Source organism: Xyrauchen texanus, chromosome 7 (assembly GCF_025860055.1).
Source record: "Xyrauchen texanus isolate HMW12.3.18 chromosome 7, RBS_HiC_50CHRs, whole genome shotgun sequence".
Taxonomy (NCBI): Eukaryota; Metazoa; Chordata; class Actinopteri; order Cypriniformes; family Catostomidae; genus Xyrauchen; species Xyrauchen texanus.
The window spans coordinates 16,067,783-16,190,577 of record NC_068282.1 but is presented as its reverse complement, the minus strand read 5'-3'; the positions used below and the strand labels follow the sequence as shown (position 1 = coordinate 16,190,577).

Here is a 122,795-nt window from a genome sequence, read left to right as displayed (position 1 = left end):
ATATATATATATATACACACACACACACACACTCACCTAAAGGATTATTAGGAACACCATACTAATACTGTGTTTGACCCCCTTTCGCCTTCAGAACTGCCTTAATTCTACGTGGCATTGATTCAACAAGGTGCTGAAAGCATTCTTTAGAAATGTTGGCCCATATTGATAGGATAGCATCTTGCAGTTGATGGAGATTTGTGGGATGCACATCCAGGGCACGAAGCTCCCGTTCCACCACATCCCAAAGATGCTCTATTGGGTTGAGATCTGGTGACTAGGGCTGGGACAACGATGACGTCGACGCAAAAAATACGTCGACGCAAAATATGCGCGTCGATTCGTCAGACCCAAAACAAAGATGGCGGCGCCGGAGAGTAGTAGCAACACGAGTGGCTCCTCAGACTATCAGAAGTGCAAGGCACTCGTTCCTCTAAAGTATGGGAATTATTTTAAAGGAAACAATTCCGTGATATGTCGGCTTTGCAAAATGGAGATGGCCTTCCATTCTAGCACCACGGCAATGCACCAGCACCTGAAGAGGGGCCGCACGCGCGCACGCACGCACGCACAGTATTCTTAAGGTGAAAGGAAAGTGTCAGAGTGTAAGTTGTTATTTGCATGTGAATGAAGATGCTTTTTTTTCCAGTATGTTCAACATAAATGTTGAGTTCTGAATGTTTATTTTAATTATTTATTTTTGGTTGGAAAAGCACTTTCTGTATTAGCTTAAAGCCCCCAAGTTTACAATAGTTACTGTATTCTTTCAATAGCTCTAAGAAAGGGTGGCTGGGGGACCTTTTTATTTTTTTACTGAATGCTAGACATCAGAATGCATTATTTTGCTCTTGTACACTTGAATTTTATTTTTGAATTTTGAGTTTAAGAAAAAGGTGAGTGGCAGAGTGTATTACTACTATATGTTGTTGTTATTTTTATGTGAAAGAAGAATTAAAAGATGCACTTTTTTCAGTAAGCTAGGACTATGTGTTTTCAACATAAATGTTCAATTCTGTTGGTTCAGGAAGGACGCCATGACAGGCTGCTGGCTCCCACTGTCGCTGTTAATTTTTATTTATTTTTTGTTGGAAAAGCACTTCTGTATTAGCTTCAAGCCCTCAAGTTTACATTGGATACTGTATTCTTTCAATTGCTCTAAACAAGTATTTTGGGTGGCCTTTTTATTTTTTTATTGAATGCTAGACATCAAGTTGTTATTTTATTCTGAAAGAAGAATTACAAGATGCACTTTTTTTCAGTAAGCTAGGCCTATGTGTTTTCAAGGCTTCAAGGTTTTATTGAATGCTACTGACTAAGAATGCATTACTTTGCACTTGTGTAGTCTTTTATTTTGGAATTTTAAGAGCAATAAACATATATTGCAATGTTAAGGAATTCATTTTTTTTTTCATTCAGATATGTAAATCAACATGTAGGAATTGCTATTAGTCAATTAATGGGGAGATAATCGAAATCGAATCGGACTGGGGAAAAATGAATCGTTAGATTAATCGATGCATCGAAAAAATAATCGCTAGATTAATCGTTTAAAAAAATAATCGTTTATCCCAGCCCTACTGGTGACTGTGGGGGCCATTTTAGTACAGTGAACTCATTGTCATGTTCAAGAAACCAATTTGAAATGATTCAAGCTTTGTGACATGGTGCATTATCCTGCTGGAAGTAGCCATCAGAGGATGGGTACATGGTGGCCATAAAGGGATGGACATGGTCAGAAACAATGCTCAGGTAGGCCGTGGCATTTAAACGATGCCCAATTGGCACTAAGGGGCCTAAAGTGTGCCAAGAAAACCCCCACACCATTACACCACCACCACCAGCCTGCACAGTGGTAACAAGGCATGATGGATCCATGTTCTCATTCTGTTTACGCCAAATTCTGACTCTACCATCTGAATGTCTCAACAGAAATCGAGACTCATCAGACCAGGCAACATTTTACCAGTCTTCAACTGTCCAATTTTGGTGAGCTCTTGCAAATTGTAGCCTCTTTTTCCTATTTGTAGTGGAGATGAGTGGTACCCGGTGGGGTCTTCTGCTGTTGTAGCCCATCCGCCTCAAGGTTGTGCGTGTTGTGGCTTCACAAATGCTTTGCTGCATACCTTGGTTGTAACGAGTGGTTATTTCAGGCAAAGTTGCTCTTCTATCAGCTTGAATCAGTCGGCCCATTCTCCTCTGACCTCTAGCATCAACAAGGCATTTTCGCCCACAGGACTGCCGCATACTGGATGTTTTTCCCTTTTCACACCATTCTTTGTAACCCCTAGAAATGGTTGTGCGTGAAAATCCCAGTAACTGAGCAGATTGTGAAATACTCAGACCGGCCCGTCTGGCACCAACAACCATGCCACGCTCAAAATTGCTTAAATCACCTTTCTTTCCCATTCTGACCACACCTCTAAATGCATTGAAGCAACTGCCATGTGATTGTTTGATTAGATAATTGCATTAATGAGAAATTGAACAGGTGTTCCTAATAATCCTTTAGGTGAGTGTATATATATAGATAGATATAGTATATATGTATAAACTGTTGCTGTGTTTTAAGAGATACAGATATTCATCATACTAGATCATAAAGACATATTGCAGATATTAAAGTTATGCAATCAGCAGCCATATTCTTACCTGCTATTTATCTTTTCTCTTAGTCATCCACATATTGTTGTGTCATTTAATAGAGCAAAATTGAAACACAAAATCTGAGCTTTCATTTTAGTCCTCTCTTTTACCTTCTATCTGTCTCTTACATTCACTCACTGACAGGAAACTGGTTAATAGGTTGAAATGTACAGCAATTTAGAAGAACTTGGTGGTTCTGTGGCTTTATGATCTCATCATGATCAGCTGCAACCACTGCATTAACAAGAAAGGGATATTCACTAAATGCTAAACAGGTTATTTTATTTACATGGCAGTTGCACATCAACATTCTAAATAGGCACTATACATTGCAAATACATATTTGTACGTTAGAACTCTTGGATTGAACATGCATATATATATGTACTACATGTTCCATGCATACTGAGTCCCTCAAAACAAAGGACTGTGTTAATGTGTGTGCGTGCATGTATATGGTTTTGCACCTGCTTTAGGCAACAGGAAACACTCTCTCAAACACTGACCATGCACCCCCACCCCCTCTCTCACTGTATTTCTCACACTCTCTCCAGGTTTCTCTCTGCAGGTACCTGGGCTCTTTGCTGAGGCAGCTGTGAGGACAATGTGGTTTTACACAGAAACATTCGAGCAACCACCTGCTAATGTGTACCCATATTCACTTTAAAAACTAGTCTAGCCCATCAGTGCCCATCATATTCTGATACAAAAACAAACATAAATATTTTGTCTGCCGTTCCAGTAAATATGTGCTGACCTCACCGCATACCTTTCCATTTGCCCAAATCTAGTCTATGTCTGTCACAGTGTTAGTGTTTAAATGACATTTCAATGACACAGTGACATTCAGAAGCAGAGCCAGACTGAGGACACACCATGAAACGGGTTTCCGCCTATCTTCGGCGTGGGAAGATATGATGACTTTATTATACAGTGCTGTACTGACTTCTTACAGGCTGTATTTAATCAATTCAAGCTTACTCTGTACTCTCAGCCATGCTGAGGGTTAAATGTGGTAAAGCACCCAGGTATAACAAGAGTAGAATGTTTAAATTGTATATGTGTCCTGTCATAAAACATGATTTTTCAAAGAGCTCATGAATTGGAATTATTTTTCATAACAGTTGTTATATATCTTTGAAAAATGTAACTATGCTTAAGAACTCATTTATGTTGCCCTGGCTGTAGTTATCTGCATTGATATGAAGTGCTTTGTAGCGTAAGCATGAGGTGGCAGGTACAGTATGTCATGTAATGGCTTACTTTATGGGTGAATCTCAAGAAACCAGTAAAGAAAATGCCCTGGTCATATTTCACCCCAAAATTAAAATACAAAATAAATTATATTAGGCACAAAGAAAATAACACCTGTTTATTTATTCTGCATAATTTTTATGGAAATTAAGCACACCAAGTATATCTCATTACAGTAATGTGTATCATCATTGTTGTACATCATTGTAAAATTCAAGAATTTTACGGAGCCCCTAAAGGGACAAGGAGGTGGGGGGGAAAATGAGTGGCATAGGAAGAAAATAAGCAAATACTTTTGCTTTCTCTCGCAAATGTTCTGCATTCTATTGCATTTATGAGAGATAAGTCGAGATGACAGGTGCCGGTGCCTACTTTTTGTGGAAAATTGTATCTTGTAAACATAGAAAGAGTAAGAAGATACAGTGACTCCTTTCTGTATTGCACTACATCATACCCATCCCTCCTGGAATCTACGCCCCTGCCCATTCCAAATGTATTAAAGGAATTTTGAAAGCATTCGTGGCATAATGTTGATTACCATATATATATTTTTACTTGTTCTTCCTTTTCTTAAAAAACAACAACAACAACAAAATCGAGGTGACAGTGAGGCACTTACAATGGATGGGGCCAATTTTTAAGGGTTTAAAGGCAGAGATGTGAAGCTTACAATTTTATAAAAACTTTCTTCTGTTTTGTTTGGAGGAAAGCAGAATTCTTCTGTTAAAACTCGAATACACAGAAATGTTAAGTGATTTTATCACACTAAAATCATGTTAACACATATGTTTTATGTCTTGTGGCTATATTTTTTTAAAACGACATATTTTAACTTTTACAGATTGGCCCCATTCACTTCTATTGAAATGCCTCATCGTAACCCAGTTTTCTTGCTTTTTTTTTTTTGCTTTTTTTTTTTTTAGAAAAGGAGGGACAAATTAAAAAAAAATGTTACTGATTGAGATTAACTTACATTAAATGCAGAATATTGCTTAAATGAGAATTGTATAGGCTATGATTTTTCAGACGAAATACCTGATTTGACACTGTGATGTACCAAAATTCTCGGTAGGCCATACGTTAATCTTCACCAGAAAACTATATCAGCTAGGGCAACTCCTACAACATTAATACATAATATCTAGACAGAAATAAAGAGTTAATAAGTTAATTTTTTTTCATGTTTTTTCACAACTTTATAAAAAAAGACGTACATTACTCCACCCTGATTTAGACCCATGTTCATCTACAACAGATTTTATGGCAGCTTGCCAAAAAATGCATATTATTCTGAGAATTTTGGCACACACTTTATTTAGCTATCCTCCACTCCAGACCACTGACAGTCCCACTATCTCTCTTTATCCATGCGGCCTTACTCAAAAACATCTCTTAACAATCTGATTGCACACACCCGTCTTCTGTTCCAAAACTTGTCATGCCACGGTGTGACCCGAGTGAGTTGACTAGTAAGGATACAGTAAAGTACAATATATATATATATATATATATATATATATATATATATATATATATATATATATATATATATATATGTATATATTGTGTGTGTGTGTTACATTACTGAAGTAAAAACAGCACCATCACTATTTGATCAAATCTAGACAGGTCCCATTTCCAGCAGCCATCACTCCAACCCCTTAACCTTGAGTAATCATGCTAAATTGCTAATGTGGTACAAGAAAATTGCTTGCCATTATATCAAACACAGTTTAAAGCTATTTGGTTCATTAAATAAGCTTAACATTGTCTTTGTGTTTGTTTTTGAGTTGCCACATTATGCAACAGACTGGCATGTCTTCATGTCAATATTAGGTCAAAAAATAAACCGCTTTCTCTAGAAACTCGTCAGTCAATCATTATTTTGAGGAATAAAGTCTATACAATGCTTGAAATTGATTTCATACAAAGGTGTACACTACAGTCTTCAAAGACAAAGGACAACTGGCTCAACTAAACAAGAGGATAAGTACATCACAGTCTCTTGTTTGAGAAATAGATTCCTCACATGTCTTCAGCTGACAGCTTCATTGAATTCTACCTGCTCAACACCAGTTTCATCTACAACAGTAAAGAGAAGACTCAGAGGTGCAGACCTTATGGAAATAATTGCAAAGAAAAAGCCACTTTTGAAAGAGAAAATAAAAATTAAATATTAGAGTGGGCAAAGAAACACAGATATTGGACAACAGATAATTGGAAAAGAGTGTTATGGATTTTTACCCCATTGAGCATTTGTGGGATCAGCTAGACTGTAAGGTGCGTGAGAAGTGCCCGACAAGACAGTCACATCTATGGCAAGTGCTACAGGAAGCATGTGGTGAAATGTCACCTGAGTATCTGAACAAACTGACAGCTAGAATGCCAATGATCTGCAAAGTTGTCATTGATGCACATGGAGGATTTTTTGATGAGAAATCTTTGAAGTAGTTTAAACTGTAATAGTAATTTGTCACGTTATGAATGCCTGACTATACATTGTGATCAGTTGAATGCCACTTTGATGAATAAAAGTACCAATTTCTTTACATAAGAGCAAAATCTGTACATTATTCCAAACTTTTGGACATCAGTGTGTGTATATATATATATATATATATATATATATATATATATATATTACCGGTCAAATGTTTTGAAACACTTACTCATTATTATAATTTTTTTGTTCTTAACATTTTAAAATAATAGTAAAGTCATCAAAACTATGGAGTAGCATAAATGAATCTATTGGAATTGTGTTGAGACTAAACAAAATCAAAATTAAATAAAAACTGTGTTATATTTTAGCATCTTCATAGTAGTCACCCTTTGCCTAGAATTTGCAGACATGCACTCTTGACATTTTCTCAACCAACTCCTTGAGGTATCCCCTTGAGGTGCTTTTTAAACAGTAATTAAGGAGTTTACATCTATGTTGGGCACTTATTGGCTGCTTTTGTTTATTATTTGGTCCAAGTCATCAATTTCAAAAATGTTTTTTTAACAAAATTTTCGTTCTATAATGAAATAAATTAATATGTTGGCCCAATTATATTTTTGTCGACAAAACAATTTTCAAACATTTAAGCATTCAAACTTCAGATAAAAAAAAAATGTGAAGATCATGAGAAACATTTCATTCAAGTGTTTCAAAACTTTTGACCAGTAGTGTGTATATATATATATATATATATATATATACACACACACAAACACACACATTTGTCAGCTGCACATTCATGCTGCGAATCTCCCGTTCTACCACTTCTCAAAGGTGTTCTATTTGAGACGACTTTTGCTTTGTGACATGATGTCATGCTATGACATTATCATGCTAGATGTAGCCATTAGAAGTAAATTAGGAGTAAATTTTGGCAATGAAGGGATGCACATAGTCAGCAGCTATACTCAAATAGGTTGTGGCATTCAAGCGATGATTGTGTGCCAAGTGTGCCAAGGAAACATTCCCCACACCATTACACCACCACCACCACCACCAGCCTGGACTGTTGACACAAGGCATGTTGGGTCCAAAGATTTATGCTGTTGGCACCAAATTCTGACCCTAACATCTGTGTGCCTCAGCAGAAATCAAGCTTTATCAGACCGGCTATGTTTTTCCAGTCTTCAACTGTGAAGTTTAGGTGAGCCTGTGCCCACTGCAGCCTCAGCTTTCTGTTGTTGGCTGACAGAAGTGAAACCCGACATTGTCTTCTGCTGTTGTAGCCCATCCGCCTCAAGGTTCTACGTGTTGTATTCTGATATGCCATTCTGCTCACTACAATTATACAGAGTGGTTATTTGAGTTACCGTAGCCTTTCGGTCAACTCGAACCAGTCTGACCATTCTGTGACCTCTCTCATCAACAAGGCAAATCTGTCCAGGACTGCCACTCACTGGATGTTTTTTTAGACTGTTGTGAGTGAAAATCCCAGGAGATCAACAGTTACAGAAATACTCAAACCAGCCCGTCTGGCACCAACATTAATGTCATGGTCGAAATTATTGACATCACATTTTGTCCCCATTCTGATGGTTGATGTGAACATTAACTGAAACTCCTGACCCGTATCTGTCTGATTTTATGCATTGCACTGCTGCCACACGATTGGCTGATGAATCATATCTGAAATAATCATATAAAGTGTACAGCTATTCCTAAACAAGTGCAGGGTGAATGTATATACAGTGCTAGGTAGATTATTTCTAATCTGTTACTGATTATAAAGAACATGACGTAGACAGTAACAATGTCTTAGATTACATTTTTAAAGTAATCTAATTGCTTTTGGCTAATCACTTCTGACCTAGTACAAAATATATGAATTGATTGAATTGTGTCTTACTCGCTATTTGTCTGTATTTGAATGAAATAAAAAAAGGCACTTAAAATGTTCTTATTTTGGCAATTTTGGCTTTAAAAATGCCATCCATGTGTGATAACAGATCAGACCATTCTAAAAATGATATGCAGACTAATGTACATTTTTGAAGCCAATTATAAATGTCATTAGTGAAACTAAAACAAAATTAACCTCACTAATGCTATCGATTATTCATTTATGTATGGATTACTGCTCCATCTTCAGTGTAATTGTGGCTGGTGGCTAGTAGCAGGTCTATATGTGCAATTCTTTATTAAGTACTTGATTTTTGTAATCTGATTATGTAATCCAGATTACATGCAATCAGTTGCTACCCATTACAATATATAAAGTCATATTATGAGAATATTGCATGCACAGGATGTGAGTGAGATCTAATGTGGCTTCACAGGTTAAATGCAAAGATTGCTCTCATGCGATCTGTACATACGGTTGATGGAAATGAAGACCCCCAGTATTGGGTAGTATTTGGCTACATGTATTCTGGATACACAATTGTGTTGAAAAATCAAGTACTTGTTATAAGGTTACATTTTTAAATGTGCATAATCAGATTACAGTTACTTTTGCATGGATAACGTGATTATATATTGAGAAATTAGATTTCCATCAAAACATGCAATAAGTAGAACAAAAGTAATCGAAAAGTAATCAGATTGGAATGTGTATTTTATTCGATTTAGGATGTCTGTATCAGATTACATTTCAAAAGAAATCTACCCAACCTGGACATCAAACCAAATCATCAAGCTCTTTTGTGTGAAGGCCTCACGTGTGACAGCATGGCCGCTGCAGGGATAGAAAGGAACTCTTTCTGATGTATTAACTTCACATGCCCCCCTTCACCTCCTGGATTTGGGGTAATGGCCAACCATCTCATCTGTGGCACAGGGCACCTCTTATCTCCTCTCCCCTGCGTGACAACGAAAATCACCTTGTGCTCAGTTAATGATCGTCCTGTGACTGTGCACCCTGATAAACTCTATTCTCTTCTTAGTCTTTCACACATGCACTCTCACCACAATGATGCAAAGGTACACAAGCAACTGGAAAACACATCTGTTCAGTATTAGATATCTGAGAGGTGCTCAATATAGGAGGAGATCTACTACTCAGACAAATGAAAATGCATCAGGTTGTTCAGACCAAACATGTCAAATTAAAGGGATAGTTCACACAATAATGAAAATCCTGTCATGATTTACTCATCCTCATGCTAAATGACTTAATTTCTTCTGCTGAACATGTAAAATTAAAGGGATAGTTCACAAAATAATGAAAATCCTGTCATGATTTACTCATTCTCAAGCTAAATGACTTAATTTCTTCTGCTGAACACAAATAAAGTTACATTTTAGAAGAATATTTCAGCTATGTAGGTTCTCACAATGCAAGTGAATGGGTACCAACATTGTGAAGCTCCAAGAAGCACATAGGGGTAGCATAAAAGTAATCCATAATACTCCAGTGCTTACATTTATATCTGCAGACGTGATATGATAGTTGTGTGTGAGAAACAGGTCAATATTTGAGTCCTTGTTTACTATAAATTCTCCTCACTGCCCAGCAGGTGGTGTTATGCACGAAGAATGCAATTTGCCAAAAACAAAAGAATGTGAAAGTGGAGATTGATAGTAAAAAAGGTCTTAAATATTGATCTCTTTCTCACCCAAACCTATCATATTGCTTCAGAAGATATGGATTTAAGCACTGGAGTCTTATGTCTTACTATCATGCTGCATTTATATCCTTTTGAAGCTTCAAAATGTTGGTCACCATTCACTTGCATTGTAAGGACCTACCAAGTTGAAATTTTCTTCCCAAAATCTTCGTTTGTGTTCAGCAGAAGAAAGTCATACACATCTGGTGAGGTTGAATAAACGATGAGAGAATTTTACATTTTGGAAGAACCATTTTCCCTTAAACGTCTCAGAAATGGAAATAGCCACAAAGCATTTAACAGAAGCTCTCTCAAAATTGTAAAAACAAAATGATCTATGAAAACATAGCAGGATTTCACTGCCAGGCATTAGCATCATCACGATATATAGCTTCAGTTTAATGCAGGAATATTAGATTGGGTTTATATTAGTTTTGCACATTTATTCAGACACTTTTATGTAGCTAGGTGTAAATGGAATGTGTATAGCCAATATGCATAATCTGATTGACAAGTCTGAGTTACCATAAGACACGTGAAGTGACTCTTACATTTCACTGACTTGTACTAACCCCGCTCTCATCCAGCACATACTGGTTGAGTAGCTACACATCCTCTAATAGATCTCCTCTTTTCAACACAAGAAGGATGCTTTTTGCTGTTGTGAGAAGCAACAACTTTAGCTTTTTAGACCACAATGCCTCATTGTGCAGACTTATTGTCTCAGTGTGTAGAATATCGCCATCTAGTGACCATAGAAATAAAAAAGTGATCATAACCTTTATTTCCTATGAACATGAACTAAGTGGTCATCTCACATACTTTTGCAAATGAATGGATTTACACATAGGACATATATTTGATTAGTCAACCTTATGTACTATAGCCTATAATTTAATAATCTAATCTCTGATGATTTGTTGTCAATGTCTATCTCAAAAATACATGTGCCATATAGTAAGTCCAGACATACAACTTTGCCATTCATTTCAATTCAGATAATTAGGATACATTAATGCATGGTTTGATATATAACTGAAATAGATCACATGTTAACAGTAAGGTCAAACCTGTGTTCTATTAAATATGACCTGATTTTCTTAAAAACACAGTGAACCTTGACATATAGTCAGGGTTGAGAGGGTTACTTTTAAAATGTATTCCACTATGGATTACAGAATATGTGGTGTAAAATGTAAATTGTGACATATTCCGTTAGATTAATCAAGGTCAGTAACAGTAATCAAATACTTTGGATTACTTCTTCAGCACTTGCAGATTTTCAGGGTTTTTGACTATATACACGTGAATATTGTTCTAAAAATCTGTCAGTAGGTTTACAGTAAGACAATACAGACGAAATACACTTAATTATAAATACATTCTCAGCTTCTCAAGTAAATTATTAGATGATTTTACAGGAAAACAAAGGAAAAAAAGAAAAAGAAAATGCATTTTAGCTTAGCATAAAAACGCAATGTTTACATGACTATTAACACAGTTAACTATTTCTGCTGCTCCAATGTTGTACACACCTTTTTCTGATCGTATGTGGATTCTGTTTATGTAGTGAGGCAGAAAATGTGTTATTTGTAGCTTTCTACATGATGCTACAGGCAAAATTGGCTAGCATTTCTCATATAAGCATCCTTTAGTCTTGCAAATATACCAAGCTGCATAACATTGGCAAACTATATATACTTGTAATTGTGTATGCATGTTTGATTTTCCACTATAGGAAATGTTTTTATTATCTATCAAAGATGATCCTAATAGAAAAATACAATCATGTCTGGTATAATTGTGCATGTAAAAGGGTTAGAAATAGCATTTTAGCTTAGCATAAAGCTAAATTCTACATGACAGTTTACACAAGTTTAATTATTTCTGCTGCTCCAAACTTACTTCAAAAACCCACAGTGGGCCTAAATGTTTTTTCAACTGAACAGGCTCAAAATTAAATTAAACAAATGACAATAAAAATAAAAAGTAACCAACCCAGTCTCTTGAAAACTCATACATATTGTATGAGTTGGCAATTTTGTATGGTTTCATACGAGTTTGTTCATATACATTTGTACAATTTCTTCATGTGCAAATGCCCGGATATCTAATGTGGAAGTTAAGGACATGCTAATTAACATTATACCCTTACCCAAACCCCTTATCTAAACCTAACCAATCAGTAGAGTGCGTAAACATGATAGGACTCTGTTGTGTGTGACAGAAGCAAGTAATTGCATATCAGAAGGAAACGATGTCCAGCAACGTCATTGGCTGTAGTGAAAGTCGTACGAATTCATACAGATGAGCCAAATTTAGAAGTCGTATGAATCCTAATGATTTCACTGTGAGAGTGTGTAGATAGTTACCTAAATACTTTTTGAATGTAACAGTAATCCTGTTTCATTTGTGTTCCGTTACTCCCCCAACCCTGCATTAAGTCATGCAGTACGCATCATCCAACCTAATATATTGCCGCTTACAAAAAAGAAAAAAAGGGGGGCATTAAATAGCCTTTTTCTTGGTGTTATTTTTAAGTTATCATGTGAAAAGAGACCATCGAGTGATTCAAGAGATGACACTAGTACAGCTATAGTAAATAGATTACTGCCATTGACCAACGAGAATCAAGTATTCCTGAGAGTCGTGCAATAAACAGTAGACCTAAATTTCATAAAAACAAGGCCAAAAACTTGCATTATTATAGTCTTTTATTGATTTGTAAAACATTTGACAAATATTACATGAAATCAGGAACATGAATTTACAATACTTTATGATGAAAAGAGAGAGAGAGAGAGAGAGAGAGAGAAAAAAAAAGGCAATTTTTAACCACTGAGTTTCATGAATGGTATTATTCAACTGGTTTTGTCCTGGTGAGCAGGCTTACTAGTGTAAGCCTGTAAACAGCTAGCATTTGTTTTACAGTTTTCTTATGGTAGCCATTCGCTCAGAGACAGAAGTGCTTCCATTTAGTGCCACAAACTTTCTAATGAACTCCTGTCCAATGGTGCTCAGACAGAAAAGGAGAGGTAAAGAGCATGTCTCTAAAGGTGAATCGGTCATCAATTTTCTCGTTAATCATCGACTCTACGTTTTAGGATTGACCCAGCATGAGGTATTGACTGTAGAGCATATGTGTTTTTGTATGAGGTAACGTTCAAGCAAGTGTGATTTGTAGAGTAGATGACACTAAAGAATAGCGATTTGACACAATATCACCGTTAACAAACTGGAAAAGAGAGAGAAGGTCATGCTCGGTCATGTTTTATTTGTGTAATTATTTTTTGCGGAGCAGCAAAACCCAACTGAGCAGTCAGAATGAAGGGGGGGAGGGGCCTTAAGAATGCCAACCAATCCCAGCAGCAACTGAACACCATCCATCATGGAAGTGACCACGCCTTAAATAGCTCTCAGCTTTCTTTGTGAATGCATATGTGTGTTCATCTGTCTGTCTGTTTGTGTGTATGTTTGAACATGTTGAAGAGAGCCAAGGATACAAATACTGTACACAGAGAAAATAATAGTTTAAAAAACAAAAACAAAAAAATAATCAGATAGAACTGCTGTTAAGGCGTCTTTGTTGTTAAGTGTAATTCATATATGAGGTACTGGGTTGTCCATGTGAGCCACTGCACAGCAATAAATACAAACATGAATCCTAAAAAAATACAAATCAAATGTGTCTGTTCCCCAGAGAGGTAGTTTGTTATGGTTACATTTTGGACTCAAAAAAGAGACCAACATAATTTTCATCGTCATCTTATCTCTCACCATCATCATCATCATCATCATCATCATCATGCATAATGTATTTCTTGCAACGGTTTACAAATGACATGTTATCATGGTTTGTTTGATCTATATGTATGCTAAGTGCTGCAGGGATATCATTCTTTAATATATCGTCACTAAATAAGACCAAAACAAACAAATATGTTGCGTATGATTACAAAAATGCAACTGGAAGATTTCTTTGTTTTCCAGTTTAAAATTGCGTTAACACCCTCAAAGTACTGAGCAGCTTAGTATAGAGAGAAGGCATGAAGACAACAAAATAGGCAGTCAAAAAGAGCAACAAGAGAAAAGTGAAAGAAAAAATAAAGTATATATTCACCTGCACTGGGCAGGAGGTTAGCATTCAACCGTCCGTTGCTATCTTTTGCATACCTGCCCACATACACACAACTCTCTTCCCTGTGTCTCCACATGTACACTAATATCAGAACATTAAAACTAGTCTACAAGAAAATATTTAACCTTTTACTATTTTAAAGTAATACTCAAAGATATAATATATATATCTCAGCCACAACATTAAAACCGCCTGCCAAATTTTGTAAAGGTCCCTCTTGTGCCACCAAATAGCGCCAAACCTGCATCTCAGAATAGCACTTTGAGATGATATTCTTCTCACCACAATTTTACAGAACAGTTATCTGAGTTACTGTAAAATTTGACCGTAAAAAACATTTCCGTCCACAGAACTGCCACTCACTGGATGTTTTTGCTTTTGGCACCATTCTGAGTAAATTCTTGATACTGTTGTGTGTGAAAATCCCAGGATATCAGCAGTTACAGAAATACTCAAACCAACCCGTATGGCACCAACACTCATCCATGCAATTATCTAATCAGCCAATCATGTGGCAGCAGTGCAGGTCATGAAATAAAGCAGATATGGGTCAGGAGCTTCAGTAAATGTTCATCAACCATCAGAATGGGGGAGAACATGTGATCTCAGTGATTTGGAGCGTGGCATGATTGTTGATGCCAGGTGGGCTGGTTTGAGTATTTCTGTAACTGCTGATCTCTTGGGATTTTCACGCACAACAGTCTCTAGAATTTACTCAGAATGGTGCCAAAAAAAAAAAAAACATCTAGAGAGGGGCAGTTCTGCAGATGGAAACGCCTCGTTGATGAGAGAGGTCAACAGAGAATGGCCAGACGGGTATGAACTGACAAAGTCTACGGTAACTCAGATAACTGCAGGTGGTTTAAATTTTGTGGATGATCTGTATATAGACACACACAATTGAAGTCAGAAGTTTACATACTGTACACCTTCGCCAAATACAATTAAACTCAGTTTTTCACAATTCCTGACATTTAATCGTAGAAAACTTTCCCTGTCTTAGGTCAGTTAGGATCACTACTTTATTTTAAGAATGTGAAATGTAAGAATAATAGTAGAGAGAATTATTTATTTCAGCTTTTATTTCTTTAATCAAATTCCCAATGGGTAAGAAGTTTACATACTCTTTGTTAGTATTTGGTGGCATTGCCTTTTAAAGTCTGCATGTAATCAAAATTGACCCTATTTACTTTGTTAGCGCACATTACTAATCTTGTGGTGAACAATTCATCCGTGCAAGTTAATCCACAGAAAGAAAAATTGTCTTCGTAATCTTCAATCATAATCTTATTTTAGCTTCGCCTCTGGAATAACATTCCTTCTCTGATAACGTCTTGAGCAGAACATCCTTTAACCACTCCCCTCCAACCGCCAGTCTGCTTTGAGCTTTGACAGCGAGTAAAAAAGATGCATAACAAACAGATGCAAGGAGGTGAGCTTTAGGTTGTGGCTCTCCCAAAACCCTTTTCCCAGTCCCCCAAATACCCTGGTTGTGTGCCCGATGGCTTGATTTTTTTGCATTTCAAAGAAGGAGGGATATCAGAGAGGTTGCGGTTGTGTTCGAGGCAATTCACCCTTGAACGCTTCAAAAATGGACAGAAATTGAATTGGGGTTTGTGAAATATCTGTCGTTATCCAATCAATTCCCAATGGATAAAATCAAGATCTGGCCTATATTTTTTCTAGTTCAATAATCAGTTTCAATCAGAAATAAGTCACGATACTGAAGTCGGTCGAAACTTCCGTTACATGCAGACTTTAAATTGTTTAACTTGGGTCAAATGTTTTGGGTAGCCTTCCACAAGCTTCTCACAATAAGTTGCTGTAATTTTGGCCCATTCCTCCAGACAGAACAGGTGTAACTTAGTCAGGTTTGTAGGCCTCCTTGCTCGCACATGCTTTTTCAGTTCTGCCCACACATTTTCTATCGGATTGAGATCAGGGCTTTGTGATGGCCACTCCAATAACTTGACTTTGTTGTTGTTAAGTTATTTTACCACAACTTTGGAGGAATGCTTGGGGTCATTGTCCATTTGGAAGACCCATTTGCGACTGAGCTTGAATTTCCTGGCTGATGTCTTGAGATGACTCAATATAGCCACATAAATTTCCTTCCTTATAATGCCATCTATTTTGTGAAGTGCACAGTTCCTCCTGCAGCAAAGCACCCCCAAAACATGATGCTGCCACCCCCATGCTTCACGGTTGAGATGGTGTTCTTCCCTTGCAAGTATCACCCTTTTTCCTCTAAACATAACGATGGTCATTATGGACAAACAGTTACTTTTTTATTTAAATAGACAAGAGGACATTTCTCCAAAAAGATCTTTGTCCCCATGTGCACTTGCAAACTGTAGTCTGGCTTTTTTATGGCAGTTTTGGAGCATTGGATTCTTCCTTGCTCAACAGCCTTTTAGGTTAGTTTGATATAGGACTCATTTTACTGTGGATATAGATACTTGTCTACCTGTTTCCTTCAGCATCTTCACAAGGTCCTTTGCTGTTGTTCTGGGATTGATTCGCACTTTTCGCACCAAACTACATTAATCTCTAGGAGACAGAATGTGTCTCCATCCTGAGCAGTATGATGGTTGCGTGGTCCCATGGTGTTTATACTTGCTTACTATTGTTTGTACAGATGAACGTGGTACTTTCAGGCATTTGGAAATTGTTCCCAAGGATGAACCAGACTTGTGGAGGTCCACAATTCTTTTTTCTGAGGTCATGGCTGATGTCAATTGATTTTCCCACTGAGATTGAAGGTAGGCCTTAAAATACATCCACAGGTACACCTCCAATTCAGTACAACTCCTATCAGAAGCTAATTGGCTAATTGTCTAAAGGCTTGAGATAATTTTCTGGAATTTTCCAAGCTGCTTAAAGGCACAGATAACTTAGGGTATGTAAACTTCTGACCCACTGGAATTGTGATATAGTCAATTAAAAGAGAAACAATCTGTCTGTAAACAATTGTTGGAAAAATTACTAGTTTCATGCACAAAGTAGATGTCCTAAACAACTTGCCAAAACTATAGTTTGCTAATATTAAAGCAGTGGAGTGGTAAAAAAAAACCAAAGAGTTTTAATGACTTCAACCTAAGTGTATGTAAACGTCATACGTCAACTGTACATATATTTATAGCAAACCTTCCATATCATTAAATCTTAAGTGCCATGACTAAATTATTTATTAGTAATAACAACTATGTTCTGAGGAAACGATAACTTTCTTTCTAACACATACGCACACTACTCATCTAGACTGGGCCAAATATGCAATGCCCAGTAATATTATAATATACTTGGTGTATAGATAAATGCTATACATCGCCTCCCTCGCTTCATAAACACACAACAAAACACACACACACACACACACACACACACACTGCGCTTGCCCTACCGAGCGTACACAGTTTCCAGGTAGTTAAATTCAGCTTACATGATCATTAAATCACCGACCCAGTTCTGACACCACACTCTCACCTAAAGACAATCTTCATTAGCTAGGATTAACTTTCAAAGTCATACCACAGAAAAGTGTGTCTAATGACCCTGAGCCCCGACAGAGGAGAATCTTCATACTGTACAAATCAGACATGATTAAAGTTGAGTTTCATGGAGAAACAGAGTGAATGAGATATACAAAGTAGCAGATATGGCTCTGTCACTTTAGCTCTGTGATAGCCCTTGACAAAAGTCTCACAAATATCACAAACACAGTGGATAAAAGGACTTTGGCTGTAACGCCCCCTAGAATGTCCCAAACCCAAGAATTTAGCACATTTTAAAAGCATAAGTTAAACTAAAAGCTGAGGTCAAGCGAAGGCAGTCGTGTTTGGTTTAATGGACACAACACAGGCAGTGGCTAATGTTATTTTAGTACAGTGTCCATAGGCATGCATAAAATTCTATAATATGCCTGACATGGTAATCGGTGTCTCTAATTACTGTTTAGATAATAACAACCAGCATATGAAAATATTGTGCTGAGCTGTGTTACAGTATGTTGAACGTAGAGTATGCTTTGAAGAAACTTCCAATGCCAACAAATGACTGAAAATACCTAGGTACCATGTACAGGTAACACTGTAGTTGTTAAAGGTAACAACATTAATATTGAAAATTATCAAGCACTCTGTTATTAGAGACACCATAAAAAATTGAGAGAACAATATAGGGTCCTATTACCCCGAGTGTCAATCCTTGAGAATGTGGCAGACAAAACTATTAAATGTGTGTAACTTGACAAGAACATGATCGGGTCATATTTTGCCCTAAATTCAAAAGAAAAATGTATATATTTTGCATAAATAATAAGAAAATTAAAGAAAATTAAGCCTAAATTTTGGGCCATGTTTTGCACTTTGAAAATTAAGCACATTTCCTTGACAAATTCTCATTACTGTAATAAGAAAAACAAAACAAAAAAACAATACATTTTCATTACTATATTGCCAAAATAATCAATTTTTTTTTTACATTTGTGATTATAATTACAGAATTATATTTATTACAGTAATGGAAATAAAAAAAATGTTAATTACATATGGGGAAATATATTGTTTTAGAGCTGTCGAATTTGAAGGGATAGTTCACCCAAAAATGAAAATTCTCTTATTATTTACTCACCCTCATGCCATATCAGATGTGTATGATTTTCTTTGTTCTGCAAAACACAAACACAGATTTTTAAAAAAATACCTCAGCTCTGTAGATTCTTGAAATTCTCCAGAAATTTTAAGCTCCAAAAAGCATACAAAGTTAACATAAAAATAATAAATAATTCATACGTCTCCAGTGGTTAAATCCATATCTTCAGAAGTGATATGATAGGTGTGGGATAGAAAAATATCATTATATAAGTCCTTTTTACTATAAATTCTCCTCCCTGCTAATAAGTAGTGATATGCACAAAGGATGTGAATCCCCAAAAACAAATTAAGAATGTGGAAGTGAAAGTGAAGATTTATAGTAAAGGCTTAAATATTGATCTGTTTCTCACCCACACCTATCATATCGCTTCTGAATACATGGATTTAACCACTGTTGTCATATGGATTAAATTTTATGCTGCTTTTGTGATTTTTGGACCTTTAAGTTTCTGGCCACCATTCACTTGCATTGTAAGGACCAACAGAGCTGAGATATTTTTCTAAAAATCTTTGTTTGTGTTCAGCAGAAGAAAGTCATACACATCTGGGATGACATGAGGATGAGAAAATGCTGATTTTTGGGTGAACTATCCCTTTAACCCATTAACACACGCGATTAAACAAATATGATGATTGAAATATCATCCACGAGTGAAATGCCGCCATTCTTAGAAAACCCAGTTGAGACACATCCATTAAGTGCAGGAAATTGTTGCCGTTTTATTATTGAATTATTGCAGGCGTAAGTTCCATATTTGCATTTCCTGTCATTTGATCCAGTTTGAGAAACATAAAATCTGTTTAGCCTACTTTGGCAAGACGAGTAGTCACACAAATAAACGTTTAAAGTGTCATCCATATAAATTGACAAACCTAATATTTACACATAGGCCTACTTTTTTGGTAATGCGTTAAAACATTTTTTGTGATTAATTGTTTTAATAATATGACAGCCCTAACTTTTTTCTTTTGATTTTGGGGTGCAATATGACCCAAATGATTTATGTTCACCCTATTACAGCTGTAAAACTCCTACCTGTCTGAAACTTGCTTTAAATAAAACAAATTTATGATAAACAGCATTAAGCATTTTCTCAGCTGTGTGAGAACAAATGTGTTGACTAACAAAGAATAAAATGGTTATAAAAGGATAAAAGTCTGATTAATCAGAAAGTACAATGTCAAAAAAACAAGAAAAAAGAGGAAATTAATGGAATGCAAGAGATGAGTAACACAATAAAGAGAGACTAAAGAGAAATAACAAGGAAAGAGACATATGGAACCTATAGGGAAATACTCCTAAAGGATTTACCAAGATGAATTCACAACAATGTAAAGAACGGAGGTAAAGCTCTCAGTTTTTAAAAACAAATAATGGTTTAAATTCCTATATTTCAATAATCGCAGTTTATATGTTTACATATTTATTGTAACCAGCCAGGGCTGCAGGGTCTCCCTCTGCTATATTCTACCATATGCAACAAGTGAGTTTATATCAAACTCTATTTACACTGATTTAGGAAGTTAAGAATATAGATACTGAGTCTTATTTACAGAATAGCTTTGCAGTGAGTGCTAATGCAGCACTGGCTACTTTAAACAGGCGTCAGTTAATTGCCCAATCACAGCACAGGCGAATAACAGTAGAAAAGACAGCTATTTTGCAACCTTTCAAAGCTTTAGAGGCAGAGGAGAGGGGGGCGCAGCTGCCATTTGATTGGTTAAGTGGCAAGGCGAGGTGTGAGTTAGAGCTATGTGCTTGCATTAGTACGGTCAACCCTGTGCATTTAAAGGCAGGAGGTGAAGAGACAGGATATCAGCAGTAGTGGACAGCGCTTTGGGGACCATGCAGAGGTTTAGAACAGGACCACACACACAAACACATTCATTCTGTAAATGAACAACACATGCAGTGTAATACTGGTGACTATTGAGGATACAGTAAAATATACTGTATTTAGTCACCACAGTGAAAAACACCATGACCATACTACATTCTTGTAAAAATGTCCTTACATAAAACAAGAAAATGGAAACATCTATGGCACTCGCTAGCCGATCTGTAAGCAATAAGGGGATAGACTTACATACACACACACACACCCTCAAGCACTCATAAACTTCGTCCTGGAAACTCTGTATGGGTTATCAATCCACCTGCACACCATCTGACCCACGCTTCTTGTCTCGACTTGTGGGCAATTGCTAGGTGACCTGCCCACCGAACACTTCCAGCACGAGAGGTGTCAGCTGCATGCTGTGTTCAGGTTGGAAAGAGAGTGAGCGGTACTGCTTGGAGTGTTCTTCGTTTAGGCTGCGGAGGTCGGCCAGCTTCTGAATCATCTTTGCGTATAGCAGACGACCCCCTGGGTGATTTGTGCGGATGTATGCCTGCAGAACCTCGGATAACCTGTCCTGCAACACCTCCACTCGCTCATGGTCCTGCACACCAGGCCGGTCTATGATCACACAAAGACAGGCAAAATTAGATTTCTGTTTGCAAGCAAGGGCATGTCTGTAAAGTCAATGTGTCTGTAATGTTTGGTGAATAGAGGGGAGATGCTGACCTGGAGACAACAGGCAGATGGCCATAAGCAGCACATGCTCTTCCTCATGTAGGCTGAGCTTCTTTAACCCCACTTGAAACTTTACTAGAGGCTCCAACAGCTCCAGAGTGTGTCCAGCTGCACCGCCACACATACAAAATCAAGACGATTTCATTAGGTGTATAATTAACAGAGAAGTTGTCCCCAAATTCACAGCACTGGTTGATTAAATAGCCACTTTTACACAATGAAGCCAGAGCGAGCCAGGGCAATCAACTGGTCAGCCGGGGTGAATAGCCTCAAGCCTCGGGCCGCAAGACCAAAATCGATCTGCATTTCCACTATTGGGCCAATAGCCCTGCAGTGTTGCCCTACAACACCCCTTAATATGCCACCCATTACAAATGTCATACACCATGCCAGTTTCACAAACAAGATGGAATCTCAATTTGAGTTATCAGACTCTGGAGACTAGCTAGACCTCAAAATGAACATAGTGGAGACTGAAGCTGCCATTTGTTTGCTGATTTTGGTCTTTACTTGGTGGAAAGTGAGACCTGACTCCAAAATCTGCCTTTGACATTGACAAATCTCAATCACCAGTTGGCCTTCTTTGGCCCATAGTTAATCGACAGTGGGAATGCAACAAGCTCTGGCATGCACTAGCATGCTCTCATTTGGCCAGATAGTGGAAACACGGGTATTGTTGGTATGTTGAGATGGACATGATGCTCCAACAAAAGCCTTGTTTACAACAGGTATTAAGATGCATTTTGGGTGATGTGATCACAAGTGGACAAGCTAAACACCATTTACACCTGGATAAAATTCGACCACTTGAGTTTGAGAGGAGGGTCTCTGATTTCATTAAGAAATACATAATTCGTTACGTCAGTGTATAACTGCATGTAAATAAATTGCAAAAGATGAAAAACAGAGTGCTAAAATCTGACGTAGTTTCTCTTAATTTTACTTGCATTTAATCTACGTGGAAACATGACTTTTTAGTTATTTTATTGGAGTACCTGTATTAATTGAATTCAATATGCACAATTTTCATCTGTGTCAATGCATGTTGATATCAGGCATACTCAAGAAGTTCCGTGAAGATCTTGTGCATGTACATGTATTTGCCTTTTTAAATTTCGGACTGTTGGACACTTAATTGCTTTTAAAGTTGTACATAACTTGCAAAGTGTAAACTCTTAATTTAGTGCATCGGTTAATTGACAGGCGAGTAGGCAGTACTTTCCTGCTGTTCAAATGCATTCTAATGTATAAGCGTTTAAATTACAAGCCCAATGTGTTCACTTCCCTTTTTGTTCACTATCGACTACCCTCGAATGTGGTTGAAGTGGACAAATCTCAAAACATTTTGGAGATCTTTAGCGTTGCCCCGTTTCAATTGGATCACCCACAATGCATCTCAGGGCCAAAAAGAACAATGTTTTGATAGCGCAAATGGGTTTCCCAAACACTTACCGCTCTACAAAGAAAACTACACACTTTACCTTTACCCTGCTGTTCAATCTCACAAAGTGTGTATCATCAGACCCACTGCTGACGTGATATAAATGCAGTAAAATCTCCCCTGCCAAATATGTCTCACGTAGACTTTGACATAGCTGTTATAACTATCTGTTTTGGAAACAATGCATGCCCTTGTCTGCTTGAGTTTATGTGTACCTTTTGTGACGTCGTTGACACAGTATTTAAAATCTGGTCCTCCGCAGCTCCAGCTCATGTCTTCTAGACTGAAAGACTGGTTGGACCTCAGCATGATCACTTCTATAGCACTAGACTTCAACAAAGCAATCTGATCTTCAGCTGTTAGCTCCCTGAAATGAACACACACACACACATACACACACACACACACACACACACACACACACACAAACATACATCAACGTTGGCTCATGATGGATTCTGTGAATGGCAGATGTAGAGGGAGTGGGCGCATTAGGTTCTGATAACATGAAACTCCTATGGTTGCCACAGCAACACGCAGGCTGTGATGCATATGCATGTACACACATTCTGAGAGAGCTGGTAAATACATGGAAGTACACACACAGAGGCGGCTAGAAACATGTATTGAGTGTGACAGTGTAAAATGTCAAAGCTATTTTTATGTGCCTAAGGAAATTAAATATATGCTTTTAATAATGTTGGAAAAAAGGAGGAACTTTCCACAAACCGGAACCTATTTGCCACTAAATGGATAAAAGGAATGGATAGCACACTTGCTCAGGCACTCATTAAAACTTTGTCTCGGCCCTATGAATTTAACAGGTTTCCCACACTTTCACAATTTCCATGAACTTTCCAGCTCTTTTTTTTATTTTTTATAATTCTTATTTTGTGGGCCAGTTAACTGGAAAGAATACTAGAGAGAGAGAGAGAGAGTCCACAAATCGAGCATTACCGTGAATTGCAAACAAATATCTAGCGCATGATCTAAAAAAATATGATCTAAAACAGAGCATAACTAGAAAAAAAAGTATATTAAAATATAAATGTCCATGATTTTTCTAAGTCTGGAAAACACAATTTAAAATTTCCTTGATATTTTCAAGTTATCCATGACCTTGGGAAATGTTATTTAAGTGACATCCCCCCCCACATTAAATACTACCTGAATCCAGGTATCATCTTGGCAAAACCGATGACTTTCTGAATGCTGTAGGAAACCAGGTCAGCCAGGTGAGGAAGCATCGAGAGACCAGAGCCCTCATCCTCCTTTGAGTCAGGACTGGAGCCCATACCCTGCTCCTGATACATCATCAAGAGATTACTCAGATTCATCTTACGATCTCCTGACTCTAAACATGTGGAGAAAGAGGGAGAGAGGAAAAGAAAGACAAAATTGTTAATGCTTCGTTCTCATCAACATAACAAATAACAATCCATGTAACAGGTACATTGGAGCTCGAGTATTTTCTGAATGGTGACTGGAGGGGTTTACACTCTGAACAGATGCTAACAAATCATAGGGAATGTATTCATTCTTTGAATGTAGTCGTTTTGCATGGAAAATTCTAGGACTGGGTGGTATGATTGTTTGTATATACCATGCAATAAAATAAATGAGTGATAGACCATTATACTGTAAGCCAGGCCATAACGCTTCAGTAAATACTGTACAAGAAAATCATCAATTTACTGTAAATGTAGTTTTTTTTTTATAAATTGAATTTTTCAGTATGAACTATCCATAAACGTTATATACACAACATAAGTGGTATTTCCAGAAACTAAATGGTGACATATTATAAATAATAAATATTTGAAAAATTTTATTTAATTTATATGTATTTCATTACATTATCTTTCATTTTATGGACCATGGTGAAAGAAATAAATGTTCCCCAAAGTCTTCAAAATGAAGGCAAACAACATGAAGCAGGCTTATATACTTACAAGAACACCTAATTTGGGGTTTTAAAAAAAACGTGTCTAATTTTTGGAGAAAATACAATTATATACTTTATCAGGGAATAAATAGCCATAATTAGTAAACATTTAAGATTAAGCATTTACACACTGCCACAAAACATGTACTGGAATTAAATAATGAAATTCCTCTTATGTGATTGTGTTGAATTTAGTTTTTTATTTCCTGTTACTTCAATTAAACATCCTGTGGGGTGTGGTCAATAGTGTGAGTGGCGGTGGAGTAGTGGGCTAAAGCACTGAACTAGTAAGCAGAAGGTTGGTGGTTTGATCCCCCACAGCCACCACCATTGTGTCCTTGAGCAAGGCACTTAACTCCAGGTTGCTCCAGGGGGATTGTCCCTGTAATAAGTGCACCGTAAGTCGCTTTGGATAAAAAGCATCTGCCAAATGCTGACATGTAAACAGTATTCAAAGGCCAACACATAAAATAAAGGGAGCCAATTCTTTACTTTTTAATTAATCCCAACCCTGTATTTTGTATTTATTACATTATATCGACCATTCTTCTCCCCAGATATTCGGTATTGGCATCAGCCTTTGAAAATCCCATAACGACAACTACTAGTAGAAATGTTTCAATAGGTACATTTTCTGCTTACCATTTCCACCATGATAGTAGATATAGTTGCACAGCTATAAGAGTGCCAGACTGCTTTATATTATTTACATAAATGACACATTAATGAAGAAAAAATCAGCATAAATGATGTGTTCCAAACTAGTCAAATGGAAGAACTAAAAGGGACCCAGAAAGGATTGAGACTTCTTTCTGGGACTTTTCCTGGTGGGCTGGTCGATCGAGAAGTGGGCTGATGCAACTAAATGGTCACATTTTGCGACTGTATTTTCAACTGTTGCGAGTACAAAAGTGGCTCACTCTTATTTATTAAGCGCTGCGCATGGGATGCACCAAAAGCCAAATACTCCAAAAGTGTGATGCTCAGCGCATCCGCCAGCTGCAGAGAGGAACCGGTTTCTCTCATCTGCGTAGTGCTGACGAATCTGATCTGTGCTCGCGCCATGCAGTTTAGTGGTGAACACAATGCGAGATATGGAAACCTTAAAGGCTCCGTGCTGAAGCTCGTTGAACCCAGTTTACACAGCCTAGACATTCTAAACCGCAGTGTCCAGCTAAAGAGGAAAACATTGCGCAATGCAGAACAGTAATTACAAGGCTTTTCAATCCACACATCACCAAACTTATAGAAATTTACGTTGCAGTTACTGTCATAACACCAAATGCAGAAATTTTGTTTTTTGCCAGAAATATTGTATACATTTATAATACTGTAAATGTTACTTATATTATAATTATATTAAATATTGTATATTAGGGGAATACAAGTCACTTTTATCACACAATTTTTTTAATAGTCTCTACATGAATACAAATTCCGTAGTTTCTAATAAGACATAACAACATAGAACCATGGTAATGAGGAGCATGGTTTTACCTGTGATTACCATAATCTTACTAATACCACTGTCTGAAGCAAATAGCACACAAAACTGGAAAATGCTTTCTCGATCAACTCAGCGCAAATCAGATTGGCTGGCTTGATGGAACTTCCACGAGTAGAAGCACACAGGACTTTATGTCAGTCCGTCCGGATACAGAATCGTGTTCTGAGTTGATACAGTGAGCAATTATGAGGGCGAAATAATCACCGGATTTGTCAAAGTTTTCCATCTTAGTGACTTAAAATAATTTATTATTATATAGAGTTTGTTGGAGGCACATAGCAAAAAGTAAAGCAGATATCCATGAGCATATTCTACTTAGCTTTGTCTGTGAAATACTTTTTGTGTTTTACTTAGACTGTGTATATTTTCCGTGAATTTCCCATTTGTGCAATTGCTTGCGGAGACTCGTGTGCCATTACATAAATTATATACTTCCCCATGATGTCTTTTATTATGGAATGGTATATCTCTGATTTCCCCATGCCTAAATGACACGTTATGACTAAACCAACTGTGATTGATCACTTTACATATTTTCCTGTCTAACTGGGCGATTCTTGGCCAGTTGAAGCTGCTATAGATCCCATGTTATAGAGCTATGCGAGACAGATTCTTTTTTTTATTATTTTGATGTTCATTGCGGTTCACTTTTGGTGCTGCTTCTCCTTTCAAACTTGACAGTAAACAGCCACTGTTATGATTGGCTCTCTGCGCTTGACTGACCTGCTCTCTTTACTTGCCATCTCACTGCTCACCACTACTGGATGGCCTACAGAAGTGATAAGGTAAAGTAGGCATTGATATGTTGTTGTGGAGGCAGTCAGATGCAAATGTCTCTCACAGTGTGACATCACAATGTGGAGAAAGTAGAGAACGAGTCATTTTGGCAGCTTGGTTTCAACAAACCAAGAAAAGCTAATTAGATAATTAAAAGCCTGATGCAAGAAAAATATCAGCAATGGAGTCTTACTTTCAGTATGCTTAAACATAGCAATACATAAATTATGTGCTAATGAACTGTTTATATATTTTAATATTGTTAACATCAGTAAATTCACATCTGCATCCAAACTCAGTGCTTTACTGTCAAATATAAATTTCCATGAAAAATATTTATATTGTTAAATGCATTTGCGTGGACCGGTTGGGCTGAATTTTTCCAGGGCAGATTTTTAGTCACAGTCCTGCCCAGTTTGTATTTTAAAAATCTGACCCTCAAGCCGAACACTACACTCTTTTAACTCTATAGGCAAAAACAGATGATGCCACATAGCTTTTTTAAATAAAAAATATTTCCAATCGCTAGATGTTTTCATGAGCATAATCCTAACATAAAACAGTTAACCTGTATTGGAATTAAAAAGGTAGAAAGTTCCAGAAGATGAGGGAATGTAAAAAAAATTACTTCAATGAGCTTATTGGATGTATTGCTTGAAGTATATGTCTCCTTTAGGCCTTAATGAGGACTTTGACCTTTAAGCATTCTTGAATATGCTCTAGCCAATTCTCTAAGAGAAAATGAAATATGCTTATACTTTATATTGCTGTATAGTTATATTCATTTGCATTTCATTCTGCTATTGATTTAATTTTATACTTAATTTTGTGTTGTGATTTGAATATATGAATGGCATTGGTTGCTTGATGTGTCAGTTTACCATATCCATATGCCAAAATGTATCGGTAGAAACAGTAGTGTAGTGTTTCTGAATATGCTCTGATCCTTACTTTGATCCATTTACACAATGATCCATTGTGGGGAAAACTAACTGTGGGTTTATGCCTTATATGATTGCATTGACTTGTATTTAATCCTGTTTGTGTAACTTTTTATTTGATCATACATGGTGATACGGACTTATGAACGGCACTAGCTGCCTGATGTGTCAGATCACCCTATACTTCAGCTAAGATGTTCTGGTTGATTAATAAGCTTAAGACAACGCCCACACCAGGGGCACTAGTTAAATAGACACACACTTAGGAAGGCTCTGAGGCTGAAACTTCAGTTTCCCTTTATTTGAGAGAAAACTAAATTAATTTTCTCTTTAGATTGTTAATGCCCATGAATTTTTGCACTCAAAACTGGTAGAGTGCAGTGACTTTATCTATTTCACAACATTTCTAGAAGAAGAAAATAATAATTATGTTATGATACAATTATCGTGAAAGTACTCATACCACGAGATATATGATTTTGGTACCACTCACCCCGGTAGTAAACACTCCTATATGTAGCCATATAAAGTCAATAACTTGCTGTCTCCAGGATGAGTAATATGTGTGTGTTTGCATGTATACATTTGTGTGCATGTGAGACTGATTGTCATTAGAATGGCTCTCCTGTGACGTCAGGCATGGTGAGATGGACGGAGCCTGCTGTGCAGATAAGAAACACAACACCCTAACACACAAACACACACGCATGCCCCCCCTGCCTCACGCTGGGCTGAAAAACATTTCTCAGAATAATCTTTACGGGTGATTTACTAACAGATGAGGTTAAGTGTTAGTGTGTGTGTGTGTGTGTGTGTATGTGTGTGCGTGTGTATGCACTTGTTTAGTTTCTATATCTATATGTGTGTGGGTGGGTGGGTGTGTCACCTGGAGAGTGGCTAAAGGAGTCTGAGGAGGCATCTGATAGTGAATGAAGGGATGCAGCGCGGCTGGCACTACGTGTAACTGGACCCTCTCTAACTGGAGGCTGCAACACAACCCACACACACACAAACACAAGCACACATACGGTGCAAAAATAAGCAATGTATCAATGTCTAAGAAAGACATCCAAGAACATCTTATAATTATATCAGGTTACAGGTGGCTTAATTATAGTTGTCTCTGCATATTAAGCTAGGATAGGAAGTATTTTTTAATCAATAAAAGTACAAAGTTTACCTTCAAAACTGAATAAAAAAAATATACAAATAATAGAATAGAGAAAAATCTGATTAGTTGCTTACTCTGAAGCGTGAGAAGTCTGAGTAGGAATCATCGTAGGTTTTATGATGCGCCTCCACCAGTGTGTCGATAATGTTGCGCTGCTCCTCTGTGAGGCGGGGCTTCTGCGCCTCCCGATGTGCCTCCTCGTCCTTTCTCCTCTGGATCAGATCCTTCTTCCTCTGAACTTCCTCATCCGTCAGAATAACTGAAGGAAATAGAGACAGTGGATTGCAATTGAAAGAAATGTCACCCTTGTCACTCTGGAGGATTCACAACATTACCGTCACATTCATGTCTGTTTGGTACACACCACACCAGGGATTTTAAAAGTCTTATACCTGATCTGAGTTTGTTTTTTTTTTTTAGATTTCCAGTTTCAGTGGAATACCCAAAAGTAAAGGCTTAGAAAGGCTTACAATTTGACAAAAAAAAAAAGATCATAAATTCTGAGACTCTCAGCTTAAGAAACTGCTGACAAATCCCAAAATGCTGAGCCAAAATTTTTCTTCTTATTATTTTTCTAAACTGACATTATATGTCTTAGGCTGCAAATCAAGTAGCTCTAAAAATCTGCTTTTGTTCCCAATCATGTCACCTGAAACTTTTGTGTTGATACGACAAAGCAATCAAAAGTTATAGCATTACAAAAGAGTTTATCCTTGTGTCCAAAAATGTCTCCATGTGTCCAAATGCCTCTCCAATAAAATAAACATAAGACTAAGAACTAATTACACATGCAAATGACTACATGACAACAATGACTAAAGGTATGCTCTCTCTCCAAAGTATGCAGGCATGAGTAAAGAGATCTCGTTCAGTTCCTTTCTGTCATTTGAGCCATCATTGAGTGTCATGTGCTTGGCGCCATCTCCTGTTGGCCATGTGTAATTAAAGGGAACAATCCTCTCTGTCCATATTTGGATGACTTCCACCTCTGGTTGTGGCTAGAGCTAAATGATAAAATGAAAGAAAAAAATTCGATATCGATGATAAACGTTTTAGTAATTTTCAAAATGAAGCCTATGTTCTACATCTAGACGATCAAATCAGGTACATCTCACTAAATACTCAAGCAGTCTGGCAAAGTTATACATACAAATAGCTAACTAAATCCTTGTCATGAAATCAGCTGTTAGAAAGTATTAGAAGGTAGCCCTGCTGTCATGGAAATATGCAATGAGGCTCAGTAGCCACTAGCTAGCAGCTAGCTATCTGGCTAATTTAATATCATTGTGCGCCATACAAGACAGCACACAACAACTCCGACATCAACACCATTGTTCTTTATTTATGTACTATTTAATTAAACATTTTATACATGATCCATAGTGCTGTCACTGGCAAGAAAGTGTTTCTTCTTCTTGTGATATGTATTTGTGGTTGGCAATCCATCTTATGGTGCATTACCGCCACCTACAGAGCTGTAGTGCGGAGTGTCACAAGAAAACATTTCAGTGGAGTAAAACATCAGCCGAAGAGGATGAAATCGGCAAAACATTTATCAAACAGAGGTCACACACCTAATGTTGGATTAAATCCTAAACAGAGTGTACTTTAAAAGGTAGCTTACCCTCTGGAGTATACTTGAAAACAAACATGTAATGTTTAATTCTTTTTCGAGGTCAAACAACCATGTGGAATTCAGTTCTGCATGTGGCCTATCTGGGTCGTGATTTGTATTGTATGTTAATTGTAGGTATGTTTTGTTAGCACCCGGTGATCTTTTAAGCACTAATTGATTCTATCTTGTGACAAATCATGATTGAAAATGTAAAAATCACATGATGTTGCAACAGAGTTGTTTATTTAAAAAGAGAGTAAATTTGATGACACATTGAGGAAGGCCTGTGCGCCAAAACATCTGTGTCTATTCCCCCAAAAAGGTTATAGAATAAATACAACAATAATTTATTATTGGAGAGCATATCATCCCTTTTATTTAGTGTATTGCGAAAGCAGTTCTGTCCCAATAATGGTATGAAATGAATATCGTGATAAAAATATAGACATCGAATGATATGATTATATAATGATCAATACAACTGTTTATGTTGTGATTGGGATCATTTTAAAGATAAATGCCTCAAAGTACTGATATGTGATATTATATGTTCAGTTTATTTTTCGTGAAACAATATTGTGGCATATAAGCAACACCTTTTTACATGTAACATGTACATATTTAGCTGTATATTTTTGTATGTGACTAAAATAAATAGGTTGAATTCTTCTCTTTGAGAGCTTTCCAACGACATATAACACAATGCTATTTGATTAGATTGATGTTTTTACTGATTACAATAATCGCAGAGCAGTGCAAAATTATTAATAAATTATCCAAATGGAATACATCCGATTTGTCTGCAAATTTCAAAGGACTTGTTTAGTTTTGGTCATAATGCCTACATGCATTGTAAAGTACAGCTTCAAAGCTTCAAAACAATACCTATTCAATGTTGGTCAAGACTTTAGTTATAACATTTTGATAATAATTTTTTTCTCGGCAGGCCCATCCGAGCTTAAAGTGTTAATTTTAGTACAGGTACAAAAAAGTACATAATAAATGAGATATGAAAAATTAGATGAGAAAAATGTACTTCAACCAAGCTTTCTCTGATAATGTGTATTGTACTCTCATTATTCATCATATGTTTAGATCAGTGTTTCTCAATCATGTTTCAACTCATCAGCTTGTTAGTAGAGGCTGCATGACCTACGCTGGGTGTGTCAAATAAAGCAAACATCCAAAATGTGCAGTGTCCAGGACCAGGGATGGGGAAACACTGTTTAAGATGTTGGAATAGCATCACTGACTATAATCAATAGTCATTGAATCAGTCTGAAGAACACAGCTGGCAGTTGCTTTCCAGTAGTAATATCAATACAATAAAGTTGCTGCAGACATATATGCGTTTAGATGTGTGATTCCACATACATATCTTGTTATCTTTCTGCTGAATTGCTTGCATTCACATGGGTTGTTTTATTCAATTGGGTACTACACAAAAATCGGTTTTAGGTTTTATCTATTTGACGTGCAAAAAAATACAAAATAAATGTTACGTTGTGATTTTCTCAACATTTATTAATAATTATTATTATCCGCACCTTGCCCAACACTTTGAAAACTGCTGCTCTAAACGAAGACTGCCAATGAATTGTGAAATGAAACTTGAGGACATTTAGCTCTTAATATTGTTGTTTACGGAGGATAGGGAGGGAATATTATTTTTTTAAATAGTTTTGCATTCTCTCACTAAAAGTCTTGTGTTCCCTCGAAATAAGTTTTGCGTTCCCTCACAATATCATTGTCATCATCATCCATCTCTAACAACCCGAACCCAGTTGTTTTAGTCAATAAATGTTAACATAAAACATTGTCTTATGTGTCCTTTTTAATTAAAAAATCTTTGTGTTTTGGTGTTTAAAAAAAACAAAAAAACATTACATACAGAATCTTTCCCTTCTGATGGTTAAAAATTTCAAATTCAAATTTAAACTACAATTAAATAAAGATATATATATAATGAAGGATATCTTGGCTCGCACTGATCAGTGGTGTGAAATGTGTTATTTTGGCTAGTAACTCACACTCCTTCATCATGCCAATATCCAGGCAACGCTTGAGTCTGCAGGACTGGCAGTGCCGACGATTATCTTTAGTGATGGTGCAGCTTCCATTAAATGGACAGGTAAAACTGGCCTTCCGCTTCATACTGCGCCTAATGAACACACGCCCACATAAACAGCACAGGAACTATAAATAGTCTGACAGTCTCACGTTGGTCAAAAACAATATGTGTTAATATGCTTATAATGAACATCAGTTAAAATGTGTGTATACCAGATTGGATGAGAGAAAGTGTATGAGCGCACATATGTGTACCTGAAGAAGCCTTTGCAGCCCTCGCAGGTCATTGCGTTAAAATGAAAGCCAGTGGCTTTATCTCCACACACACCACAGATCCGTGGAACATTGCGGTCAAACTCATCTGGCACTTCAGTGGATGTACTAACGGCTGACTCCATCACTGTAGGAGAAACAGGATGAGGAGAGACAGAGAAAGAAAGAGAGAGAGAGAGAGAGAGAGAGAGAGAGACAGACAGATCGTGTCATATATACAGAGACATGCATTTGCCGGCACCAATGACGGGAAGGAGAAAAACTACAGACTGTAAAGCAGAGGGAAAAAAAGGAAATTCCCTAATACTTCAGCATTGACCGACAGCATAACAAAACCACAAATCATAACTGACGTTCTTTTGCAAGTGTTGAATAATTAACCGTCCTTTAATAGAACACTAAATCATTCTGATTAAAGCCATAAGGGCCACTATCACAAACAGAATGGGGGCATCACTAATGTATGTGCACCGATAAAGAGTGTCCGTGATTAAGAAGAATATTAATTAGCTATCAGGACCGGGCTGGACCACTCCGTAAAAGAGAAACAAGCAGGGTTTGAGTGCTTGTAGGTGACCATCCAAATCACAACCAACAGCTGTGAGCTTCAATGTCTCATTAAAGCTATCATCAGAATGTTTTGGTGTAATTTTGTATACATGTTTGTGTAATTACAGAAAACATAAGGGTTGATGACCCATATAAGACTGTCTGAGATGACAAAAATGAGAAATCTGTTGAAAATCTAGAATAAAACAGATTTATCAAGTTAATAGAAATGTATTATTTACAAAAATATATATTTTTAAAAAATTGCTAGTGGTGTGCCCATCAAGTTAAAGCAATTACAATACTATTCATGCATCTTTAAGTTTTAATTTTTTACAAATATTAATTTTTGAGTCACAAATATTAAGAAGTTGTCTTATGGTTAGTCCATTTGACCTGAACAAAACGTACCTTTTCTAAAATATTGAAAAATGGCTGATTTTTATTATTTATTTTTCTGTAGTCATTTCTGTTTTATGTGTGGTTTTCTGCATGTTGGTTACACCATCTGACTTTTACAAAGGTTTTACAAAGATTAATTATATTTTAAAACTACATTTTTAAACTTCTTTTTTTGTGTGCTTTTGTTATATGAATTATTCGATACTACTATTGTTCCAACATTTCTTAATTGTTTTATTTATTGTCACAGTCTCCAGGTGTAACCCGCACACACACACACAAGATGAGACAGTCACAATGTATATCAAAACTGCGTTTATTTGCAGGCAAACAAAAGTACAGCACGGAAAATCCAGAGGGAGAATGGTCAGGGTAGCGTAGGGTCAAAAGCCGGGGAATCAAAGGGAGTAAAGGGGGCAAATCCGGGAGAGTAGTCGAGGGGAGCGAGGGTCAAAGCCGGGGTAAACAGGATCGAGAGGTGGGTAAACTTACAAAGGGAGTAGTCAGGGGTACTAGGGGAACGAGGAGCTGGCAAGCTAAGGGGGTAATCAAGAGGAGTTCAAGAGGGAATCAAAACTAGACGAGACTAGCGGGGGCAAAGACACGGGAAACTAAATACAATAACCAACAACCGTGAGACGAAAGGGTAGTGATATATATGGGGCGAGTGCAGGTGTAAACCATGACAGGTGATGAGACGAGTGCAGGTGAAACTAATGTGCAGGAGTGCAGATGACGCGAGTGCAGGTGGTCATAATGTTCTGGGGGACTGGAAAAGCATGAGGGACTCGAGGATGGGAGATTGCCTACGAGCATGTGAGCGAGTAGGAGCAAAGTGGGCGTGAGGGCTCGAGCGAGCAAAAAGAGCGTGAAAAGCTTGAGGGGGCGGAGCGAGGGAGTGAGGTCGAGGGAGTGTGTGTGTGTGCGACGAAGCGGGGATGGGGCAGAGGAGCGGGGTTCGTGACAGTACTCCCCCCTCTGAATAGGACGGCTCCTGACGGCCCTGGAGGCAGTGCAGGATGATCCCAACAAACAAAAAAAACCCTGAACAGACAACCCACAAAACACACAAACAAAATTGAGGGCAGTCCAAGGGGCACAGAGGGAAATGAGACAGTCCATGGGGTCAATGGGCAGTTTCAAGGCAAGGTCAGGGGGAACATAGCGGACAGGCGGGTGGTCGGGAGATCTAGGGGGCAGCCATAGGGCAGAGGCTGGGTCAGGGGGTCTGGAAGGCGACTGGAGGACAGGGACTGGGTCCGGGGGTCTGGAAGGTGACCACCGGACAGGAACAGGGTCAGGAGGCCAGGGAAGAGGCCACAGGACAGGAAGAGTATCAGGGGGCCACCGGACAGGGTCAGGGGGCCAGGGAAGAGCCGTGAAAGGCGGTGCCGTCAGAGGCGGCACTGTAGGTGGCTCTGGAGGTGGGGTTCTGGAAGGCTCTGGAGGTGGAGCCGAAGGAGGCTTTAGGGGCGAAGGCCTGAAAGGCTCAGGAGGTGGAGCCAATGGAGGTGGCGCCGTGGGAGGTCCCCGAGGCGATGACCTGGCAGGCTCTGTAGTCTCGGGGGGTAGAGCCGTAGGAGGCCCGAGAGGTGGAGCCATAGAAAGCTCTGGAGTCTTTGGGAGCAGAGCCGTGAGGGGCTCGGGAGGTGGAGCCGTGGGAGGCTCTGGAGGGGGAGCCGTAGGAGGCTCGGGAGGCGGAGCCGTAGGAGGCTCGGGAGGCGGAGCCGTAGGAGACTCGGGAGGCGGAGCCCTAGGAAGCTCTGGAGTCTCTGGGAGTAGAGCCGTGAGAGGCTCGGGGAAAAAGGTCGTGGAAGACTCGAGAGGCTCTAGAGGTGGGGCCCTGGAAGGCTCGAGAGGCTCGAGGGGGGAGCCATGAAAGACTCAAGAGACGGAGCCCCGAGAGGCTCGGGAGGAGGAGAAGCCCTGGAAGACTCGAGAGACGAAGCCCTGAGAGGCTTGAGGGGAGGAGGAGCGCTGAGAGACTCGAGAGGGGAAGCCCTGAGAGGCTTGAGAGGGGGAGGAGCCCTGAGAGACTCGAGAGGCGAAGCCGTGAGAGGCTTGAGGGGTGGAGCCATGAAAGACTTGAGGGACGGAGCCCTGAGAGGCTCGAGAGGAAGAGCCCTGGGAGGCTTAGGAGGAGGAGCCTTGGGAGGCTCGTGAGGCGGAGGCCGCGAGGGCTCTGAGGGGCGAGCAGAGGCTGGCAGAGCCGTGGAAGACTCTGGGGGCGGAGCAGAACCCGGCAGAGCCGTGGAAGACTCTGGGGGCGGAGCAGAACCCGGCAGAGCCGTGGAAGACTCTGGGGGCGGAGCAGAACCCGGCAGAGCCGTGGAAGACTCTGAGGGAACCTCTGCGGTCTTGAGCACAAGACGAGACTGGGGAGAAGGGGCCCTCTTCCTTCTCTTACGTCTTCGGCCAACAGGGGACGTGGCCATAGGGGACGGTCGAGGCTACAGGCACTGGCTCTGGGGCGGTCGAGGCTACAGGCGCTGGCTCGCTGACCGTGGCGGACATGGGCGCTGGCTTGCCAGCCGTGGCGGGCATGGGCGCTGGCTCGTTGGCCGTGGCGGGCATGGGCGCTGGCTCGTTGGCCGTGGCGGGCATGGGCGCTGGCTCGTTGGCCGTGGCGGGCATGGGCGCTGGCTCGTTGGCCGTGGCGGGCATGGCCGTTGACTCGCTGGCCATGCCAGGCTTCGGGACTGGGGCCGTGACAGGCTTCGGGACTGGGGCCGTGACAGGCCTCGGGACTGGGGCCGTGTAAGGCTTCGGGGCTAGGGCCGTGTAAGGCTTCGGGGCTAGGGCCGTGTCAGGCTTCGGGGCTAGGGCCGTGTCAGGCTTCGGGACGAGGGCTGTGACAGGCTTCGGGACGAGGGCCGTGACAGGCTTCGGGACGAGGGCCATGACAGGCTTCGAGACTGGGGCCGTGACAGGCCTCGGGACTGGGGCCATGTAAGGCTTCAAGACGGGGGCCGTGTAAGGCTTCAAGACGGGGGCCGTGGTAGGCTTCATGACGGGGGCCGTGGTAGGCTTCAAGATGGGGGCCGTGGTAGGCTTCAAGACGGGGACTGTGGTAGGCTTCAAGACGGGGACCGTGGTAGGCTTCAAGACGTGGGCCGTGGTATGGAGCGCTGGTTCAGTGTCTGCCTCCCCCACAGTAAACGAGGAACCAGCGCACAGTAGGGCGAGGTCAATAAACTGAGCCAGGTTGAGAGAGCAGCGACCACCAGGCATGAATGATGAGGCTGGCTCATTCAGTCCAAATTGAAAAATGTCTTTCAGAGCCACCTCATCAAAATTCACCTGGCTGGCCAGGGCACAAAAATCAACCACATAAGCCTCCAAGGGTTGACTCCCCTGACGCAAAACCAAGAGTCGGGCTGCTGGCTCCATAATGTCAAGGGCGGGGTTATGAGTTACACAACCGCTGCCTTGCATGAAAAACCCTTGGTTAGCGTCAGAAGAGCCATAAAACCTCTCCGGGGATGGACAGCATACGGCGCTCGCGGATGCATGGAGAGCATCAACGGGCTCAGGGGCAGACACAGGTGAAACAGGGTGAAATGAATCAGACATAGCACATACCTGCTGCCCCTGGGCCACGCAGCTTGGTCAAGTGTCCAAACAGTAGCTCCTCGCTGAATGTGACATGTATCTCCGCTCTAGTGAGCTCGCGTGAATCCTCCAGCGTGATACATTGTGACTGTTTACGGTGAGGTTGGTTATTCTGTAACCCGCACACACACACACAAGATGAGACAGTCACAATGTATATCAAAACTGCGTTTATTTGCAGGCAAACAAAAGTACAGCACGGAAAATCCAGAGGGAAAATGGTCAGGGTAGCTTAGGGTCAAAAGCCGGGGAATCAAAGAGAGTAAAGGGGGCAAATCCGGGAGAGTAGTCGAGGGGAGCGAGGGTCAAAGCCGGGGTAAACAGGATCGAGAGGCGGGTAAACTTACAAAGGGAGTAGTCAGGGGTACTAGGGGAACGAGGAGCTGGCAAGCTAAGGGGGTAATCAAGAGGAGTTCAAGAGGGAATCAAAACTAGACGAGACTAGCGGGGGCAAAGACACGGGAAACTAAATACAATAACCAACAACCGTGAGACGAAAGGGTAGTGATATATATAGGGGCGAGTTCAGGTGTAAACCATGACAGGTGATGAGCCAAGTGCAGGTGAAACTAATGTGCAGGAGTGCAGATGACACGAGTGCAGGTGGTCATAATGTTCTGGGGGATTGGAAACGCGTGAGGGACTCGAGGATGGGAGATTGCCTACGAGCATGTCAGCGAGTAGGAGCAAAGTGGGCGTGAGGGCTCGAGCGAGCAAAAACAGCGTGAAAAGCTGGAAGTGAGGGAGTGAGGTCGAGGGTGTGTGTGTGCGACGAAGCGGGGATGGGGCAGAGGAGCGGGGTTCGTGACACCAGGCAGTTACATCACATCTTTTAATTAATTTATTTATTTATTTTTATGTATTTTAACTCATTTGAAAAACATGAAAACAAGTTTATCATAGTAGAAGAGAATTTGAGTAATAGTTTTGTATAAACTATTTAATTTTTTTTTGTTCATATTTTTGAATAACATCGAACAAAACAATGAGCATCACTGATACATAAATATATAAAACAATTATAGACCCTCTGAATGGTAAAATGAGAAACAGCAGTCATGCAGTAATTAGTCATGGGTCACAGTGACATACCAACTCACACAGCTAAAAGCATCGGCTGATAAGAATATTGTGACAATAAATGTAGTTATGAAGAACCAGAAGAGCCTGATCACAGGATAACACACGAATAACCCCTTCACTAATGTACAAAATGTGATCAGCAATAAAGTGGTTAAAAAATAGGCAGAGAACATTTCGTTCTACGTGAATGGGCTTCCAAAAGGGACATCACGACATTGCACGCACAAACAGGAACAGCACAAACTAAATAAACACACCTCAGCACAGAAAGTGATATCACGGTCTTCCTGTTTTCACTATTCAGAGTTACAAGGAAATTCCAACTTTGGGTAAAAACATCTTTTTGTGACTCATTAGAATAAATGTACAATCTTTCATCTGGAAAATATGCTGAAAGCTTCATATAGTGTGAGTTACCCTATGGAAAAAACAGTTCCGTTATTACACAAACACATGCACAAAGACATGACCTCTTTGAGTGAAAGTTCTCAAATTACTGCACACAGAAACACTCGCACCATTAAAATTATTTCAAAACACTTCACCACATAATGATGCATTTATCTAAATTGGGCTGTTCATTTATTCATCTATTCAAATGTAAGAAACATTTGGAGTCCCTATTTTCCGAAGATTTGGTTGGCAGTCAGCCATAAACATGGCACTACTTATGTGCATATCTAAATGCAACCTGCAGATGGACGATGTTTTATGATGGCTTTAATTTTTTCCCCGATCAATATTCATAGCCCTCAAAAAATAAAGTGGAAAAAATTAAATCATTTTAGATTATGCCCTTTACAAATTAGAGATTCAAGATCCATCAAATCACTGTCAAAGGACCTCGGTACAATTGTTGGGTAAACCATCACTTTAAAAAAAAAAGAAGCACAAGCACACTTAAAAAAAAAAAAAAAAAAAGGTATAAAACGAATACATTTTGACTTTTTAAGAGTCCATTTACTTTTGGGGCCAATGTACATTAATGAGCCAAAACATTATGACCACCTGCCTAAAACGCTGTTGGTCCTCCTTGTGCCGCCAAAACAGTGCCTAGTTGTCCTGTGGTATCTGGCACCAAGACATTAGCAGCAGATCCTTCAAGTCCTGAAAGTTGCAGGGTGGAGCTGCTGTGGATCGGACTTGTTGGTCCAGCACATCCCACAGTTGCTCAATCAGATTGAGATCTGGGAACTTAGGAGGCCAGGGCAACACCTTGAACACTTTATCATGTTCCTCAAACTATTCCCGAACAATATGTTCAGTGTGGCAGGGTACACTATCCTGCTGAATGAGGCCACTGCCATCAGGGAATACCATTGCCATGAAGGGGTGTACCAGGTCAGCAACAATGTTTAGGTAGGTGGCACATGTCAAATTGACATCAACATGAATGGCTGGACACAGTGTTTCCCGGCAGAACATTGCCCAGAGCATCACACTCCCTCCATTGGCTTGTCGTCTTCCCACAGTGCATCCTGATGCCCTCACTTCCCCAGGTAAATGGCGCACACCTACACGGCCGTCCATTTGATGTAAACAAAAACTTGACTCATCGGACCAGACAAACTTCTTCCACTACTCCAAGGTCCAGTTCTGACACTTGCATGCCTATTGTAGGTCTTAAACGGTGGACAGAGGTTATCATGGGCACTCTGACCGGTAATTATGGGTTATGGTACTGCAGTGCTCGATTTCATTTTCAAGGGTGGACAGTGGAAAATGGGAACTTTATGGGTCCGTATACTACACCAAAAAATAGCTCTTTGGCTAAACTTGATTCAATTGTGGACAGTGGTTACACATATTCCAAATTAGTTTTCTTAACTTAAAATTACTATGTAATCTCAACACAAGAACCTAGTTGAATTGGGTAAACTCAACAAAATTAGACATGTCAATGTAACTCAAATAAATCTCTTTTATTTCTATATGTACTAACTACTGAAAGTAACAACAAATATAGCACAACAATTTCTCGACGATGCAAGCAATCAATTTCCTGTGTGAGATCTATCTTGCCACACCGTTAGCTCAAGCACCACTCTTCACCACAATGTTACCCCCAATACTCCAACATAACAGAAACTCTTCTAAATCTCAACATAACAAAATATTAATCACTAACAAGTATCCCCCTATATATTCATTTTGCAAAACAAAAACACATAAAAAAACATCGATTCCCATGCAAAGCAGGCCGGGAAATGAAAGTTCCCTGCCCAGTTTCATCAACGCTACATTAACCCCACAAAAAGTACTCATGTAGTCCAATCTCAAATGGATTAAGTAAACTTCCATTTGACAAATGTAAATGGATAATGAAATAAAGTTGTGACTAAATGTTCTATAGTTGTGTTGCTTTAGTTTTTTTTTTTTTAATTAAGTAAACTAAACAAGCAGCAAAAATATTTTTTTGCATAAAAATCAGAACCACCAAACTATCAGTATCGGTAGATCGATTATCGGATCTAGATATAGGTAAACACATTTTGTATCGGTGCATCAGTATCAGTATAAGTAGATGTTGTTCTAAAGTAATTGGATACTGTATCGGCACAAATTTTGCATGGATTTTTTTTTAATACAAATTTTACAAGAGATTTCACTATATGAAATAGATAGATATATTTCTGGTCAATTAAATATTTTAGAACTGTGTACAACTAGAAAAATGTCCAATACAGAAATTTATTTTCCAAACCTTGAAAACAGAATGTTAAATTCCCCTGATATTTCCAGGTTTTCCATAACCGTGGGAACCCTATATAAAATCTTAGACCTTGTGCTGAGATGGAAGTTGCTTTCACAAGTCTCCAAAATCATTAACTCTGCATGCTGTGTGTTTTGAAGAGATTTTGGACTGTGCACATGACACAAGAGCCTACTCTCCGTTATTCTCACTTGCTTTAGTAGCTCTTCTTATCAACAAACACATAGCATGAAGGAGATAAGAGATTTTCAGAAATGCTGAATGTGTCTTAATTGGGTGCTTAGGTTAATGTTTCATCGGATGCCACATAGCATCTAAGGAAACCCGAGAACACCTGAGAGGGCATGCTGGGATATTTTAGGTCTGGACATGTGAAGAAAGCATGACTGACACTTTGTGGCCTCACTATATGTAAGATCGCGATGCCCTTTAAAGTAGTGCAAAGTTAATAATTGAACTGACTGAAGCATCACATAGCTCTAATGGGTATGTAGGACAAGGTGTATGACAAACCTTCTTGAGTAGAATGACCTGGTTGTGAGTGCAATGGCCTGTTTATCATATAGCTAGAAGAACAAGAGGTAAACGATGACTAAACTGGAGGAGATCAGAAGCAGTTGTCTTTTTACCATGAACAGTTTGAAAAGATGGTAAGAGAAGTGGCTTCAACCTCCTCTTTAAGAAAACAAAATCTTGCACCCTCACTGTGTAATGCATTACATGGATTAGCATATTCCATAATATTTTCCAAGGTATAGCGTAACATAAAACGTTTACTCATTAATGAGTAGCTATGGTGATGCACAAATTGTCATACGTAACTATGGTACCTCTACAATACATAGTTCTAGTAACTGTACAAGGTGGTTCAACATCGTAACTAGTGTGGCATTGAGTCTAGGCATAGCTAAGCATCATAAATTTGAGTAAATAGAGAAATGTGCCCCACTCCTGACAGCGAAAGGATGAGAGGTGTCTGCAGGAAAGAGCTGCTGTCATAGTTTCATAAACCTATATTAGCTATGACAACAGACAGAGACAAATTCACGCAGCAGGAATGCCAGGCCAGGCATAGAGACCATATGAAAAACACAGAAACACATACAACAATGCATACTAAAGCACCATAGAATTGTTCTAATACTTCGAGAAACACAGCAAACTGGCTTTTATGGATATAATGCAAGAACGATCAGCAGACCCATAAAAAGCATAAAACAGACAGAGACTGAGACACACTGTCCTACACATTTCCTCTAGTCTACACACAATAATCCACTGACCTGCACACACACGCACACGCCAAGGAAATGTGTGCGTATGTGTAATACGTAGACCCAGTTGGGTCAGTTTGGGTCCAGAACACACAGAAAATGCTGCTGTCCTCAAACAAACCCAACTGGAAACACACAGCCGGATTTTAACACTGCCACATACTCACACACAAACACACACACATAAAAATTCCACAAGTACACCACACAAATACAACTCCACAGCCATGCCAAGCAATGCACTAAGAGGACATGTTGAAATCATTTTTTTCTGTCAGATTCTTTGATTTAGATCAGAAATTACAATTTGCATAGCCTAAAATACCAGGCATATTAATTTTACATTAACAAACGTAAAGTATTTCTTTGTACTTGATGTTAGCCACAAGCAGGCTTTACATTATCGTAATTCTCTGAAACCGGAATTGCACAGATACCCAAAGTAATCAAAATGGTTTTGATTTAAACTCAATAAATTTTGTAGATTTGTGGAACATTACATATCCAATCCATGTAAGCCAACATCACAAGTCATATCATCCTCAATGGAAAAAAACAAAAGCATACTTTCTTAAAATAAACGCTGCTTAATAGACTTGAGAAAGTAGCAACTTCTCAGCTGGTTTTTTATTTTAAAGACCCCATAAAATCTGCTTTGCTGCTTTTAGTCCCCATCTTTTTGCATTAAAGCATCTACACTCACTGAGCACTTTATTAGGAACACCTGTACACCCGATTATTCATGCAATTATCTAATCAGCCAATCGTGTATCAGCAGTGCAATGCATAAAATCATGTAGATATTGGTCAGCAGCTTCAGTTAATGTTCACATCAACCATCAGAATAGGGAAAAAACTGTGATCTCAGTGATTTTGACCGTGGCATGAGTGTTGGTGCCAGATGGGCTGGTTTGAGTATTTGTGTAACTGCTGATCTTCTGGGATTTTTACGGACAACAGTCTCTAGAGTTTACTCAGAATGGTCAGATGGACAGATTGGTTTGAGCTCACAGAAAGGCTGCGGTAACTCAGATAACCACTCTGTACAACTGTAGTGAGCAAAATAGCATCTCAGAATGCACAACACGTCGAACCTTGAGGCAAATGGGCTACAACAGCAGAAAACCATGTAGGACAATTTATAGGACCAAAGTGTTCCTAATAAAGTGCTCAGTGAGTGCTAGTGTACTTCTAAAAGTTAAATCAAATGTAAAAATGAACGTTAATCTCAAATAGAAGTGTTGGGTTCGAGTCCAGTAGTCGAGTCTGAGTCAAGTCCGAGTCCAAAGGGGGCTGAGTCGGAATAAAGTCCAAGTCCATAACAGGCCGAGTCCAAATGAAATATAATTAATATTGCACTCTCAAACTTTAAACTCATTACTTAGCCATTACATCAGTATTTTAAATTTAATTTAACATTAACAACTAAGAACAACAATGTGCCAATATAAATGTAACAAAAACATACTTCTGTTGTATTATATATGTCAATATCTCATAAATTGTATCCAGCTGAAATTCTAAATAGATTCAGAACAAAAGCATATGCTAAAAGTATGAAGACAAAACGTGTATGCTAACATTATTAGGGACACTTCACATAGGACATACCAGTCACAAGTGTCAAGTTCAAGTGCAGAAAGCAGATGAGTGCTCATGCACCCAAAATCCTGCTGCTTCCACGTGCGTCTTACAGCAGGTGCAACCGAAGATAACAAATATTTGAGATTTTCTTGAGCGGCACTAGAGGCTGCGTCAATCTGCAAGCATTATGAAATCTTCGAAAACCAACCAAAGAGCATTTCACTGAGCTCTTGTTGAACTGCAGAAAACATTAATTGAATTGTCCTTCAGTTCAATTTAAATATAAAAAAAGCATGAATTGAATAAGTTTCTATAAATAAAATATGGAAAAGAACTTCGCTAACCAACTACATTGAACTCGCTGCATGAAGTTTAGCTTCAAACACATACTCTGATATTAAATGATACATTTTACATCACAATGTGTCACAAATGCCACAGACTTGGCTGGACTCTGAAAAAGATTTTCCGAGTCCCACTGGCTTGAGTAAAAATTCATCCGAATCCTTGACAAGTCCAAGTCCATTAAAAGTTGGACTCGAGAACGGACTCAAGTCCAAATCCGACTTGAATATCCCAAGTCTATCAAATAGACTGTAGATGCTAAACTCATTTAAAAAGCGTTCTTGACATTAAGTAAACACACTAAATCAAGATCAAAGTTTTGTTGAACTTATGATATAAGAATCTCAATTGAGCTCAGCATTGCCCGGCTCGCTGCTACATTTTGTGGGGGCAGTTAATTGTGCTTGACACTGAAAAATATCAATAGGATCTAACAGTAATCAATTAAATGGAATGAAACAGGTTCTTTTTTATGCTATTCCTGTCTATTTAATTCTCAATGATGCCCATGTAGCTTTGATGTACAGCCATGAGAAGCGTTGAGTACAGGACAAATCCAGATATGCTGTGCAAAGACACACATTAATAATTTAGCGTTCCATCATGCTGGAAACTGTCCTCACACTGAACATAAATTATTTCTGTCCTGTTAAATTCATCATAAGCAAACAAACATTATTTAAAAAGATGCAAATATCAAGACAGCATTGTAACGTTTTGCCACAATAAATAAATGAACTTCAGGCCATTACTGTTCATGATAGTCTTAAAAATTACATGAATTCAAAATCAATCCATTTACTAATGATAAATCTTTCTCGGCTGTGTATAGACTCTTTACTTTATAGTCTCTTTTGGTTGCCCTTTCTGTAATGCGACCGCTCACGCCCTCCATGCAAAACATGGGGCAAGAACACACACATGACCAGAAAAGTGTAATTGACTCCTCCTTCCACTTTCCTCCCTTTTCCCTCCTGCCGTACAGGGGGTCTTTCTACCCTGTGTCCAATCCCAGTGGTCTGCATGCACACACACGCATAGACACACACAGAGCCAACTTCCCCTTCAATGGGCCTCTCTACAGGGCTACAGTCAAGGCCTCACAGCTTCTGCCTAGAGTTACAGAAACTACACACAGGCACACACATTCCAGCCTCTAAAATGAGCACAGCCACAATAACATCCAAAACATCACAATCCAGTCCCTTTAAACAAAAGAAAATATCATCAATGCAACCTCTACAAAGTGAGACATGTCCAACGAAAGTCAGTCACTATACAGACTCAGAAACGATCATGTTTATGTACTTCATATACAGGTGCACGGGACGGTATTCTCAAGTTGGTATACTTAACATATGAAGTTTCAGCATGGGACAGACCGTATAGATTTTGCAATCAGTGAAGCAATGATGATGTGGTATTTTCTAGAGCTCAGCGGAAAATAAATCCACATACTTTTTCAACCAGCACTGAAAATCAAATAAGCAAGACAGGAAAGACAAACAAAAATGAAGAGGGAGAGGGAAAAAATGGGATATGTATATCTTTATACATATACAGTATGTGGATGTATACATATGAAAGATGAGAGAGTGAGGCGAAAGAGAGAGAGACGGTTTTGGAAATCTGTCCAGGGTATCACGTCTAATCTTGTTACATGGTTGACTATCTCACACTATTTCCACTCAAATTAGCAAATAAGAGCCCTGAAGTTCCACAATGGAGCATCGTTCACAAAACAACAACCGCTACCAATTGCATTTCAGCCCCACACACACACACACACAATCTTTGACATAAATAGTCCTAAGCATGGCAAACCTTTCACCCTCTCCTATTACTTTGATTTGCAAGGTCTACCTTCTGACATTGTGTTAGTGTAACAATTTGAAAATATGGGTGTTAATGTGGCCAATCACATCCTTTGGACCATGTTTGTCCAACATGTCCAAACTGGTTGTGCCTGCCCACTAGAATCGCTGTAAAAAGTCCTAGCCCAGTTAAACAGACATGTTAAACAAACTATGCACACCACTACAGATTCTCAACATACCAACAGCACAATGTGCTTTCATGTCAAAGAGTCACACGCTCTCTCTGCTATATGATCCACAAGAGCATTATGTTAAATAACACTATTAAGGTTAATACAACTGATATAACATTATTATTACCATTATTAAGATTTGTTTTTATAAGTGGTATTTCTACGTTATATAAAATCATGTAGGCCTACATTTTGTAAACGTTTGTTTTATGTTCTTATAAAACAACATTGACATGCACCATTTTTTTCTGATCATATTGTGGAAAAGGTCAACAATGCATACTATTATGACAACATAAGATTAACAAGTAAAAAGAGAAACAGGTAATAAAAGACTTAAGTAAAACACTATGTATGATTCTTAAAAATAATGCTTAACAGATCAGTTGTTCTTGTGCATTCTAATATGCATTTATGTATGAAAATATATGAATGAAAGTTTCATGACATGCCAACTATTTTAATGTGCTTTTGCTAATGATCTATTAAGCATTATAAATTCAATAATTTGTATTCATATTACTAATTACAATTATTTTAAAGTGTTACCGAAAAACGCTCAGCTGTCAAATAAACACCAATTTCCTTCTGCATTCTTAAGATCTGTTTCAGCACACTGAATACTTCATCTTTTGTTTTGAATAAGTACATTTCTTACACCATATCATTTGGTTGGAGAAGGGGGCTCAATTTGGAAAGCTGTAACTTTTTCAACTCAGTTTCGTGAATTAAAAGTACTGGTAAAACGGCGATCCTTTTGCAGTGACTATGATGTCGCAGTTGGAAATTACTGCAACAGATGAGCCGATGCGCTGCTGTTCTATCTATTATAATCCTTCCCATGACCAGCTCTGAATATATTAATGGCTTCATTATTACGAATTTGGTGCTTTAGGTCATTTTTCAACAGTAGCTAGCTTTAATCGGAGGCATGTGCGAAGTTTCCACGTTGTATATAACCTGCCAAGGTCGGTGTTTAAATTGAATTCAATCAGTGCTGCGAGACAGATGCGTGAATCCAAACCCCAATATATGAGAAACATATCAAACAAACAAACAGCCATTGGACAAATGTGTTTGAGCAAAGCAACTACCCACTACCCGCTCTCTCGTTCTCATGTGCTAAATTCGAGCTGACAAAACAGTCAATTGAGTAGGTTACCTAACATTAGCAGACTAGCAGCTTTTGTTTTGAATTGCATTAGTGTGTGCACAACGTTCACTTTGAAAACAGTGTCTTTCAGAGTAAACTGCGAGCTTCATACCTGCCTGTAACTTTTCCGATCAAGCGTGATGTGACTTTTGCTGATTTACTCTAGCCCGTAACTTGTCCCGTGTTTTTTTCTTCACGCGGAGAACTTGGCGCCAGCTCACATGCTAGCACGCCGAGACACGGAGAGAAAACACGCCCACCGCCTCGGCAGCGCAGCCCGCAGAGGGTCGCCACTCTCCGCGTCCAGCCACACCGCAGCCCCGTACTCACGGACGAGCTTCTGGAAGAGATACTTGACGAGATGCTAACGAATTACTATGGCTATTGCAGCTGCTTCGCGATCCATCCCATGCAGATTAATCTTGAGTCTGTGGATTAACTAAATAAAGCAAAGACCGAACCTGAAAGCAGTTCCTCTGCGCCCTGTAAGTGATTCGCCGAGATAGGTTTCCGGTTACAAAACAAACTTTGAACCCACGCTGGTTAGGACTGTAAAAATGTTGTACTTGACCCTAAATAGATGGGCTCAGTGTATTTACGCCCCGCCCCGACTCTACCCTGTTCGGCGGATTTTCCTCCAATAACGGATCAAAGACTTGCTGTGAACGTGCGTCCGCTGTTTTGGTTGGTGTGGCATTCTCTGCCACGCGCGCACTGTTTGGACAGGTCGCTTGTTCGTAAAGCGCGTGGGGACAACTCCCACATTCCACAAGCAAAACAGACACACACACACGCTCGCACGAACCCCACCGCATTCAGTGTCGAGAGACAGCGCGCACACATACACATTGACACACACTCACGCGCTCGAGGGGTGTGTCGTGACGTCAGAGGTACCAAAGAGGTAAACAGTTTGTCCGCATGAGTCGAGCATCACATTCGTCTTTAAATGAGGAGAAATGTGTCAGGCACTTAATTCAGCATTGCTAGGCTGGTCCACGCTCACCCACTTAGAAAAAGCGTTATAAATAAAAGACAAAACAAACGGAGCCAATAACCTACTTAACCTAATAGCAGTGGTAGGCGATTTTCGGTCGCTACAGTTACAGCAGCAAGTAATGGAAATGTTCAGTCGTCTATGACGGGCAGACTTTTTTAAATATAATATTTGGGTTTGTGAGGAGATGAGTTCATGTTTTACTTGGGCGTGTCTGTCTGAGTAGTCAAGCAGTGGATTCTGTTTTTAGGTCTTAAACACAGAACATAACATTGTTTACACGTAAGCGAGAAAAAGAAAATATAAGTTTGATTGTGTGACCCCCTGATCTTGATCACATGGGGAATTCAGCCTTGTGGCACCCAGTGGGAGAATAATTGCTCTGTGTAGTATGTGTGCATGCATGTGTGTATATATAGGGTGGCCTTGCGGTAATGGAAGTTGGATTGATGTTAAAATGATGATGGAATGGAAAAGAAACATGATGGAGAAACATAGGGAGAGAAAGAGATCGAAGAGCCATGAACGGAAGTAAAAGATGCTGAGAGAGAGGGGCCTCTCTTCGATGTTCCCTGCCTGTTTCCGCCACCCTGTTGTTGCAATATATGGGCTATTGTCTGGAAATATGGAGGGACACATATAGGGTACTGAGAATGCATTCCCATCCACTAGAAACACTGCAGAGAGAAAGACAAGAAAGATACACATTTAACACTGCATAGGTACAATGTAATAACACTATTAATGATAAAACAAAATAATGATAACTAAATAAAATGGCAATATGCTTGCTTTAGATGGATCAAGCTTGGAGATTTGGTATTGTGACCTTCAAATGTCATGGTGTTCTTAAAGATCCCTCTCATAGCGGTCTGCATTTGCCGAAGCCTTAGCCAAACTTAATGCTCACTTTCTTTTTCCACACCATGTTCTCCTCCTCATCTCCCTCCATTTCCCCTGTACAAAATGTTCTGATGGTGACAATGATGTAACAGGTCATGACCTCTCTGAGACTACAAAGATCACTGTGGAATGTAAGAGAATGTGAAGGAACATGAAATGTTACTTCATTGTAGGTCAAAGTTTAAGGGTAGCCAGCCAATGGGGATCCTGTATGGAAATTAGTATATAAAAAAAACAGTAAACAGTAAAATTTTACATATTCTATAGACATGTTTTTGTGGGAAGAGCAATAAACAATGAAAGTTCATCAGCAATACAGTGCACTTTGTACACAGCAATAGAATGGCACATTAATAGAGTTGCATACTGTATTGTTGTGCAATACACACACTGAGCAATTTATTAGGAACACTATGGCCCAAATAAAGTGCCAGACATGGTATTCTGCTGTTGTAGCCCATCCGCCTCAAGGTTTGACGTGTTGTGCATTCTGAGATGCTATTCTGCTCACTACTTTCTGTCTTTATGTCACATCAAACCAGTCTGGCTATTCTCCACTGACCTCTCTCCTCAACTGCCACTCACTGGATGTTTTTGACACCATTCTGTGTAAACTCTAGAGGCTGTGGTGCGTGAAAATCCCATAAGATCAGCAGTTACAGAAATACTCAAACCAGCCCGTCTAACACCAACAATCATGCCACTGTCGAAATCACATATATATAAAAATGTTTCCTCATTCTGATGGTTGATGTGAACATTAACTGATAATGTTAGACTGTAAGGTCTCACGTAATTTGGGACGTGTAAAGTGCACACTTAGGGCTTAGTAACTACTAGATAGTTTGTAACTAAGTCGGTGCTTAATTTGGTTGCACCATCCATTCTTATTGCAAGACTTAACTAGTAGGTTGTAAACTCTCCGTAAAGTGATGTGTAGTCGCATAATATGATGTTTACCTGTATTTATCCAATAAACAGTCTTCAAATTTGTGAACAGAAGTGTTAAAAATCCATGAATTTCATCTTTTATCTTGTTACAGTCAATGTTCAAACCTTGTCAGCTGTAATAAATTATATTCCCATTAAAATACGATACGTAATAAAAGTAGATTTGATAAATCGGATATTTGCCCAGTTTAAATAACAATAAATAGGAACTGCATCTAACATAAATAAGGGGTGATAAATAAATACTTATACAAAAGGCTGGAAAAATAGACATTTCTTAATTATAATATCCTATTAAAATTTTGTATGAGTTGAAACTTGACACCGGTTTCAGGCTGAAGAGCTTCTTAAAAGTATGTTTTTTCTCTCATAAATTTATACAAGTGTAAATGTCAACATCATACTGTATGTGGAAAGGATTGAAGTCTGTCACGCAAAACATGAGCTCATTGATGTCATTAAATATCAGTCTGCTTTTTTATTCCAACTGTTACTCCTGGTCGGAGGCTTCCAGGAATATTTAGTTTATACTTAGGGTTACATTCTACCTACGTTTAATGGTGCAACGCTCAAATATTTTTTAGTGCATAAATTGTGACTTAGTGCCCATTTACGCCACAACTAGGCTAAGTTGTAATTTACGTATAGCTGGTGCAACCGGCCCCTGGTGCTCAGTGCTCTGTAGCGCCTGCCAGAAGGCAACAGTTCAAAAAGGTAGTGGGCAGGGTGAGGGTATCTGCATGATTTATGCGTTGCACTGCTGCCACACGATTGGCTGATTAGATAATCACCTTTGTAAGCCCGTTTATCGGTCCAATGGCGGTCTCCAATAATACGGGTGAAGGTCTCTGCGCGTTACTGTCTTTCTTGTTACGCAACATGACAAGATTAAATGAAATACATTTTCTCTTATGTATTACCTCGTTTATTCATCTGACTCCATAAATGAAAAAGGTTTTTAATGATATCTGAGTATCATTAAAAGTGAGCGAATGTTTGATTATTCCTTTAACTATTTAATTATACTTTACCCGTTTTAGATTAAGAAACTATGTCGCTTTGAGGTCCTCGCGTGTTTTCTCTACACCGCGGGTCTCACGATCACAAGCTCATCAGTCTTTGATCATCAAACAGAGGTAATTGCTATATACCTGAGATCGGTCACGTTCAAGTTAACACAATCAAAGATACTTCAGTATAGCCCCATGGAATTGCATACACTTGAATTTAACTTAACGTTTTCTTCAGTAGAGGTCACGGCCACTATTACAGATGTAAGTTGACCAACATAACTTCTCTTATTATAGCTTTGGATTGGCAATGCGTGGTTTCCCACTTATCTGGAGAAACATCAAATTAAAACAGAGACACCCGGATTTAGATTTGTCAAGCAGCGTTTGCTGTTCTAAACGAAAATTCCCTTTTTGTCTTTGCAAACCAAGTACACTTGAATCGATGCCAAATATTAGTCGTCACTAATCTGACGCAGACTTGCGGTAACATACAAATCATTTAATCTGTTTGGGAAAAGCAATTTCAGAGTCAGTCAGAATAAATCAAATGTTGACAATTTATTGACCTGGTAACATAATCAATTCATCAATTCCAATTAGACAGTGATAAGTAAAAGTTAGACATTTTATCAAAACATAAGAAATTCGAATTGCAATCACCTGATATAAATTACACACAGTAAACTGTTTGGGATCGTCTGATTACAGAGAGCCCTGAGCAATGTGTTGCCTTTCCTTAAATACCCAAACTATGGACAAAGGGGATTTTGGGAGTGGTTAGGTTTGGAAGTCCTGGGGACATATCTCATTAACATACAAGCAGGGATGGGAACAGACCTCCAGAATTATAAAACATTTGGCAAAGACCTTATAACTTTGTTGTCATTAAGTTTACAAACCTGGGAATAAGAGCACAATACCAGATGCACTGAGACATTTTAAATGATTCCAAACATGTTACACTAGTTACATTATTTGTATACATCAGATATAGACTTTTGTTACATACAGATCTTAGGTGATTCTGAGCTGAATGGGGAGAGAGGAGAGAATGGGAGAGATGTGTCTAGGTCAACAATGAGGTGTGCATTTGCAGTCTTCGCTCAGTGGGATGTGGTGCCTCAGGAAGAGTTGCTAATTGCGAGAAAGTTAGTTTGTTGATTTTCTCAAAGATCATACATTTGCTCTTTGCCTTTCAATGCAAACACATTGGCACCCTGCCTTACACTTTAATAAAGTAGGTGTACAGGTGTTCCTAATAAAGTGCTCAGTGAGTGTATATGAGTTGTTCTTAAGATTCAGATGAAAGTAATATGGGTAGGCCTACTACAGTAACGTAATTAAGAGCTGTATAAAATTGGTTAGAATGTATTGTGTAATGCAGATAAGCCGGAAATGGAATTAAAAAAACTGAATTAACTTGCCTTTCTTGCTACTTATCTACTCAGGAAGGCATAAAATGAAAAGCATTTGATTACCTGGAAACAAAGTGAAAAAAGAAAACAGTGGAAAAATACGAGGAACAAAGATGCGAACTTCCATTTTGCCATACCTGAACACCATTTGGCTCTTGAAAACGTGATATAACTACCTGATATTTGTTGCAGATGTTATTGTCACAAATAAATAAAGGAATACATAAAAAATAAATCAGTAAGCACCCCAGATCGTGTAGGCTACATGAGGATTTGACACATAATTGAAGCATAACATTTTCACAATAACATATGGGTTTGTTTTTCGGTATTAAAGTATAATACAATATGAAATAAATAAATTCAAACTTTTTAGGGGAGATTGTTCGTGGCGAAGAACTGCAGCCTTCAGTCCGTGACACTGACAGTTTGGGATGTGCTGAAAGTAAAGTGCTGCGCTCATGCTGCATGATGCAGGCAGTTAAGCACAACTAAATATGTTTTTGTTTTGGTATAAAACTTTAAACATCAACACATACCACAAATACTATGAAATAAATAAAAGGAAAGCAAAGAATAAGCAACAAACAACCCAATAAGGAAAAGGCAATGCAAGATAATGATAGCGATAACATACACTTAAAAAATAAAAGTAAAAAAAGAGAAATACAGGTTTGTACAATTTGTTTTTATGGTCAGAGCTGCAAGATTACCTATCACTGGCGCAGCTTTAGCAAGCGAACTAGGTGTTGTATTAGCTATACCTTAAATAAAGCTATACCTTAAATGTATCCAATTACGCAAACAAATACATTTGCGGCACCAGGGTCCCATGGTGTAATGGTTAGCACTCTGGACTTTGAATCCAGCGATCCGAGTTCAAATCTCGGTGGGACCTCGTCCTTTTTAAAATACAATAAAAGCCACCATAATGACATACAGAAAACAAATGATACGTCGTCTGTCGTTGTAAATAAATAACGACATCAAGGACAAACCGTTAGCGAAAGCACATTCTCGCAATTCTAATAACTCATCTGCGTGTAAACAAACGACGACGGTCACTTATAGAAGCATTTACTCTGGTCATATTACTTATAAAATGCTACCGTTTTGGCGAGAATGAAGGGATTGATTTGAAAAAGGTGAAGTCATTCAGTTTGTGTCAGTATAAAAGGTAGTAGTAGTAACACATATGAGCACAATTAGCCGATGGCATAAATGTGATCAGACTATTTGATGTGCAGTTTTGTGTCCAAATCTCTCACGAAGATAACTGTCCCTCCAGATCTTACATATCGTACTTATCATGACTTTTTATTTATTTGTACAATTATACCACCTTTTTGAGCACTTATATCTACCTTATAACATCACAGCCCTATCTAATGTAAAACTGGTAAAAGGAGCCAACGAAACGTTTGTATTAAGCAGAACTAAATAGCTTTGTTATGAGTCAATTTAAGATGGTTGACCACGCCTATGCTAAATATGCTAAAAGGGATAGTTCACCCAAAAAAATGAAAATTCTCCTAATTTACACACCCTCATGCCATCCCAGATGTGTATGACTTTTTTCTTCTGCAAAACCCAATGATTTTTAAAAGCATAGCTCAGCTCTGTTGGTCCTTACAATGCAAGTGAATGGTGACCAGATATCTGAAGCTCCAAAAAGCACATATAGCCAGCATAAATGTAGTCCACACGACACCAGTAGTTAAATCCTTATCTTCAAAGTGATATGATAAGAGTGGGTGAAAAACAGATCAATATTTAAGTCCTTTTTTATTATAAATTTTCCTCCCTACCCAGTAGGTGGCAATATGCACAAAGAATGCAAATCGCCAAAAACAAAAGAATGTGAAAGTGGAGATTTATTGTAAAAAAAACAACCTAAATATTGATCTGTTTCTCACACACATTTATCATATCACTTCTGAAGATTTAGATTTAACCACTAATGTCATATGGATCACCTTTATGTGGCCTTTATGTGATTTTTGGAGCTTCAAATGTCTGGTCACCATTCACTTGCATTGTATAGACCAACAAATCTGAGATATTTATCTAAAAATCTTTGTTTGTGTTCCAATGGCATGAGGGTGAAAAAATTATGAGATAGTTCTAGTAATTTTTGGGTGAACTATCCCTTTAAACTGCAAGCAAAGACTAGCAATGTTTTTCTTGTCAGTGCACAACATAAAAATGGAAGCATGAGGTGATTAACAAACCTTAATCTAGAGATCTACTTGTTTGTTTTCAACATGTTTGTTCAAGTAATCGGAGATAGTCCTCAATGTGCAAAGGACACCCAAGGAAATAAAAGCTGGTGCATGATGTTAAAGATCAGCGTATTACAATAACACTTTTTTAATAAAAGGACCTGAAACTTTCAGAAAAAAAATATAGCCTTGAGGATATTTTCACTGCAAACTTTTATTAAATAACTAAATCAAGCACTCCATGTTAAAATGAAAGTCTAGAGTCTAGTTTTCAATTCAATTTGTATTAACATTTTATTTAAAATCCATAAAATAGTATGAATTAAAAAATGCATCAGTTGCTAAAATAGGTTTTTGTCTCAAGTAAAGGCCATTTTAAATACAAAACAAACAACCAAAACATTCTGACCACTTATTTTAAAAGTAAACACATAAGGAAAAAATAAAAACAATGAAAATAAAAGTGGAACAATGTAATAACAGTCATACATCTTTGGCATCCTGAGTGGTAGAATTAAGTCCCATTTTATCAAGCTTTGACCAAAAGGTCTCATTTATTCTTTATATTTAAATAGCCTACTTAACCAGGAAAATTTCCATTTCAATATTTTTTTCCATCTCATAAAGTCTCACTTTTGATTAATAAAAAGCATAAATGTAACTTTTTTTCAACACCAACCTAATCCTGACTGAACCTGAATACTGAGTTTTTGTAAAAGGTTCATTTTTGTGTATTATAATGATAAAATGCTCCTTACTCAGTACATAAACCTAACACTGACATTTACTGCACTGCCCTCTATAAATGTTCTCCTTTCTTTCTGGTTTGTTCTTCTTATCCTCCCTAATACTGTATTCATTTTCGCAGCTGTTGAGGTCCCAGCATGACTTTATTGATGAAGTTCACAATGGCCTTGGCTGGCTGCTCTGGGTCAAGCTCTGCAAACAGGTGACACACGTTTCCCATACCACCACTGCGCCGTGCTACAAATCCAAACATCCTAGAGAAAACAAAAATAAAGGGAGATACCATAATAGATCAATAATTTAAGTGAGCCTCTTATTAAAATACAGTATAGAAGTCCCCATACCCTTAGACCAATTAATGTAAATAATTATAATATATATATATATATATATATATACACTTTTCCATAACTTTTTAATATTCAGACTTTTCCCGGCCTAATATGTGTGGCTTATATTTGAAATCACTTGTTCTTTGAAATTTGCCTTTTCTGACTGGCACTGAAACAATTGGACTTGTCTCACTTTTGGATATACAACATGCTTGGAAATGCACCACCAGAAAACAAAACATAAAAAATTGTTTAAAAGATAATCACACAAACCCAAAAAGAATACAGGAGTGTACAAGTAGAAAAAAAACACTTACTTGCAGGAAGGGTTATCAGCATCAATCCACCTACACACACACACACACACACACACACACACACACACACACACACACACACACACATAGAGAGAGAGGCTAAGCAACATGTCAAGCAGAGCAAGCAAGAGAGGAACAGAAAAGTAGAACTGAAGAGCCTGTTTGTGTGTGCAAGAACAACAGACAACACATTGACAGACTTGGATAAATGTGAGTGGCAAACCCTCTATTTTAGACATGTTCATGACATTAAAGAAAGACAGCAATACAAAAAATGCTGGCTTGGGCGCACAATGGCAGGTCTCATTTTATATTGTCTGGTTTAAATGTTTGCATAATCATGAATTTCACCTTTGATCCATTGGATCCTCACTGCTGAAAGTCACACTATGAATAGGGTAATGTCGCCTGAAAAACAATCTAAGAGAGAGCGAAAGAAGATATGGATTAGATGTGTCTGTGCATGTGTTTTTCTTTTAAAGAGATGGACAGAATAAGACTATAAGAACTGTTGGAATGACTTTTAAAGGGATAGTTCACGCTACAATGAATCATTTACTCACCCTCATGCACATCCCAGATGTGCATGACTTTCTTTCATCTGCTGAACACATACAAAGATTTTTAGAAAAATATCTTAGCTCTGTAGGTCCAGACAATGGAAGTGAATGGTGGCCAGAACTTTGAAGTTCCAAAAAGCTTATAAAGACAGCAAAAAAGTAATCCTCATGACTCCAGTGGTAAAAATCCATGTCTTCTGAAGTGATATGATAGGTGTGGGTGAGAAACAAATCAATATTTAAATAATGTTTTACCATAAATCTCCACTTTAACGTTCATTTTTTTCTTTTCTTGATTTGCATTCTTTGCGCACATTGCCACCTACTGAGAATTTATAGTAAAAAAGGACTTAATTTTCTTTCCCCTCAGATTTATTTTTTATTCTGCCTTTATGTGCTTTTTGGACCTTCAAAGTTATGTCCACCATTCACTTGCATTGAATGGACCTACAGAGCTGAGATATTCCTCTTAAAATCTTCATTTGTGTTGAGCACAAGAAAGAAAGTCAAACACATTTGGAATGACGTGAGAGTGAGTAAATTATGAGATAATTTTGCTTTTGGGTGAACAATCCCTTTAAATGTCTTATATATGTCTTAAAGGCCTGTATAAATAGTAACTGAAATCACATATTAAGGATGATGCTGGAAATATGCTTATAGAATGATACAAATAAATACCCAAGTTAACAATGCAAATTGATTTCATTATTCAGTGTGTGTGTACTTGTTTTTGTGACCATGTACCTGCGCTGATTATCAGTGAGGGTGATGCCCTGTGTGGATACTTTGAAGTGGACAATTGTTGGCGAAGGACGAGGGTCTTGGGTCAAAGTGCACTTGGTTGCCTTGGAGACAGCTTGCGGGCCAGTCAAAGATTCCGTTTCCACAGAGTTTAGGTAGAGAACATTACAAGCTGACATTGAGAAAGAGCGTAATGAAAAACATTAGACAGAAAAGGAGGACAAGGATCAGGTGCATGTCCGTTTTTAGTTCTAATTAATGAGCAATATATAATACAGCATAACATGAAGTCACATTATAATGACAAATTTCAACTCCATGTGCATTCCATTCACATTCCAATAATTTCCAGAAAGACAAAACAAAGAAAGAAAGAAAGAAAGAAAGAAAGAAAGAAAGAAAGAAAGAAACTCACCTGCCCCCTGTTTCAACAGGTCTGCAGCTGTACTAGTGTTTGTTCCACTTTGCAATGCATGCAAATCTCCAACAAGATCTGAAACACACACAATCAGACAATCATTATGACAACAATATACCTTGGATGCATTGCCATATGGCAGACACAGGTTTAAGTGTGTGTATGACCTCTATCTGGGATGCGCAGAACACAAGGAAGAGACACGGGTGATATGGAGTGCTGATACACCAAAGCAGACAGGGAACCTGGGAGTACAGAGAATAACAAAAATAAAATCAGTAGGGGGGGGGCTGGTTTTAACACAGAACCGTAGAGGCACGCAAAGAAACCAGGCATCTTATTTTTTATCTCACCAAAATATGTTTCATTTTGGCAGCCTTTGATCTTCACTCCTTTTGCTCCACTCTCAATCAGGAAGTGCCTAACGAGCTGCTCCTGAGGGCTGCCCATCTCACCATGGTTACTAGCGTGGGCTGGAGGTGTGGCGACTTTGAGGGCCAATCCATATGCGCCTTGGAATGAATTACTATCCCTTATGAGGAAGCAGCCAGGCTCCTTATCTTTCAATACTGCGATAGCTAAAGGGGAGAAATATATAGTGTATTTCTGTTAACGGTGTGACAGTAATAAGTCTGTAATATACTGTACAACAGCACTGAAAAAATTATTAGAGTCATTTAATTTGGAACTAGCTTTCTAAGAAAAAAGTGAGCTCTGCTTCCCTGTGCAAAACACGCTGCCTCAATGCTAGGATGATGTGAATAGTTGCCAAGGCATTAATCTGCAATTGTTAAGGTATTAAGAATGGTTTTTAGTGTGTTGCTATGCTGTGTTGGGGAGTAACTAACTTAAAGTAGCGACGCTACTAACTTTACATTTTTCAGTAGAGTGACAGTATTTAACCCTTGTGTGTCAATGTAAAAAAAGTTACTCAGAGCTCCTTAGAGGACAAAATTATAATATTATAAATTAATATTATTTTCCACTTTCAATAAGTACATTTTTATATAAATTTATATAACTTTTTACATAACTACCAAGCATTCATTAAATTTTAGTATTTTAACCCTTTAAATGCCCGTTTGTTTACATAATGCCAAAGTTGTTTTTTAAACACACACACACACACACACACACACATGTTGTGTTTCCATGTTTTATGGGGACTTTCCATAGACATAATGGTTTTTATACTGTACAAACTTTATATTCTATCCCCTAAACCTAACCCTACCCCTAAACCTAACCCTCACAGAAAACTTTCTGCATTTTTACATTTTCAAAAAACATAATTTAGTATGATTTATAAGCTGTTTTCCTCATGGGGACCGACAAAATTTCCCCACAAGGTCCAAAATTTCGGGTTTTACTATCCTTATGGGGACATTTGGTCCCCACAAAGTGATAAATACACGCTCACACACACACACACACACACACACACACACACACACACACACACACACACACACACACACACACACACACGTAGTGTTTCCATGTTTTATGGGGACTTTCCATTGACATAATGGTTTTTATACTGTACAAACTTTATATTCTATCCCCTAAACCTAACCCTACCCCTAAACCTAACCCTCACAGAAAACTTTCTGCATTTTTACATTTTCAAAAAACATAATTTAGTATGATTTATAAGCTGTTTTCCTCATGGGGACCGACAAAATGTCCCCACAAGGTCAAAACTTTCGGGTTTTACTATCCTTATGGGGACATTTGGTCCCCACAAAGTGATAAATACACGCTCACACACACACACACACACACACACACACACACACACTCACTCACTCACTCACTCTCTGACATTCATACCAACAGACCCGCACAATTTTAGCTCCAACTTTTATTCAATTGGCCTGCGGTGCTCTATAATACAGAAAATAGGGAAAAAGCATGTATATGCTCCATAGGCTAAACATGAGAAAAATGTCACCATCTGGTGGAATATATAAAAAATTACAATTTTGAAGCCAGGGCTCCGGAATGAAAGCAAAATATCATAGAATTCATGATTTTATGCTTTAATGGCACTGGGATCAAATATTGTTTTAATGGGTTTTAATGGGGAAATGTTTTGTTCTGAAGGCCCTGAGTGTAACTACTTTGTGTACACCATGTATTATAGATGTATTATAGGAACTGTGGTTGAAATATCAAAATTCCCCCAAAAATATACACCTTTAGCTAAATTTATGCCATTGGCATTAACAGCCAAAATGATATATAAAAAAAATGAAAAAGACAAAAATGTCCCGAAGGTCACACAAGGGTTAAGTTTTTTTTACAACACGCTCACCTTAAAGGTCCTCTCTCAAGTTTGGAAGATCAAAACATGTCAGTGAATTGTTTCGTTGGGATGGTTCACACCAGTTAAATAAACAATTCAAAGATTCACTTTATAGTGTGGGAAGTACAATTAATTGTCGTGAATCAGTTTGTTCGATGATTTATGTGCATGAACCAGTTCAAATAAATATTCACTTGAACAAGTCACTGCATGTTCTTATGAAAAATTTAATTAATTGTTGCTGTTTGTCACTGTTTTCAACACTATTTTAAAGTTGGACTCAGTGCATTTTTCCTCATTAAAAAAGTTTAACCCCTAAAGACATGAATTGTAATTTTGTAATATATGTAGGAAATCATGACCACTCACATTAAAATTAATACTCCAGTCATATCAGTAACATTATAAAAGCTGATTTATTCTACAGGGAGAGGGTCCACACATGGGGGCTGCCATTTTAGAATCACATGACCAGCCGAATACTACTCAGTTAATCTCAGTAACTTATTATTTGACACTTTCACTCATTGATTAAATTAATCATGGCTAACTGTGAAAAACTAAATTTCTACAATGGAATCTGAAACTGAAAACTATTGATTTGAAATTATGCTGCATCCAAGGCACTAGGTGTCAGTATAATCCAAGATGACACAAAGACAAATGTTACTGAGTGCACCTTTAAAAGCTTCAATGTAGTTAGCTACATTTAGATAGTAGCTTGTAGTGTAGCTGACTACTATTTCTAAAGGGTAGCTTGACTGTAGTTTAGCTACTTTAATGTACAAGTAGCTTGTTGCTTGGGAAGCTCCAGGTTTAATGTTGTTATGTGGTAGCTAGGGTATTCAGAGAGGTTGCTAGGGCATTGCTAGGGTTTTCTTAATTGTTTCTTACTGGCCAAGTCATAAGAGCCAAAGTCTCGATAATATTCGGATCCCTAGATATGGCTTGGTTTCCTTCTTCAATGTCATTCTATGTTTTTTTTGCCCATTATCATCTGTCAGGTAAAATCATTATTCCAGTCACTTAAAGTGTAGCTTATCAAGAAGCCACACATATTAAGGTATATTTCATATCTGTAGCACAAACGGTGCTGGACGAGATGCTCTCTTAATTAACTTGGTGTTAATGGTTTGTTCAAATACTTAACCCACAGTATGTGTAATAGTAATAGCAGTATTAAATATGCATATGCTCTCACCCTGGTCTCTAGAGATGCCTGGTTTGTACCAGTACTTGGAGCTGTCTTGGACAAACTTGGAGCTGAGGCGGTTCTCCGTTTCCTCCACTCCACTAGAGGGCGATGTTTTGCATCTAGCTGTTACAGGCAATTCACTGGTGGCAGATAAGAAGGACACATGGAACTGGGCAGAGGAAGTAGGAAGTTTAGCAGCTGATTTTAATGAGCTTCTGCCAGTGCAATCAGATACGTTCTGAAGGTGTGATGAGCGTTGTTTTTCAGGAAGAGGAGGTTGGGGGAACGATGCTGGGATGGTAACAGCAGTGTAGCCTGTATATGGTACATGAGGCACTGTCAGAAGAGGATAGCTATATGATATTATAGGGAATGAGGGTGTTACATAGCCATCAGGGTCAGGGGATGATGCTCTAAAGTCACTGTTACTGCTTTCCCCATTGGATGATGTGCAATCGGTCAAGGGTGTCAGGCTTTGCCTTTCAGCATTGATGTTTAATGAAGAGAATTCAGAGGCGGAGCTTCTCTCTGAAGAGCAAATAGTAGGAATTGTCGAGGTTGATGTTGAAGTGTAGTATGAGCCTGGGCGCTCATTTTTATTCTGCTCTGATTCTGGGAAACTGTTACTGAGAGGACTTGAGTTGTGCATTTGTACCTGCACTGACTCCACCCCTTTGGATGTGAGGGTGGAGTAAGGGCATGATGGAGCTGTGTTAGATGTAGCTTCTAAGATGGGTGTTTTCTTAGCCTCTGAATGCTTTGGTTCTGTTTTGTCTGTGGTTTCCGCATTGACAGCGGTGACAACAGTGATCAGAGACCCTGGGAGAGTCTCATCCTCTTGACCTGTGCTTTTCTCTGGATCTTCAGCCTCCAATGCTCTGCTGTAAGAATACACAGAAGGATTTGAGTTGAAAGTACAGCAAATTCAACTTTACCTGTAATTACAGATAATTACCTGTCCTGGTTGGGAGAAGAAAAGGCCATAATGTGACTTTTATCAGCTTCAAAAACCTTGATACCTCCATCTGTACAACACATAAAGAGTGTGAGGAATGAAGAAGGGAGCTGAGAGTTATGTAAAGTCTGGTTAGAATAAGATGGCACTTAATTCATGTTTATATTAGCTTAGTGGTTTATAACCCCCAAGGGGTCCACAAGATTACTCAAAATTACTTAAAATAAATTAGATTAAAATAATCTAAAATGACCAACTTCCAAATCTAACTTGATTAAATGCAAAAACCTCTAAAACATGAAGATGTAGGCCAACAACTTCTAAACCGACAGTTTCTAAAATTTCTGGAATCAAAAAATGTATCATGATTATTTTAATCTATTAACACTACTTGGTTTGGGATGGAGGGGGCCTTAGAATATTGTTTTGGACAATGAGGGGCAAAAACGTAGATAATCACTGGGGTCTGGTATTTAAGCAGCGAAACATTCCATATTGAAGCTCTAAAAATGCTCAAGTGTCCCGTTTTCATGGAGAAAATTTGACAACCCCATTCATGTTACATTATAGCACAATATATTTTTATTTTATACAATGCCAAAATTTTTTTTTAGGAATGCATTGTTTGGGATTATTTAAAGACCCCATAAAATCATAATTGGAGGTTTGTGGCTTTTAAATTCATATTTGTTAGTTTTAAGGTAATCAATATGCAAGTGTACTATTTTAGCAGATATACAAATTTAAAAATGTAGTTTTTCTCTTTCGGGAAAATGGACAAAAAATATTTGCTGACTTACGTTGTTTGCAGAAGCATATAGGCTAAAACATTTTGCCCAATATAATGCTCTCTAGAATGAGAATGTTCCCTCCAATTAAGGGAATGCTCCAGGTACAGTACAAGTTTAATTCAATCGACAGCCTTTTTTGGCATATTGTTGATTACCACACAAATACATTTTGTCCCTCCTTTTCTTTAAAAAAACAAAACAAGGCCTGGGTAGCTCAGCGAGTATTGACGCTGAGTGTGCTGAGTGAGTCCAGCCAGCAACCTCTAAGCAACCAAATTGGCCCGGTTGCTAGGGAGGGTAAAATCACATGGGGTAACCTCCTCGTGGTTGCGATGAGTGGTTCTTGCTCTCAGTGGGGCACATGGGAAGTTGTGCATGGATCGCAGAGAGTAGCATGAGCCTCCACGTGCGGAGTCTCCGCGGTGTCATGCACAACAAGCCATGTGATAAGACGCATGGATTAACGGTCTCAGAAGTGGAGGCATCTGAGACTTGTCCTCCACTACCCGCATTGAGGTCAGTAACCGTGCCACCACGAGGACCTACTAAATAGTGGGAATTTGGCATTCCAAATTGGGAGAAAAAAAAAGAAAATCGAGGTTACAGTGTGGCACTTACAGTGAAAGTGAATGTGCCAATTTTTGTAGGGTTTAAATCCAGAAATGTGAAGATTATAATTATGTACAAGCACTTACATAAATTTTTCTGTTAAAACACATGTATTAGTTGAGCTGTAAAGTTGTTTAAATTGTAATTTTTACAGTCATTTTAAGATTTTAGGTTTTGTTGACATTACATCGTCATGGCAATGAAGTTGTAAAATTGGCTATAACTTTACACAGAAAAGCTTAGTAAGCGATTTTAGCACAATAAAATCATGTTAACACATATATTGTTCACGTTTTCTGACAATATTTGTGAAACCATAACAAAAACTGTAACTTTAACCCAGATATTTGCTTTTTTTAAAGATAATTATTTTTTTTTGTAGTTATCAATATTATGCTACAAATGCTGTCATTTAAGCTTAACTTTTATTGAACCCGTAAAATTCCTTTAATACCACCTGCTAAAGACTAGCAATAGCATAGCATTTGATGGCTATTGGCCATTTCAAAAGTGTGTTGATCCAAAAGTCCTGCTTCAAATTCCTGCTAAAATAGAGTGCAAAAGTCTGGTTCTGGAAGTATAAAATACCATTCATTTTCTAACGATAACTTAGAAACCTTGAAGCTGTGAGCTCAGTGGTTGTAAGTTGATGGTATGCTTCTGTAGAAGCCATTAGTCACCATTATTTAAACATCTTTTCATAGAAATCATGTTTAATTGTGGAATTCCTGGTTAAGAACTACTCTAAACATATTGCTGAATAGCAAAGATCCACCAATCAGATAATTGTGGCAAAAGAGCCCCACAGCAACCTCCTACTTCCATGACGTACTGTGAATGTCGCAATCGAGTCTGTCTACCTATATCTATGCATGTGTATATCTGAATATTTTGCAATACAATTTTTATATATTATTCTATACTTAGAATCAACCATTTTAAATAAATAGTTTGATATCTTTCAGTTGTTTTTAATTCAATTACATAATTTTGCAACGCTACATGGGATTGTAATGCGATGCCCTCATGAAAGATGCCAAGTATACAGTTTTGTGCATTTGTCTTTTTGTCTAATTTTTAAATACTTCTCTGCTTCAACTGAAAGTTTGTAATGTTGTGATTCAGAGCTGGTTGATTCTTCTATAAAGAATTTTATGAAACCCCAAAGAAAAAAAAATTTATGGGGAAAATACATTTGGAACCAAGAAGACTGAAAAAGTGTACAGTCACTGTTGCTCTCTAGAGGAATTACATAACACAGGTAAGATAACTGCATTTATCAGACGGGTTCTTGGGATCATTAAAGACCATTTAAAGACAAATTACCATTTGCACAGTGTGGACCATCTTCAGCTGAAGCATTGTTGTGATTGGCTCGTCTTGGGGATGGTGTGAAAGCAAGTGGCGAGGAGTTTGTGGAATGACCGATGGAGGCGTATCCAGGACTCTCTCTAAATGGTTGTGGAGAGCAGGGACAGGGTGGATGAGGGCTGTGGTAGCCACTGCTTTGTGGGCTTGGATATGGACTCACTGGGGTAATATGTTCAGGGATGGTGTCTGTGACATATACTGCGGGGTCTTGTTTTGGAACAGTGTGGCAATGTCCGTAAGATAATAACGTCAATGGTGACATCACTGTTTTGCGTCGCCAGTATTCGGAATTCTGAACTCCTTCCCAATGAGACTCCACCCTTCCATCCCTCCAGTGCACAGGCCCCTCCCTCCTAAACCCAAACTCCTCTTCTCTAGACCAAGGCAGACCCTCTAACTCTCTACTTCGTAAAGAATGGAGGGCAACATCCTCCAGTAAACGGGAACAGTCTTGGCAGGAGCACGATGTTGGTGGAGCGGAGCTATAACGTAACTCTCGGTAGGGACTGGAAATCAGTGACTGATTTGGGGATGGAGAAGGAGGGATGTGGGTGTGACCCTGAGGGAGGGAGGAGAAATGGATAAGAGGACAAGCCTTCCCTGAAAAGAATGAGTGTGTCTGTGGAGGAAGTGAGTGGGAATGGGAAGACTGTGAATGGGAAAGTGGGGTTTCTGGAGTGGGGTATGAGTACAAGTGTCTGACTGTTTCAGAGCAGGCATGGTGCAGACAGCGTTCTCTCTCCCATAAAAGATCTGGCTGGGATATACGCAGATCCCGGACTGGCAGTGAAGCGGTGCGGTTGCAGGGAAGTGTGTGGTGTTTGGGGTGGACCGTTTGTGCCAGCGCATGTGGGTTGGTCAGACCTGGGCCGCAAAACAAATGAGTGTGGGAATACGGATGACCGTAACAGGGCTGAACAGAACGATCTGGTCTCAGAGGAGAGCAGTCGCCATCATCCAGTATTGCTGTTTCTCTGTGTCTGTGTCTGTCCCTGTCCCTGTCTTCGTCCTTCTCTCTTTTTTCTCTTTCAACACAGGACGGCAGTAGAGAGCAGGACTTAGAGGGTGAAAAGGAGGGATTTGAGTCTGTGGTGAGTAAGAACGGCTGGGTGGAGAGATGAATGTGGGGAGTAGAGGAGGAATGACTGGTTGAGTGTGGGGAGGTATTGATGGAGGCCTGGCATCCATTGGGACTGGATTCTGGTGCATGACGCTTCTTCACCTGAGCATAAAGACTGCCGTCCAAAGGCCCACGTGTGTGACAGATATCTACACGTCATAGAAATATACAGAGACAACAATATTATTCTAATTCTGCATTCCATTCAAAGTCAAATGTGGCATATCCCTACTAAATATCTCCAAACATCTGACCATTAAGGCGTTCAAATTTTATTGCATTTTTTTTGTTTGTTTGTTTGATGGAAGGTGAATGTATATATTTATTTGTGTATGTTTCCCAGGTTCTCCTTGCTGCCATGTTCTCATAAAGTTAAAAGCACCTGCCTCTTTGTGTCAAAAGTTTTTATGATGAATGTATTAACATTTAGTTTTTTCTTCTATTTTCTGTAAAGCTGCTTTGAAACAATATGTATTTTAAAATGTACTTACACTATGCAAATAAATGGAATTGAACTGAATGATTACACATACAGTATGTGTTTGGAGCAGGGGTGCAGCTAACCATTTATGGTGGTGTATGCAAAATCAATATACATGCAATGCAATACACAAAAGACCCTATTTGCTATGTTGCATACCCCCTTTTTGCACCCACTGCTGCAAAGGTTATAAGCTGTTTTGCATCCATGCATCTGATGAACTTGGAATTACATGGTGAACATTTATATACTCGTATTTATATGTGTGTGTGTTTAGTGTTTAGAGTGATTGCACATACCCTCAACGCTATCCTCATGGTGAAGGTTAAAGTTCTCGTATGAGTCCCAGTGCACAACAGAATCTGTGGTGCTGTAATCGATATTTACTCCCGGTTCAATCCACTGCAACTCTCCACCTCAAAACACACACACACATATATGCAGCATAAACACAAAGCTAATGGATGGAGTGATGGGTAAAAAGGTGTGGGTAATTCACTCACTGAGCACTTTATTAGGACTAATAAAGTGCCCAGCGTTGTCTTCTGCTGTTGTAGCCCATCCACATCAAGGTTCTACGTGTTGTGCATTCTGAGATGCTGTTCTGTTCACTACAATTGTACAGAGTGGTTATCTGAGTTACCATAGCCTTTCTGTCAGTTCGAATCAGTCTGGCCATTCTCTTTTGACCTCTCTCATCAATAAGCCTTCCACGGAACTGCTGATCACTGGCTGTTTGTTTTGTTTTTTTTGGGCACTGATTTAACTGGAGATTGTTGTGTGTGAAAATCCCAGGAGATCAGCAGTTACAGAAATAATCAAACCAGCCCATTTGGCACAAACAATCATGCCATGGCCAAAATCACGAGATCACATTTTTCCCCCATTCTGATGGTTGATGTGAACATTAACTGAAGCTCCAGACCCGTTTCTGTCTGATTTTATCCATTTATACTGCTGCCGCACGATTGGCTGATTAGATAATCATATGAATAAGGAGGTGTACAGGTGTTCCTAATAAGGTTCTCAGTGAGTGTACAGTAGGTATGTACCTCTTGCCCTTTGTGGACCAGAAGAGAACACTAACTCCACTTTGGCATCAGCAGGGAAACGGTCATCTATGCGCAAACACAAATAAGCATCATAATGCAGAAAACACTTTTTTTTTCCTACTGTTTATTTATTTATTTTTTTAACAGGCAATGGAGGGGACAATCAAACAAACAGTGTTTAAATATACATGTTTACCTGTGCAGGCATGGTCAAGTTCCTCTTTGCCAAAGGTAAGCTGAGATCCATGAACACTACAGGTGTGAAACTGAACCCTAAACATACATTCTCTCTTACTCACACCTGATTGACAGTGATAACACTTCACCTAAAGAAAGATAGAAAGAGAGAGAAAAACATTAACTTGCATTTATTCTGGGTCCTATTAATTATCATTTAATGATTTGATGAATATTTAATGGTAATTGCTAAGGCATTTTGGCAGTTTGAACAAATCCCTAACCCTATATTAAACTTGCATAACTTGTCCCTCGTTTGTGCTACAGACATGACTGAGACCTCAAATTGTGCAGCTTGTTGAAAATAGGTGTACTATTACCTTTCTAAGCAAGCAGACTTATGATTTTAAAAACAGGTGATAAAATCCCAAAGTCTTAAATTGAAGGAGGGGCCCAGGCAATATCTAAGGACCAGAATAGATGGGTGTTGGGCTATTTTGATTTGGGACAGTAAGTAATTGCCTAGCAACTACCCAGAACTATGCAGCAATGCGCTAAAAACAGTCAGAACACCTTAGCAACAGCATTAACACTATGGCATCAACCCTCAACAAACATGGCAATGAGTTTTGTACTGGCAAGTACTTTTAGAAAATGTAACAATATTGTCTAAAATGTTTTCCACCCTAAAATTAATAATACAAACAATACAAAGCATGTAATAAAACAATAAATTATTTGTGTGTTTCTTACCAGGATGTCTCCCTTTAGAAGTAGAGCTGGTTCAATATTTACACACAGCATCTTACTGTTGGGACCCTGAATATCACTGTAGCACACAAATACACAACAATAGTCAGCAGAGCACTTTTTGGCCTTTTGACTATTTGTAAAATAGTCGAGAGAGAAGAGGAATTGATTAGGAAAAGTTGGAGGGGCGGAGAGACTGATTCCGTGGACCCACTTACTATTTGGCAGAAGAATGTACCAGCTGCAATGATTGATAAATCTTCAGGAAGGTAGAGTAACCTGTACAATGCAATGGGATATATGAGGAAATGATGCTGTGATCAAAGGATGCATACTTGCGCAAGCTCACTTGTGTTCTGCATATATGTATATGTCTGTATCTGATGGTTTACCTCCTCCTGACTGATAGTTGAGCAAAGCTGGAATATAAATCTGATGCAGAAACAGAGATGAGCTGTTCATCTTTATGGCACCAGAGAGAAGACTGGCAAAATAATATATGTACCTGTGATGACAGAGATAAAGAGATCTTACTATAAATAAAAACATGTTTGTTTTGATCCCAGTTGACTCGTCACAATAATTTCTTGCATTTCGACTTGATTTTATGAGTTTTCTAAAATATTTGGCTAGTAAATGCAGAGTGGTCTAATTAAGTGTAATAAACTTAAAGGTGAAGTGTTTCATTTCTGCGTCAATAGTGGCATCAAAGGTAATTGAAAAAACAAACAAACAATGATTGTTTCCAAACAGGTTTTCCTCAAAAAGGACATCCCACCGGTATGCTCAAACAAACAGAGCAATTTTTTTGTTTTTTTTCTGTTACTGATATCATTAAAGAAATACACAGTTTGCAGTCAGCCATGATTAATTGATTCTAAAAAAAAAAGTGTCAAATAACAGCTGGTTACAAGGATAAAGAGAGCAGAAATTGGCTGTTCATGTGATCTTAATACAATAGATGAGATGACCCACTTAATATTGAATAAATGAGCTTATATTAGGCTACACATTATACTCTAATTATACTCTAATTATACTCCATGTACTCATCTAAAGTGAGTACATGGTTTTAAACACAGTTCTCAGAAGTGCTATACAATATTTTTTATAATAATAAGTGTAAAACATTTTAAAGATGAACAATTACTCTTGTACTTTTAAATCAACATTTAGAGCAACTGAAACAACTGCTCTTTAAACCACTTTGATTATATGTAATTTTATGGCAGTAGTAATTAAACCTACGTTTTCAAGTTGAAGTGAGTTATTTTGATTGAAATGTACAGTACACCATGACAAAACTAGAACAAGTCATTCTGGAACAATTAAAAGTTGGTCATACCTGTTCTGAGAGGGCTGAAGAGAGGGAGTGATTTTATCCTCACAGAATTTCCTCATAGCAACTGTGGAGAGAGCCTGATCTGCTCTCACACACACACACACACACACACACACACACACACACACACACACATGGACATACTATTAAACAACAAGCATGAAGTATTGGAATAAAATTGTAAGACACTTTATTGTAATATTTTTGTCTGTTGTAAATTATAAAAAAATTTTGTGGTGATGTGCCCATTTTGAGTATCCATAACTGGTAAATGTGTTTGTGTAAGTACCCTGCAGATATTTTGCTATAGTGCATGTAAGCTGCTACAATCACTCCTGTTTTCCCTTTGTTTCCCTGAGGAAGAGACAAGTAAAGAGAAGGAAACATAAAAAAATGATTTATTTAAACAACAAATAATAATTCAGGATTCTGAGGTTGACTATTTTTTACACATTCAACTTCATTGAGACTGTGATGACATTTAGTACCTTTACACTAAATATCAAATCATTTCTGACTCCTAACCTTGCAGTGCAATACAACTACATTTTGGGGGTCAGAGGTCAGCCAGCTCTCCATGGACTTGCACACAGCACATATTTTATCGAGGGGAGGGGCATGCAGATCAGGCCATCCAAACTCCTCCACCTGAGTCGGGGGAAAGAGGCATCTCAAAAATACAGAAAGGCATTTACATCGAAACAGTAAGCTATAGAGTGATTTCTGGAGTGTGGACTTACAAACAAAGATGATTTCAATAATAAAGGGTAAAGATACCTTTGAATTAAGCCTGCAGATATCATGCCGTTTCTCTGACAGATTTATAAGCTGTCAAAAAGTGAAATAGAGATAACTCAACAATGTACAGGGGTAGATCTCACAAAACATGTCTATTAGATGTCTGGCACTGATTATTGAAACATGGGACAACACATTTCCCACAACTTTACTTGCCTTTATTAAAATAAAAAAAATAAACAACATTTCCACTTTTAAATTAATCAGGGCTGTTTACTGGAATGTTCTTAACACAAATGTATCATTTCATTTGATTTTATGTTTATTTTATCAAAATTATGACAATACATTATCACTTTCTACCCCTAAAACTACATGTCCTCAGACAATAACTCAATACATCAGATATATTAAACTAAAGAAAAACCGAAATATAAATACGAATATTTAAAATAAATTTTACTACTACATCTTAACAATAGGAAGATGTTGATTTAAAAAAGATATGCCTTTTAAAAAGGCAAAAAGCAGCTTTAGTCAATATATTATTTATTTTCATATTATTGAACATAAGCTTATTATTGACCTACTGTCCACAGTAATTAATTTAGCAAACAAATGTGTAGTTTGACAGTTATAAATGAGAATAATCTTATGAGAATCATCATTGGGAATAATGAAAATGCATGCTTGTTTGTTTGTTGGGGGTTGCAATAGGACTCTTACATGACATGATCTATCAGAAACAACCACTGAGATTTTAAGCAACACTATAACTTACCAAGACCTTATCTTGATGTTTACATTTCAGCATGGCTGCTACTTCCTTCATATTGGCACTGTAAAGTTGTTCTTCCAAGTCAGACAGAAAGAGGACAGAGATAATACGCTCAGTGATGTAGGTCAGGTCAAAATCATATTTCCTGTCCATCAAACTCTCCATTACGCTGTCCACACTGTCTCTACTGTGATACATACAACACATAGAGAAAAGTGACAGTCATATATCAACACGTGCAAACTTAAATCATTACAGTAATTCATTCTTTTCTCTGTCATTGAGGGTCAGCCTCGTGATTAGCTTTTACCTGGGAGGGATGTTCATCTGATCTTGGAACAGGGGCTGAAAAAGATAAGATGTGGTACAAACTATATTTCACAATACTTAATAATTCAGTTAAAGGCATAGTTCACCCAAAAATGAAAATTCTGTCCTCATTTACTCACCTTCATGTTCTTCCATACCTGTATGACTTTCTTTCTTTTGAGGGCCACAATAAAATATGTTAGCCAGAATGTTAGCCTCAGTCACATTTACATTCATTGCACTTTTTCAAATACAAGGAAAATGAATGGTGACTGAGCCTAATATTCTGCCTAACATTTCCTTTGGTGTTCCACTGGGGGGAAAAATAACTAAAGGTTTGGAACAGCAATGATGACAGAATTTTCATTTTTGGAATGTTCAATTATTCCTCATTCTTAAGTTAGTATGAAAATAAATATATACAAACTGGCAAAACTCACTTTATCTGAGATAGCTTCACAGAGGACAGAGACCTGGAAGAAATGATAGAGGATTGTGTGAGAAGGTATAGCATATGCACATCATGCAAACCAGAATCTAACATCTTTAATGCATTCAATGGATTGGAGGGTTTAGACACCGGAGACCATAAAAGAGACACAAACCAGCCTCTTATAAAACATAAACATATACATACACACACTAAGCATACCTTGGGGCCACTTGGTGGCTCTCCTTTTAAAGACATCCTTTCTGTCCCCATTAGGCTATATAACCACGTAAGGGGACATCTGGTACTGTTTAACTCCCTATGTGTGCATGTGTCTGTGCACGTATTCACACACACATGTGTTTACTTTGCTTCCTTCTCATCAATTAGTTCAGACTCACATTTAACTAACACACTCACCTAAATGATTAACACATTATGACTTGCCTAAATTAGGTGCAGACACAAAGATGTACTATAGCTTATTATAAATCCTAAAACATTTTTTGTGTGATTCTGGTATGCATAACCCTGTTACACTGTAAAAGACATGTATATGTGCTGTTAAAGGGATAGTTGACCTCAAAATTATTCTACCTGCCCAGTAGGTGGCAATATGCATGAAGAATGTGAATTGCCAAAAACAAACAAAGAAGAATGTGAAAGTGAAAGTGGAGGACTTCAATATTTATCTGTTTCTTACCCACAACAATCATCACTTCTAAAGATATAGATTTAACCAGTGGAGTCGTATGAATTACTTTTATACTACTTTTATGTGCTTTTTTCCCCTTCAGAGTTCTGGTCACCATTCACTTGCATTCTATGAACCGACAGAGCTGAGATATATTTCTAAAAATCTTTGTTTGTGTTCTGCAGAAGAAAGAAAGTCATACACATCTGGGATGGCTTGAGGTTGAGTTAAATTTTGGGTGAACTGTCCCTTTAAGATTCTGTGTATAGTTCTGTGCAAATGTTTTAGTCAGATATGAAAAATGTTGTATAGTGAGGATGTTTCCAAAAATAATTTGATGAATAGTTTTTCTTAATAAATTAACTTCATACAAAGTGCAGTAAACAACATTTTTTAAAAAAGATAAAGAAATCAATCAATATTTGATGTGACTACCATTTGCATTTACAACAGCACCAATTCTCCCAGGTAAATGTGTGCACAGTTTTTCTAGGTTGTTGGCAGATAGGTTGTTTCAAGCATCTTGAAGAACTTGCCACAGTTCTATGTATTTAGGCTCATTTGCTTCTGTCTCTTCATGTGATACCAGACTGACTCAATGATGTTGAGATCCGAGATCCAATGATCTGTTGCAGAACTCCTTGTTTTTACTTCTATTCTATTCTAAATGCAAAATAAATGTTTAGAAATTTAACATTGATATTTCCTATTGACACAATAAATCAGAAGACATTAAACATTTAATCTGCCTAAGAATTGAGGTACAGGAGGAAAAGGAGAAGTAAAGTGGCACATAATGTTTATGTATTACATTGTGTATAACATAATCAAACATGTATGTTTTTTCCTTCCAAACTTAAAGTATATTATACACATTATAAGTGTAATGAGAACTGTAGGTGTGACGTGAGGCATTCTGAAGGACTAAACAAGGTTGAAATGGATAGACACATAGAGAGTGATGTATAAAGAGAAACAAAAGCAGCTGATCGCTCAGTACAGGATGGGTTTAAAGCCTGCTGACTTTATGATCTATTTCCACAACTCTATTTCAGATAATCAGCTGGCCTCTGCATCCTCCTCCAGAGTGTTTGTGTATTTTTACAAGTCACAAGTTTTCACCATACTAAACAGTTTAGCCTACTCCAAACTATTGTAGGTTGCTAAGAATCTTAAGATGACATTTGTAATAAATATAGATTCAAAGTGTGTTTGCAGTGTTATGTGTAGACAAAACCAAGCTTCTATGTGTGATAAACACACAAGGTTTATTAACCACATCCTGTTTTAGCAGGTGTGAGACATGGACACAATCAAGCTCACACAACCCACATTACTCTCATATACTCTCTATGAATTTAAACAAAGATGATAATCTTTAATAATCCATAAACATCTGGTTATATCTCACATCTGTCAGTGTGTATATTAATTTAGTCCATAAAAAAACTACTTCTACCCTCTCAATTTTTATCTTCATAAATCGTTGTGTTGTGCTTCTATTTCTCTTTGTGTCAAAAAACAAAAAATCTTTGTCATCATACGTGATACAGTTCTTCTGCCCTCTCTCTGCATTAAAAACAGCTACAAACTCATTTCGACAGACAGACAGACAGACAGACAGACAGATAGACAGACAGATAGATAGATAGATAGATAGATAGATAGATAGATAGATAGATAGATAGATAGATAGATAGATAGATAGATAGATAGATAGATAGATAGATAGATAGATAGATAGATAGATAGATAATTACTTAGTTTAGTTACTAGATGACTAAACTAAAATGGATCCTAATCCAAAATCAAAGGTGCACTAAAAGTATACCAATGTCTTGCAACATCAAAATGAAACCTACCTTTGATACTTAAAAAAAACAAAATAAAAGTACCTTTCTGAGAGTCCAGTTTTCTAGGATCTCTGTAGCGCACACACAAGTGTTCTCCTCTCTTTCACTTCATCACATTCAGTCTCTCTGACCCTCTCACTCTCACTCAACTCTTCCTCTCTCTCTTTCTCTTCCACCCTGTGAAGGACGGTGAAAGAACTAGAGAGCACTGAACTACTGTTCCCCCCAGGGATCACGGAATGAAAGAGAAAAAACAGAGAAAGAGTGGAAGATGGGGGAAGGCAGACAGAGAAGGAGAGCGAGAGAGAGAGAGAGAGAGGAACAGCTGTGGCGTGTAGCGTGTGGATATGCTTGTATATATCCGCATGATGGACACTGATGGCATCCAGTGACTGATTGCAATTTCTATTAATACCAGAGATAACCAGAGTTCATACCTCATCCGAATTAGACCTATTTTAACTATATTTGATGCTGTGTCTGAGAGTAACACACATGACAACACCAAAGGCATCTGAGATCTTAAACATGGAACATGGAAAGACACACATGCAGTCAAAGACAATGAATATATTTTTCCACCAAATGTCCTTTTTGGTTACAGACAAATCCAGAGCTAACCAAAGTTCAGCTGAAAAGTAAAGTGTACGCAGTACTTAATTTTAGTAAGTAACAATATCATGCAATATCTTACCTTTGTCTCACATTTCTTATGTACTGCAGTTTTACACTCTGCAACCAAAGAGAAAATGCATAGTACATGAATGCGTAGAGATGGACCGATAGTGGATTTTTTCCAATACGATAACTAAGTTGGTGGAAAAGATATTTTTTCTCATCTGATATATATATATATATCATCTGAGATATATATATATATATATATATATATATATATATATATATATATATATATATATATATATATATCAGATGAGATTTTGTATGATTATCCACAATATATGAAGTTTGAGACACGATGTATGTGCTGATGTGGCGCATTTCCGTGTGGTCACATTTGTCTTTGCATTGTAATCAATTGCATGCTTCAATATGGAACACCTGATTGATCTAATCAAAATAACAATGCATTGAAGTAAGGATACAAAATGGATGAATATTGTCAATGACAGATTTTTGGATGAATATTGTCAATGACAGATTTATGCAGATTTAAGCAAATAACCACATCGTTACAGTGATTGTTTTTATTTCACCTCAACAAACCATTCTAACTGTAGAATTACCTGGTGGAGGAACACAGAGGAATAATAATAATAATAAAAAGAGAAAATATCTGCAACTATTGGTATAGATTTTTGCAGATAACTGATAGTTCCAAAAAAAAAAAGCAACTATTGCCACCAATGAATCAATAAAACTGATAGCTACATGTATATGTTGGGGATAAATTGAATCAGAAATAAAGAAAAAATATTATTATTTATTGTATTTAAATTTTTTTATGAAAAAAGTTTTCTGTTATGGGTAGGTTTAGGGATAGTCTGCAGCAGGCCAACACAGCTCGCACATGCAGAACTCCAAAGATTTCCGTAGAACTCTGCAGATATTCCCTCAAAATCAGTGCAGAAAAGAGAAAACTGTTTGCAGATTCAGTCTGGGCCTGTTTTGTCATTGTAATAAGCATAATTTAAAGCAATACAAGTGTATGGTATGTCCTTAACGCCTCATTTTGATAGCTATAGTTAAACTTATGTGTGTGTATATGTGTGTGTGAATGTGTTTCACCTCTGCAGTACATGCCATTGCTGTTGAGGGTTTGTCTACAGACAGCACAGTGGTGTTTCTTCTTGAAGTACCTCTCTTTAAAGGAGTGTGAACTCACTTTCCCCAGCTACTTAAGTAAACACACAGAGAAAAAAATAGTTACAGCAGACTTTCATTGGATTTAGCCATTGAAGATTTATGGATTACTTTTATGTGGCCGTTGTGCTTTTTGGAGCCTCAAAGTTTTGTCACCATTCACATGCATTGTATGGACCTAATGAGCTGAGAAAAAAATCTTCTTCTAAAAATCTTTGTGTCCTGCAGAAGAAATAATGTAATTTACATTTGGGATAAAAAAGGGCAAGTAAATGATTTTGTGGTGAACTATTCCTTTAAACGCATTTAAATGTTGTTTTTTTTTACTGTTAAAATAATAATAATAATAATAAGAGTTGATAAAATTATTATTAATATTGTGGCACCCTTTATGTAAATAAATATGTATATAATTACGCCATTTTCTATAAAACATATCTGCTTCAACCATGCACGTCCAGATATTAAAGAGCACTGACTGAGCATATATGTCCACACGCCCCCAGATACCGTGACAGGAGGAACATAAATCAATCGCTCCTACATTTGAGGAGATGAATGAAAAGCATATTTGTATTGGGTAATAGCAGAATGATGAAAGACCTTGTTGCATCGTCCAGATATTAGCTATTACATAAGACAGCAGGATATTTGGTCAATATACAACAGCCTTTCTCTCTGTCTCTCTATAAATGCTGCACAATAAATGCTGCACCCCTGTTAATATCAACAACAACAACAACAACATCAACATGAGATTCAGATATATTAAACAGATATTATTTAAGTCCCTTTTATACTCTAAATCTCCACTTTCACATCTGAAAGTCACATGTGATGTCTGTTTAGTTTCTCTTTCATGTCTGAAAGTGTAAGTGGAGATTTAGAGTAAAAAGGGACTTAAATAATATCTGTTTCTCACCCACATCTATCATGCTGCTTCTGAAGACAAAGATGTAACCACTGGAGTCTTATATGGATTACTTTTGTATTGACTTTATGTGCTTTTTGGAGATTCAAAGTTCTGGCCAACATTCACTTGCATTTTATGGACCTACAGAGTTGAAATAATTATTTTAAATAATATTCAAATACATATTCTGCAAAAGAAAGAAAGCCATGTTTCTGGAATGGCATGAGGGGAAAATGATGAGAGAATGTTAGTTTTGGGTAAACTGCAACTTAAAAAAAAAACAATGAAAAAATAAATAAAGTAACTAATATATATATATATATATATATATATATATATATATATATATATATATATATATATATATATATATATATATATATATATAATGTTAATCATGACTATCTTCTGTTTGTTCAGAATGTAAGAATACATTATGAACATTCATAATCTGAAACATGTAGAGCCTTTATGGCTAAGTAGCCTGTCAGGAAATAGTCGGGGCACCTTGCTCCCATCGCGAACTTGCGAGCTCCCTGCGGGGGCGTGGTAGCTCGATTTGCTGCACCTTTCTTACATCGCAATCTTCCGGGTGCGGGGTGACACAGTTTGGGGCGCCTTTTCCTTATCGCGAATCAGTGTTGCCAGACTAGGCTACTTTCAGTAGGCCTATATTTGTGCGGGGGTAAAAGTGCTTGGGCGGATGGTCAAAAGTTGTGCTGCTTTGGAATGATTTTGTTCTGTTTTTAAAATGATAAAATTAAGAATTTCCATTGCACATTCAACTTAAAGCAAACGTCTCCACACCCAATAATTAAATCAAATAGCCTGTAATAACACTGTTTGACAGAAAATGCGTATAATCATGTTCAGAGGAGCTGCGAGTTGCCACACCCACCAGTGAGTTCTGAATGTGCGCGATCTGCAGGTGTTGATCGTTCATTTGAGACTTTATCTTAACAATGACAAAGCAGTAAAAAATGGAGGACATCTCGAAAATGGGGGAATTATACTGATATCATGCGGCGGTTAATGCTATGACTTGTCTGTGGCGTTTTTCCATGGAAAAATTTAACCTTGGAGTTTCTCCCATGCCATGACCAGGCCACTGATGCCTTTTGGATAGAAGTTTAATGCTGTTGAGAACACCGATAAGGTACCCCTAGGCAGCTGCCTACAGCGGTGGCCAAAAGTATTGGCAGTGACATTTTGTGTTTCACAAAGTTTGCTACTTCAGTATTTGTAGATTATTTTTTCACATGTTTGTATATACTGGAAAACAATGATAAGCATTTCATGAGTTATAAAGGCTTTTATTGGCAAAAACATTCAATATACAAAGAGCCACTATTTACAGTTTTGACCCTTGTTGCTCATAACCTCTGCAAGTCGCTCTGGCATGCTGGATATCAGCTTCTGGGCCAAATCCTGACTGATGGCGATCTATTCTTGCCTTATTAGTGCTCGGAGTTGCCCACTAAATTTGTGGGCTTCTGTTTGTCCGCTCGCCTTTTGCGGATTGACAACAGGTTCTCTATGGGAGTAAGATACGGGGAGTTGCCTGGCCACGGATCCAAAATTTCAATGTAATGATCTCCGAGCCACTTCATTATCACTCTTGCCATGTGACATGGTGCTCTATCATGCTAGAAAATGCACGGATTGTCACTGTAAAGGGATCAATGGAAAAGTGGAGGCGAGAACCGACTTTTCAACATAAATAATGTTTTAATAATAAACTGAAGCACACAAACATAAACACATGACGGACATGTCCGTAAACTATCTCTCTCTCCCGCACGATACTCTGCAGTCGACCTTTATCCCTCACGGAGGCTCAATTAGCCTAATACGGGACCAGGTGTGTAGGATCACGACCCGGCGCTGCCCTCCGCCCTGCCACATTCCTCCCTCGTTCTCTCAGGCTGGGGAGCTCCCAGCATGACGTACTCCCCCTCTTTCCCTGGGGGAGGGCGTGCCCTAAGCCCCGTCTGCCGGCAGGTCATCCCCATCTACCTGGATGAGGGAGGGCACAAGGGGAGGGAAACAGAAATAATTAAACTGGGGGGGGGGGGTACTTCCTGTAACAGTGTAGTACCCCCCCAAAAAACACTGTAAAAATTAAAAGAGAGGGAAAAGGCCAATGCAGAGCGGCAGTGAGAGAGTGAGAGGAGACAGAGATGAAAAATAAAATCTCTTACTCGCCAGTTCTCCGATACGCCGTAGCTTGTTCCTCTGCCACTCCTCCACCCTCTATCGGACGACAGCCGCGCCTCTCCGGGCGAATCAAAGGCACACCTCCAGCCCCTGGCGGACGGAACGCCCCACCGCATTCTCTGGGAACAGAAGGGGTCTCCCCCGCCCCTGGCAGCAGTTCTCCCGCTCCAGGCAGTTGGCAGCGAGCCCCTCCCCGCTGCGGTTGGCGGTAGTGGCGAGAACTCTACTACGGTGTATCCCTCCTCTTTCCCGGATTTTGGCACCAGTGTAAAGTGATCAATGGAAAGGAGGAGGCGAGAACCGGCTTGACAATATAAATAATATTTTAATATAAAACTTAAACAATGGACAAACACACACATATGACGGACATGTCCGTAAACAATCTCTCTCTCCTACACGATCCTCTGCAGTCGACCTTTATCCCTCTCGGAGGCTTAATTAGCCTAATACGGGACTGGGTGTGTAGGATCACGACCCGGCCCCGCCCTCCGCCCTGCCACAGTCACCAAATTGCTCCTGGATCGTTGGGAGAAGTTGCTCTTGCAGGACGTTTTGATACCATTCTTTATTCATGGCAGTGTTTTTGGGCAAAATTGTGAGAGCCCACTCCCTTGGATGAAAAGCAACCCCACACATGGATGGTCTCAGGATGCTTCACTTTTGGCACGACACAGGATTCATGGTAGCGTTCACCTTTTCTTCTCCAGGACAAACGATTTTCCTGAAGTCCCAAACAGTTAGAAGGGGGCTTCAGAGAAAATATCTTTGCACCAGTCTTCTGCTGTTCAATCCTTGTACTTCCTGCAGAACTTCAGTCTGTCCTTGATGTTTTTCTTTGAGAGAAGTGGCTTCTTTGCTGCCATTCTTGACACCAGGCCATTGTCCAAAAGTCTTCTCCTCACTGTGCGTGCAGATGTGCTCACACCAACCTGCTGCCAATATTGAGCAAGCTCTGCACTGGTGGTGGCACGATTCCGTAGCCGGCTCCTCAGGAGGAGACGGTCCTGGCGCTAGCTGGACAACCTGGGACCCCTGAAGCCTTTTTCACTGCAGTTGAACCTCTCTCCTTGAAGTTCTTGATGATCCGGTAAATAGTTCTTTCAGGTGCAATATTCTTTGCAGCAATTTCCTTGCATGTGAGGCAATTTTGATGCAAAGCGATGATGGCGGCACGTCTTTCTTTAGAGGTAACCATTGCAAACAAGAACACAATGATTGGAAGCACTTCTTCCCTCCTTTTATAGCAATCAGTCTGCTTTTATAATCCAATCAGAATGAGAGTGATTTCACCTGACTAGTACTCGTTTGCATTTCCCATGTGCTGCTGATATGATTAGTGAAATTATGTTGGCTGGTCATTTTGTGCCAGGGTCAAAACGTTTTTTTTTTTTTTTGTGATTGCTTTTTGCAATTATTTAAAATGCATCTGATCACTCTGCACAATAATCTAGAAACAATGTGAATCAACACCACAACAACGGAAGCAGAAAACCTTAGGAAACACCAAATGTTTATCACTGCCAATACTTTTGGCCACGGCTGTATACTCACGCAAAATCACCCAGCAGCACATTACGTTGAAAGTATTCTTATCGTGAATTATTCTTATTCTTATTGAGGCATCCAAACTTTTGTTGCCATTTTCTATATTTACTTCATAGATATATTCAGTCATTTTAAAGTTTTTGACATTAAAATATGTACTTTGTTTAACCTTACTCGTTACTGCCTGTGCGATTGACAATGCTGCCATCTACAGACTGCTAATGGGAAGTAAGTAATTGTTGCGAAATGAGCACGCTGGTTCATAAAATTAACCCATATCATGTAAATTAATTTGTTTAAACACTGATACGCTGAAACTTTGACTCCTGTAGTATAACGAAATGCTTTATACTCTACTGTCTACAAAAATGACGGATGGTGTAATGCGCTCACTCGCGCTCTCTCTCTCTCTCTCTCTCTCTCTCTCTCTCTCTCTCTCTCTCTCGCGCGCGCGCCAAAGTTTGTCTCATGGACAAAGCATTTCCCTCTCCACGTATCCAACACACAGAGAAGAGGGATAATTTCAATCAAGACCCAAGGGACCTAAGAATGGAGAAAGCTAAAGAATCAGAACAACAGTGTGATATAAAAGATAGTACTTTAATAATGACTAAAGAGAACTTTCTAGCCTTTATTGTTAAGGTAATTAATGTCACTGCTATGTTGCCAAGCAGATCGGCCAAGATTAAAACAATTCTAGAAGCTGCATCAGAATTCCTAGGGATCTCTGGGATTTCAGTGAACGCAATTCATGAAATTCTAACTAGAGAAGCAGCAGTAGTAGTTTCACAGGTATCTGAGTAGTTAAATGGTGATTCATGTAATGCAATGGAACGCAAGGAGCCTTGTAGCAAATGGTCAAGAACTAAAAAAACTGTTTTGGATATGGATCATAAACCAAGTGTAATTTGTGTTCAAGAGTCTTGGCTTAAGCCAAATCTGCAATTTGTACTACCAGGATATAAGTCTGTTCGAAAGGATAGAGTTGGGAAACAAGGGGAGGGGTGGTAACATTTATAAAAGAAGGAACTATTTATAGGGAATTAAGTGAGGTCAAGGATATGGAATGTGTTGTGGTTGAAATATATTTTAGAGAAGAATCAGTTGTAATATATAATTTTTATAATCCATGTAAGAAGATTTCTATTAAGTTGTTTGATAAGATTAAGAAAGAGACAAAGGAATTATGGTGTGGTGATTTCAATGCTCATAATTGTCTATGGGGGAGCTCAAATATAGATTATAATGGGGAAGTAATAGAACAGCTCATGGATGACAGATCACTAGTATGTTTAAATACAGGAGAAGGTACTAGGTATAATGTAGCAGAAAATACGGTTTCAAGTATAGATCTAACACTAATATCAAATGGTATGGCTGACCTATGTGAATGGAAAGTAAATAGCGAGAACACAATTGGAAGTGATCATTTTCCAATTATTTGTAAAATAAATATTGATAATAATCCAGAATGTGTTCTACAAAAGAAATGGTTGTATGAGAAGGCAGATTGGAATTCTTTTAGTAAGCATTGTGAAGAAAATAAAGATTTAGTGGTAAAAGATTCAGTAGAAACATTTTGTGATTCAATTACAAATATAATAATGGAAGCTGCAACATTATATATACCTCAAAGAAGGACAGGTCAGAAAAACAAAAATATTCCATGGTGGAAGGAAGAGTGCAGTAATGCAATTAAAGAAAGAAATAAGGCATTTAAACATCTCAGGGAAAATATGAATATGAGTAATTTGTTGGAATATAAGAAAGCAAGAGCTAAAACAAGAAGAATAATTAAGAATGCTGAAGAAAGAAGGATGGAGAGAATTTTGTTCTACCATAGGAAAAGATACTCCTTTGGATAAAATATGGAATATGTTAAGGAATATGAGTGGGAAAGGAAGGAAGTCTACTCTAATACCAGTTTTAATTGAAGAAGGCAAAGTTGCAGTAATAGATATAGATAAAGCAAACATGTTAGGTAAGGTATTAGAAAGTGCACATAGAATAGATTTGGGAGAAGAATATGAGATAAGGAGAAAGGAAATTTTAGACAAAAATCCTGATATAATGAAGAAAAGAAATAGCAATAAAAGCTGTATGGATGTAGAGTTTTCACTTACAGAATTGAAAGTAGCTTTACATAAATGTGTAAATACTACTCCTGGGGTTGATAGAGTAAGCTATAATATGATAAAGCATCTGTCAGATAATATATTATTAAAGATTCTTGAGCTATATAATAAAATATGGATGGAAGGAATTATTCCAAAAATATGGAAGAAAGCTGTAGTAATTCCAATTTTAAAGCCAGGAAAAATCTCAGCTAACCCAGGAAGTTATCGTCCAATTGCTCTGACTTCAAATTTATGTAAATTAATGGAAAAGATTATAGTTCATAGACTAACATATGATCTAGAGAAAAAGGGTAAATTAAGTAAGTATCAATGTGGATTTAGAGGTAAAAGATCAACCATGGATGCATTAATCAAGGTCAGTAATGAAGTAGAGAAGACAATAGCTATGAAAGAGATTATGGCAGTAGTGTATTTTGATATAGAAAAAGCGTATGACACGGTGTGGAGAGAAGGGTTGTTAATTAAAGCTTCAAGGATAGGAATAGATGGGAATATGTATAATTGGTTATCTCAATTTCTGTTTGAAAGAACATTTGTAGTTCAAGTGGGAGGGTGTCAATCTTTAATTTATAAAGCAGAAAATGGTATTCCTCAAGGGAGTGTTGTAAGTCCAATTCTTTTTAATATCATGATTAATGATATTTTTGACAATTTAGGATATGGTGTGGGATGTGCACTGTATGCTGATGATGGGGCTATTTGGAAGAGAGGAAGAAATTTCAAACAAGTGATGTCAGGTATGCAAACAGCTATTAAAAAGGTGGAAGAATGGAGTATAGAATGGAGTTTTAAAATGTCAACTAGTAAATCATGTTATATGATATTCAGTAGAAAAAAAGATTTTAAGGATAATGAATTACTATTGTATGGGAAACCTTTAGAACAAGTTAAAACATTTAAATATTTAGGAATGTGGTTAGATGGGAGATACACTTGGAAAAAACATATTGAGGAAGTTGATAAAAAATGCAGGAGGATTTTAAATGTGATGAGGGCAATAGCTGGGAAAGAATGGGGAGCAGAAAGAGACTCAATGCTAACAATATATCAAGCCTTGATCAGATCTTCTATTGATTATGGATGCATAATTTATGGGGCAGCTTCAGAATCACTATTAAAAAGTCTAGATAGAATTCAATATAGAGCCCTTAGAATATGTTTAGGAGCAATTAAAACTACTCCAGTCAATGCATTATTAGTAGAAGCGAATGAAATGCCATTGAATTTAAGGAGAGAGAAACTGTCTTTGGTATTATGGACATCTTTAATGAGTTACACTGGAGGAAATATAGCTAAAGATGTTTTAAATAATTGTTGGGAATATTTAAGTAGAATTGAGAGAGGATATGGATGGAAGATAAATCAGTTAACAGAGAAATATCAGATTGCAAATATTGAGTGTAGTGTGTCATCTGTATGGGGAGAGGTTCGAACTGGATTATTCCTGAGGTTAAAATTGATTTAGGAATATTAGATAAGAAATGGGAATGGGAGGAAATGGGTATAATTAAGTCTCAAGTTAATAAGTACATAAAGGAAAGATTTTATGCAAGTATGAACATTTATACTGATGGATCTAAAGATCCAAGAACAGGGATTACAGGAATAGGAGTGTATATTCCAGAGTTCAGAATATCAATATCTAAACGATTAACTTCTAGATTGTCAATTTATGCTGTTGAAATGGTCGCTATTATAATAGGACTAACATGGGTAGAGGAGGTTAGGCCTGACAGAATAGTGATATGCTCTGATTCTGCTTCTGTCTTAACATCACTACTTACTAATTGTACTTCTAGAGAAGATTTGATGTGCTGAAATATTTTCATTAATATGGCGAATACAAAGGAAAGGAGTAGAAGTTGGATTCTGTTGGGTGCCAGCGCATGTAGGAGTAGCTGGTAATGAGTATGCTGATGAGTTAGCAAAAAATGCTTTAAAAGGGAAGAAATAGATTTTAATGTTCCATTAAGTAAAAGTGAAGTTAAATCTATTATTAAGGAAAATATTATTAAAGAGTGGCAGGAAAAGTGGAATACAGATATTAAGGGACGATACTTATATAATATTAAAAAAATGGTAGATACTAAGAAAAGCATAAATGGTAGAAATAGGAAAGAAGAGGTCATTATGACTAGGATGAGACTTGGTCATTCAAGATTGAATGCATCGCTCTTTATAATTGGAGTTCATGAGTCAGGCTTATGTGAGAATTGTGGGGAGAAAGAGTCAGTGGAGCATGTGATATATGATTGTAAAAGGTATGAGGAGGAAAGGAAGGAATTGATATCATATTTAAATGAAAGAGGGAAGGTTAATAGGGATTTATCATATTTGTTAGGTTATGAGTTTAATAAGGATAGAGAAGGATATAGAATATTAATGAAATACATATATAATACTGGATTAAGTGAAAGGATTTAGTTTAGAATAAGGATGGTCTGTTTTGTCCCAGATTTTATAGTCCAGTTTGGAGGAGCTGAACACGAGCCAAGCGGACTATGGGAGATGGAATGAGATGGAGCATCAAATAAATAAGGATGATTATGTGAGAAAGAATCAAAGGAAATAATAATAATAATAAGGAAAACCTGATTAAAAGAAATCATGACTGCATAACAGCAAAGGTAGGTGGCGATATGCACTAAGAATGCAACGCGCCAATAAACGAAAGAAGAAGAAGAAGAAGTATCCAACACACACAGAAACGACTTTCTCCTCGTGCTTTCCCTCTAGTAACTCGTTGAATACTGCAGAATTAACTCGCTATTTAAGTTATTAGAGGTCTCCCAATGTGTACATGACAGAAATAAAGCGAGACAAAACTAGTTTCCGCTCTGTCGCAGTTGCTGCTGACATTTTGAAATAGAAGAGTCATGAGTTTTGGCCCTGGTAAATGGCATTCTCTTACACTCACTGTAACACACACACACTTAAATTCCAGGCAGGAGCAGACGGGAGCAGGTGGGAAGGCCGAGGTATGCTTCCATGGTCCCAGAATTCCAGTCTATTTTTACCTAGCCTTTCTGACCACAGGATCACTGGGAAATGTATGTTTGTGAGTATGCTTGCAATTCAATGTTAATTTGGCTATTTGTCAGTGATTACAGAATATATTTTGTGTTTTATTTCAAGAACACCACACACATACACTGGCGGCCAAAAGTTTGGAATAATGTACAGATTTTGCTGTTTTGGAAGGAAATTGGTATTCACCAAAGTGGCATTTAACTGATCACAAAGTATAGTCAGATCATTACTGATGTAACAAACAGCACCATCACTATTTGAAAATAAGTCATTTTTCATGAAATCTAGACAGGTCCCATTTCCAGCAGCTATCACTCCAACACCTTATCCTCGAGTAATCATAATAAATTGCTAATCGGTACTAGAACATCACTTGCCATTATATCAAACACTGTTGAAAGATATTTTGTTAATTAAATTAAGCTTAACATTGTGTTTGTTTTTGAGCTGCCACACTATGCAATAGACTGACTTGTCTTAAGGTCAATATTAGGTCAAAAATGTTAAAAAAGAAATGACTTTCTCTAGAAACTCGTCAGTCAATCATTGTTTTGAGGAATGAAGGCTTGAAATTGCCAAAAAACTGAAGATTTCATACAAAGGTGTACACTATAGTCTTCTGAGACAAAGGACAACTGGCTCTAACATGGACAGAAAGAGATGTGGAAGGTCAGATGTACAAATAAACAAGAGGATAAGTACATCAGAGTCTCTAGTTTGAGAAATAGATGCCTCACATATCCTCAGCTGACAGCCTCATTGAATTCTACCCGCTCAACAGTAAAGAGAAGACTCAGGGGTTTAGGCTTTATGGAAAGAATTGCAAAGAAAAAGTCACTTTTGAAACAGAAAAACAAAAAGAAAATGTTAGAGTGGGCAAAGAAACACAGATATTGGACAACAGATAATTGGAAAAGAGTGTGATGGATTGTAACCCCTTTGAGCTTTTGTGGGATCAGCTAGACTGTAAGGTGCGTGAGAAGTGCCCGACAAGACAGCCACATCTATGGCAAGTGCTACAGGAAGCATGTGGTGAAATGTCGTCTCAGGATCTGGACAAACTGACAGCTAGAATGAAAAGGATCTGCAAAGCTGTCATTGCTGCACATGGAAGATTTTTTGATGAGAACTCTTTGAAGTAGTTTAAGAAGTTTTTTCAAACTGTAATAGTAATTTTTCACATTATTAATGTCCTGACTATACATTGTGATCAGTTGAATGCCACTTTGGTGAATTAAAGTACCAATTTATTTTCATAAAGAGCAAAATCTGTACATTATTCCAAACCTTTGGCCACCAGTGTACAACATGTGAGTGTATGTACACTCAGTAACTGTATGTTGATAGGAAATATACACTTATGCTATTTACATGCATGGAAATCTGTAAGGAATTTCATTTTCCATTCTATGGTTCTGTTAATGTGCATAACATACTGAAGCTGTAAAGTTCCCCAAAAAGTCAACCTGCAGCTTTACGACTGACATTTGACTGTATTATAGTCCTGTGTGTTACTTATAGAACCTCATCCTACACACATTAGTGAGGCAGGAATGCCATTTGAGCTTATATTAAACCTTAAAGTAAACCACAAACATAAACTGTAAGTCACTTTCTATTGCACTGTACATTAAGCTGCATTTTGGTAGTTGACATGAAATTTCAAGTAGTGATAGGCCGACAGCAATGTGACATGCTATACTCTTATAAAACTATTTTCTAAATGAACCACTTAAAACAATTTGTGACCATTAACAGAAACTAAAATATATACTTTTCTTTATATAATGAATTAATTATTGGTAACACTTTATAATAAGGTTGTATTTGTTTATATCAGTTAATTCAATAATTAACATGAACGAAAAATGCTCAACAATACTTTTATAGCATTTATTAATCTTGGATAATCTTACCTTTTCCATTCAAATTTGCATTAACATTATTTTATGCATTATAAACTAACCTGATGCAAACAATGAACAAATTGTTTTGGACAAAATAACATTAACTAAGATTCAGAAATGCTATAAAGAATCATTATTAATTGTTAGTTCATGATACCTAATGCTAACGAATTAAACCTTATTGTAAAGAATTACCTGTTAATTTAACCTGAGTTCATTGACCATTTTTTTTTACTTTTGAGATATTATTTCCTCTAAAAAGTGCGGAAAATATGGACTAATTTACAGAAGACATAATACATGATGGTTGGGAGAGATTACTCTGTAACCATTGCATGATCCCATGCAGACACACACGTACCTCCGTTAAGCTGAGAATTTCTGCATCCTCCGTGCAGTCTCGTGTTTTTGGGGGGTCAGGGGTCTGAGAATTTCTCTCTTCACCCCACCGCTGTTTACTGAAGGCACAACCCATGAGTAACTCTTCTTTTCTTGCCAATTCCTTCTCAGGTATTATCTCATTCTGCTCTCCCACTTTCTTAGTCCTTGTTTCCTTCAATTATTGAGACCAGTTTGCACAAAATTAACCTTGTTTTAGGTTTTAGGAGCACCTTGTTTTCCTCAAGGTGCTCTCCTTCTCGTCTCCCCTGTTCCTCAGTGTCTTAGCGTCCAGTTCCAGCACATAACCATCTCTCTCCAACATCCATTCACACACATTCTCTCCCACTTCCAGTCTCGTCCTCTCAGTCTCTCCAGGGTGTTCACCCTCTATGTGTCTCTTGCCCCCTTGCATGCACACTACACTATGTATCGCCCTTCCTGTGTCTCTCGCAGCTGTTTTTGGCAACCTTACGTCAGACACTTCTCTGGCGTTCAAGCTCTGCTTACCCACAGGGAGCCTTTTCTCTCTCTCTCTCTCGCTCTCTCTCTCTCTCTCTCTCTCTCACACACACACACACACACAGTAACACTTCAAATGTTCTAACAAGTAGTTTTTTTTTAAGTGAAGAAATCTTTTAAAAAATAGTAATAAAAAAAGAGAGAATTAATTAATTTCCCAATGGGACATTTTGTCATATTTAGCAAACGTCTGGCAAAAAATGTATCCCCAAAATATGAAAACACACACACACACAAAACGACCTTAGAAACTCTTTTAGTGAGGATGAAATGGTTTTCATACTAAAATAAATATTTAATTCACTCAAAAAAATGTTTTTAGATTTATGCATTTTTATTTCATAGCAAATTTCTATCAAATTTAATTGCGTAATCTTTGACAAAGCAAACAAAAACAATTAAATTTGGTTAAAAAGGAAACAATTCAATGGAATTTTGTTATGAAATTGAAATGCGTAACTCTTTAAAAAAAAATGCTGTTTTGAGCCATTTGACACAGCAAGGAACACTTCAACTGTTTTATTAAGTAGTTTTTTAAGTGAAGAAACTTTGAAAAATGTTAAAGTGTGTACCATAATTTAGATTTTTGATAAATAATAATAAAACACTTTCACATAAACTTCTGGTATCAAATATATCCCCCCAAGTGTGAACACACATATACACACAAAATCTCAAGGCTTGTCTCCAACACAATCCCTCAGTCACCTTGTTCTTTCTTTCTCTCTCTAGAAACAGCCCTGCATAAACACAGTGTTTAATTTCTGTTCCTCATCTCCATCTTTCATTGACCGAATGAGACAAAGCATCTGTTCTTTTCCTTTCACATCCGCTCCTTTCCTAACAGTGCATGTATTGCATCTGTGTGAGTGGGTGTATTGCAGAATAACTCACTGTGGAACACATGAGCTCAAGGGCAAAAATTCTGCCATAAATAAAATTCCATTCACAATCAAGTTTCTGTAATACACTGGCTGTTGTGAAGCTGCTTTCCTCAAAATATCTCTAGCCAAGCACCAGAGTGTCAAAATCATAGCAACAATTCACTAGAGTTTGAAGTTATTTATTTGTATTGATCACTTTTTATCCAACATAGATTATGTTTTATGTTAATATTATTTCTAGAATGATTATAGTATGTTGGTAGTTGACACAAATTTAAAGCAATGGCAGTAGCAGGTCTGGCTCCACAGGGGGGCCAGGACCACCCAATCACAAGCCTGCCCCCCTGGCCAACCATGACTCTCACCTAACAACAGCCTTATTTACCTTCATCCCACTACTCAAACACTAAATCGATTTAATTTGAAATCTTCTTTCCAAAGTATGTGGTAAAGTTGGCCGTTTTTAAAGGAAAATGCCGTTTGAATGTGGATGAGATGCATAAAGGTAGTGAAAGAAAAGCATCTCCAAACAAAAATGTGTTAGTGTTAATGTGGCCTAAAACATTTTTATTTAAAAACACATATGTAGATAAAAATGTTTTCTAACAAAAATGAATCCTCACTAATACATTTTCATTTGAAAACACATTAAACTTAGCTAATAAAACACTTTAAAAATCGTTAATTTTGCACCATTCATCCAGTGGATTGGTGTTTTCCTCCATTTGAGTATTTCGAAAACACTCCCTATTACCGAATACATGAAATACTGTAGATTAATTCATTAAACTTTGAAACCTTAGTTTCAGTCTCAGTTTTTGGTTGACGAAACCACACCGTTCTACAGTGGATTAGAGGCATAAATGTATAGCGATGGGATTTTAAATGAAAATGTAATAGTGCGTATGTGACCTTAACTCACACAATAGGTCTATTTAATGTGAAACGTATAAAAAGAAAACACCAAAATGGTCAAGCTCAGAAACTCCAGAGAAATGCCGATCAGTTGCCACACCTAAAACCCATTTTCTAATATATTATATAATTTGATATATTATCTTTAACCTAAAATCATGTTTTTCATCAGCAAACCAGGCATAAATATTTTGGTTGTATTTAAAGCTCATTCTTGTAGTTTCTGTGTTCAGAGACCACCAGTTAGCACCAACTGTCATTCTACAGACAACAGACACAACATAAAAATACACCTGACACAGCAGAAGAGCAAACACACAAAGGGTTGCATCTGTCACTAGAGGCTAAAACACACAGTGTTTTCTTTTTATCTCTTACACTCAAGTTTTAGCATGTTCTGCTGCTTAGTTTGCAGTTCAGATAAAAAAAAAAATAATAAAAAAAAGAAATTACACAGAACAGAAAAACTGTAAAAGTTAATTATTCCATTTGTTTGCCGAATATCACTAACAACAATAGCAATAAAAAGTACCACGATATTACAACTGTTGCCATTTTTTGGTGATGCCATTTTTTAAATAACTATTTTAAATGTACAACCAGAGCCTTTTCTAAAGTTTGAAACAAACCTTTATCTGATACTTTCATAATTTTAATATAATCATACCTCAAACATATAGCTTAATTCAAAAGCTTTTTATAAAAACAGCACAGTACACTTAAATTGTTTACAATATAACCTATCGCATTTTTAAAGGAGCTCTCTGAAGATGAGGGTTTATCATTAGCTGTTAACTTGATGGTTAGCAAATAATGTTAAGTTCCAAACAACACAGTGCCAGGCAAAAAGCCCACAGTGACATGTCCAGAGAGCATTTTAATTGATTCCTGTGAAATTTACAAGAGTGAACACATTCACAATATAGACATTAAAAGGTAATACAGTCCATCTGAACAGGTGAAAGTGTAGAGTGAATAATGTAGAATATTGAGAACTTCCCCATTAGACGACTGTTTTCTCTTTGAATCAATTACTTCTGTCTATACTGAACAATTGTAGTTGTAGTATGTACTGAATGTAGAACAGACCTCACATTAGGTTACAGGTCAGAAAGGTTGTTAGGGCAGCTGGGAAAACATGGGACCAACAGCACAATATGACCACACAAAGAATGCAACAAGCATTCCCCTATAAACTATAAACCCTTAAGTTGTAATTACTAGACATATCAAATTATCTTCAGTATTACTTGAAATTTCAGCTTTTGTGCTCATAACTCATATTTAAATTAATTGAACTTATGGTTACACTTTATATTAGGTGTCTGCAAATTTGCTGCTACTGAGGTTGAGGTACAGGTAGGTTTAGGAGTAGGGTTAGAGTTAGGTTTTAGGGTAAGGGTTGGGTTAGAGGTAACGTTAACAATAAATACAAATGTAATTATATGCAGGTACAATGCAACAAGTATGTACATAATAAGTGCATTGTATTAATTGCTTATGAACATAGTAGATAAAGACACCTAATATAAAGTGGAATATAACTTATGTTAAAAATCCTTAGAAATCTTAAGTATACAAATTGAGGCTATGGGGAATGCACATAATGATTTGGCCTTTAATGACTTGTTTTCTTGGTCAAAGGGAAGTGGGCATTTAAATAGTTTTGATTAAGAATTTATAGAGGTTTTAGCTCTTTTGTTGTAGTATTTGTTTTGCTTTGTTGCAAATAGTTGTTTTATGTGATGTCACCCTTAGTGTAATCAGTGACCCATTTGGTCAAGTTGGACATGGTTACCGCTAAATCTTTGTGCATGTGCAGTTAAATACAGTAGGTATTTCTTTGGATAATTACATTTATTTAATAACTGACCTAGAATCGATTATGATCTTTATGATCAGTTTTGATTCTAAAATTGAATCAATTCAATTAAAATGATAAACAACATTAGAAACAACAATACTGAAATAGCAAACCTAAGTTAAGTCTACTTGCATCTTGTTACCTTAACTTATAATTAAGTTCATTCTATATGAACACCAAGTTAACAGAACTTTATTACATACGTTTTGGAGACACCATTACTCAATTCAATTGAGGGAAGAAGTTTAGTCAAATGAGTAGTAAACATATTAGGGTTTTCAGTGTATAGTAAGCCAAATATTTATCCAATAAAGCAGTTATGTGAAAGATCTTGAGAAACACAAACACAGGTATACATACGGCTACGTTTTTCAATTGCTTAGTAGAGTTTAAAACGGCTCATATAAATATATCCGAACACAGCTTTCCTGTGGTACACATGCAGCCATCACAGTAAAATGTTGTAAATTTTGTGACCATCTATCACAACGTCTTTCTAAAAACCATTAAAACATGATGTATTCCTCACGAATGATCACAAAACCATTCAGGGTTTTGGACAGCTGAGGTTAATCCTCAATTATCAAGAGAATGGGAGGGTCTGCATAGCCTCATACTATCGGACAATGACATAGGATTGAGAGCATTCTGAAGGAGTTACTAATCAAGCCATTTGAGAAAACTAAGGTTCTGCAGGTCTGAGATAAAGAGATTAAAAATGGTCCGAAATCAGATACTGAAAACCTTTACTTTCACTGCAGTAATAGTGAGGCATTGAAAGAATTCAATTAAAAATGACTAAAATCTGCTGCCAATGCCTGTTATTTTAAAGCAGAAATACTTGTGTTATTAACCATGATCAGCTTTTAAGTGAGAGATTAGATGGTCCGTTTCAACATACCTGTAAATGTGTCATGATTTAAGTCATGAATAGCGAATAAACTGACCTCAACCAAACAAGAAATTCAGACAAAGAACTCAGACAGTAGAGAAACAGTATATCGCATACCTTTTATTTATAACAATGACTTTGAAATTAACAATGATTTTCAAATTACTAGATGTATAGATGCATCTACTCACTGCACTTATTTATTTGAATGAAAATGGGCCTGTTTTGGAAATACTTTTATAAATCTCCATAAACAACATGATACAGAACAGCATTGCGGGTACCCTTGCCAAGACCACCTTACACTTTGCCATTCCCTCAGTATGAAAGGGGATAATAATTTTAGCCAATTTAAGCCTTCATTTGATCATTCAATTGCTCACACGTTCTATTTTTCTTGAGGTAACTGATTAGTTTATTACTCTCCATCTTCATCTTCTCTCTGGTCTCCATCCACCAGTAGGGCTGCATACTTACTGGCCGAACTGAATTGCTGAAGGGACCAAAAAGACAGTTAGTTTATGACTGTTAAACAATGTATGTACGTAAAAGCTTTAGAGATGGTGATGAGCAAGCCATAGTTACAATATACCTAGTTCAGAACTCAGATATAAGTGGTAGCTTTAAAAACACTGCAATTGAAACAGCAATGAATTGATCTATATGTCTACATGGGACTTTTATTTCCATTCTTCCCCAATGAGATTCATTTGCCACCCACACGCATCCACTCAATTTCCATTTTTGTCATTACACACCATATTTCTGCAAGTACAAATGACTGTTGCTAATGCGTAGGAGACAAGGAATCATCTTCTTTGCTCATAGGTAAACATAAAAGTTGGGTATGTAAACTGTAGTGCTGGAATATTAAACTGTCTGTAAACAGTATGCCGTTCACAGAGGAAAATTTAAATTCTGACCACCCCTGCTTTTAAATCCGGCTACAAATGAACACTCTTTCAGAAAGAGAGCAGACATCCACATCATTGAATCATAGTTTGAACTGATTCACTTTAAAGTTACAATTATATTAAAATAACTAATAATAATTCACAGAAATGTATTTGACTTTCCACTAAAAGGAACTGAGAAGTGCACATATGGCCAATTCCACTGAAAGGTCAAACATACCATGGAAAATAAAGTCAAGCAAAAAAAGTTGTTAATTTAGGTCTATATTGTATTATAGTGCTTTCATTTAGGAAACTGTATTGATGTATTTCTAAAACTACATTTTCAATCAGCTATATTTCATGGTTGCATGGTTTCTTTTACCGTTATTAATATAAAAATAATATTCTTTTTGAAATAAGAACCACATTTATGAGGCCACAGCATTTCAGTGCTGTGTCACATTCACAACATTCAAGTTTATATCACTCAACCAATAGTCATTCAAATAAGCTGATACTTTCTATTCAAAGCCAACGGTCTACCTTTCCTTTAAACACCCATAACAATGTGTTATCAAAACTTAATATCAATTCATATAAATCAAGCATCCACAACTCGTTTTTTACTACTATGATGATGATTCTGACAAATCGCTGACTACTGCTTTGATCTATGATGTGTTCTATAGCCAAAAAGCTATAGTTTCTGCATCTAAATCCAACATTTGGTTACCTCATAACATATCGTAACCGCTACAGGGCGCTGAACTCTCACACAGCGCTGACTGAAGCCATGAATTCGGACCATATTTTAATATGCATCCTTTTGCAGTTTAGTAATCGTGCAAGGCCACATGGCAATTTAAACTTTATTTCAATTTATGATGTAGACTTGATGGATGTCATGAAAATGTTTCATATGTCTATGTCTGCAGGGGTGGTTTTCCCTTATCATGTAAGTGCTGCTTTCACAACTATAACATCCATAACGAAGAGATGTCAAGTCCGTAACACAGATTTTACGGAATTCAAACAGTCTTTCTAGCAAGTCAGTCCACTGTCGGTCATCTTTGGAATGCTCCTGGGAGGCTATTTCCAGACATGACAGTGCAGCTCCTATCTTCTTGAATGGGGCAACACCAAAATCTCAGCAGTAATATCAAACACTAGTATCATAAATTGTGCTTCTTTACCGCAGATAATGCTGAAAAACTATTTTAACAGCTTGTTTTGATAATGCGCATGCTTGAGTAGATTGACAGGCAATGTCTTTAGCTAAAAGTGATTGGCTCTTTTAACAGTAAGGTGGGACTTCCTTTCTACATCCGTTGACCATTGGGTATGAGCTTCTTGGTTGGATGTTTCAATTTTACACATTAATTTGAATAGAAGTGGCCCGTCTCTAAATAGTCTCTGGTTTAAACCATTTTTGTATTTGTGACTTTGTGAAAACAGCAACGAATTAAAATTTTTATATTACATGTTCTTAGAAGTGCCAACCCTTCTATATTCTGTGGCTATTATTATTTTTGGATTGTGCAATTTTATACACCGGATTTAAAAAAGTATGGGGTCTCCCAAAAACATATCCATTTTAACTCCGTCTGCAGGGCTCTATGATTATACATACAAATGTTTTAATATACTGGCAAAGAGTACTTTCACTGCAAATTTCACATCTATAAAGCTGAAATTGCCCATATGCATTATTTTTTTTATTAAAGAATTACTGACAGACTGCCCCCCTCCCAGGTACAAGTCAGAAATGTAGTCACCCACCCCGACAAACCAAACCAGGTCCTGCAAGAATGCACATGTCTAGACCGAACCACGATATTCCATTGTAGGTGTTGGTGGTTAATAATACAATCAATAATTTTGTGTCTTAAGTTGCTTTCATTGAGGACTATTGAGAGGAAGTGTGCCTGAAAAGCTAATTTCCTATGAAGTATGAGATGTGGCATCAGGAGCGGGTTAAGTACTCACAGGAGGAGCAAACTCTTCATATTTCTTTGGTTCTTGGCCTATCCTGGGCTCTCTCTCCATTCTGCCCTCCGTGCTGTCATTTAAAACACATGAAAAATGGAACAGTTAAGAAGTCATGATACATTTAAAAGTTTTAGAAGCTAATCTCAAGTTAGTGGCATGATGTTATGTTTATGCAGTCATTTGAATATAAAATTAGACCACATTAGTGAAGTCCATCTTACCTGTCTGCAGGTTCTCTTCGTTTGTCTCTATATGAGCCCTCAACTCCTCGACCCCTCCCCCCTCCTCTCCCGGCTACTACTCCTCTTCCCTGAGGTAAACTTTTATCCCTTCGAACCCCATCAACCCGGTTTTCATCTACCAAATAGAAAGACAGCAGTCTTTCACATAGAATATTCAGCTTGCTACTCTAATGTTTACTCTAATGTTTACCGTTTGCCTGATACCTTTGCCTGATACTCTCTCCTTTGTTGCTCTGGAGAAGCCAATGGTGGAGCCAATGGTGGAGCCAATGGTGGAGAACACAGAAAGGACAGAAGACAAAAAGTTCATAAAATGTTACCTGTGATTAGGGCATTTTGACTACAAGTATGAGTATTTGTAGTGGGAAGGAGACAACAGTGTGTTAGTGTTTTGTGCCATGTTTTTAGACACCTTGACAGGTTTTAATTACTTTTACTTAAAATTAGGGCTGTCGATTTAACACGTTAATTCAGTGAGATTCATTTTACAAAAAATAACGCGTTAAAAAAATTAACACATTTAATCGCATGCCCCCAGACCATAATAAGGAAGATTCCTGAGGAATGCAAGCTTGTAGTACCACCTGTTTACTCCAAAGGGCAGTAAGTGAAACTTCAGCTGTATGAGCAACGCAGTTAAACAACCCACAACACAGACGTTCTTGCGTTGAAAACACTTAAAGGAGCACAAATGCTAAGGGATCTCAAGATGTGTTTAAAGATTGAGTATTAAACTATATTTAACTTGACACAGTGACCTAAACATTTTCTAGTACTACCTCACTAATAATTTTCTTGTAGAGATATTTAATTGTGATGTCGATATATTCTGTACATTTTGTGGTCTGCAGGCGGAAACATTTTTTCATTTATTTTGGAGTTGTCCCTACTCTAATTGTTTTTGGTCTGATTTCTGCAAGATTGTTAGAGATCATATTATTCCCAGCTTTCAACTTTGTTTAGAAAATGTTTTATTTGTTTTTGTTCGTCTCTTCATAAGGAATATTATTTGATTAATGTTCTGCTTTTGTTGGCAAAGTTTAGTATACATAAATGTAAGTATGGTGGTTATAAACCAATAGTTTAAATTTTTTAACAAGAAATAATGAGTAACAAGAAAGCTGTATTGAAATATGTAAACAATTTTATATTTTTATTTAAACTGTTTATATTTATTTTCCTTTTTGTTGTTGTTTGTTTGAATATACCTCTTGGCTCTAGATGTAAAAGTTTTGTAAGCATTAATAAAAAAAGAAAATGTCTGACGTAGGTGTAATTGACTAGCTCTTAAACAAGCCCTCATAATAAATATAGAACTGATTGACAAATTCACTTGTGAAATGGATTGCTGTGAACTGTATGCCAATGATTGTCTTGTGATCAATAATATGGTAGTAAACAATACATTGTATTCTAAAAATGCTTTTTGTATTGTCTTATCAATGATTAACTCTTCTAAAGCAATTGAATTATCGGAATATTTTTTATTATATATCATTTTTATTATATTTAACGATAACTATGTATAATTATATATTGATATAAATATGTATAATCGTTATATATTAAATTATTGTTATATGAGGGGCTTTCTCAGCAATTATTTTTATATGCGATCAATTAATTGGGACACCATGTAATTAATTTGATTAAAAAAATTGTATCGATTGACAGCCCTACTTAAAATACTTCACATAACCCCTGCATTCTGTTTGATTTTATTCTATCAGTTGTGGCCCATTTAGCAATTTTAAAACACGTCCTGTGGGTATGACCCATAATCTTCTCCCAACATCCAATCGGACAGCAAGATACCACCCAAAATGCAATTGCAACTAACCACACTATTTAAAAAAAGTTGAAAAGGCAACTTCTGTGTTTTGATCATTGCTGTCGTGTACTCATGGCTGTTATTACGTGTACTTTTTCATTGTGTGTTTGTGTTTGCATTGATATTCTCCTTTCTCAATAACTTTGTGAGAAAGAATCTTACCTGCTGAGTTTGGGGGCACTTTTGGTGCTAGGGGAAACTGAAGGTGGTACATCCTTCTCATTAGTGCCACCTTCTGAACTGCGTTTGGCCCAGGCATTTTCTTTAGGGGGAGGGGCTGGCATTACTTTTAGTGGGAGACCTCCCTGATCAGAAGGTGATGGAGATGTGGGAAAGACTGACTCATCCTCCTGGCCACTGAAGACTTCATTCTCTGAATGTTCACCATCTCTACACCTAGATCCTAAACAAAGATATATAAATATTTTGTGTTAAAGCTGTTAACTTCTGGCAGAAATTAACAAGATTTATAAGAATTTTGGCATTTAATTTTTTATGCAATTTTTCCATGACATTAGATTAAAACTAGCATCGAACAACAAACTAGCAAAGGCTGAAAATGCTTTCTTTTTTTTTAATCTTCAACATATTCGCATAAATTGAGGGTTTATTCTTGGCTTCTGATGCCTAGCTTAGAATGAAATGCAAACTCTCAGACTCCTGCACTGGTATTTACATGCACTGATGTGAAGAATGTACATGTACAACCTTTAGGATTTGAGGTTTCACTTCCTGTGCGTTCTCGCTCTTTAGGTGGCTCCTCAGTCCTCCAACTCGGGTCTCTGAAGAGAGAAAACAAAACACAGCATCTTAAAACATTTTGTGTCTTTTATTTACTGTTTTAATTACCATTTAAACTACTTTTCTTCCTGAGACTTGTTGATGTATTGTATTCTAAGGCCCAGTTATACTTGTTTTCTACGTTCTGTATCTGAGCACACCCTGTAGACCATGTTGCCATTAAACAGTTTTGACCGCAAGCAAATACGAACACGTTCAACAAATGCGCACTATGACTGCTGGGTGATACTTTTTAAGTACAATCATCGAGAGACACATGCACCAGCTATTAGCACAGACAGTCCACGCAGACTGTGCAGATGACAATTAGCAACGCAAACAAGCGAAGTATATTTCGGCTTATGGAAATCTCTTGGTTCTTCTTTCCCCAAGTAAACTCTCCATCCACCGCTCTCACCGGTCACGTGGCCGTCTCTCCGAGGCCCTGTTCTTTTCCTCCTCCAACTGCCGTTGCAGTCGTTCTTGTTCTTTCTTCAGCCTCTCCTCCACCTCTCGCTCCTTGGCGGCCGTGTCCACAGGTTTGGCTGCCCCAAATATAGAGGAAGCCCTGCTGGGATTTGCAGTGCTGCTGTGGGGAGACACGCTTCCACTCTGTTCTTCCTCTTTTGGGATGCTCCGTGGCTTCAAGTTTAGCTTGGGTCTCTGGGGAGGGCCTGGAACCGAAAATGCAGAGAAATTATTGGTAGTGCATTCACAGAAATATTGTACAGTTTGCCCCTAAGGAAGGCAAGACAACACTACTGAAGTAAATTTCGGATCTTTTAAACCTAACCCACACTATAAGACTGAAGCTGGTTGCCCTATGATGTTTTAAGTCTTTGATATGAAGTTCCAGATGGTGGCCAACAAGTTCTTCTGGTGTGTGCACTTGTGAGACAATGAACAGTTGCACATTCTACAATAAATTTAAAGTTTTTCTAAATCTGGCCAGCACAACTAGCGAGAGAGCAGCAATGAACACTACCTAATGAAATTGAGAGAGTGAGAAAAAATGCAAGAGGGAATTGTCACCTATATTTTGTCTCTTTTACTCTTTCTGTGCATATTTCTCCATTTGTTGAAATCTTGGTGCCAAATGTGAGCTTTTGTGAGAAGACATTTCGGGACTGGAGATTTATCTAATAACTGATGCACCTAGTCTGATTAGTTGTGTAAAGTGTGAACCAATACAGCAGCAAACAACAAACTTGGAGTCTTTAAATGTACGCAGGGTGACAAGCTTCAATCTTTTAATTCACTTGGCATTAAAAACAATTTGCTCATGGCTTATGGTTAGAACCTTCCCCTAAAGTACCTCTCTCTTCTCGTCCGTCATCCCTCCTGTCAGGACGGTCTTCCCGGTCTCCAAAGCGATCTCCATCTCTTCGGTCATCAAAGTCACGTCTGAAGCCAGTACCGAATCCTCGTCGTGCTCCACCACGTGAATCAAAACCTAAGGCAATTAAATGACCACAGTATTACTTACAAAGCAGACTGCTGTAAACTTAATGCACTCAAATTGTTCCCCCAATAATTAAAATCGTCATCAGCCTCAGTCCCCATTCACTTTCATTGCAGACATTTTTCCGTACTTTTTTCATACACTTAAAGACCAAGGTGACTAAAGCATTCTGCTTAACATGTCCTTTTGTGCTCCACAGACAAAAGTGAGTTGCAACAAATAAGGGTGAATTGTGACAATTTTCATTTGGGTAAACTATCCCTTTAAGACCACAGCTGAACAAAAACTCCAACCTCCACGATCGTAGTCTCTGCCACCTCTGTCATCATAACGATCTCTACCACCAAATCGATCTCGACCACTATCATACCGATCATCACGCCTAGGAGCATCTCTGAATCGATCGGATTCATAGCGATCACGTGACCCTGCAAAAGAGACACCAATGTTTTACACAAAATGTGCATGCACAAGTTCAACCAATAGTGTGTTAACATGGTCAAACAAAAAAGATTCTACATTTAGCCTTGATTACCGCAGCATTATTATTTGCACCCAACTGTTTATGATATCTCGATCACATCAAAACGTCTGGCTCTACACTCTCATTCATGTAATTTATCAATTGCAAATTACAGTACATACCTCAGCAAGGACAAATTAGAATACATAAATTATACTTTTCAAGTGCCATATGCAAGTAACATTTTTGTTTAAAGCAAAGCCAATTTGAAAATATTTCAGTATTTGTGGGATAAAGAGCTAAAGAGTTCCCACTCTTTTCAAGGCACAATTTCCCAGGACATTTTATGTGCCCAACAAGTGTAATATTTACAACAAAAACACGTGTCCATTTAAATCATGCTTTTATTTTGACATTTCTGTGTTTACACCACCAGAATTCTGTGTTCTCGCCTCCAGATAAGCAGTTCACTACATGTGATTATTAATCCCTGTATAGCTGTGATTTAAATAAATACATAGTCTGCATGTGCTGCACACTTCACTGCTCTGTCATCTCCCGCACGCACGCACGAGTGATGATCATGATGAGAAGTTTTCAGTTTATAAGTGGCCAGCTTTACACATTAATTCTGAAGTGCGTATCATTTGCAGATTATATATTTATTTAAATCAAAATACTTTAGCAGTTTAATTATCACACTAGGACTAGGCATGTAACAATACAAAAATGTCACATTAAGATATCATGCAGAAGCCTCACGATATGATTATACATAAAAAAGACAGCCACAAAGTTGTCACTTAAACTTATTGAAGGATTCAACAAATGTATTTAAAATTTTAAGTGACACAACAGCGTCTGACATTGGCAACTTAAAGCATAGCTCTACAATAAAGTCACTTTAACAACAATACTGCATTTATCAGAATGTTATAAGAAAACTCACAATTTTCATGTTTTTCTTGAGAAAAATGTGTCTACATTCAAGTAATTTAATTTAAATAGCACGTTCACATTGTACATCCTTTTAAAAGCAGCTTTGTAGAAAATCATGCCTTAAAAATCTTAAAGCCCCCCGTGAGCAAGTGAAAGGTGACCGTGGCAAAGAAAAAACTCTTTCAATAGTTAGTGGATAAAAAAAAAATCTTGAGTAACCTGACCTCTGGCTTTACGTTATATGAACATAATACAATATTATTTAGTTGTTTGAGCAAAAAAACGATCAGCACACTATTTTTTTTGCCTTCTTCCCCCAGTTTCACTTTGCATGTAAACTTTAGCAGTCTTACCGGCTTATCCAATGTGCGCTTGTGTTGTGCTCATACTCTTTTACATTTCAACGTCAAAAGCAGAGCATAATAAGTCTCAAGTAATCGCGGGTTTATTACGTTGTTTTTTTTAATAAGCTGGTTTCTGATAATTATGAGCATCTTGCTGTAAATTTAATCATGGTCATTGTTGGCTGAAAGACACTGGCTGTTAATTGCAACTTGCTGTTTCTGTTTTTGCCTCGTAAATCCACTGATTTGCTGTTGGTGTAAATAAAACAACATGTTTGATGTACTGTAGCCCATGACGCTGTTGTTTTGCAAATTCGACAAGCTGTGACGCTACAATCTATTGGCGTTTGTCATCGGTCTCCAAGCTCTCAACTCGCCTATGTAGACTAGTTGCTCTGTTTTCCTGTGAGTGTTCAGCGCCGCCTCACCAGAGAGGAGACTGTTTTGCAACTCTCAATGTTGCATTGCTTAGTAAATAATCACACTTGTGTATTTATTTATGTATCGTACTATACATATGATATAAAATCGAGAGCGTTGTATTGTACGATACAATCGTTTTTTTACACACCTAATTACGACATGGCAATTTTAATTTGATTGTGCATTCAAACATACATTTTTGCCAAATGTGTTGTATTCCATGACATTCTGCATTTTATTTTCTAATTCTCCAAGTCTTTTCAAAGACTGGAAAACTGCATTCCAGGTTTTCAAGATGCTTGGGAACCCTGGCTAATGAGCACAGAAAAAATAAAACAAGCCATTCCATTGTGTATTTGAGGGAAGTGACAGTTTTCAGGTATCTTTTCAAATCTTCATCCACTGCACATTTTGGGAGCATATCTGTATAACTTACTGTCCCCAAAACCCTCATCTCTACGTGGGCCGTCATCCTGTTCCCCACTCGGCCGTGCCCTCCAATCAGAATCAGTCTTATCAGGGCCACTGTCCATCATACGACCACGATCCCTGTCCCTCCCTGACATTTGTCCATTATCCCTCTCTGGAAGAAATGGGAGAAACAATTTTAGGATAATTAGGAACACCTAATGCTTTCACAGAGGCCTAGTACGGACAATGTGAAGGAGTATGTATGTCGTCCGTTTACCTTTGTCATTGGATTGGTCTGCAATATCCACCCGGATGCGCCTGTTTCCTAGATTCTACACAAATTAAGTTAATAAAATGTTAATTGACCAGAAAGTGAAAAAGACAGCTTGTCAGCTATTTGTTCAGTACTTCAGTGATGACCCACCTCTTCATTTAGACTGAGCGCACTAAAGAATGATTCAACATTGTCAAATTCAGCATAACCAAAGCCCTTAAGCCTTTCTGGGTTACTGGGCTCCCTTGGCAAACGCACAGCGCTGATCTGTAAAACAGACATAACATACAGTTACACACAACCCTTAAAAGGCCAAATTTATTTCCAACCAACCAAGATCAAATTGTTGGGCAAAATACAGAATTTAAGAATTGGCTGCCTGGCAAATAATGAGTTGGAATTTGAAATTACCATAGGGTGTTGAACTGGATTTTGAATTGGAAATACTGATGGAGGAATTCACTGAATTGCAGTTCCAAGAAATGCAACAGCCATACAAGAGAGGAATTTTATTAGTCAAACTGTTTTGAAATAATATTTATATAATTATTTTTTAGGCCTGTCCCGATAACTACTTTGTCGGACGATATATTGTCCCAAAAATAATTGCGATAAATTATATTATAGTCATTTTAAGACCATTTTATTCCACTGATATAATGATAATATAATACAAATACAAGTACAACCCTTTCAAAGAGTAATGAACTTTTAATTCTTAAAAATATTCAGATAAAATACACGTCAGGATGAGTTTTTAGGTTAGTTGCATTACCACTTTTCATTGCCACTGTTTTTAAACAAAGTCGACATACCAGCTTGTTCACGTTAAAGGACTCTCCTCTCTCATTCGGCTTAAAGTCAAAATGTTCCCACACAGGAGCTGTGGAATGCTGCTTTGAAACAAAGTCCACTTGGACTTATTATTCCAAACTTTCTGGCTGGAATTATGCAGGAAAAATACCTATTAAAACACCTATTAGGCTTGAGTAACACGTAATCTTCACCTGTCACTGTCCACTCCGTGTGTGTCGAGGTTACAGTGAGGCACTTACAATGGAAGTAGATGGGACCAAATTTTTGAGGTTTAAAGGGAGAAATAAAAGCACTTATATTAATTATATTACAACAAGTATTATTTGAGCTATATTTAAATAGTATTTTATATATATATATATTGTTTTTTTTTTTTTTAGGGTTTACAGTGTTCTGCCGACATGGCACCAAAGTTGTAAAATTGGATATATAACCTAACACAGAAAAGGATAGCAAGCGATTTTATCACACTAAAATCATGCTAACACGTATTCTGTTTTCGTCTTGTGGCTATAGTTTTAAAACAGTGGGAAATTTAACATTTACAGATTGGCTCAATTCACTTACATTGTTGCTTCACTTTTACAAGAGACTATTTACACTTATATTAAAATTTATGGGAGAAATTGGAATGGCCAATGGATGTAGAAAAGGAAGTCCCGCTGAAAGAGCCTTTTAGATACAGACATTGCCTGCCAGTCAACTCAAGAATGCGCATTAGTTGAACAGACCTGAAAATGAGTTATTTGCGAAAACAAAAGAACAATTTATGATAAAATATTTGTCAGATTTTACTGCTGATAGGCCTGGGCGATATGTAAAAAATATTTTATCAATAATAGCCCTAAAAAAATATCACTATATCTGATTATATCATACCCCCTGCCAAGGGTCGTTGAATATTTTGACTTTATTGATTTTGTTTTAAACATTGTATTCATTTATTGAGACATGAAAAACATAAAAGATATTTCTAAATTCAAATTGAAAAAAAAAAAAAGCAATTAAAATAACAAAATGATAAAAAAATTTTATATAACCACCTTTCCAAATCCAAACATTTACCGTCTCGATGCACCGATCTGATACATTGATCGGCATTGGCTCTGATACTGATGCTTTTAGACGGATTGGGTATCGTTCCCATGAGCTCGATCCAAATCCTGTCTGTTTATTTGTTACTGTCAAGCTCCAAAAAATTACATAAAAGAACCATAAAAGCACCATTAAATAAGTCCATATGACTTGCATTTTATTCAAAGCCACTTGAAGGTATGCGGTAGCTTTGTGAATCACAAAAGGCTGTGTTTAATAAGTAAATATACAGTATGCATGCGCAGTGCATTTTAGTGAGTGGCGCTGTTCTGTTGGCCCACACACAAGCACGGGCGGGCTTGTGAGGCGGTCCCGCCTATTTTCAGCCCTCAGAACTCTGTGAGCAATACTCAAACAACATATCAGATGTAGATGCTCAATAGTTCGGTTCACTTATCATATGCATTTAGAATGCACCGGAGGACCATTTTACCAGAATTTTAATAAGTAGCTAATTAAACTACTATGAACTAGCCCAAATACAGACGCTTAAGCCCCGGAGACACCTGCAGTGCAACCTGAGCTGGCAATTTCCAGTGACACTAGCGACAGTGACCTCTGGCGACTAGATATGGGCGTGGCGAGCGACATGACAATATTGAGAAATGTTTAGCTTGATGCAAATTAGGAGCGACTTTTAGCCAACCAATAGGAGACATGTCAGTGGAGCTCACATAATCGGTCTCCTAGTTGAGTGAAGGCAAAACAGAGGAGATCATGTTTTTGTGAGCAATTACACCGTAAATACAGTTAATGCTGCCTGAAGAAAAAAATATTTGGGTTCAAGGAGAACATGGTCTTGTATTTTTTTTTTATGATTTAATCACTTACGTCTTTGTTTCTTTATTTTAAAGATATACTTGAGTGAACCCGCAGAGTTGCGTTCACAAATTTAATCGTGAACTACTCAATTTCGAGCACCTCTTGAGATGATCTTGGGTCATTTGCAGCATTCTCATACATTACACTATTCTTGCAAACAGTTTTCAGATGACTGAAAAGGAGAACAAAGAGTGATAACTCTTTACATGCACGTGTTCCACGAGACACGCTACCGCTGCACGCCTCTGAAACATTGCATCAGACATGGGCATTGACAACTTTTCCTTTATCTGTTCTTAAAAATATAATAAAGTGTTTCTTCAAGCACATTTCTTTGTGTTTAACAGCATTTCTTGTCTGGTAAATGTAGACCAAACATTGTTGGCGGTAGATGAGTAAACTTTCCCGTTCATTAAATATCTATATATGGACGAGGAGCTTACGAATAAAGCTGCGTTCACACTGCCAGCTACTTTGTCGCTGCATGTCGCCAGTGGCTGGTGGTTAGGTCGCTAGTGGTGTGTTTGGAGTGTCTAAACAGCACTGTTTCTTTAAATTAATATTATTATTCGAATATTAGGATCACATGAGCTCTACCATCTTCTCTCATATTGGCTGTCTCTCCAGAATGTCTTTCTTCATTTGCATAAAGTTAAACATTTCTCAACTTTGTTGCGTCACTGGACACACCCACATCCAGTCGCTGTCGCTCGTGTTGCTGGAAGTTGCCAGCTCTCATTGAAAATAAATGAGATGAGGTTGTTTTGTCGCTGTGTCTCACTGGTAGTGAACACAGTTTAAGAAGCTGGAATCAGTCTAGTCCGATTTGGCGGGTGGCAGGTGCAAATTCCACACTCTGGGCTGCTGTTTAATATATCTGGCAACTTACCAGATCCATGGTTTTACAATTTACCAATATTGCCGATCATCATCTGTCAATGAGTGTCGAAATCGGCAATGGGAGATTTGCAAGTCATCTTCGATATCCGATTACAACGTAATTCATCGCTACATCATACCTATCGGCTAGCCCTAACTGCTGATTTGAAAAATAATTTTTTATCGTAATCTTGACCAACTATTTAGGATATTTCGGTCCTACCCCATTCAAGTAGTTAGGAGCTGTACTTTTATGCTGCTTGTTTACACTGAAAACAGCTGCCCAGCCTGTGGAGCATTCTTTGTTAGATCAGACTTGTGGCATTGAGAACATTGTATTTCTGGGTTGTTTTTTTAGATTATAAAAACATGTTCAGCACAAAATATTCCATTACTATAAACTTCAGCTTCTCTAAATGTAAAAAATAACAACATATATTAATTCTGAAACTTGGTAAATAATGCCCTTTCTTTCAAAAGATACTACAACTCTGTCCATACTCCAAAGGGTCCAGTAAATACAACCATTTAAGTTCAGCTATGTCATTTTCATGGCTCAAAAAGGGGGTGCGCATCAACAGTTTAATTAAATTCTAAATGGTGCACAACCCTGTTATCCACATATCTATATATAAAAAAAGATACCACGACTGACCGCAAGTCCCCTGAAGAAGTCTTTGATAGAATCCTCGCTGACATCGTACGGTAGGTTACCAAGGAAGGCGGTGTATGGTGGGCCACGTGGTAACCGAGAGCGGTCGATGTTTGGCTCCCGTGCTGCACGGGGTGCAGTTGGCAGTATAGAGCGGTCAACAGGAGGAGCTCGATATGCATCCTCCACAGTATGCCAGGAGGTCGAAACTACAGAAATAAAGTGAGAAAGAACAAGAGATGTAGAAGACAAAATGCGAAAGCAGGCTGGACAACCATTTATTTCTAGGGACTTATTTGCTTGGCATACAAATAAAAATTATCTGAGATCTGTCTTTTATGTAAATACATCAAATGAGGAGGATGTCCAAATATGCAGGATTCATAATACAGTATGCCAACAATACCCAGATGACCTACTGCATCCACAGAGAATCTGAAGAGTGCAACTTTAAAATGCTGTAAGGCCAGTGGAGCTTTTTTTTATTTTTATTTTTTTATAAAAAGGCAGCTCTTTTCAAGGGTAAGTGCTTTTGATACAAAACATTGTATGGTTAAAGCATACTTCTTCAAAAAACCTGAATCGACCATTTTAATTTACCAAAGATTTAAACATTTTTGTTTAGGTTTTGATAAAAATTAAAAAATTATTAATTCCATTTAAAAAAAATAATAATAATTTCACAAGTGCCTTAATGTTTGCATATTACTGTATGTCACAGGTCCAAGAACATGCACGTCACAGGACAACGCACACATTCCCAGATGTAGTATGTCAGTGAATGTATTTATACTACAAATATGTGCACTTAAAGAATGTACTTTAACTTTCAGAGACATGTCCATTATGGCGGCTTAAAGCTTAACAGGTCTGCTCTGATAGGCTCCGTTTACACCTGGATGACATTATAAATATAATGTGGCTACTTGTTTACCTTACCACATCAGAATAATGCTTCACAAAATGCTTTGGATCACATTTACACCCATCCACTTATGATCGGCTCACCAGAGATGTTAATACCAGTTATACAATCGGCAATAGTGCAACATCAAACATTGCATTTTGCCCTCTTACTCACCATCTCCATCCAAGTCATCAGTTTCATCTGCCCAGCTGGTGGCCTTTGAAGTGGGGTAACTGGGGGGTGCATTGCTACTGCTATCATTCGCAAGGAAGTCATTCAGGGTCAGGGTCTTTCCCTTCTTCTTATTCTTCTTAGCTAATGTATAATAAATATAAAATGCATAATTTGTGACTGTTTTCATGTTCCCACACAGTAAAAGTCCCTGGGTCATATGGCAACACAGATTGTGTGTGAAAAATCAACTATGCAAAAATCGATAGGGTTATACAAGAGTCATCTTAAAAACTGAATTAACAATTTGTTTCTCAACTATGTACAGTCTATTTGTTTTTACAGTAGGGCAAATGACATTGCACATAAAATTGATCCAGGGTTGTAGATTCTGGGGGATAGGGGGGAGGTAACCCCTCAATCCAAACAAGCAAGTACACCTCCAGCAATGTTCAAGTCAAATCTACACCCTTGAATTGTAGATTGAATTGTAGAGGAAACACCACTCATCGCCCTCCATTATTAGATTTCATAAAACACAGAACGTTATTAACAGCTTGCCTTTGACACCACTCGGATGCATAAACAACTACAGACAGGGGTGAAAAATGTCACCTCATGTGCAAAAGTGGCATTGATGACACTATGCATTTTAATACTTGCCTTACTGTAAAAAAAAACTCAAGCTAAAACCAGAGACCAGCTAAAACAAGTGCCCAAAACCCCTCTAAAAACCAGCCAACTGATTTGACCAGGCTAGACATCCATGCTGGTTTTACTGTTTATCTTTCTCAGTAGGTTAATCATGATAAATACTATTTTTTTAAACGCAACTACTTGGTTATACAAGCTAGAAATACTGCTCTCGTTCTTTCAAAGGGTTTCCAGAATGTCTAATCCACTTTCATGTCCACACACGTGGTGTTCCACCATCCCTCCTCTGAATCATACTACGCATGCGCATCCAGCACGGGTTAGATGCGCTGCCCAGAACTTCATGTACTAATATTTCCCATAACACCAAAACGTCTCGTCCATTAACCGTATGAGTTATCGAATACACTTAATCACTCGAAGCTCTGTTAACGAAAGTCTGTCCCGTCTTAAAACTCGGAACAAAAAAGAAGAGCCACGTAATTTGGTCGCTAGCAAACCGGCTAATTCATTTGCCCACAACGCATTCGCCGTCCAGCTAATCCTTCCTGATTTTAATGTGTTTACCCAATATATTTAGCAGATTAATGTTTGAAAATAGCCCGTGGTAAATGCGACAATCTTTAAGGTTAAGCGCAAGAGTGTTTTACAACTTGTTTTGGGCTGTTTCGCAAAGAAGCCTACAAATGAAGGCAGAGCGCGAGAGCGCATTATTCTCACCTGACGCCGCCATGTTTGAGAGTGGTAGAGTCCCGGATGAGGTCGTCAGAGATTTGCCCAGAATCCAGCTGCAGCCCCACAGCGCCAGCAGTTTCAGGGCCGATGCCACAGGGCAGCAGTCACAGGGCGGGAATGATAGCAAAGCGGTTACGTGCTATTTTCATGTTAATGTTTTATTTGATTGCAATATTACTAAGATATTTCATGCTTTGTTTATCATCAACCATTTATTTATATATTGGTACATGATTATTCAAGTATTTTATATACCACGTATTAAAGGAATAGTTCACCCAAAAATGAAAATTCTCTCATCATTTACTCACCCTCATGTCATCCCAAATGTTTATGACTTTTTCTGCTGAAAAAAATGAAGATTTTTAGAAGAATATTTCAACTCTGTAAGCCCTTTTTTGATGCGAAAATTTCGACTGCATTAAAGTAATCCATAAGACGACAGTGGTTAAATCTATACTTCAGAAGAGTTAAATGTGGGAAAGAAACTGATCAATATGTAAGTCCTTGTTTAACTATAAATTCTCATCCCTGGCCAGTAGGTGGCAGAAGAATGTGAAAGTGGAGATTGATATGAACATTAACTATCAAATATACTATGACAAAGTGCCACCATCTTTTTATGTTTTTATTTTATTTTGCTGCAATTACCCTTTTACTCCTCTCTCTAGCTAAGGCTGCAAACAAATAAAAAATTTCTCACTTTTGGCATAATTTTAGTAAATTACAGCTTGGAAAGGATGCACAATCATTTCACTTGATTACCAGGCATAGGTGTCATTTACACTGGGGACGCTGGGGACATGTCCCCACCACTTTTTGAAATGGCTGATTTTGTCCCCACCACGTTTTGAAAGTATTTGATTCAAATGTTCTGAAAAACCAAGCAAACCAAGAAATGTTAAAGGTTTAGATACAGAAAGAAACAAGGTGCATTGTCCAAAAAAATTAACTTAAACAAAAAAAACTATTATTGATTCTAAAATGACCCAAAAATATGAATGCGCCGATCAGTAACTTGAAAAGAATTCTTGACACAGTTTCTTCTTGTCCAAGTTATCCATTCTCTCTCTGTGAACATGACAAACAGCCACACTGTTGAGTCGGGTTTGTGACATTGAAGAATGCAGCCAGGTCTTCAGGCATCTCAATGCACTGAAGCTTCTCTCTGCATCAGCAGATGAGGCAGGAACAACGAGCAACAAATGCAGAAGTGCCTCAACTTGACGAAGAGACCACGGACCTCGGGAACCGTGTTCCTCATGATTTCTGACACTTCTGAGCAGGTTTTGTAGGTGTAATTGGCAGTGAACATGGCCAGCTGCACCTTTAGGGACTGGAACTGCAGCTCTGGATACAGATCAACCACGTCATCAACTTGACCAGAGAGTAGGACTTTCTCCAGCTTGACCAGGTGCTGTAGCCCTTCCTGTTCAAACCGCTTTGTCAGCTGTGTTGTTACAATGTCAAGGACTTGGAAGAACTGTACACGGTATTACTCCTGATCTGTGGATGGAATGCAGGGCTCAGCTGGGCCAGCATGTCTCCTCTGTGGATTTCGTAAGTGTGGCATCTTTATTGGTTCGATGTACAAAGACGTAACCAGATCAGTTGCGCTGGTGTAGACTGTGATGAATGCTTCTTCTGTTCATTGGCTCTGAAAGTGTATTTTCACACAGTCAACTGTACTTAAGCCGGTTCTCGGCCCTCAAGCTGGGAGTTAGCAAACATTAGTTAGAAATTCCATGGGACTACCGCTCCTTTCCAGCTTCATGGATTTGCGCTCTGGCCTGAGCAGGAATGGATGGACAAACCTTGAAGTGTTAGGGAGGAGGTTTCATTCATCCATGTATTAGCCGGCTAACAGCGTTAGTTCTTCTTCAAGTTTTAAAAATGTTCAACTTTAAGAGAAGATGTTGATCAACGGTACAGGTAGGGGAATTTTTATATAGCATATTTGCACTGTGATTGATTTAGTTAATTGTAGCCGATTAAGTAATTTACAGATCAATAAAAAAAAAATTGGCTTTGTGTGTGTGTGAGAGAGAGGGCCTGCGTGCCATCTTATAGTTTTAAAATAGTCTGGATTGTGGGGTGGGTTTTTTTGTGGCACACATACTGACAGTATTTATTTCACGGCACTTTATAGTGGTTACGCTGCGATGGCAGAGGAGGATTTCACATTTTGTGGATTTGGTTGTCTGACTGCACTGCATTCTCTGTGGGTTGCAAATCCCAAATTTTATCTGATGTTATTTGATGCAGATATGTTGGGTTGTATGCTTATGGTGTGTTTTCTTTTACATATGTAATGAATTTCATTGTAATCACTGACTTAATGCTCTGCTGTTTTCAACAGTATGGTGCTTTGGCTGAGCTGGTGTTGCAGGGGTGGATGTGATGACTGTTACATGTGCAGTAGACATTGTTGAGCGTATAATGCTGAGTATTTTCGTGTTGTTGACTGGCCTATGCTGTGCCCATTTTTGATGCGCCGTTATTCAATATTTTTCCCGTCCTGCCGTAATTTTTTTCATCTGATCTTTTGTCCCCACCATTTTTCAACACAAACTGACGCCCGTGTTACCAAGAGATATCACACTGTAGATAGAAAAAGAAAGAAAAAAACTTTAAAGAGTTATAAGAGTTTTTGAAAAACTGAACAATAATTTTCACACAATAAATGTTTAAATACTTTGTTTATTTTACTCTTTGTTAAGAACATGATTTCATAGCTCATAAAATATGGGTTTGGGACAATATAACAGGTTTGGTGTTTGTCTTTTGTCATGTTGTTTTTGAGTAAACTAATAAATGTTGCATGGGCTTGTATATTGAAGAACAAACAGAAAACACCTGAAATCAATAAGGAAAGGAAACAGGAACAAGATGAAGAGGAAACCCAAAGTGCTGGCTTGCTCACTCACTCACATGTGGGGAAGTGTAAGAGGAATATCCAAATGAATATATTGTGCTGGGAATCTGCGTCTTTACCCTCGCCAATTTATTTATTTATCTAAATCATTCAACAAATAATTTGTACTATTAGCTTAATTAAATGGCTTCCTCTAGAAATTTAAATAAGCTTCTAAACTAGGGGAACCAGACGTCCCCGTTTTCCGGGGACAGTCCCATTTCTTTATGGTTTGTCCCGATTGGAGCTGTCCGCTAAGTGAAAATACATGGCAAGAAAGCCCCTATTGAAGCCTACCGGCAACAAGGTTTACTGTGTGCTTTTTATTTTGACCAACAGAGGGAGCGACTCGCTTTTGCAGCAGTAAGTCGTTCGTCAAAGAAACATCGTAATTGTTATCAGCTTCGAGGTGAGACAAATACTAACTATGTAATAAAGAAGCAATATTGTTAAGCATAAAATATAATTAATGCATTTAAAATAAGAATACAACATTAATAACATGGAAAATAAATGAAATGTAAAATAAAGTCAGCACATTGCAGCATAGATTACATTGTGCCTTGCTGGGAATCAAGTGACTGAAAAGAAGCATCAGAGTTGCATAAGAGTTGATCAAAACACAAGGTATAATAAAAAAAAAAAAAGGTCCATATGAGATAACTGAAACAGTTCAGTGAAATAGTGTAATAATAATAATAATAATAATTAATAATTATAATAATTAATATAATAAACCACATCCTGCCCAGCAGGGGAGGTTAACATGTGGCAAATACATCACATGGGCTTACCAGCCACATATGGAAGTGGCGCGGTGGTAGGTCCTGCCTCGATGGGGAGGAGCTCCACAAACACAGCGGTCAGGGGGCAGAGGGAACTCTGCCCAAGGGAGACACGGGTCCACCGGCAGTGGGACCGTACCGCGGAAAATACATCACAGGGGGTTACCAGAGTAAACAGTACTTGTGTAGCACCTGTTCCAGTACAGGCAACCCGGTCCCTGCAGTGGGTCTGGCTGGAAACTCCTCCACTGAATTTGGATCCAGAGGGCTAGGGAGGAAGGACATCCATTCTACGTGTTCGGACCTGACAAAACACGGGATGAGACGGGCTCAATCCGGAGATTGTAAAATCTTGCGAAGGTATTACCTAGCCCGCCGCTCTGCAGATGTCTGCTAGAGAGGTGCCATTGGCCAGTGCCCATGAGGATGCCACACTCCTCATAGAGTGTGCTCGAACACGCAAGGGGGTGGGCACGGCCTGGGTCTGGTAGGCCAACGTAATGGCGTCCACAATCGAGTGGGCAAGCCTCTGTTTGGTGACAGCGTTCCCTTTCCTCTGTCTAATAAACGCAGACAAAGAGCTGCTAAGAGCGTCTATAGCTCTGCGTGTGATCCAAATGGGTGCGCAAAGCATGTACCGGACACAGCAATGCTAAGGCTGGGTCTGCTTCCTCCCGGGGCAGCGCTTGCAGGTTCACTACCTGATCCCTGAAGGGGGTCATTGGAACCTTGGGCACGTAGCCCAGTCGGGGTCTCAGGATGACGTGAGAATCTGCCGGACTGAACTCCAGGAAAGTGTCGCTGACAGAGAACGCTTGCAGGTCCCCAACCTTCTTGATGGAATTGAGCGCAATCTGTAGGGCCGTCTTCAAGGAGAGGACTTTTAGTTTGACTGACTCAAACAGGGCTCTCCGTAGGCCCGAGAGGACCATGGAGAGATCCCATGAGGGGAACAGGCATGGCCTAGGAGGGTTCAGCCTCCGGGCGCATCTAAGGAACCTGATGATCATGTTGTGCTTCCATAACGACTTACGAGTTTTCGCAGAAAATCCAATAACTGGACAATATGCAGCTATTCTGCATTATCTTGTCATCTAGTAATGCAAACAGAGCAATCAAACATCCAGAAAAAATATTACTCAACAATATTTACATATTATAAACCGATTATATTAACTAACAAAATAGTCCTGGTCAAATCAAGCCAAACTAGCTGTTATAGCATACTAGTGGCAATTATAAGCAAGGGGAATTATTCTGCAACAGCTGGCTTCCTCAGTGATCAAACTAAGCATGCTCAAAAGCCTAAAAGTTCTACCATTAAATCCAAACTTTACATTGTATGTTCTCGCTGTTTAGAATTTTAAGTTGGCCATACTGAATGGCATAAAAATAAACCTTATAATTTTTTTAAGTAATCTCAACTTTTTTCTACATTAGATTAGTAGATACAGTGAGAAAAAAGAACACTATGGGGCAAATTATCTAAAATGTAATGCCAACTTAGCATACTGTATTTCACTGTGAAACTCTGCATTAATAGTAATAATTAAAAAAAAAAATATCCCAACTTAACCTGGTGCTATGTTCACTTGAAAATGAAATGTCTTGTAAAGATGGTGGAAGTGAGAAATGTTTCTATCATGTGTGACATCAAAAGCTAAACATTTCTGATATTCTTTTGCCATTTGTTCCAGAAATCTTGAAACAAATATGTCAAATAAAAGTTGTTCCTCTAGGTTATTTATTTGATGCAAAATGAGTCACACAAAAATAATCTTTGGTTTTACCAAGATCCTAATGACAGTGACTAATGTTTCTCAGAAAGATTAACGGCAGTCAATTATAAACATGCACACCCTGCAAAATGCTACTGAGGGTTAAGAAAACTCTTAAACAAATCTTGTATTTAAACCACGTGTTTAGTGCATACTTATAGAATACATGTTTTACAGGAAAAGGAGGGCGAGGAGTAAAAACATATAATTAAAAATGAATTAGTGAGACATAATAGTGATTAGATATGTGACAGTAAGAAACTGGTGAAGTGATTATAAAAGGAATGGTTAGAGGCAAAGAGGACCAAATCCACCATCAACATTCATTCTGCAAGCGAAGACACAGTTTGTGTGAAAATGTGGAGGTTAACGTGCTTCACTTAGGTCTAAGTCTCATGATTTTTGGAGTATACAATTGTATTTAAATGATCTTCTCTGCTCTAAAAGTTTTAAACATAGTACCCATGGTTCTGTGTCTTGTGTGATCATTTAAATGTAATTTGTTGGCGTGTCATGCAGCTGTTTAAAGTCACATTTTCACCATAAGACTGAATGATGTATCATCACATTGTCTTCCTTTGAGGATTTTTTCAGGAAAAATGGGAAAGGCTAATAAAAATTAAGTGTACCTGTGTTTTAATGTATTCCAATTTTATAAGCCAATTCAAAACCATCTTAGTGTAATATTTTCCCTTTTTTAGATAAGTATTATTTGGACTGTAGTAACATTATCCTTTGTAGGACATTGTCCTAGTGATTCCAGAGACTATTTAGTCATGAGTCAGAGCACTTGTATTAAAATGAATTGGACAAATTGGAACACCCAATGTGACAGCTGTAGAAACTGAAATTCCACCTTACAAGTAAAAGAGCTAATCATATTATAGATACAGACATTGCCTGTCAGTCAACTCGAGAATGCACATGCTAATACAGGACCAGCCTGATGTTTTTATTAGCATCATCTGAGCTAAAGAAACACAATTTATGATACCATTGTTGTCAGATTTTACTGCTGATATGAAAAAGGCCTATGTGATTTGAATGAATGTCATAATCTTTGATGACAAATTTGATGATTATCATAATCTTGACAGGGAGTTTTGGAGATTTCGGGCCTTTCCCCATTCAAGTATTTTCATGTCACCAGGAGCATTCCCAAGATGGCTGCCTTTGTGGCCTTGAAAGGGAGTTTGAAGATCCACAAGCATGTGGTTTGACCCATGATGGCATGGCAGTTTAAACACCTTTAACATGTGAAAACACCCCACATTGCTAAATGCAAGTATTTTTTTATTTAGTTTGATAAAAGCCTTCTTTACACACTGCAACATAATCAAAACAGCATGGTGTGATTTATATAACACAAGAAACAAATTGCATATAATTTTGTTAGCTTGAGATATTCTGTGGTGATTTAAAGAAATATTTTGCTGTAAGAGCTGTACCTGGTGTATAAAATGTTGGGTGGAATTTATTAACAACATGGACACATGTATGTAGAACTGAACTGATGAGAAATGTCTGTGGGCAGGCGAGAAGGTGTTAGAAGCCTGTGCAGACCAAGAGTTATTACGAATCTGTAGAGACATAAAAACAAACAATCAGACCAAATAGTTAATAAGTAAAAGTCAGAATTAAAGAACTTCTAAGATATTGTTGGACCAGTTTACAGGTTCAGTGTAAAAGAAAATGGAACTGAATTTTGTCACTACCATGAACACCATAAATAGCTGTGTCTTGATTTGTGTGCATGTTTGGACTTACTCAAAAGCACTGCTTTTTATAATCTCTGCAGCAGTTTATGCGGCAACGAATATTGCAATTGCAGCGGTTGTAGATGTCAGCCATCTTACCACATCTGCCACGACAGGAGTTTGAGGCTACAAAAACACACATAAACAACATTTAGTAGTGTTTGTTGTTAAGGTAGCATACATTTGTATGGGTGTGTAGTTGTGTACGAGAGATAGTTACATTGAAAGGGTGGAGGTGGTAAGGTAGTTGTAGTAGGAGCCATCGTTGAAGCAGGTGAACTAGCAGGTTGGCATGAGCTTGTAGGGCTGAATGTGATGAATCCTGGAAGGTTCTGGTTGATGGTGTTCATGATCCAGCTCTGATATTGAGACACACGTGTGTACACACCAGGTGTGTTGGGGTCAGCACAGCCATAACCCCAGCTGGTGATACCAGACTGAACCCACACTGAACAATGCTGGCTCACCATTGGCCCTCCAGAGTCCCCCTACAGAAAGAGTGAGTCAGAGAAAAAAAAAAATGTTTTTGTGTACAGGACTGTCATTTCACATTGAACTTGGGGTGAAAGTAAATGAAATTAGCCATAAATATTTAAAAAGGCAATATAGATGTTTGTGTGTAAATATATATTACTGTAACGTGTGCACACTTTATTATTTGAGTAATAATAATAATCAAGTTGGTTGTTGTACCTGGCAGGTGTCTTTGCCTCCCTGCAGTAAACCAGCACATATCATGTTACTGGTGACAGATCCAGCACCAAGAAGATTATTACACTGAGAATTATCCACTACTGGAACCATAGTCTCCTGCAGAGTCCCAGGAGCAGATAAGCTCACTAAACAAGTAAACAAACACAAACACACACATGCAATCATCAATTTGTGATGTTAAGAGCAGATGTAGTTATGTGAAAGAATGAGTGTGTGTACCTCCAGATGTAACATCTCCCCAGCCTGTGATCCAGCTGCTGGTGCCAGGAGCAAAGACACTGTTCTGGGCTGCCAGACACACAGGTCTAATATAGTCATTAAAGGTGACTGGGGAGGATAGGTGCAGCAGAGTGATGTCATTGTCATTTGTGTTGCTGTTGTAGGAGGGGTGAACGATGAATTTGGCAACATTTCTTTTGATTTCATATGTATTAACTCCCTGCAGTGTCCTCTTTCCTAAGTACACTTGCAGAGTGGATGTGCTGACACTAAAAACAGGATGACAAAGTGAGATTGAGAAGAAAACAACAACAGTTTAAGAAGAACATCTGACCAATTAAAACTAAATCTTTGCATATGTGTGTTAAAGTGGTTCTTACCCAGGCATACAGTGAGCTGCCGTCAGCACCCATTCACTATTGATGAGGGATCCTCCACAAAAATGACCTCCAAAGGTGGAGCTCTGCAAACTGACCTGCCATGGCCATGCCCCCTCAGGGGCATCTACACCACCCACAATACGTGAGTTTAAAGGGGCATGTCCACAAACTGCAAGAAAGAAAGAGCGAGAGATTATTTACATAAGCATTTCTACATACAAACTATGTGACTTTAAATTAATTAAAGAATTTAAAAAATTAAGGAATGAGAGGGACTCTTACCATTCAACTGAGAAAGTGAACCTGCAATGGAAGAAACAAAGTACACATTAGAAAAAAGTTCTGTTTTGCAGTTAAATAAAGAACTATTAAGAGTTATTTTCTGTCATTTCTCCTTTAATTTCACAGACCATTGAACTGGGGTTGAGCTCTAAACAAGAATTATACAGTAAATAAATAGAGAATTATCATTTGTATCAGTGTTAATACATAAAGGTGGGGATGAGGAGGAAGAAGGATGCTGGAAGAATTGTTTCTGGAGCTATGTAAGCAGCTGCTAATTTGTTTCTTGAGATATGAGTGACAGAATTAGATGTAGAAGCTCATTCCAAAATTATATTTGGAACTTTATTAAATGTTGCACTTGATTAAGTACTGTTACTACCATACAATGAAACGGTCATACAGTGCAGCCTGTGAAATTTTCAGAGAAGCTTCAAACTAAAAGGAAGACAATGTGATGATACATCATTCAGTCTTATGGTGAAAATGTGACTTTAAACAGCTGCATGACACGTCAACAAATTACATTTAAATGATCACACAAGACACAGAACCATGGGTACTATGTTTAAAACTTTTAGAGTAGAGAAGATCATTTAGATACAATTTTGTACTCCAAAAATCATGAGACTAAGACCTTACCTGTAGTACATAGGAGCAGCACCAAAGTGAAGCATGCCAACCTCCACATCTTCACTCAAACTGTATCTTCGCTTGCAGAATGAATGTTGATGGTGGATTTGGTCCTCTTTGCCTCTAACCATTCCTTTTATAATCACTTCACCAGTTTCTTACTGTCACATATCTAATCACTATTATGTCTCACTAATTCATTTTTAATTGTGTTTTTACTCCTCGCCCTCTTTTTCACAATTCAGTCCTGTAAAACATGTATTCAGTATGCACTAAACATGTGGTTTAAATACAAGATTTGTTTTAGAGATTAAGAGTTTTCTTAACCTTTAGTATCATTTTGCAGGGTGTGCATGTTTATAATTGACTGCCGTTTCAGCTAATCTTTCAGAGAATAATTACAATGTAAATAATGTTTATTGTTTAGACCGTATCATTCCTGTATTTCCAACTGCAACTTATTGTAGATACTATTTACAGTATGCTGCTGTAGCAGTATTCTTGAAGAAAAAAATTAGCAGTAATAATTAATCTAATTTACTGTTAAATTGCTTGAAATCTGGCCCAAACTCAAACCTGTATGTACACAATTTAGAGGGGAAATTTGTGGTATTATTCAATGATCTATTATCAAAAGTCTAAACCCAGGAGATGTCTCCTCTGCATTGGATTTACTTACACAATCGTATAAAAAGTAGAACTATATATAATAGAGTCAGTATAGAATGCACTTGGCAACCTCTGAACGTTGAGCAGAAGCAAAGTGATATCTTTTGGACTGAACAAGGTGATTACCAAAATCATTCAAAACATTTTTCAGCAATTTTAATAATTTTTTAAAGCACTCGTCATTTGACAATGAAGATCTGCAAGGAAATTTTCGACAAGTAGCTTTGTCACGAGTTTATGTTCTTAAATAAGTTAGCCAGATACTAGCATTTGTTAACATAACGACCATTCTGTTTAGTATTTAATGAGCAATAGCAACTTTTTAAGTCCTAAGTAACAAAATGATCTTGTCTGTGAACAAATGTTGCTGTATTCACACTGGTCGAGTGTGCCACTCACTGGACGCCACATTTTTATTTTGATGCACTGTAGTGTTATTCCAGCCACAAAATATAGTTATATTATGTACAAATATTATATGTGTAAAAGTTTTGCTCTGAATTTAATTTGATATGTATGTCAGTAACTTCTGATCATTATCTCAATCCTTTTTTAATTATGCACAACCTTAGTTGTTGGGAGTGTATTTTCTTCCATGAATCTGAAATGCCACATTGATATAAAAACAGGTCTGAAGTTACATGATATTAATTGATTGTAATTATATGTCATAATTTACTTTTATGAGTAACATTTGTGTGATATTTAAATTGTCATTTTTTAATAAATGTTGTGTTTGCAAAAAGGCCTCAGTTGTTTCATTCTTTTATAACTTGTAATAGATGTAAATTCGTTTCTATAACTCTGCATCAGATAAATATCCTAAGGAACAATATATTTGTTTAAAAATGTCTGGAACAAATGGCAAAAGAATATCAATACATTACTTTTGATGTCAAACATTTTAAGATAGAAACACTTCTCACTTTCACTCAACATTTCATATACAAGCACACATAGCACCTGGTTTAGATGGTTATGGTTTTAATAATGCAAAGATTCACAGTGAGATTCAGCGTACTAAACTATAGTGCCAACTTAGCACGCTGAATCTCACTGTGAATTTGTACACTGCAAAAAAAAAAAAATCCAACATCCATTTAGTCAGAAAAACAAAGTTTTTGTTGATTGAACTATCTAATGTAGAAAAAGTTGAGATTACTTAAAAAAAATTATTTAAGAAATGAAATCATTTTTTTATTTAATAGTTAGCCTTTCAGTATGGCCAACTTTTTTTGGAATTCCCAATCTCCACTACTTAGTAGGTCCTCGTGGTGGCGGGGTTACACAACTAGTAGGGATCCCTTTCATTGCTTTTTAAATCATCCCAAATAATTGATAGGTTGGGGGGTCTGACTTTTTTGGGGGGGAAAATCATACATCATATTTCAAATATTTGAACAATGCATGAAGAATTTGCAAGACGCCTCGGCTTTAAGACTCATTATCCGGTGTT

The 122,795-nt window shown here is 37.9% G+C and overlaps 4 protein-coding genes and 1 non-coding gene across 8 annotated transcripts; 1 reads left to right on the top strand and 4 right to left on the bottom strand.

The window, feature by feature from the left end:
- Positions 1-14,817: 14,817 nt before the first annotated feature.
- Positions 14,818-48,500, bottom strand: vdrb (vitamin D receptor b). Its single transcript, XM_052130281.1, has 9 exons — positions 47,932-48,500; positions 33,037-33,181; positions 32,742-32,872; positions 29,171-29,355; positions 28,812-28,911; positions 23,923-24,109; positions 22,971-23,122; positions 21,306-21,422; positions 14,818-21,197 (listed from the first exon to the last, which is right to left on the bottom strand). The coding sequence occupies exons 2-9, from the start codon at positions 33,177-33,179 to the stop codon at positions 20,944-20,946; spliced, it is 1,269 nt and encodes a 422-aa protein (XP_051986241.1). The 5' UTR covers positions 33,180-33,181; positions 47,932-48,500; the 3' UTR covers positions 14,818-20,943.
- Positions 48,501-53,924: 5,424 nt separating this feature from the next.
- On the top strand, positions 53,925-53,996 carry trnaq-uug (transfer RNA glutamine (anticodon UUG)). The gene has a single exon. It is a non-coding gene; the product is annotated as a tRNA-Gln (tRNA).
- Positions 53,997-55,571: 1,575 nt separating this feature from the next.
- On the bottom strand, positions 55,572-89,781 carry tns2b (tensin 2b). 3 transcript variants are annotated; one of them, XM_052130502.1, is made up of 26 exons: positions 89,330-89,781; positions 77,141-77,246; positions 76,086-76,123; positions 72,855-72,887; positions 72,416-72,450; positions 72,109-72,292; positions 71,367-71,417; positions 71,115-71,237; positions 70,879-70,943; positions 70,593-70,676; positions 69,640-69,752; positions 69,466-69,526; positions 69,251-69,326; positions 68,517-68,646; positions 68,321-68,386; positions 67,568-67,684; positions 65,623-66,936; positions 62,897-62,966; positions 61,948-62,822; positions 58,792-59,016; positions 58,606-58,683; positions 58,436-58,513; positions 58,024-58,192; positions 57,068-57,136; positions 56,717-56,746; positions 55,572-56,321 (listed from the first exon to the last, which is right to left on the bottom strand). In XM_052130502.1, the coding sequence occupies exons 1-26, from the start codon at positions 89,441-89,443 to the stop codon at positions 56,177-56,179; spliced, it is 4,449 nt and encodes a 1,482-aa protein (XP_051986462.1). In that variant the 5' UTR covers positions 89,444-89,781; the 3' UTR covers positions 55,572-56,176. The 3 variants fall into 3 exon arrangements, with proteins under 3 accessions (XP_051986462.1, XP_051986463.1, XP_051986464.1); XM_052130503.1 differs by lacking the exons at positions 76,086-76,123; positions 77,141-77,246; positions 89,330-89,781 and adding an exon at positions 75,434-75,669; XM_052130504.1 differs by lacking the exons at positions 71,115-71,237; positions 71,367-71,417; positions 72,109-72,292; ... (3 more) ...; positions 77,141-77,246; positions 89,330-89,781 and having other exon boundaries at positions 70,593-70,671; positions 70,879-70,912.
- Positions 89,782-94,522: 4,741 nt separating this feature from the next.
- On the bottom strand, positions 94,523-111,223 carry eif4bb (eukaryotic translation initiation factor 4Bb). 2 transcript variants are annotated; one of them, XM_052130641.1, is made up of 15 exons: positions 111,194-111,223; positions 109,823-109,963; positions 108,745-108,950; positions 104,628-104,744; positions 104,481-104,535; positions 104,229-104,375; positions 101,917-102,051; positions 101,477-101,614; positions 100,580-100,835; positions 100,090-100,163; positions 99,544-99,784; positions 97,755-97,783; positions 97,530-97,665; positions 97,306-97,378; positions 94,523-94,916 (listed from the first exon to the last, which is right to left on the bottom strand). In XM_052130641.1, the coding sequence occupies exons 1-15, from the start codon at positions 111,204-111,206 to the stop codon at positions 94,842-94,844; spliced, it is 1,836 nt and encodes a 611-aa protein (XP_051986601.1). In that variant the 5' UTR covers positions 111,207-111,223; the 3' UTR covers positions 94,523-94,841. The 2 variants fall into 2 exon arrangements, with proteins under 2 accessions (XP_051986601.1, XP_051986603.1); XM_052130643.1 differs by lacking the exons at positions 97,530-97,665; positions 97,755-97,783.
- Positions 111,224-118,030: 6,807 nt separating this feature from the next.
- LOC127646776 (trypsin-like) lies at positions 118,031-120,728 on the bottom strand. Its single transcript, XM_052130644.1, has 8 exons — positions 120,680-120,728; positions 120,038-120,058; positions 119,756-119,924; positions 119,376-119,644; positions 119,136-119,281; positions 118,624-118,930; positions 118,453-118,568; positions 118,031-118,265 (listed from the first exon to the last, which is right to left on the bottom strand). The coding sequence occupies exons 1-7, from the start codon at positions 120,726-120,728 to the stop codon at positions 118,453-118,455; spliced, it is 1,077 nt and encodes a 358-aa protein (XP_051986604.1). The 3' UTR covers positions 118,031-118,265.
- Between the last annotated feature and the right edge of the window lie 2,067 nt (positions 120,729-122,795).

Bases quoted from the DNA above. Each gene is read 5' to 3' on its own strand.
- vdrb (XM_052130281.1), bottom strand. From the start codon at position 33,179: ATGGAGTCAGCCGTTAGTACATCCACTGAAGTGCCAGATGAGTTTGAC. The intron at 29,356-32,741 runs GTGAGTTACTAG...TATTTCCTTCAG, and splicing joins TATTGGCATGATGAAGGAGT to TTATTCTGACGGATGAGGAA. The intron at 21,198-21,305 runs GTCAGCATCTCC...GTGTGATCATAG, and splicing joins CATCTGCCTGTTGTCTCCAG to ACCGGCCTGGTGTGCAGGAC.
- tns2b (XM_052130502.1), bottom strand. From the start codon at position 89,443: ATGGGTTGTGCCTTCAGTAAACAGCGGTGGGGTGAAGAGAGAAATTCT. The intron at 71,418-72,108 runs GTAAGTTATAGT...ACTTTTTGACAG, and splicing joins AACATCAAGATAAGGTCTTG to CTTATAAATCTGTCAGAGAA. The intron at 69,327-69,465 runs GTAAGTGGGTCC...TGTGTGCTACAG, and splicing joins GTACATTCTTCTGCCAAATA to TGATATTCAGGGTCCCAACA.
- eif4bb (XM_052130641.1), bottom strand. The intron at 100,836-101,476 runs GTACTTTAGGGG...TTTCGGTTCCAG, and splicing joins TGACGGACGAGAAGAGAGAG to GCCCTCCCCAGAGACCCAAG. The intron at 99,785-100,089 runs GTTGTACATGTA...ATCTTTGTTTAG, and splicing joins TGAAACCTCAAATCCTAAAG to GATCTAGGTGTAGAGATGGT.
- LOC127646776 (XM_052130644.1), bottom strand. From the start codon at position 120,728: ATGTGGAGGTTGGCATGCTTCACTTTGGTGCTGCTCCTATGTACTACA. The intron at 120,059-120,679 runs GTAAGGTCTTAG...CTTCCATTGCAG, and splicing joins GCTGCTCCTATGTACTACAG to GTTCACTTTCTCAGTTGAAT. The intron at 118,569-118,623 runs GTATGCTACCTT...GTGTTTTTGTAG, and splicing joins AACTACACACCCATACAAAT to CCTCAAACTCCTGTCGTGGC.